General features: G+C 42.7%; 1 protein-coding gene across 1 annotated transcript; it reads left to right on the top strand.

Moving 5' to 3' along the window:
* The first annotated feature begins 24,665 nt into the window (after positions 1-24,665).
* Positions 24,666-94,989, top strand: LOC308127196 (membrane-associated guanylate kinase, WW and PDZ domain-containing protein 2-like). Its single transcript, XM_080492067.1, has 2 exons — positions 24,666-25,297; positions 94,287-94,989. The coding sequence occupies exons 1-2, from the start codon at positions 24,997-24,999 to the stop codon at positions 94,607-94,609; spliced, it is 624 nt and encodes a 207-aa protein (XP_080348193.1). The 5' UTR covers positions 24,666-24,996; the 3' UTR covers positions 94,610-94,989.
* The last annotated feature ends 49,190 nt before the right edge of the window (positions 94,990-144,179 follow it).

Below are 144,179 nucleotides of genomic sequence, written 5' to 3'. Positions count from 1 at the left end.
CACCTGTGCAATATTCCTGCTGTCTAATCAGCGTCTTGATATGCTGCACCTGTGAGGTGGGATGGATTATCTCGGCAAAGGAGAAGTGCTCATTAACACCGATTTAGACAGATTTGTGAACAGTAATTGAGAGAAATAGGCCTTTTGTGTATATAGAAAATGTTTTACAGCTCAGCTCATGAAAAATGGAAGCAAAAACAAAAGTGTTGCGTTTCTGTTTTTGTTCAGTATATATATATATATATATATATATATATATATCAGTATATCCAGGTGGCTGACTTTACAGTTCTTCTCCGGGAGAAGTGAGAGGTGGAAATTGACCCAATAGACACGAGGGAGGGCAGCTGGAACAAAGTGAAAGTATGTGCAGTGTCTGAGTTCTGCAGTATACACCCTGAGAGATGTGACGGGGAAAATTGGATCTGGCCACATCCATCCTATCTCACATCTTCACACAAGATGTCATTCATGCCTTCTCCCATCTCCCCACAAGTAGGTCACTTCAGAACGACGGCTGCCATGACGGAGGTGCAGCGTTATCACTTCTCGCCACACTTCTCTCCAGTCGTCACGGTGTCAGCGTGGGGGCCTCCCCGTCGAGGGTCTGTTTGCGCGTTCGCAGTCTGTTTTTCCACAATCCGCCGCAGCTCTTTTCATGTTCACCGGCATCCATTTGTCTTCTGCTCGGCAGATGCAAATTGTCATAATTCTCGCTGCTCTTTGATAAAAGATACAAATCTGCACGGCGCAGTCAAAGAAGATTTCATAATGAGGCGTTCAGGCAGCTAATAATACGGCTCACCGGGGGGTGCAGGGGGGAGCAGGGTGCTGGAACTCATAATCCATTTAAAATTCCTCTCATCTGCTTCCTGCATGGAGTGCCATGGGGGAGAACTTGGCTCTAAATTACTTTTCTGTACTTCACTGTAACTCCACAATTAGTTTTTGGGGGTAATTTATACGCAATAACAACAACATCGCTATTGCAGTGGCGGCAACTGATCATTTCTTCGGCCATTTGATTGTTAATATTTGGTAAATTACATTTGTGTGCATCAAAAACTTGCTCAGCTTCGTTCCAAAAGTCAATCACGCAGATGCATCTTCTCTGATGTGTGCAAACAAGTGCATTTTTACAAAGGGAAGGTTCAATGCCTGCATCCTGCATATGTAATATGTTAAATTGAACCTGGATTAAAGAGGAGAAATGCACATGATCACATGCCAAAGAGAAAATAACACAGCAATCAATCTGAAATTCAACAAAGTGAAAATGAAAGCATTTTTACATGTGATGCAAAAATACATGTTAAAGCCATGTCCCTCTGGGAATGGATTTCTATTCTATTCTATTCTATTCTATTCTATACACACTTTTGACTTGATAGAAATGAATGATCAACTCTTTATTGACTTTATAAATACTTTAATTTATTACAAATTTAACAATTCTGATATCTGATCTTTTTTTTCTATTTATCATCTTCAGCCAAGCGTGTTTTATTTTTAATTGTTTGTTTATATATCTTAGTAATCTTCTCTTCATTTACTTTATTTTATGTTAATTCATTCATTCATTGATTTTTTTTTCTCCCATTTTTTGTTCATTTTCTTTAAGTTTTATTCATTTCATTCCTTCTTTTTGAACCACAAAAAATCAATCAATTTCATTAGTTTTCTCTTTTTTTAATCAATTTTGTCTGTAATCTGGTCGGCATGGTGGAGCAGTGGTTAGCACTGTCCCCTCATAGTGACATGGATGGATGGATGGATGGATAATGGTGATTGTTTCTTATTTCTTCCCCAGCACTTTCAGCACTGATCATATAACTGATGTTTGAACTTGGTTCCTGTCTGCGGTATGCGAGGCTGCAGGGCTGCTAAATGCTCTTATATGCTGTACGGACATCCTCCTGAAGGGTTCTTACATTGTGCATTTGACAGTTGTCACATTTCTTTAAAGTTCGGCTGTTGTCTGGAAGCCTTAAAGTTGAAATGTTTTCAGACTCTACGTCGACAGTCGTCACAATTAAAGAGAGAAGTCCAAATGAGATACGACAGGGACGTGACGGAGGAGACTCTGTGTCAGACATCTTTTTTTTTCTCCCTCCATCTGTTGAGACCGAGAAAGTATCAACAATGTCACACGTTTCATTGGATTAAGCCTCTCTGGGTGACGCTCGTCCGAGTCGTCTGACTTCAGTGGGGATGTTCGCTGTGATCTGCAGCGCTGACATCCAGCCCGACGCTCGCGTCACACGGCGTGATGAGGACTGTGTACATCACATTGGATACACTGCTGCAAGTGCCACGTGTGGCACCACACTGACCGTGTGTGTGTGTGTGTGTGTGTGTGTGTGTGTGTGTGTGTGTGTGTGTGTGTGTGTGTGTGTGTGTGTGTGTGTGTGTGTGTGTGTGTGTGTGTGCTGCCTATCATGTTGACAGGCTTCCGTTTCAGTTCAAATGTCAGGCTATGAGGCTTTTCATGTCTTTTTTGTAGACAGCTGTGGTGAAGTGACGGTGCGGCTTCGGTGGGGGGGGTGGGGGCTCCACAAGTGTGTGACGTCTGATGGAATTAGTGATGGAGCTTTGAGGGACCATCGCTCCTGGTGCAGAAAGCAATCTGTCAGCACGGTTTCAGGAGGGGTTATTTCCCTTCAAACTGAAAGAGCAGAACAATCTGTTTTCTTTTATGGAAACTGACTCAAAGCCCCTGCAGGGAAATAGAGATTTTGTTCTATTCTCACACAGACCTACACAAATATACAGTTCAATTAGGGTTATTATGCCTTTTAGTTTTTCTTCATATGTTTTTTGCTTTCGTCTTTTCAGACAAGTAGGTTATTAATGCATACATTTGGCATGTTTCGACGACGTGCTTCTGTCCTCAGCTGGTGGTGTTGTAGATTGTGTTACTGATAGTGAGGAGTCACACCTGCAAGGGACAGAAATGTCTGTGCTTCTTCTCTCTATACTGCCTCCAAAAAACCATACATGGATTGATGGACGGATGGATGGACGGATGGATGGATGCCGTTATATGTCATGTTTTTATCATTTGGGTGTGGTGCTCTTGTTTGTTGTTTGGTTGTCTCTTTCACACATTCCTTATGTTCATTTTTTCATGTGTTGAATATTCTTCCTGTTTTTCCAATATGTGTTTTGCACGATGAACACAGTCTTTCATATATGGCATTGTGTTTGTTGCCCGGTTGGATTTTGTCTCTATGAATAACTGGTGCGATGACGTCGTACGCTTTCATGGATTTTGTGATTTTTTTTTTAATTTATTTTTCTATTGCGCTCGATTTTTTTCCCCCATTCTTCCCTCCTTTCGTCTGGATGTTATTATTGGAGCGAGATCAAATAGCGTTCTAAATACTCAGTTTATGTAATGTCTGAAAAGACAAAAAGAAAATACATTTATATATAGTGTTTTGAATCATTTGAATTGATTTTACACTGATCACCACTGGAATGGTAAATAGACTGAGATAATTATTTGCATTTCAGCAGTCTCAAAGTGCTTCACACCGTTAGTCACGTTGAGTTCCATGTCTTGCTCAAGGACACATCGACACCTGGATGTGTAGAAGACAGGCACTTTAACCCGATGAGCCACAATGTCTGCGAAATCAGTTGTGGTCAACTGTGGCTCAGGTGATAGTGTACGTTGTTTTTTTTTATAAATTGCTTCAGGCCAATTAAAAATCGTCCCACAGTTGGCTCACTCGCCGTAGTTTGGACACCTCTAATGTAAGTTATTTTTTAGCCTGAATTCAGTTCCATGGCTTTGTCACTAATTTTGAATCTTTTGTCTCAACATATCCACGTCGTCTCATACTGTGATTATCTGGCATTTCTTTGCAAACTCCAGTGTCAATAGAGTGTCGTCAACGTAGCTGTTTTATACCGCCTCCTCTCACTGTCGACACTGAAGGCTGAAGCATTGTGCCACAGATACAGTAAACGCTTCATAACCAGATGATTGTATTTTTAATTTTTTTTTTACCTCAACAAAGCCTGCATCCGAATAGAAAGATCCCATTCGTATCCGTCCAATTGTTTCAAAGGCGTTTTGATTTAACCACTTGACAACCCGACGTCCGTGTTTGTTCCAGCTGCATATCGACCGCAGCCGAGGCCAAACCTCCCCGAGTGCCCTGCCTCGTTCTGATAAGAAGCGCCGTTGTTCACTGGATCGCCGCCATTTAGCCCGTAATTCTCCTTTTTCTTTATTCCGCAGAACAATTGTGTTCTGTGTTGCTAAATGGTCGGACTTCGCTTTGAGATAGCGCACAAAGACCCCCCGAGGTGTCATATCAGAGAGGCTGGAATCAGGCTGGGTGGTTATGAGCTGGATCGGAGCTTAATCAGTGTACCCAGCGGAGCCCGGGATCTGTGCCTCTGGCTGTCAGGCCCACTCAGGTGAGTTGCAGCCGGGATGTATAAATCAAACGAAAACAATTCTTGCTTTTCTTCTCGCCTGGCCATTTCAAAACAATTCCTGTTTCCTGTTTGCAGAATAACTGATATTCGATTGCATGTTTAATGTTTTGCTGTGTGAACATGTTTTGAAGTCACTTCAGGCGGCCATGTAATGTAGAATTTTAATAATACTGCTGATTTCCACGGGGGGAGTAAGTCACATCTAGAGCTCTTTCAGGATAGAGGAACCAAACAAGACACGGTTGAAAATATAGTTCAGGTCAGGACTACTGAACTTCAACCAGTTATGGAACCATTGGAAGAATGAAGCTTTATCTGTTGTGTCTTAATAGTAAATTCTTTCCAAATACATCAGAGTAATTCATCTGAACTGTGTCTTTCTCAGCCAAAGTTTAGTTTAATGGTGCTTTACACCCCCCCAAAACAAAATCCATAATTAGACTGTCTGAGTTCATTACTCCCACATAAGCCGATTAACTGGCTATTTGAAAGCAGTGGGAAGGAGTTGCAAACACAGACACAACAGATTGTAATTTGATATCGCTAACTTGTTAGCAGCAACCGATTTACGCCCCGAGCCAAACATCAACATTCATTTAGAACAAACCCTCAACCCTAAACTTGGATACAGATTTGGATGCAGCAATGTAAGGAGGACACAGGTTGTTTTGTTTTTTTTAAGAGCAAGGCCTCGCTTTACTTTCCAACAAATAAAAAAGTTGTCTTGGTTGTTATTTCAATACACAGATGAATTGTTACATATTTTACGGTTGTCTAATAAGCAGGCTAATTTAAGTAACACCCAATATAGATGAACATTTAAGATAGATACCTGTGTAATGAGCCCCTGCCACCCTGGCCTTCAAGTCTCAGGTCTTCTAATTCATTTAAGATCTATAGGACTATATAATGCACAATGCTACACTCTTTTGTCTATTTGCTGTCCCAACATTCCAATAATGGCCAAAGTCCAGTATTCATATTCATATTGCTCCTACAGTTGGTACAATTGGTTCACTCAGAGTTCACATAAGACTGTTATTGTGATTTATATTGTCCAATAGACTTATCCGACAATGCATGTCGGATTATTGTGTATTGTGTAGCTTCTGCTGTCTACATGGAGACAGAGCCTGAGTATTTTCAATAAAGTTTCACCTTGGGAGTTATTTTAAAAAGGTAGCATTTTCAGTGGCTCCATTGACCATTGTTGTGTAAACAGACGCCAGAAACACAACAGAAGTTTTCTGTTTTCACTTGAAAAACCTTCCACGTAAACGTGGTGTGAGAAAGTCTGGGAAACTTTCACCACGTCATGCAGCATTACAAAAATAGTCATCTAAAATTAAAACAATGTAATATAATAAAAACAATATCTGGCAACTGTTCCAGATGTAGCAGCTTCATCGGGATGTGTAATGCGTTAGATAAGAGCCATGATGCCAACTCATCTGATATTAGACTAGAGTAGAATGGTAACGACACTCGCTGGTGGTGATCCCGCCTCAGTTCTCCCTCCATCGCTTTATGGAGGTGAAACTTGGTAAACAGGCACTAACTGACAGGCGAGTGGCTCACATCCACCTCACCTGTCACCCTGAATGACGCCATGGCGTCAACGAGCTCATTGGTAAACATGAAGCGTAGGACGATAGCCAGATGGAGAGCACAGGAGGCTATCTGCACTGGCAGCACAGCTCGAGGAGGGGATCCACACAATCTGCACGGGAGCACCTTTTAGGAGGGCGATAGCGCTCAAGTAATGAGGATCTTTGGAGGAACCTTGCCGACTCTGTCCTCGTTTCAACCGGCTCTTCCGCTATCGTCCTCGCACACCCCTGATCTCCTGTGCCGCTTCCCACCCACTGGTGTCACAGAAAGTCATCCGCACCTGCTCAGGCTGCCATTGTTTTTCCTCCAACAGTTCCCCAGCGCTCGCATTTTTTATTTATTTATTTCTTTCACTTTCCTTCCTCCGCTACCTCGCAGGAAAACCCTCCATGTCCTCGCTCGCCGAGCTGAATTTTAATTGGGTTAAAAACTGGAGGCCCGGGCGAGACAAGGCCATAACTCAACCTGTCTGAATGCTGATGGCGGAGTTTAGCCTTGAAAGAAAACACTGCGCTTCGACTCTATCCGGTGTTCAAATGATCTGAGAAGCTTTAACAACCTTTCGTCCCGGGTCATATGCAAATGTAATGATACTTTTAATAGACTTTGTAAAAGTCAGACAGCTGTCTCACACCATTTCCTACCAGCTCCTGGACTCACTTGAAATACCGTCGTCGTTAAACATAGTGAAGAGTGACTGGTGGCTGAACTCTGGAAGCTTCTCACCAAATCAACAAACATCTGTAGTAAACAATCCATATTCTCTAAAATGACCTTCTTCAAGCAATTAATACAAATTGATGAATAATTGGGCCCGTTGACACCACAGTGTTTTAAAAGTGAGAAAGGAAAACTACTAATGCAACTTTTTGAAAATATTTTTGACTCTCTCTCTGGAAACGGGAGAAAATACTTAACACTGCTATCGTGCATGCGCACCACGGCCGTAGTAAGTAGTTCTTCTGCACATGCTCAGTAGATGAACAATAACAACGATGTTTGCCTCCAGAGCGTCGTGACTCCCAGATATTCTCCTGGGACTTGGTAGTTTTATAGTTGACAGTCTCTGTAATAACAATCCGACATGGTCGTCCATACGAATGTCCTTCTACTCACCGTTGTTAATGTTTCTAGTGTATTGTTATCTGCATTTGTGGTTTTATTACAAAAACAAACAGCAACCACTAGTGGCTGGGCATGCCAACTCCATCGTTTTCAGCGTATCTAATGTTTCCATGTAAGTCTACATCATTTTCAAAATGTTGCCATGTAGACGATGCACTTTTACGTGAAACGTTTTTATGTAAGTGAGGCCTCAGAGTTTTGTTTACACAAACACAGAGGCAATAAATTGTCCTCTTTTACAAGTGGTCTAATGCATGAAAAACTCCTGTTTGAGAAAGATTTGTAGGTTCTGTAGGTGTTTTCCAAAAACTACGATCACGGATAATGTGCACCGAGTGAGCGTAGAGGATAAGATTTACTATTCCTACCATGATTGTTCAGTTCAGGGGTTTTATACTCATATTAACTCTCATCTCAGTGGAACCACCGGTCAAATCATAGCATGGAAACCTTTCAAATGAAAAACTAAACTTAAACTTACTACTCTTAAATATTTGAACTTTGCTCTCTGTGTGTGTGTGTGTGTGTGTGTGTGTGTGTGTGTGTGTGTGTGTGTGTGTGTGTGTGTGTGTGTGTGTGTGTGTGTGTGTGTTCACACACAGGTCTGAATGCTGCTGATTGGTCCACTCTAAAGCTGGCAGCCACACAGCTGGGCACCATTCATCCACAGCGGCGAGCAACTTTGTTCAAGTTTCACTGTGAATGAGCTGTAAATTGTAATTCACAGACAAATCTTCCTCAAAAGAAGGTGCAATAATTGATCATCGGGTAAGAATGATGCCTTAATTCAACAACCATTTCATTGCAAAAACGATATGATTGTTTCTTTATATAAACGTGTCCAAATACAGGCTGCAGCAATCTCACAGCAAAACTTTATTCAACATCATATAATTGATCAGCGACGGTTCCATCGGAGCTGTCATGCTGGTTAATGTAATCCAAAATGATTCGCATATAATTGAATAGGCTCTACAATACCACAGAAAAGCCTCCATTGAAATGAAAACAAAACAAAAATGCAAAAACGACAAATTTTTTCTTCAAAACGAGTTAATGTGGCCTAAAGTTCTCACTCATATGAGGAGTTCTGGGCAGTAACCTTCTCTCAGTGTCAGTAAAATACCTTGAATAGGGTTTTTTCAGTGTTTTATCTCTCTGACAGCCGTTTTGAAAATCTCCTCTAGCTCCGAGGCTTTATTCTTAAACATATAAGAGCCTGCAGGAGTTTATCAAATCTCCCTTCTTCTCCAGCTCCACCTGCAGCCTCATGAGCCGCCGGGTGTCTCGTTAAAACAACATCCTTATCATTTAGCAAATTCACACGTACACACATACAGATGTGTGTATTCTCTGCCTGTGATTCAGCAGTCGGGGGGGGGGGGGACCTTTGATCTTTCCATTTCTCATGATAAATATTCATCATGATGGTAATCTTGTCAGCTCCCGTGTTTCTGGCTGATGGATCTCTTCGTTATTTTAATTGCTTTCCGTGCACATTTCCCTCTGACACATTGATTCATAAGGTGTAGTGATCGGTGGACGACGTGTCCTTCCTCCCTTTGACTGACTGGCGGTTTGGGGGTGAAGGGAAAAGTGCTGCTAAATCTTCGCCGCCGCCGCTGCTGCACAACCAGTGATTACTCTCCTCTGCTACGGAGGAGCATAAAGCATGCTGGGAGCATTCACATCGCTTCAAGCCGTCTGGGCTGGACTAGGGTGGTGTGAGGTTTTCAGACAAGGCTGATCTGGCTAGACTCACAATGACACACACACACACACACACTTCCAAACAAACAGTGCCGCAATCTCGGACAGAGATTACACCTGTCCCTCAGACGAGTGGTCCAGGTGAGGATTAAGGTGGGATTAGGTGTCCTGGATGACTGAGTTTTCCTGTAACAGTGACGTGCACCAGCAGACGAGGACAGGTCCTACAAAGGCTTTGCAGAAGCAATCATTTTTCAAACTTCAATCAAGATATTGGTGCATTAAGCAAATGCATGAATATAAGTATGATAATAGTTCCAGCTTGTTTTCGTTAGTATTTGATTATTTCTGCTCTGCTTTTCATGGTGGTTTAACATTTATGTTGAATATAGTGCGAGTTGCAATAAAAAAGCTTGAAAAACACAAGTTAACCTTCATTTAATATAAATGCATGTATTAATTATTAAAGATTTTACATATTAAAATGCATTTTTAGAAGTGTATGTGTAAGTATTATTAGAGTGGTAAAATAAGCATTAGTGCAAAGCCAAGTGGGACAGTTTATACCTTCAAAGAGTCTGTATAAAGACCTACTAATTATAGTAGAATAATATTTGTATATCTGTGTGTGTGCGGTGGGATTTAGGGCCCGTTTACACGGCAACATTTCAGGTGAAAACACATTGTTCTTTGAGTTTTTGTTTCAGAAATGTTTCGTGTTTCGTTTTTGGACACAATGTCTTTTTCACAACGACCATTTTCTTCCTCTTCATGAATAATGTTTTGACAGAAGTGACTCATAGTCCAGAAAATATGGTATTCCGTTCTCACGTAGTTGTGGATTCTTATGTCTTGAGAACGACACTGAACTCCAAATTGCTGGAAATGGATGGATTGAGCTCCTTTAACGGCAGCTTCCTCCATCGATGTGTGAATGTGTGTGTATGAATGGGTGGATGTGATTAATAGAGTTAAGGGCTGCTCAAGCAGTGGAAATACACTAGATAAGTGAAAATCCAAATCCATTTCCCATCTCATTACAGGATCTGGACACAGATTTTACCTTTTGGGTTTAATCGTGTCTTTTATTCACGGTCTAAAGTTCATGGATAAGCGTTGATATTCTTTACTCTGAAAACTTTACTAAGACATCCAGTACTTCTTCTTTTTCAGTATTTATTAGTACTTATACCCCCCCCCCCCCCCCCCCCCCCCCAGGAAACATACTCCCCCTCGGTCCAAAGTGTTGCATACTACTAATCGCACACTGGAGGAGAACGTCGCCTTCTTTGAACCTTAAGTGTCCTTAAAGTCTGTCTGACCTGAGGGAAGGAAGAAGCAGCTCTACAGCAGGGGTCACTGTTGAACTGAAGCAGTCCTTCATGTTGCATCTGCTTCACTCCCTCTCGTTTCACTCCTCTGTCAGAGGGATACATTTAGCCTGACAGAGCTGGAACAATAACTTGATTTAATATCTAGGTCATGCGAAATCGTGTAATCTTAGCAAAGAGAATATTTATTGACTGGGGGGGTGAGTGACTTGCAGTGTAGGCTGCTGTTAACGGATAGATTGGGGATGAATAATTAAGCTGCGGGCTGCGTCTGCATGACAGAGGACGTGCAGTGATGGAGGTGCGAACTTGTCAGAGGGAAAAGCTACAGGGGGGGAGGGGTGATTGAATAAAAATAAAGGGTTTGATTAATGTGGCAGTTTTGAGGGGAAGGGGTCGGGAGTTTTGTAGGTCGTGGGAGTTTGTCAAAAGTGAGGGACTTTGTTGGTGTCACAGGTGGAAAGTCTCACTTTTCAAGTGATTCTCCTGATGTGACTGAAACTTGTATATTGCCTCTCAAGAAACTGGAGTGAAAGGGATTCCGAATTGAAAGTCAGAAGAGCATATTTGTGTTTTTAATCCACCCAGAAAATCAATATTATGGAGAAGTTGGCCAGCCAATGCCAATGCCCTAAATCATTCATTTGTGTATTGAGTGGGCTGCTCTGTGGTGTTGGAATTGATCCTGTTGGAATAATATCCAATGTCTTTAACTGTGCTGAGAGACATTTCCACAGCTGGCTAATCACAACTTTTGTCGGCAGACTTCATCATTAGACATTTTAGAATGTCTTTGCTCTTGTTTCAATTGTTTCTGAATCTCTTCTGTTGCTCATGTTTGACCCACAGCTTGGCAGGATACCAATACCAATGAAATACACAACCATACTTTTTTTATTTTTTTTTTTTACTAATATATACTGTAAAAATGCACTACATTAAAACCAAAAGTATATACCAAGGAAATCTATTTCAATAATAACAATATATTTACTGACGTATAAATTGAATGAACTACAGTACAACCAACATGTTGACCAATATATACCAATAAATACTGTTCAGTTCAAACAAAACACCTACTAATACAGTATACACAGAATAGATATATCTATTCTGTATGTACGTCATTAGATTTGATAATCTAATACAATATCAGCACAATTTTCTTTTTAAATTGAATTTTACAGTAGTACTACAATACGAATATATAAACTGCAGTGTGACCCTGTATAAATATTACAGCATTTTTCCATTATCAGCACAACAATGAGTTTTAAATTTAGCAATGACAGATATGCAAAGCCGTGAGTGAGTGAGGGAAACGGTTCGCGTGATAATGTGAAAGATATCTTGCATTCTTTCAAATGGTGAAATAAAACCATGGGATCACCAAACTAAAGAAATGAATCAAGGCAGTCGATCTAGTTGTGGAATATCTTTAATTTCCCTGTGTCCATGTCTAGTCTTGGCGGAGGTCAGAAATCTCTGATTGCTTTTATTAACATTATCAAACTGTTTTATAGTAGTTTGACAGTTTTCAAGGTAAGATCTTCAGAAATTGTTTACAGTGTACACTACAACAAACTGACAATTGATTGATTGATTGTTTCTTTTAAGGCAATTTCAGGTATTCATACCTATTTAACATCAGCTTGTTAACATAAAACATAAAAATGCTGGAAACAGATATGTATACTTGGTAATTTATTGACTTATATAAGTTTATACGTTATTAACTGCTGTTTTCTGATGAGTCAAGAAATAACATTAAAGCATATCAAAGTTATACCCACTCTTGATCCATTATCTGATAGAACTAGAATGTGTGTCGGTGTGGGTCCAGACCTTTCCTCATAAATCAGATGACCATCTGTCTTTCTCCATGACAGTGATGTAACAGTTACTCCTCACTAAACGGGAGGAGAGGATCTTAAAGAGCCTCTGATCAATGAGGGTCTTTAGAAAGGGCTTTGTGAACAGAATACCGAGAAGGCCTCTGGGAAAAGCTCGCCCGGGGTCGCCCAATCATTCAGCCGCGGCAGCAGAGAGAGGCTTAGTGAGTCTGTTTTAGCTGGAGGCAAAGAGATCTGTCTTTGCAAACACAAACTCCTTCACGCTGGACAAACAGCGGCAGGAGGGGAGGTTGTGGTTGTGGCGGGTGGGTGGGCGGGGGGGGGGCGCTGGCTCGTATAGCTGCGAGCTCTGAATATTAATTGCGAAGACGGTGAAAGCCCGACTAACCTCTTCAACCCGGCTCTGTTGGCATTTTCAAAATATTAGGCTCAACTTTACTCTTTCAATCCTCTCGCCTTGGCAGAGGTTCCCGCTGATGTTGTCGGTGCCACCGGCTGCAGACGCGACCTCTCGGCCTCCGGCTTCGAACCCGGGATGCCCCCCGGTGTCTCGACAGTTGCGGGTATACGATGAACCCTCGACCGCAGCGCTCTGATGTTTGCATACGGCCGATTAGGGAACGCTAACTTGGGGGCGGCTGCAGTTCTATTTGCAGAGCTGCTTTGCCTCCAGTCACAGGGTTGGAGGTTTGATCCCCCATCTCACTCTGTACATATGATGAACTGTCCTCTGGCAAAAAACAGAACCCGAAATAGTTCCCAGTGGAGACCGAGTACCTCTCTATGAGTAAAGTGCTTTTAAATTGTTGGCAGGCTGGGTTACCCACTAACAGAAGCAGTTACAAAGGTCCACGTAGTTTTATGTTAATTTGACTTCCAAAACCATTTTGACAATCTTTAATCTGGTTTAATCTTATAAAGATGTGACTTTATGAGTCTGAAAACTACAAAAATACACTTTCTTGACAGTTTTGGCCGCGAATCTGTGTAGTGTAAATATCTAAACAAGTTTCTATAATTTGTGTTCTATCATTGTCTTTGTTTTAATAACACTCCCCCAAACAAACTTTATTATTCATCCACACTCTGTCAGGAGTGTCAAACATGAGGCCAATGAGGAGAAACTGCTCCAATCTGACCCTCCAATACCCAAAGCAAATTGTCAAAATTTCCAAGAAAATACAGAGTTTGTAACAATTTTCTGAAGAGTGGAGACACAACACAACCCTGAGACCCGACCTGAGATATCGGTGATGCTGCCATGAACGCTAGCAAACTAGCATTGTAGCTCCAAGGCCGTGCTGTCAGGGTGAGTTTGTAAAAACACCCATAATGAAAACGTTCTTGGGACAGTTCACTGCACCAGAAGGTTTCATTAAAATTGACGATTTTAGCAATTTTCCACAGTAAGTTTTTGGATTTAGTGAAAATATCGACATTTCTACCATGTATAGTCTGCCCCACACCAGAAAAATAACCTTTAAATTGTAAATTTAAAGGTAATTATGGAACTATTTTACTCGTCGGGCCCACTCAAGATGAGATTGGACTGTGTGTGGCCCCTGAACTCAAATTTGTTTGACGCCCCTGATTTATCGATCCCAGCTGACTATGAGTGAAGTCTGTCACAGACCGTATGGTTTCATGATCCTTAAGTTTATTACTTGACACACTGTGCAACTTGGCTTTCATAAACTTGGATATGACAGCATCTTTCCATTGAATCAGAGGTGACAAGTTGGCAGCGTCGGCTGCATCATGAACACTAGGAAAATGACGTTTCAGCATCATGATGTTGTGATCACGGTAGAGTTGGATGATACGACGCGTAAACAAGGCTTCCTCTGGCACCGCTCTGCAAGGTTCCCCCGCTCCACGGCGCTGCTCTGGCTCGTCCTTTTGCCTCCCTTCCATTATAATCCCTCAAATTGTTTGTCCCGTTGCATTCCGACCGGTGAGCGAGTCTCTGTAGGTGGCAGCTGTGCAGCAGAGTGAGTCGGCTTTCGTGAAATGTTTGACACTGTCGGAAAATTACTGCCAGCTGTTGATGATCTCACAACTGTGGCATCGCCCGTCCACGGACCCATCGGTACACAAGACCACAATTACTGTCATAATCGCTCATCTTCCGTCTAAGACGGCCGGAATCACAGAGTGTTCCGCTGTTTTTAGAGAAGATATAGAGAAACAGACTCACGTTCCCTCTTAGAGGCAATTCAGAGTCACGTGAGAGGAAACCAGATTTATCTTGCTCTTCTGTCCTCAGCATTGTAGAGATTTTACAAACCCCTAAACCTGGACAGTTTGACACAGTGCACTTTTTAATTCCCAAAGTTCTTCTTTTCTGTCCAATATACATATATTATTCAGTTTTTCTGAGCAATAAGGACATCTTCTATTTATATATTACCAATCGATACAAATATTATCACATAACAATGTAAATAATGTCACTCTTATTATTTTGATCATATATTATTGTGACTGTTCTTATTGTTTTTCAAACTTATTATTCTTGTTCGTATTCTTTTGTTCTGTTATTTTTCTATATGCTGTCCATTAACCACCGTAACGATGACAACATGTCTCCACTGAGGGACAAACAAGGGAATGTCTTGTCTTGTCTTAACTATTGTCTCACCAGTCCACACAATATTTTCCCAAAGGTCTTGTGGATCGTGAAGATTTAGCAAAGTCAAAAGCTCTGTACATTGTTAGGCACACACACACACACACACACTGGACCAAACCGTCACTCATTTTCCAACCAAATCACGACATTCTGTATGATTTTTAAATTACTTTTTTTAAAACTAAATTTGTCTTATACTCATTGTTTCTTTGCCTTATTGATTTTCTCCTTGACTCGCCGTACCAACGGTCCGTGAAGCACTTTGAATCGTACCAACCCGCATGAAAGATACCCTTCAAATAAAGGTTCTTTGATTGTCTCTCCGTCGATGGTTTAGCAGCTCTTTTCCTGTGTGTGCTTTACATTTTAACCTTGAGAACGTCTTTGCAAGAGCTCAGACTGATCAGCACAAAGAGAGAGAACACAAACCGCAAAAATGCTGTTAGCGCTCTGAGGAAAAAAAATATTGTGAATGTGAATATTTGAAGTACTAAAATCAGTAGCAGCAGATGTCATTTCCAAGGTGACTGAATGATCACAGAAAGATGAAAACCTGATGACGTCAACAAATCTCATATGACTATTTATTGGATGTACTTGATTTAATAGCTGTATTAATTCACATGTACATACATACGTAAGCACAGCTATTTTCAGATCTCTCCAGAGATCTTCAATGGGATTCTGGACTCTGGCTGAGCCACTGGAAGATCTTCACATGGTTCTTCTCAAGCTTTCGTTCATCTCTCAGCTGTGTTCTTCAGAGTGACCTTCACAGAGTTGTCCTGAAGCCTCCTCTGTACTGTCTCTGTACCTTACAGCATTCGTCTTTCCCCTCTATCCCGACTCGTTTCTGCACAGCATGATGCTGCCACCGCCATGCTTCACTGTGGGGATGGTATTGGCTTGGTGATGAGTGGTGCCTCTGGTTTCCTCCAAACATGACCCCCGGGATTCACTTTAAAGAGTAGAATCTTTGTGTCATAAGACCAGATAATTTAGTTTCTCCACGTCTGAGAGTCCTCCATTTATTCAAACCAGGCAGTTTTTTACTAAGAATTGGCTTCTGTCTGGGTACTCTACCATGGAGTGGGAGAAACACTGATGCAGAAAGGATTTTGCATATTTTTGCAAATTCCGACACCCGAAACGGAGAAATTCACGTCATTTGTTGTATTATTAGTTAGCAACAAAATCAACCTCTGTAAATAGAAGACATGACACTGTATTTTGCACAAATAGTCATCATTCAAAATGCAATTATGGTCAAATTTAACTTAATCTTCTTTGTCAATTTTAACTTTTTCAGGTCTGATGATGTTTACTTGAAGTTTTACGTAGTTGCACTTCTTTGCACAATAACTGAGAGAAACCATTTGGAGTTGTAATAGTTAATAGATACATTTATTAAAATTGGGCTGAAATAACTGAGTTTGAAAACCTGGTGATAACCTGAGTCCCGAGAGCAGAAATGACATGGTGGAAAAGCTGTAAAGCAGGCTGCTTTTTTTTCCCCTCGTGTTTTTTCTCAATATATTCTCACATGATATCCCATTGTGCTTTGATATATGATATTACCTGCCCCCGCCCAGGTAATATCATGCATGCAATACAAAGAAAATGCACTGCGCTGTTCTGAATTACTCCATAGACGCATTCGTGTATGTTCCAATAGCATCACTTCTACCTGCATGAAAGCAATAACAGCTGACGCCCCTCAAATTACATGAAATGTATCACACATGAACATTTCTGTGGAAACAGTGGACAAGACGAAAATAGAAAGACATCCACGGTGGCTTTATTAGAGGACAGCTTCATTCTTCCTTCCCGGAGAAACTGTGAGAAGGACCCGTGAAGAGTCAAAACGTGAGTCAATCTGTGGAAATATGATTCTCTGGTCGTCCCTCATGACGGCTGTTAACCTGTAGTACAAGTGAGAGGAAGGACCTAATGGTGTTTTGGTTCTTTAGAGGGAGAAGGCTTCTCTTTACTGTGCTGTGATGACTTTGTTTGGCTTCTGTGATCAACAAAATGTCACCTCCCGATAAGGAGGGCTTCAACTGTTACATTATTTCCGGCGGTTCTTTGTGGAGAGGTTGTTTCAACTCAGACATAAAAAAAGATCAACCCTGAAGTAAAGAAACATGGTGTTATAGTGTATAAAACAAAGAGAAACATCCAGATTCTCAAGCCTTTTTGCAGGAAATAATACATTTACTGAAGAAAGTAACTGCACAACAATGGTTGTTTCCCACATGGTTTCTTTATCAGAAAATGTGACATATCTCGGCTTGCAGTAAAAAAATGTATTATGTTCATGTGGTGCACATATATATATATATATATATATGTATATATATATATATATATATATATATATACAGTATATATGTTTAAGATAAATGTAGCATTTTGTCCCTGAGAGAAGCAACTAAAGACATTGGGTTTCATGATACAATATAGAAATAGTGTGTGCATGTATGTGTGCCTGTGTGTGTTTCAAATGATGTCACTCCATAGATCAGGCCAAGCTTTCAACTTACAACCTCTCATTTCAAACTAAAAGCCCTCTGGCCGTTTCTCCACACACACTCAGTTTTGACCTCGTCTTGCTGTAATCGTGGGTCTGATAGCTCCAACGTGTCCTCATGTCAGGCGATGATAAGAGTACGTATTGCATGCGAAGACTGAATAAGATCAGGAGTAGAATAGCTAATACCTTAAACTGCCAAACAGAATCTGAACAAATACTTCAATGAGGAAAGAAAAGAATAATATACTGAGATGTTTACAGTAGAATTGATTCAAATAGGACAAAAGACAAGCTGAATATGTCTGTATGCTTTCACTGAGCAATGAAAGCAAACACTGGGGGTCTGTTTTGCGAAGATCCTGCATGAAATATGGTAAATTGCACATTTGCTTTCAGAACGCTTTCACTTCAGAGTGCTTTCACTTTGGTTTGTTTTGTGTTTGATTTACAAAGAATAAGCCGACTGATAATGTGCACCAACAGGAGCTTTCCAATGAGAGTTTTTCCTGCATTAGACCAGTTGTAGAGAGCAATCCGGTACCAGCCTCTTCCTCCAGTGCTACGTCACACATCAATGACGAGTAGAAAAATATTGAAATTGGTATCACAAATGATCGTGGCCTCGGCCTGGTGTGAAAAAAATGGGAATTGCAGCATTCGCACGGCCACAAAACAGGTTGATTATGGGTCACATGTGAGCAATAAGTTGGAATTGGAAAAATCAGGATTTCACTGCAGTGTAAACGTGCCCTTACTGTCCATCTACTCGCGCATGAAGAACTATGGCTGAGGTGTGCATTAGCAGCATTTCAAAAAGTTGTGTTTTACCCCATTTCAATGGAGACACAGTTAGAGCATTTTCAAAAAGTTCCACCTTTGGAGCCATTTTCAAAAAGTTCCACCTTTGGAGCCATTTTCAAAAAGTTCCACCTTTGGAGCCATTTTCCAAAAAGTTCCACTTTCCTGTTTCCAGTTCCAATGGAAACACATTTGGAGTGTTTTCAAAAAGTAGCGTTTTCACCTGTTTTCCCCCTGTTTCCATGGAGACGGGGTCGGAGCGTTTTCAAAAAGTTGTGTTTCCCCCGTTTCAGTGATGATGGAGCAGAGGTGTTTTCAAAAAAGTTCTACCTCGGGAGCCGTTTTCAAAAAGTTGCATTTTCGGTAGCTCTGAGCACCTTTGTTGTGTAAACCCACACCCACAAACACAAAATGTGTAGACGTGTTTCACTTGTTGGTGGAGAAAGTTATCAGACTTACTTCCCATTGGGAATTGGGAATTTTCCTGATTCTGCTATAAATGTGAAATTATTCCAGGAATTCATTAACCTAACGAGGAGATAATGGTGAGTTTTATCACCATAAATGTGTAAATGTGGATAAGGAGCCGGCCAGGCCTCATCCCTGAAAGATTGCTCTCTTCCAGTCTGATGACCCGTCTCTGCTGGTTTGTCAGATATGCTCTGTGATGGGATGTGAGCGGAGGCTTGTGCAAGTCTGTCAAGCTGTCGCGCCGTTGATTGCGCGGCAGTAGTGTCACCGCCTCCCCCCCCTCCGATGAGTGACGGAACCTGTGAAGACAAATGACGACTCCACTGTGATGGCGCGATTGTATCTTTGGCCCCCCTGCCTGCGGGCGGGAGGCAGAGCCGGGTGTTTGTAGGTCGGAGTGTTGGGACTCCGCGCAGGCAGTTAAAAGCCTTCGCCGTGGTTTAAAAAAAAAAAAAAAGAAGGTTCTTATCTGTCTGAGCTGATAGGGCGCGAGGAATGAGGGAGGGCAGGTTGGAGTTCAGGGAGCTGCCGGCTGCAGCAGAGATGGGATTTGAGAAGGTTTGATCCCGTGAGCACGCAGACCTGTGAGCGAAGGCAACGTGAGAATCTAGATTAATAATCAGCACAACAGAGGAGAAAAGGGCATTGAGAATGGTCACACCTGAGGGTAAAACATCAACAAAAAATAAAATAAATCATGCAAACGCTGGCGATCAGAAAAACCCGCAGATTTCACCCCGAGTTGCTTTGATTCGCCTGCTGGTGTTATTAAGTGCATGACTAATTCATCAGCAGGCAGAAAGAAGCAGCCGGGAGGCCCGCATTGTCGCCTCACTGTGGAGCAGCACTTTGTTTGCAGGGAAAACACGCCATACTGCAAAGAAACTGCATTAAAGGGTCACCATGCTGCTTCCACTACACAAGACATACCAGATCAACAGTGTGTGTCGCGAGCAGAGAACACTTGATCATTCACTTTGTCTAAAGCCACTAAATTTGAACGGATCTGGTGAAAACCTGCAGATTTGTTTAAGTCTTTAAGATTTAACATGCCTCAGAAAATATAAAAGGTCAAATCGGAATCAAGAAGCAAGTTTAATCCAGTCATTTCCATATCGAGGCGGTTAGTCACAACTTACATTTCTCTGAGATTTTAACATTTTTACAATTTTGATATTTTTCTTCATTTGTCAAAAGATATAGGTTAAATAAATGAAAGGATTCAGAAATTGATATTTAACATCGGTCTAAGTAGCAATTCATTCGTTTATTAAAAGAGGCAATAGAACAACCAAAGTTGTACTTTTTTATTACTTTTTCCAGGATAAAATTTCTGAGTGTGAGCAAGAAAAAAAATCTATATAATCATACTTTATTTTAAACTCATATAGTAGCACGGCCATCTGATTGAGGGATGTACTCAAGCAAAAACAGTACGAGGGGCAGAAGAACTCAATATACTCGGAAAAAAAAAATACTGGTTTGGCTCCTAATTTTTTAGTAATAACAATAACAATATATAAGTTTATCGATATTGTATCCAGAAACAATTGTTGAAAAATTTTCTTTTTTTTTTTTTTTAATGTGGGTAAACATCTTACTCCTTTAAGCTTTCATAGGAACGTTTCTATTTTGGGTCAGTATTTTTGACATTTCTATCCTTTGTGGATGAAAGGAATTCTTCAGCCTGGTTAATTTTCTCTCTATACATGTGCTATGCAAAATAATTCTGCCATATATAAAATGTTTCCATTCTGAAGTACTTCCCAAAAGGAAGAAAAAGCAACATAACCAGAAGTCATGCAAATATATACTGTGCAGAACAAGAATATTAAGTCAAGAATAAAAAGCGGCGTCACTCTGGGGTCACTCCTGGGGCCACTTCTTTTGCCTGTTATTTATCTATAATTCTAAGGCGTCTTCAAAAACATGTTCCATAGGGTTGAGTGAAGAGTCACCTATGTAGTAACCTCAGCACATTTTGTCAAACGTCCTCAGCTTCTGTTCGTCCCGCTGCCGTTTCCAGCAAAGTCGGCGGCGATGTTGGCACCGTGTGAGATTGAGCTGCACATCTCTTGGCACCCCGAGCGAAGGGAGAGACAAAGCGAGCGACTCCATCCGTCCTGGGCTGCAAGGTCGAGCAGATGGCAGCAGCATAAACGGGTCAGAAGCCTTGGTCGGACTCGGACAAACTGACCACACCGAACAGCTCAGTGTGTTTTTTTTTATTCTGACATTGTGGAACGAATGGCTGGAATGGCAGAGGATATTAACTTCCTGTTTCATTGGCAGTGCAAGGCATCATCGGGCAGTTTCACTTTATTCCTGACCGGCTTTAATTATCTCGCGATGAGGCCTGTCATAACCATTACATCATGTAGCAGAGCCGTGTAGCAATCCCAGGAGCGGCATCAGGGGGCCGAGCCAACCGACTCCCATCTGGTGGAGTCGATGTGACCGATGGCCCATTTCCTGCGGTTTGAATCTTCCCGTAACAACTGCCCGGAGCTGCCGTTCGTGTCCCGCGTGTTTCCAAGGCCACGTTGTTCTCCAAGCTCACGGATTTCAGTCGTACACTGCCCTTTCGTCAACCCACCCCGATATTGTTTCTCGGGGCTGAAGCATTTCTTCGTGCAGTTTTTAATCCCACATTGTTTTCCAAGTGCTTTCGTTCCCTCAAACTGTTGATGTTCTCTCCTCCTCCCCAGCCCAGCGCTCATTCTGCCACGCGCAGAGCATTCCTCTCCTTATTCAAACACTGCCTCCAGAATTCCTGCCCTTGTTATAATACTCCCCCTCTCCTCTCTCTTCCTCCTCTTTTAATTTGCTGCTCGGCGCTGCTCCCTCCTCTGGAATGCAGAGACAAATCTCCAAATCCCTGCTGAGGAGAAAACTGTGCCTTATCTGACGCTTCACTGTCATCGCGGACCAGGGACCTCAAATAATTTCACCAAGAAAAAACAATTTAACACAAAGAGTTTAAATGTCCGTCTCAGTGTCCATCCTTCTCAGTCCCAGAAAGTTACTGTAAAAATGGCAATGTTACCACTGAGGTCTCGATTATGTCTTTCTATATAGTCTGTTGCTGCGGTAACTGTTGTAGTACCTGAGAGCAGTGAGATATTCAAGGTCTTGGTCTTGACTCAGTTTCTGCCCCTTGAAGTCTGAAGTACTGCTGAGATCCGGAGACAGAAAGTAGAATAACTGAGACTTTTAATTGGAAATCTGCACTTGTTGTTACTGTTCATAGCAGAGGTCTTAAAGTCCTGGACCGTAAGGCCACTTCCTGCCCACTTATGAGCTCGAGCTGTAGTTCATTTGTTCATTTGTTCATTTTATTGAGAGCCCCTTTAGCTCCTGACTTTTTGCAGGAGCTATACTGCCTGGGGTCTTCTTCTTTCTCATTACACGTTTTATTTCCAAAATGACATGCAAAGTCACACGTACAATCACACAGGACAAGCCGTGAAGCTCACTGTGAAACCAAATAAAACATATCTCTCAAAAACACATAAAACCAAAAACACCCCACAATAACTATAATAACTATAATAACTACGGGGTCATCCAAAATGAAACAGTAACAACAATAACAATTATCTTTGTTATTATTACATTATTAACTGTTGATCACAGATACTTCACCAAAATTCAATCTTGTGTAAACAAAAGGACTTTTAATTTCTTTTGAAAACATATTTTTTTTATTTTCTGACAACAAAAATCCCGGTAGTGCATTCCAGGCAACCGTGGCTCCGTAATAAGCAGCTCGCTGTATTTGATTGGTTTTACAGCCCGGTAGTGCACTCCTAGTTTCACTGCTCGGACGTGTACCATCATTGTGATTATCTGCGAAAAATGACCATTTATTATGTATGATTTTCGGTATTTTTGTAACAATAACATTTCTAATAAACGTTACTTGGAAGTACTTAAATCTACATTTGACTGTTAACCAGGCCAGACTATTATGCATTGACCTCACATTAGTTCTATATGGGCAACCCCAAACAATGTGTGCCGCTTTGTTTTGAGCAACCTGTAACTAGTCTTTTATTTATAAAATCATTGAAGAAACTTAAAGAAGCTGTAAAGGTGAACTACATCACATATGTATCATTTAAAAACTGAATGGGCAAAAAATTCCCACTGGATTTCTGTAAGACACTGCAATAAAATAAATTGCTCAAATAGTGTCTATCACTTGTTTTATAGGGAATAAATATGATCTGAGAAGTTTTCGGATTATGTCAGATTTTTATTGTTAACGCACAAATAATGTGACCTTGTGCACGAACTGCTGTGATTATCTTTAACTGTCTTTGTTAGTTTGGGAGGAATGAGGAAGTTACTGCCCTTTTAAATGGTTAATTCGGGGATTATATTGAGTCTTAAAAGAGCTTCACCCTCCATTTATGGCTGAAAAATTAATCTGCATTGAAAAGAAATCTCTCTCTGAACTGCTTTAAGTAGACCCGAGGAGGGTCTCTGCCGCCGTCCCGTGACAGTCACACTCTGGGAATAAGAAGACAAAAGAAGAAGTCAAAGCCTCTGTTTGGGAAACAAGTGCTCCTCATTACTGGAATTGAGAAAAATGGGATTTTTAAAGCTCTGTGGAGGATTACCGTACAACGAGAGGAAACTCCACAGTGGGGAATAGTAATTCTCATTGTATAGTGTATATGAAGCGGCAAAGTATCACGACTGAGTGCGATGAGGAAACGTCAGAGCAGCTTCAACCTTTTTTGTTATTTGTTTTGTTTTGTTTTCTTACCATTAATGCCCCCCACCCCCCACCCCCACCCCCCACCCCCCATCATTTTGAGCTGGTAAACAAAAATAATTCAAATCAATTGCTATAAAATGTACAATTCTCATGTGTGTCTTGCGTGGGTAAACAAAGGTGAAACAAAAATGGATTTTAAAAATAATTGACTAAACAAATCATTGTAAAAAACAGAATCTCTAGACATCTCTGCTGTAGAAGAACTGATGAATTAAGATTGGAGGCCTTACATAGAGCTACCTGAGGAGGAGGTCACTGAAAGAATCTGATGGGAGAACTACGCTCAACTGATGGAGTTGTGGTCTTTCTTTCTTTCTTTCTTTCTTTCTTTCTTTCTTTCTTTCTTTCCAGAATGAACCATTCAAATGTCAAAAAGTTGGGACATATTTGGGGTGAGAAATCTATAAAAGCACCCTCATTATCTCCTCCGCTGCTCTGCTTCTCTCTCCCTCTTTTCCTTTTTTCCATGGAAAGCTGGATTTGGGAAAACCCTCTCCTCCTCCTCCTCTTCCTCCTCCTCCTCCTCCTCCTCCACATCCGGGTCAGTTAGTTTGGTTGGAGCTTGGTGTTGCCTTCAAATGCGCCTCGGAAACTTGTCTACTCTGAAGCTTGGACGTTGTAAACACTTTCTTGACACACGTGATCTCATTTATTGAGGCTCATGGCAGCTTCTGTAGCATTAATTCAAAAATATTTAAACATGAAGAAATACATTAGTTCAGTGAACGTTTGAAAATAAGTAACAGAGCTTACTATTTACTTACATAAAACTTGCACTATTTAGTGGCCTTAAATGTGCCTTAAAGTGGAACAATTATAAATAAATGATATATTTTTATATTCCTTTGAAGGTTAATTCCTGTTTTTATTTCATTCCTCGTTGCTGTTTTTGTTTTATGTTCCCTGGTTTATTGTTATTGATGCCTTTGTTCTTCAAATCCCCCCTAAATTTAGTTTTTGAATGTGCTGTATATATTAGTTTATTATTATTTTATAGATACATTTTGAGTAAAATAAGGACTGTACAGTAGTATTTCTATGTGGTTGCCAGAAGAATCATTATTTGAAGGCAAAATAATAAATACATGTTCTGTTGTTCCCCTTCATGCATTATTCCAAACTTCATGCCTTTTCCCAGGCACGGATTTTTTTTATCTATATAAAGAAAGGAACTTTTGATATAATTGTAGTTCTTTCTGTCTTTATGGGTGATTCAGATACGAATGCTACTGTGAACTTGTAATTATTGCTTCCGTTGAAATCTATCTGTGAAATTGGTCCGAAGCGCGTCGCGTGCGCCTTTTTACGCACGCGTCAGTTCCCATGTTTGGGACGGCCCTTGAAGGCAGCACAAGTTGGGCAGCTCTCAGTTTCTTGCAAAGGCAGACTGATGATCCAGCTGCTGAGCTGTGGGAGAGTCCGCTGACATGGATACGAGCGGCTTTTCCCACTGAAACGTTTGGACGCGTTTACGTTGTTGCGCGGCGGTCGGGACGCGTTCACTTCCACTGGAGAGAGAGACGCAGAAAACTTCTTCTCCCGCGGCCGCACTCATGTGATTTTCTTTCTCTCTCTCTCTCTCTCTCTCTCTCTCTCTCTCTCTCTCCCCACCACCACCACTCTCTCTCTCTCTCTCTCTCTCTCTCTCTCTCTCTCTCTCTCTCTCTCTCTCTCTCTTCGGTGGAGCCATGTCCAGGAGCCTGAAGAAGAGGAAGAACCACTGGACGAACAAAGTCCACGAGAGCGTCCTGTGCAGGGACGAGGAGGGGGGGCCGGGGCTGGAGCTGAAGGGCGGCGCGGAGAATGGACAGTTCCCGGTGGTCGGGGAGCTTCTCCCGGGCACGGCGCTGTGCCACAGCGGCAAACTGTGCCCGGATGAACTCCTGCTGGAAGTCAACGACACCCCCGTGGCCGGACTCACCACCAGGGACGTGCACGCTGTGGTCAAACACAGCAAAGACCCCGTCAGACTCAAGTGTGTCAAACAAGGTCAGTTGGTTTTTTTTTTTTCTTTTCTCCCTCTTTTAAGCGCTCGCGCAAACTTTTGCGCAATTCTGTGCGGATTTTCCCAAAACCGTTACCTTTTAATTGTTTTGACAGCTCTGCTATTACACCCGACCCCTCTCTGATCTCTTAAAAACATGTCACTTTCCTTGCACTATTTTCCGTTCCATGTCTGTTGTATCTGTAAATAACTTCCCCTTCTACAGTTGTTTGATGTTTTTTCTGGTGTTGGCAGCATCCTGCTGTTGTGTTTGGCACCCAGTGCAAGGGGGTGTGTTACAATCACAATAACAAATCAAGTGTTACTCATAATTCAAGTATTCACTTCAAAGTGTTGCTTGCAGCATCCATGCAAATTTATGTTATTTGGAAATTGTAGAATACAGACACAGACGTTCAAATCAAGATGGATGTTATTATTGGGGGAAGAAAAGTGTATGAATATAAGTTTCTGGGTGTGATACAGGACCACTAAATCTGCTGGAAATTACATACAAGTCATATTCAGTCAGCGATGGCGAGGAGTGTAGCAGTTTTAGGGGGAAATGGAGAAATACCAGAGCAGGAATCATTATTTATTATTTACTGTTCACGCATTTTGCTGTATGGGAGCTACTTTGTGGATGTCTGGCTGTGTTTTATCACAAAAAAAGGCCATCAGGCTTGTGCATAATAATAACTTTATTTGTGTAGCGCTTTTCTAGACATAGTTACAAAGTGCTTTTACATTGCTTAATGTAAGAAATGCATAGTGTGGTGTTACACAAATACTTTAAATTGGAATTTGGACCAAATTTAAAACGGTTCTAATTATGTTTAAGGAAGAAATCATTTGCTTCTGGGTTATTATTCAGAAAATGTTTCGTTTTTTTAACAGGGAAGCGAGGACAATTACACTTGAAGCTTTGTGTGGGTACAACTGTTAAAAGTATGCGTGTTCCAGTTTGTGGGGTAGAACTGTGGTGCTACTATTAAAGCATTTCAAAAAGAAGTATAGGAGGGTCATTTAAAGAGGCTGTGCGGACGAGTATCGGTCGTATTTGTATCTTTATTTCAGTTAACTCATAACTGTGATTTCTTATATAGGTACTGTATGTTTGTTATGTATTTCTTATGTATGTTGGTTGTTCACACTATATGTATATTGTGTGAACGGGGTAGAAACTTCTTCCTGCTCCTTTTCGAGCATTGTTTTTTTATAAACACATATTTGCTCTCACGGTGTTTATGTTCGATTTAAACACATTCAAATCCATAACATCAATAAATAGATTAAATTCTTCTTTACTGTTTGGCAGACCCACTTCACCCGTCCAAATCATGCCCATGAATCCATAAACTAAGTAGCATTTAGATATAAACTGCATGTTTGGCAGATTAGCCACATTTAGGAGGAATATGCATTTGTGGGATGAGCAGCAGAACTGATGATGAGAAACGTGTCAAATCTTCTCCGTCAACTACAAACAGTTTGTCTTTACTGCTGATTCAATAAATGCAAAAGTTTAATCAACAAATTTAATCAAATTATTACTTGTGGTGTTTGTAGTTCTTGAGAGAGAGAGAGAGAGAGAGAGAGAGAGAGAGAGAGAGAGAGAGAGAGAGAGAGAGAGAGAGAGAGAGAGAGAGAGAGAGAGAGAGAGAGAGAGAGAGAGAGAGAGAGAGAGAGAGAGAGAGAGAGAGAGAGAGAGAGATCCACATCATTTATAGTATTTGTTTGATTATTTGTTTATTTATCATGATGTCAATAATAAAATTAACCAGTATTTTGTAGCCCTGCTGAGCTGGACGTCTTGCATGTGGCCGTTTTGAGCAACTCCATTAAACCAGAAGTTTCATGAAATAGTTACAGTGAAGCCGACAGCTTCAGCTCATGGAAACATGGAGTTTGTAGTTCAGTTGACGGAGTAATCAAATATGTGAATGTGTTGGTTAGTCGAGGCGCCGTATCAAAGAGGGGAGCATCATGAGCGACACAAAGCAGCTTTAGCAGAAATAAAAAAAAAAAAAAAAAACGATTGTCAAAAGTCTGGGAATATTTCATGCATTTATGGTTCAAGTTGTGATGAGTGGCTGATGGATTAAATTTGATCATCTTTACAGCTGAACCTGTCAAAGTTGGAGATATTTAGTTTATTGTTTGAGCTTACAGATTTGAAAGAATTCATCTAAATTAGCCACTGTTTCCATGTAATCCTGTTATTGTGGTCATGGGGGGCGGCACACACACACACACACACACACACACACACACACACACACACACACACACACACACACTCTCTCCTGGATGCCCGTCTTTGATCCGTGCAGCTCATGGCACTCGGTGTGTGGCGTTGGAGCCGGGACCAGAATCTGGAAGATCTCATTTTGGGCTGAAAAATCGTCTATAAGAAGCTTTGGATCAAAGTCTTAGAGTGTGTGTGTGTGTGTGTGTGTGTGTGTGTGTGTGTGTGTGTGTGTGTGTGTGTGTGTGTGTGTGTGAACATCACAACAGGGATTTATTCAAAAGGCAGCCGAGCCTATATCAAACTAATGCGTTACTTTTTCCACATGAAATATTTATGTCCTCCAGCGATCGCCCAAGTGATTGATATTCTCCGCGAGACTCGCTCGTGTTTGCTCGATCGCTTGTTTACAGTATCAAGTTGTTTTTTAAATGTGATTGATATGTACATTAAGTAAATATTATGGAGGGAGAAAGAAAAAAACAAAAAAAAAAAACCTTCTGCAGAACCCTCTCAGCTGCTTGCTCACGAAGATATCCTTCACTCCCTGCCAGAGGTGCATTAACTCCTGTAACCTGTCTGAATGGATTCTTTATTGAGGAGATAGTCGCCGGGCAGAGTTCAGTCCTGCTGTAAACAAATTCAAACGTGTGATTGAGTGAAATCTATCGTGGCGGTTAGCGTTCTTGTTCTTCAATACACTCAGAAGTTGGTCGTTCCTGGGTCGAAGCGACTGAGTCGTGGGGCTTTGTCGCGGGGAGTTTGCACGTTCTTCCTGCGGCCGCAGAGCCGTTGCTCCGCTGCTCTGGTTCCCGCTCACTGCTCAGACGTGAGAGATTATGTGTCTCAGGAATTTTAAGCAGCTCTGTATACTGTAATGCTTATTTTTTTGTTTGAAATTTTGACTGAAACTTTTCACGACTTTGCATAAAATGCACTAAATGTCGTCATTTTCTGAAAAAGAAACAAATTTGTCGTCACTAAGCGATCTGTCTTATTTTCTATTGTATTTTTGAAGTCGGGCTTTAATGAAACAAAAGTATGTTTTACCCGGTTAATCGATGGAATATTCGATAGAATACTGGATTATTAAAATATTCGAGAGCTGCAGCCCGAGGACACTGTGAACATCGCAGCTCTTTTCTTTGTCGTTTTGGTCCACTCAGTGTCGGTGACGGTGCAGGAGATGTACGCTTCATCGGAGAAACGCTGTCCGATTATTGATAATTGGGCCGCGGTGGTATAGAGGTTGACTTGGGATCAGCAGGTCGCAGGTTTGAATCCCACAGGCTGACAGATCACCACTGTGGGTCCCTGAGCATGACCCCTGACATCAGCTCCCCGGAGAGCCGTAATCTGGCTGGTTTCTTTTCTGATCTTGCGTTTGGCTGTTCAGTGTCCCATCTGTCCAACGTGTTGGGGAGTTCTCGGGCGGAAGACTGAACCTGAAATATCCTGAAACCTGAAAAAAGTATGGATGGGAATCGAAAACTGGTTCTTGTTGAGATTCAATTCCTTGGACTCGCAAACGATTCCCTTATTGGCTCCAGTGGGTGCGACTGACGGCACATGGCACATAGCAGGAAACACGGCGCCCTCGCAACAGGACAACTTGCAATGCATGAAAACATGAACGGGAGGAAATCCGATCAGCATGCAGGAACATATCCACACGCGGCAGCGATAAGTTTGAAGGAATGTCGCGTTTTGGATCCGCTCTCCTTGAACTTCTCTCTACGAGTTGAGGGCGCTAACCACCACTCCACCTTGTGGCGCCGCCAAACGTATTCTCAGTAAATCAAGTCACGTTCTGTGGACCGCACAGCAGCGCAGTGGTTTGCAACTCTTGCCTCGCACCGTCTATATCCGCCTCAGTCGTTAAGTCTTCTCTGGACACAATCCGGAACACATTCATTTGATCTGTTCCTCTATGTCGGTTCCAACGTCCAAACCCCACACACATTTTTGACAAAGACAGTAAAGGATGTTGTAAATTTTCTCTTAAAAATAACAAACATTTCTATGATCATCCAATTTTCTGAGCTCGCTTGTGTTTATTTGGACGTACTCACTTTTAGCAATGACTTAGTTTGCTCTGGAATGACATCACCATGAAGCCACTGAACTCTTAAAACATGTCGCTTTTGATTGAAAACGCAAAACTTCTCATTGCAAACGTCGCTCGGAGCCACCAAAAGCTCGACTTTTTAAAAACGGCCTCCTCGGTGCCACTTTTTAGTAGTTCTTGGTAGTTTTGCTCAGAACGGCAGTCCAACGTCATCCTCTGTCCATACAAACGTCCATGCACTTGCCAAGTATGAAAAAAACGAAGCATTTTTCACTCGAAACGTCGCGTAAGCACGGCCTTGTTTTACAATCTGTTCCCGCCGCTTCATGAAAGCGTCGGCGTCAACATGTGTCACTCTTCACAACAGCTCAATGAAATTTAGAATTTAGAAACATTTGTCCAAATGTAAAAAGGAGAATGACGTTCCCACACCTGGATAGTGAGGCGTCGTCAGCAGGACTGTGGCCTCTAACTCAGAATACAAAGTGAGAGTGTTTTCTTCCAAATTCCTAACTTGTTAGGAAATTAGTTGTTTTTTTTTACCCACTTCTGTCTCAGATGCTCAGCATGTTTCACGAAATGTAATCGCTTCCTAATTCTTTGCACACTGTCTTGGAAAGTTTTCTGTGTCCGAGGTCGCTGCAGAAAGCGTTTCAGCTTGAATAAAGAATCCGCCGACATAACTTTCTATTTTCTTTTTCTTTTTCTTTTTAACGTTGTTTTATAAGCAGGGCTCTGTCAGTCCTCTGCCTCATCTTTTTTCTCCGCAGATTTTTAGATGGTTGAAGAAGCATTTTTGGAAAAATAATGGGTATTGTTGGGATTGGTTGAGTGGATAAATGCAAGGACAACGAGACTTCAAGGATTCAATTACCTAAGTAATGATAGGGTACTGGTATATTTTCCCCCCTGCTTCAGTGGTTAAGTGTAGGACGGGCTACAGTGTGTGTTAATGAAACTTTCGCCCACAGACGTTCTCGGCATGTGCCGATCCGGCGTTGAAATAATGTGTTCACCTGTGCATGACTTCAATCTGAGGAGGCTGCGCTCGCCTAAAGTTCAAGCTCCTGGTCGCTCCTTTTTAAAAAGAGGAAAAAACCTCAAGTCCACAAACTGCCTGGAATTAAACTTCAAGCCTCCATTGATACCGGGGTCACAGCGGAGCAGCTCCTTTCCCATGAAAGCGCCGTAAATTCCACTTTGTATTGCCCTCCTGCTGGGGAAGAGGGTCGCTGGCCAGCTTACATGCATGGTCGATCTCCAAAGGATGTTCATGGCCTTTCTAAATAATACATCAAGTTCTCCTCCGCAGTGGTCCGCTGCTTCACTAATGCCACAGCGTTCAAAACTGCTGTCCTCTCAGTCTTTCCCTCAAGAGAGAGAGAGAGACGCCGCCTCTGGATTTCCATTTGGATCCTCGCTGTGATTAGAGGCGAACTCCAGACATCCCGCTCCACACTTCCTGTGTTATCCACAACATGGATCACGTTTATGCATTCGGGCACTTCATTTCCTTGGCAGTGTAATATGGCTTTAATTTTTCATGTCATGTGGACTCCTTAGGCGCCGTCCCATGTTCCGCTTACATGCAGCCACATACAATATTCGGTCTTCTTTTACGAGTCTCCGAGGTGAGAATTAGATTAGTTTGCCGTCAGCAATCAGGTCTGTGTTGTTGGACATAATTAGAATCGCTGCAAGACACTAATGGGTATGTACGGGAACGTAGGGCACAATTACATCCTTACGTTATGGATTATGTAAGGACGGTGCTGAATGTGCATTATGGACCCCGGTAGATTCATTCCCGTTAAGTATAATGATGCATGATTTGGGAGCGGTGTAGCAATGAAGCTAAGATGATCACAAAGAGACGGGTTATTGGTTTTAGAAATCGTTGACGCCCGCTGTGAAGGACCGACACTCCGACAAAGTTAAAACTTTGAAACGTTCCCAATGAGGGGAAAAACCTAGAGTTGGGACAAAGGTGGCGATAATTAATGAAACGGTAGAAATGCTGAAAATAGCTATAAACATGCAAGCATGTAAGCTGGTTGTTTATATGGCATTTTTCCTTGTTTCCATGGAGACCGAGTATTTTCACCAAGTTCCACTCGCCGTTGTGAAAAAACACAATTACATATTTCTGCTTTCAACAGAAAACGCGGCGCTAACAGGGCCCGGGCTCATTCACCTTCACTCTGAAGGAGAAGTTTATTTCTTGTGCATGTGCATCGTGTCCCCCGAAGGCATCGCTGAGACTCCGCATCAAATGATCACACCCGCGCGTCTCCTGCAAGCCGATATCTAAAGGACTGACGTGGAGCGGAAGTTTGTCGTGGCATCAGCAACAGGAGCCAGACTTCACAAGCCTCGTTGCTCGCAGCTCAAACATGCAGCGCATTGTTGTGATTCGGCCCTCCGCCACTCCTGCCTGTAATATTTACAACCGAGTTCTGATAGCAGGAGCTCGACGTGTACACGCAGAGACGAGTACTGACAGCAGTACCTCGAGTCAAATAGATATATCGCCTGAGTTCAACCTTCAGATTCAGATTTCAGTGAGGAACCTGATCAGCCAGCAGACGAGTTTGGTGAAATCGATGTCAGACCGTGTTTACACGACACTTATTTCAATATAGAACCTTAGAGTTTTCTTGCGTTTGTGGTGGTTTTTATAGTCGATTGGCAGCTGGATCCTCCAATAAACTCCTGAATGATCTTCTATGCAGAAAGATCCAGCCTGAAACTGTTTTTCTTGGCTGATTCATCTCCAGCTTTAAACACTTCACACATGCACAAAGCATGACGACAAGTAAACGGGGCCGTTTGCTTTGCCGCTTCTTTTCAAAATGGTAAATAAAACACAAGTGTTTCTTTTCTTTTCTTTTTTCTTTCTTTTCTTTTGGAGCATTTCAAATCCATTATCGCTTCCTCTGCTTCCACCTTCGTTGATTTGCATGAAGAATAAACTGACTGTGAGTCGTTTTCCTGCAAACGCGTCAAGATCAGTTTAGCTTTGGGGCCCGTTCTCACACACACACACACACACACACACACACACACACACACACACACACCCAGATGAGTTTCCTATTTGAGGATTAATGCTGCCTGCGATGGAGGCTGTCACTGCATCGTTCTCTGCCACTACCATGAGGAGCCCTTACTGTCTCTCGCTCTCTTAGTGTTAACTGGTGTTGGAGAAAAGTCATTACGCCGGGACGAAGGAGCCGGAGCACGCACCCCCCCCCCCCCCCCCCCCCAAAAAAAAAAAGAATGGCAGCCGGCGTGGAGGTACTGTTCCTCGTTTTAAAAGCTTCCCCAGGGATGGTGTTTGTGGGTCCAACGCGGAAGCCCATCACTTTAGTTCTGGTGGAAATATTCCGGCCGGGATGGATTGCCTTGAAATTGAATTTGGCATTAATTGTACCCAGAAGGTGGGAACTGACTTGACTTTGCAAAGACACATTTTCCAGGTCCAAAGTACATTTTTCGGGACGTTTATTTTCTTTAACCTTTACAGACTTTTTGGGTCAAAACGGCAAATGTTCTCTCTTTATTCCGAAAAAAAAACCCTCGTGTAATGGCAATGTAATGCTTTTAACCTGAAATCGGATTACTTTTCAAACTGCCACAAACTATTGGTACAAAGTGGAAAGCATAGCATTGTTCAAGATGTTCTTGTATGTTTGTTTTCTCAACAATAGCAGTGCGTTTAAAAATGTGAGTACATATACATTGGAAACATTACATGTTATATTCTAAACCAAAGCATTAAAAATAATTTAGAATGTTTTTGAAATTACCTGACAGAAAATGAAGAAAAACTCAGAGTTACAGTATAGACTGAAACAGTTTTAGGATTTTGCCTTTGGTTAATCCCTAGACTAGGGATCAGTCGTCTAATTACTGTTTCTGAGCACTGCTTCTGTGTTGCATGGAGTCCACCGGTGAACAGGTATTCCAGTCATTCCACTCCAGAATTCATCTGCATTTCTTAGTTTTAGTATTCTTGTAATAAACATTAAAATGATTAAATATTAGATATTTTTATGAATTACTAATAACATTACTAATAAAAATTACAATAAGAACAATTTTACATTCATGTCGTGGCTTTTGTATTCATGGTGTGGTTACTGTATTTGTGCCACATACAAATCATATTACCACATAGAGTGAAAGAAAACCAGACCAGACATTCATAGAGTTCAGTTGGTGAGTTAATTCATTAATTCTGTGGGGGGAAGAAAAAAACTGCTTTCATTGAGGATGAAGCCAGAACATTTTGTTCAGACATCGTTCGGATTAAAGCGTTGATTTGATAGCGGGTAAAAAAGAAGTGTCGAAAAAATGACCTCCAATGCTTTAAGATGGAAAGCAACAACCATTTGAATGGATCGAAGAGCAGCAGGAATGGAAACGAGTCAATGATCAGCTCCAGGGAGAGCTGAGATTGTCTGAAGTTACTTGTGAGTACTCAGACAATTAGTTGATGCTAATCTATTGGCAAGAAGCTCCCAAAGAACCACTGTTAAAAAAAAAAGAAAAAAGATGACTGGCCTAAAGAGAAACTGAGAACCATTTTGTAGACTGATGTAGACAGAATTTAAGCCACAGTCCACTTAAGACAGTAAAGCACGGTGGTGGCAGCATCATGATATTGTAATGTGTGTGTCAGGCCTATTTATCAGATACCGGGGATCAGGGATCAGTTTGAATATATCAAAATACTTGAAGAGGCCATATTTCCTTACCCTGAAAAGGAGAGTTTCTTGAGATGGCTGTTAAAACAAGAAAATCTCTAACTAAATTAAAGTTATGGAGGAAACCGGAGAAAACTTGTTGGGTGACATCAAAACTGCTGTTTCTGGTGGAATAATAGTTCATATTTTACTATCTATTACTCTTTAATTCTTATTTTTTAATGTGTTTGAGCTGCCGTAAAAACTGAAAGCCTCCAAGTGGGTTTAAAATAGTGTCATCTTAAAAATTCTTACACTAATGCAAACGCACCAAACACAACCGTAAATACTACAACACCTTGTCACATGCTCATTTATACCACCACTGAATCAATACAACACACTAATCGTCTCACATCTGATCATAGTACTTCATATGCAATGGTACGCAATGGGTATTTGCTGCATACCTTCAAACAATTTGTTGTGTAGGATGAAATGATTCATGTATTATGAGCCGATGTCAGCTGGTGCTGAAAGTTCAGGGCGGCTCGCTGCACGACGAAAGAGATTTTCAGAGTCTTGAGTGTAAAAATCCAAACAAAGAGACATTTCATAACCCGTCACCGTGCGGCTTATTCAGTGCGGCTCATGGGAAACCCAGTATGTTATGACACTATCAAGGCAGTGGCGCGTGCCGAGATAATGGAATGACTGACGTGAGCGATGATGAGTTTGGACTTCGTCACTGGTCTGCTGGGGCTTTGAGAGATGGAGACGGGGCGGTCGGTGGGAAGTTGTGTTGAGTCGGAGAGATGCTCTGTTGTTTGGAGAGCGGTAATGATTCTCATGCTGCCGGTCTCATCCGTCTTCTTGTCAGGGTCCCATTGAGAGTGTAAAGTTTCACCAGCAAGTGCAACACAGACAGTGTGATACACACGCATGCTTAAAGAGCTGCTGCTACTTTGGTGTGTGTGTGTGTGTGTGTGTGTGTGTGTGTGTGTGTGTGTGTGTGTGTGTGTGTGTGTGTGTGTGTGTGTGTGTGTGTGTGTGTGTGTGTGTGTGTGTGTGTGTGTGTGTGTGTGTGTGTGTGTGTGTGTGTGTGTGTGTGTGTGTGTGTGTGTGTGTGTGTGTGTGTGTGTGTGTGTGTGTCTTTGCGCATCCCTGGGGCCTTTGCACCACTTTCCACATCCTGTCCAATCATGCTTGACAGTGGTTTGGTGGAGAGATCCTGTTGTCGTTGCCTCTGTTACACTCTCTGACTGCCAGGCTCACCTCTGGGGACAGGTAATGATAAGGCACACACACACACACACACACACACACACACACTGGCTTTCCCTCCTTGTCAACATCAACCATCTGCTCGAGCATTCCGAGTACATAAACTGTGGGAAGGCTCCCACTTCTCTATGTGTACTGTATAAGTGTGATTTTCAAACCTGAATACCAAACTACAGACTTGTGTGTGTGTCAGTACGTGTCTCTGTGGGATTGGATTCCCATCTACTGGATGTATGATGGAATGTGTGCACTTGGTGGTAAAAAGGGAATGCTTCCCATTGTCAGTGTTTTCTCTTTTTGAGATAATTGCTTTTAAACTGAGTCTTTCCAAAGGGTTGGTAGGGCGAGTCGTCTTTCATTCGGAATGTTGCAGGTTCCATTCCCTCTCTGTCCACGTGCGGAAATGTCCTTGAGCAAGACTGAACCTCAAATTGCTCCCAATCGATGAACTGAGCACCTTTGCACGGCAGCTGCCTCCATCGCTGTGTGAATGATTACGTGTGAATGGGTGAAGGTGATTAACAATGGAAAGCGCTTTGGAGACGGCTCAAGCTGTGGAAAAGTGCTATTTAACTAAAAACCATTTATCATTCCAAAAGTCAGGAATTTAAAGGACCACTTTGAAATCATGAAGTTTTCGAGGCCCACAAAACACCAAGATCTCAATCTGATTTAAATACAAGACTAAGACTCTTTTGACACAACGTTTCAAGTGAAAACGTGTTTTGCGTTTACATGGCAGCATTTTGAAAACTGTGACTGTTTACATAGGAATGCTGAAAACGATGCAGTGGTCCTGTAGGGCCACTAAAGGGTGCTGTCGGTTGTTTTTGTAATGAATCCACACACATACAGAGAGTAATACGCTATAAACATTAATTTTGGGAGTACACAAACATTGGTCCCAGGAGAATATGGAGTGGAAGTCACGACACTCCTTGTTATTGTCCGTCTCCTCATGCTCGTGCAGAAGAACAATTTACTACGACCGTGGCGCGCCTGTGCAGTAGCAGCGTTTCTGCCGTCTGCACGTCTATTTTCAAAAAGTTAAAAAGAGGAAGTTTTCCAATGACAATATGACCACAGTATGTAATAAAACCGCATTATCTTACATTTTTAGTAATGAATAGTCTGAATACATAATACATTTTGTGTAAAAAGTATTGCATACGATTGGGTATGACTACATTTTAATGTAGTGTATTGGAGAGAGTAGTAACCAACCAGAAATAATGTTTTCATTCATAAACATCAATATACATTGCAATAACTTTAGGTTTCTACCTTTATAGAATAATTACTACTGTCTCCACTCATTTTGAAAAGATCTGTTTGAGGTGAAGTACTCCAGATGGTACACCGTACTTCTCTCTGTCGTAAAGCTTTGATTTGATCTTTGAGATCTAAATGGAGAGTTGAACTTTCTGAACATCAGACACGCTTTCTCTCGTCTCAACGACTCCGTATTGAAGTGCCGAACACAGGAAGTGGGAGGAGGAGAACGTGTGTTTACCTGTGCAGAGAACTCGTGTGGCGGCTTGATTGTTGATTGATGATTTTGGCAATTCAACAATTAGCGAGGCTGTTTTTTTGTTTTTTTTTTACTTGAAGAGTGCCTGAATTTTAATGGCTTGTAGACAAAGCCGGTGCAAATCTTAGCGTGTTTACTCGAGAGCGAGCGCCCTGTTGGCTGACGTTGACGCTCGGGCTGTCAGCGATAGAATTCGAGGCTCTGCGGCGAGTGTGTAATTAATTTGCTCGTAGCGCGAGCGCACATATTTGCCATCAGTGGCACCTTGTTTTGGCACAAAGACTCGTTTGCAGTGAAAGCTCCCCCTGTGAAGTTTGTCGTGAAATCTTATCGACGCCTCTTTTGTATCAAATGCTTCTTTGCCACGTTTAACAACAAATGGCTGCTGTCGTCTTGCACGGGCTCATTTTCAGCCACTTCTTCGTCAAAAGCCACTGAGATTCACGAGGTAGAAACGTGCACAGCGCAGCATCTTTCCGTTCATCGATTGTGTGGTTGTGTGCCTCTGATGAATCACAAAGTGTTAAAGCATCGCTGTTGTGCAACTTGCAAAATTTTATAGATGTCCCCCTGGATATCATAGCATTTTTTTTTTTTTAAGGATGGAGATATTCATATTTCATGTTGGGAAAAGTTCATATTTCGACACCCTCCAACTGCCGGCGGTATGAATATAAATGTGCTCTAAATGGGATATTTTGGAGCGAAGGCATTGGGGAGGGTGAAATTGGCTGACCTGCTCACAGAGGAGGAGGGAATATTAAGCAAACTCCTCAGCCCACACGAGCCGGTGCTGATTCACCCAAAAAAGTGGAGCGAGCGATCAATACGAAGCGATTAAAGCGTCTCGGGGAGCCTCGGTGGTCGGTGCGTCCTTGCCTGCCTATCTCTCGACGAAGATCGGACAATTTTGATGTTTGGGTGCCGCGCGAGTGGCTCTTTCTGTGAGGATTACGTCCGACCACGATGGATTTTATTTTAAAAGCGTAATCAGTGGTTTACAATGGAGGAACAACACCACGGGATCCTGTTAGGTCTCCGTAGTTACTGTTGCTATGGCCGCCAGTCCATCACGGCGCATGCTGCTCTCCTCATTCAGTTGCTGCTTCATCCTTCAATATTAATGAGAACTTTCTGAATCACTTAGATGTTGATATTTTCTGTCTCTTTTTGGTTTTCATTTCAACCAGACCATAGTGTACAGTCTTTTTTTTGTATGTCTGTATGTCGGACGTTTCAAGAAGCACAGCAGATGACCTTTTTTATAGATTTATTTTGCGCTTTGCCACTTCTTGTGTGTTGCCACCAACTATGATGTAATTCTAAGGTGAAGATGTAAAGTACAATGTTGTAGTCGCCTCACAGCGAGGAGGTCATGAGATCCAATCAGGGTCTTTTTTTTTTTTTTGGTGTGGAGTTTCCATGTTGTCCCTGTGTGTGCGTGGATTTTCTCCCACAGTCCAAAGACATGTAAGATTAATCGGTGAGCTCAAAATTCAATTCAAGTTTATTTATATGGCACCAAATACGACGCAGTCATATCTAGGAGAAAAAACCCAACAAGACTGTGGAAAGAAAAGGAATGAAAATTCATGATAACGCTAAATTCGCAAGAGATTATGTGGTGCTAATTGGCAGGATCTGCGAGATGTGGTACAACTTGTTTGGAGTGTCATGGAGTTTGAGAACGGGTAAATCTAGCAAAATCTGGTCACCAATGAAACCAGTGTTTTTGCATTATGATATAGAAAGTAAAATGTATATATTTGAACTCCTGTCCAGAACGAAAACCTGGTTTACCTGAGCTTCTAGTAATACAACGAAGTGAACCGCTGTTCCTTCCACGTCTGCGTCACACACTTGCCTGCATGCTTGAGATATAATTAAACCGTGTGAAGAACAGCGGTGCACATCGATCTGATAATAATACTCATTAAGAAAGTCATTCATGAACTGTCCACAGCTAATCAGATCGACTTCTGCTCCTGGATGTTCATGCTGTTCATCGTGGAGCGACTGTTGTACAACAAGTTATTACCACAAAAAGTGGTATTTCCAACAGGCATGCCAGCACAAGGTCTTCTCTTTCAGCCTTTTTATTCATGTTTTTCCCGATTCTGGAACGATGACAAACACGTAAAGTCTCCTGATGCTCGATGCGAGAGAGGAACCTTGCTTCAGTGCACCACCTGTGGTTCTGCCCCACATAATAATGACTTAACCAACAGAGAAGGTCAAACATCATCATGGAAACGAGCGTGGATCACTAAGCAGCTTCATTGTGTTATTTTTAACACGCATGATGAATCTGTCAGATTAATCCACACATGCCACAGTTTTATTGTATGTGTACCAGAATACTGCGTGCATGGGAGAACACTGATTCTATGTATTTGCTGAATTAGAGGAAGATTGATTCATGGCTGAACCAAAGACTTAATAACTGCAGGACTTGTATGTGTATTTCTTTAATTTCTTTGTAAAGCACTGAACATTGACTTGTGCCTATCTGGTGCTATTTAGATCACTTTGCCTTGCCTCTGCACACGTGTACTGTACGTGTGGTTTCATCACAAAACACTCAGCAGCACCCGCTAGTGGCCCAGCTACGTAGTTTTCATTGTTCCCATCATTGCCGTGTAAGCTGACGTTGCTTCATCGTTCACCTGAAGCGTTGTCGTGTAAACGACTTGGTGTGTATGTCCAGCATCATTTGCCGCTCGCACAATCAAGGAGAGAATGGCTACCTGATGCATCGATCGGACTGGAGGACGGGCTACATGCGAGACTCGCGGTCCAGAACCCGCAGAGCAGCAGTTTGTGACAGCGCGGAGAGTTTGCAATTCAACAGTAAACAAGACATTGATTCGCCGCTCGGTGGAATAGATTCCGCAAGGAACCACTAGACACATTGTCCATTCAATAACTGTCTCTGCACAGTACACAACAAGTCTGTGCACTGACCACATCTGTCTTACTCCGATGATTTGTGAATTTAGGCAAGAGATGCGTAAAAATACAATAAAAAAATAAAAATAAAAAAAAAGGTCCTGTCAAGCCTCATGCTCTCAGGCCTTCGGCTTCCCTTTAGCCCGTGTCGGTCTAGCCTGGAGCGAGGTTGCCTCCAGCTGCTTTCAGTCGGCTCACATCATCACTCCTGGGAGTTTTTTATTTTTTTCCTTTTTCCCATATGCAACACTATATCTCACTCCCGCTTTTCCACCTTCTACCCCCTCCCAGTTACAAACTGGCTTTGTTCCGACCCGAGAGATGGGGCATTTAAATATGTGCAGGAGATGAAGAGGCTGGCCGCAGCCTGTCTGTCCCAGCGCTCGCGCACATTATTCATTCCCTCCTATCTGTCTTGCAGAGAGCAAGGGTCTGACTGAAAGACAGTTTGGCCGTGACACACACTCACACACCTGATGCATGGTGAATGTAAAGAAAGCGTTGCATTGTGGGGGGGGGCATCTGGTTTAATTTGGTTGACAGTGGCAGATTTTCCTTTTTTTTTTTTTGTATTTTCGAAGGACGCACTTTCAAAAGCTTGTGTTTCCTTTGCGGGCTGTTCGGGCTGAAGTACATTTACAGGATATGTCTTTGAATTTGTTCAGTTTTTAATCCAATTTAAACAAGAACAACCGCTTACGTTTTATTGCCTTCTTTTTCCTTTGAAAGAAAATTACCGCGTTCAAACTGTCAGCTGCTCAGAGTTTTTATTGACAGTTATTCAGTCTAATGTCTCGGTGCTCTCCGGAATAGAAGCATGGAACAAATAAACAAGAGATCTTGGAATCCATTTATGAACCAAAATGCTTTCTAAAGTTTGGACTCGTCTCAGGAGCCACCTCTGGCAGACAGAACAGCTGAACACACTTGTGGCTTTACAATGGAAATCAAATATTATTCTGAAAGTTCTCCCGACTCTTGTTGCACAAGTTCCCATCAATATGGGGCGCTACGGGTTTCTTTGCCATCACTCTTTTGTCCATTTCATCGCAAACCTCAAATCTTCTCTGGCCCTTTTTCCGCCAGCGCTCGTTTGGAGACGGAGCCCGACATGGCACCAGTTCTTTGTGTTTCCGACTCCAGGCTCTCCAAAGTGGTGCTTGGCGAGCACCGACTCTTTTCCTGGGCCCAGAGCGAAGCGCCGATACATCAGTGGCATTGGACAGGGTCACCGAGACCGCCGGACATGCCGAGCCGCCATATTTCAAGCTCCAGTTCTTCATTAATTTTTGAAGAAATTCGCAATGAAGGCAAAATGAAAGCAGCAGTGGACTGAGGCGGAGGCCCAGAGCGTCCTGGCACTGCGGTCTGCAACCGAGGTCCTAAAACAGTTGGAGCGAGCGTCTCGGATAAAGCATGTGTTGGAGGAAATACAGCGGGAGACGGCTGCAGCAGGATACCAGCGGAGCCACCACCAGTCCCGCCACTAGATTAGGACCTTAATAAAGATTAAAGAGCGTTGTTGGGTTTACGGTTATGGACAAAACAGTGTCTGGTCCCACAGTGTGGTCCAACGCTGTGGGAAGGTTGGGAGTATTCCAGAAAAGCAGGAACGCCCGGTGAAATTAGTAACTTCGGAGGATTGATCAAAGAACAGCTTTATTTTGAAAACCCATTTCTTGTGCAAAGGGTTTAAAATAATTTTTGGGAAAAATCTGACATGTGCAATGTTTTTCAGTTTGAGATAACCTTTCCCCCTTTAAACCCCTGGCAGATCACCCTTTGTTCACCTTTCTTCTTTTTGTTCTTATTCTTCCTCCATTGTTTTTTGCGTCATACTTTCTCACATCTTTCACCCAAGTCATTCCTTTGGTATTTATTTTCCTATTTTTTTTTCCTTCTTCCTCCTCCCTCATCTTTTCCTCCTTCTTTTCTTCTATCTTGACCATCGTCTTCTGCTTTCACCTCTGCTCCTTCTTCTCTTTCATCATCTCGTCCTTCTTGTCATCCTCCACCTTTTCATCAGTTGTGTCCATCATCTTGTTCTTCTCATTCGTCTTTTCATCCTGGTCATCCTTTTGGTTCTTTTTGTCCTTCTTCTCATCCTTCCACTTTTCTTCTTCTTCCTACCGTTCATTAATCTTGTCCTCCATCTTGTCTTCCTTGTCCTCTTTCCAGTTCTTGTTCTTCATCTCATCCATAATCTCCTGCTTACATTTCTTCCTGATCTTCTTTTCTTCCATCTCATTCTTCTTCCCGTCCTTGTTTCTCTCATCCTTTTCAACACCTGTCTTTGTGTTTTTAGTTCTTTCTCCTTCCTTTCACGCTTTGTCAACATTTTCTTGTCATTTGTTTTCGTTTTAAACTTGTCCTTCTGTTCATCCTATTGTCTTTTTGATCGTCTTCCTTCTGCTCATTTTTTTTGTGTTCTCCTTGTCCTCCTGTTCGCTTGTCTTTTCTGCCCTTCCTTGTCCTCTTCTCATCACTCTTCTCTCCCTCTGGCAGGCGCTCCAGACGTTTTGATGTGAAAAAAAATAATGAAAATCTCATTGTTTCGAGGGAAAAGACACACAGAACTTTCAATGGCATTAACTTGTCGGCCTTTTTGAAAGGGAGCCAAGACGTCCTTTATCCCGGCGGTTTTAAGCCGTTTTCCCAAACTGGTTTTCTGTCATTGTTGCGTCAAAGTGATTTGTTTGGTGTCGAATGGCGGCGGCACACGCATTCATCCATAAATCTCACATTTTGTAGCAGGGACGAGCTCTTTCACTTAGAGCAGATTGTTTAGTTAATGCGGGGGGTCCGTTGCAGAAAGATGGCGCTCTGGCCTGGGCGCCAACGCAGAAAGATCATCTGTTACTGTTCTGGCAGGCGGCTGGACGATTAATCCTTCAAATGTGTCGCCCTGGTACGGCAAGTCACACCCTCTTCTTCTAGATCTTACGCTCTGAACTTCCGACGGCTGCTTCAGACGTCCCAGGTCTCCGCGACATGAGAAAAGATGTGTTTAAGTGTCTGTTTTTCAACTTTTAAATAAGCGTGACATGGCATGACATGCTAAACATGTTGCTTGACTATCCACTTTTGCTTGTGTTGCATTCGAGTACATTCATCAGGCGCCAGCCCAACGTTTCTCAGCATTAATTGAATTGAATCACTTACTGTGTAATCATCTCTCGCTTGATCATTTTTTTTAATGCCTTCATACATTGATGAACTGTCATTTTTTTTGGCTGCAGCTTTGACATTTAAAAAAAAAAATGATTGCGATTCAATCACCTCAGACGGGGGTTCCAGTTCATTTTGTCGACTTTTAATCAACTGCAGTGGTGGCAGCAGTCATGAAAATGAAATTATTACTTTGGTAAGTCAATAAGAAAACTAAAAAAAAACAAGCTGTAGTTTCACTAAAAGCATTTAAATTGCATTTTTCCAATTAAAAAGAGGAATTCACTCAGTGTTTTGCTTTTAAATTAGAAACAAATGTAAACCATTCAGGATTTACAGTAGACTTTAAAGGTAGAATGTTCTTGTGGCGTCTTGCAAGGATGAAGTTGCAATATATTCATGATGATGGGGACAGTGGTCTCCAAGAGGATGGGGGTGGTGGCATCCTGGAGGAAATCCACTGTGGTGTCCTGGAGCAGTGGTTCCCGATGGTTTTCTTAAGTGATCCAAATGTTTACCGCTGTAAAGTGAGACGAGCCTCGTGATGTCATCAAACTTCTAAGGGGGGGCATCATGAAGAGCATCCAGTGTGAAAATTGTGCACAATCATCTCGCAAGGAAGGAACCGAGAGTTATTAAAGAAAATTATAAAATCTTTATCCTGATGATTTTCCTGTTTCTGAGCCAATAGGTAGTGTAATTAAAATAAAAAATGTATCAAACGTTGAAAGCCTCATCGCCCCCTTCATGTCAGTAAAATCTGGATGAATCTTTGGACTATTGGCTGTACAGAGCAGAGGACGTGCACGGTTTTAAATAACCCATGTCTTTTGGCTCCCTCTTTCTCTCCCAAGTGCCTTTTTTTAAAACATTGATTTTATGCTCCAAGAGCTCCGCACACACTGAAAATATCTTGTCCAAACTGTGCTCTCTGTTTCGCTCCATCCTCGCGGCTCTGTTGAGTCAGATGCTGCGAGTTTGCCATTTGAAGTCCAAAGCAAAACTCGGCTGTTGATTGAAAAAGTCGTGGCTCTCTAAGCGGCTGTGTGCAGAGATCTGTTCTCCACTGTATGTTAGTAAGTCCTGTCTCCATATTTCATGGAGGGGAAGAGGTGCATTTTACCGCTTGCGATGAAAAGAGAGGAGACTGCGGTGTGGATAGGTAGACACTCACTCATGCTCCCCCCCCCCCACAAGTTGTCATCACCGCGGGGCAGCCGAGCCACGCTGTGATGTTTTCCTCTTCTTTCTTTTTTTTTTTTAAACCACAGGGAGGTACGATGGGGACCAGGCAGCCGTCTGGCATCGCACCGTCCTCCTCTCCTCCAGTCTCTGCAGAATTATTCACCACAAGGTATGCAGTAATTAGAGCGAGGTCAGGGGAGTGTGTGGCCTCTATCCCTCCTGCTCCAGTGCAACACAGTTTGAGAAGTTGGCTGGCAAGTGCTGCCTGACTTCCTCCAGCAATTAGCCCCCCCCCCACACTCTAAAAAAGGAGACGTTGGTTCCTCACTCCTTTAAGTCCCGCCCTGCTGTTTGCACTTTACCTCCTCTTACAATCCCTTTTCTTTTCTTCAGCTCCCTCACCGCCCTCTCTCGTTCTGCCATTCCTTTTGATTGTTTTCTTTTGAGTGTCAATGCAGTGATTTTAATGAGATGAGGAGAATGAAAAGAAGAAAAAAAACTGGAGGTACAGTCGTCCTCGTCCTCCGAAGGGCTTCTTGATTTAAATCTTAACTCCTCGGGCATAAATGCGAAATTTGGTCCTTTTTCTTTATTGTCCGCTTCGCGGAGCTCCATCAAAAGGTCACTGCTAACAACTCTCCTGTTGCTCGTGTCGTATTAATCCTACCCAACACACGGTTAGGCTCGTATTGGAAAATGCCTTGCATGCATTGATGCTTCTGAATCCCAAGCTTTTTTTTTTTTTCTATTATCTTCTCAGGAAAGATCATTTCTCCCACTTTATTTAATGAGGCTTTTGTTCACTTTCTCACTGCACTCAATTTACCGCAAAGTCTCGTGTCACTCGGGTCGTCCTGCATTTATATTCTTTTTAATACCTCGAGGGTGCATGTTGCTCCTTTAATTTACAGCGCTCCTTCTCTTCCTTCAGGAGGATGGGAGCGGGTCGACCTCGCCGCCTTGCAAAGTATGTGGAAATCATGGTTTCTCTGGGCCTTTATGTGGAGCAGTGTGGCGGTTGTGTTTATGAGGAAACCGAAGAAGAAAAGAATAATTCAGGAAGGCATTCCCTTGTGACTCTTGACTGACATATGAGTGCTGACATTTGGGGCGAGACGTGCTGTCAGCGTCCATGTTGCCCTCCCTGCCAGAACCCGTCATCACGCTCATGTTTGATTGTTGATTTCTTTTATTATCGGTCAACAAGTTCCCGGTAATGATCTCCCAAAAGACAAATTTCATGACGATTGATCAAAAATTTAGAACATTTTATTTCTCTCTGATTTCTGAGTCTCAAAAATTCCAAACCAAAGATTATTGGATCCAAAATGGTCGCAGCTGTTGGCTAAAAAGATGCAGTTTTACCCACAAGAACTAATTAACTGTTTACACTCTCTTTAAAAACAAACAACAATATAACATCTCCTGGAAACAGTTTCTCCAAAGTGTTCACATGGACATCATAGGAATGCGTAAAATGCTGTAGTTTGCATGTCAGGCCACTAGTTGGTGTTGTGTCTTTTTTCGTTGGGTGGGCCTACTAAGTGTCTGCTGCGTGGAAGAAATGTCTCCACGTGTGCAGGTGATAATGTCGTAAACATAAAGTTTGTTTGAGACGTTTAACAGTGCACAAAGACTCTGGCACTCGATTTACACGACAACCTTTCAGCGCACCTGAAAGGTTGTCGTGTAAATCGAGTGCCGATTTTTGTTGTTCTTATTTTTCTTTCTGTCTGACTACAACATACAATGTGGGTTGGGTTGCTCCAAAATTGATTGGTTGATTGATTGATTTTCCTGCAGGGCGACGAGTCGGCGCTTTTGTTTGTTTTTGTAATGAAACCCTATCGTCAAGAACAAGCTATAAAAATAGCGAGTACATGGATATTCGTTGCAATTATGGGTGACAAGTCAGAGTGTTTTCAAAAAGTTGCGTTTTCAGTGGCTCCGACTACCGTTGTCGTGTAAATATAAGCTAAAAATATTGGTCGCAGTGTGCATGAGCGTTTCACAAAAAGTTGTGTTTTCCCTCTTTACATGGCGACATGACAGTTCTTCAAAGTTACACAGTGATGATGAAATCTGCAGATCCAAGTTCAAATCATCTGTCCTTTCACTCTAATTGATGAATTCTGTAAAGAAAAACACGAGGCCAGGCAGAAATAAAGTTTTGCCCCAACTTTTTTAATCTTCCCGGCTTTGTGAAAGCTCTCTCTGGTCTGTTTCTTCCTCTCGCTGCTCCTTCCAAACTGAAGTCCTCCTGCTGCGGTGGAATTTAACGCTGCGCCCCTGTAACACGGGCTTTGCCGAGCTCGTTACACTGTCCGCTAGTCTCTGGAATCAGTCCAGTGGCTCACACCAATGCCTCTATTAGCCGCTCCTTCAATCCACAGACTGCTCTGCCAGTGCCGCTCACTTCTCTTGAGGCAGACCGAGTCCCGGCCGGGCCGAGCTTCCAGCCATTATGATGAGTGATGGCTCTCTATTATTCCAACATGAAAAGCACTTATTGTTATTCTAATTAGGCATGGCAAATGGAGGAGGGGGGGGGCGGCATTGCTAAGCTTCCTTTTCTGTCTCATGTTTCTACATGTGCTGCAGTCGTCTCTCTTCCTGTGCCGCTCGGCCGAGTTGTTGTCATCCAGTCGCTGCAACACTCGGACCCCATGCGGGGACGAGTTGGATGCTGTTTTTCTCCCCCACCCCCCCCCCCCCCCCCCCCCCCCCCCTACCTGTGATGGGAGTGCTGCAGGAGAACATTTGGTGCTGAATTAGTCCCCGATTGGGTGGAAACGGTGCCAGCAAACGGCATCGCCAGCGTCAGGGGGGGGGGGGGTTTAAACAAGAGCAGAGCCACCGCGGCTGTGTGAGCATAAAGAGAGGCGCTCTGCATCCGACCCCACTGGGGATGTGCCGAAAACCAGTTTGTACTGATACAATACAAAGTGTTCTGTGCCAATGAAATTTAACAAATTACGGCAAATAATGATGTAATGATTTCTTCATCAAACTGCACACAAACTGAAATTCACATCAAATGCATTCCTAAGTATGTGTTATTACAATATTGGCTGCAGTTGTTCCATTTAAATGATTATTTGAATGCCAGGGGATTATTTATTGACTCAAAAACGTTAAAGTTAAGATTATCAACAGACTATTTATACTTAAATCAGTAATAATAATGTAATAACCAGCCAATAATGTAATAGCTTATTAAATTACGAGCAAATTTATTACATTATTAACTGCGACATGCCATATTAAATGTTGAGTATTATGAACTTTTCTCATCTACCTTTCTCAAGCAACGTATGACGGGAATTTCTATGAAATGTTGAGAGGTCCATCTGTCTTCGTCTCTCGTTTTGTCTTTGCCCTCATTGTTACAGATGATGTCCACACTGCCTTTGAGCACGCCGCACTCTCGATGCCAAAGTGCATTAACTGTCCATAAATGAATTATTTATTCATCGTTTGACCGAGTGTCATCAGCAGCAGATGTCTTACAGAGAAGGACAGCGATTCGAGTCCCGTCGCAGTCCAAACGGTTAATATACAGCCATAATTAGGCGCCATCTTTTCACCAGGGACACCAATATTAGCCAGTTCTGATTGATATTGATTTGGTATTATTAAATCCAGCCGATCAACTCGACGATTTTTTTTCACATCAGCTGCCGTCCACTGAGCTCCGACCGGCCAGAAGTGGGCGAGTAGCAACAACCACGTCGTTAGCAGCATTAGCAATCCAGTGGCGATTTTCCGAGTTAAAACTGGAGGCTCAAATCTAATCGCGGACATAGTTTTGTGAATCGCAGCCAATCGTTACATTCCTAATTGCAATTCACTCGTGTTTGTCTTCCATGTTGACTTCACTATGATCATTTCTCCACATGTTGAAGAATCCACAGATAGAATCCAAAGCAGCGCTGCTCGTAAAGCATGTTTTCACGTTCTGTGTATTTCGGTGATTTGCAGGTCATTTCTTTGCTTCTCGCTATGTTTTACCCCTCCCCCCCCAAAAAATGGAGCATTTTTCTTTTAATGACGTCTAAACCAGAGTGGATCGCAGAAGGATCACGCTTCAGATTGGATTGGCGCATCATTAATTCTGAGTCTAATTGAGTCGAAGTTTTTAACAGCGCAATTCCGGTTTACTGCCAGTAACTTAATTGTGTCCCAGACTTAAATTGGGCTCTTGTTTACTGTGCAGTGGCCCTGAGCGTGCAGCTGAGACCTCCAGAGGAGAATCCAAGCTGCAGAGTATTCAGGAAGCTTCTTTGTTTATTTAAATCCATGAACACCACTTTGAATGAAAGAGCTTTGCAACTAAAATTCTTCCTATTTTTTATTTTTTTTTACCAGTTTCAGGGTGACTGGGATTAAAACTCTGCTGCTCGGAGCCAAACATCACATTAACTACATTCATCTGACATCAGTAGTTTTGTGTGTGTGTGTGTGTGTGTGTGTGTGTGTGTGTGTGTGTGTGGGGGGGGGGGGGGGGGGGGGTGTCTGTTCCATACATGTTTTCCTCAATAGTTTCAAAATATTCAAAATGCAGTACGGTTGTCAAAGAATAGGATTAATAGCTTGAATGGCTGATTATTACAGTCAACATATTTTGGGGGCAGTTTTTAAAACAACTTACTGTAAATTATCCTGATAAATTTGAACCGTTTAGTGAGCTCATTGACGCCATGGAGAGATGTTTTGCCTGTTTAGACCGAAGCTCCATTTACACAACAACACGTCAAGTAAGAACCCATTGTTTTGACGTTTTCGTTTCAGAAAAGTTTCACGTTTACACAGCGGCGTTTTGAAAACGACGTCCGTTTGCACAGAAACGCAGAAAATGATGTTGTTAGCCTGTAAATCAACCAGACACGCTTAAGTGCGGACAACAATACATGATAAACATTAAGAATATATATTTTTATATTTTGAAGATAAATAAACAAACATAACAAAACAAAACAAGATTCTGCAGTGTCATCGTTTTACAATCAGTATATCCGAATTTAAGTTGTACGGGGAAGCCGAGGAAAAGAATTAGTTTAAAAAAGAAATAAAAACATACGTACACACTCACAAATACAGAAAAAGAAATCATCACAGAACATTACAGATTACTTTAGTAAAAGTGTAGCATTTTATTTGTGAAATTTCCACAGATAAAATTGGAAAAAATAAATGAAATAAAAATAAACAATAACAATGGCGAGTATACAAGCATTCGTATGGACACACAATGATCTTGAATTGTTATTTGACTCCCAGCAGAATGTGGACGAGAAGTCATGATACTGCAGGCAAACATTGTTCTCATCGTCCATCCACTGAGCATGTGCAGAACAACTAGTTACTATGGCCGTGGTGTGCATATTCAGTAGCAGCGTTTTCCCAAAGTTGCGTTTTCCTCCGTCTATACAAAGACGGAGTCAGTGCGTTTTCTAAAAGTTTTCCCCGTTTGCATTGAGACAGGGCATTTTTTAGATACTCCAACCTTGGAAGCTATTTTCAAAAAGCTGCGTAGTCACTGGCCCTGAGCATCGTTTGTATGAACGAACCCCCAAATCGCAACGGAAGTCTTACCTTTTCACTTGAAAACCTTGTTGTTTAAACGGGTCCCTAAAGTTGTTTCCACTGTATCCCCACTTTCTGTGCGTTGTCAGGACCAATGCGAAGTCCTGTACTTCCTGTTCCCACCTGGACGGCCGCGCGCCACACATGACCTCCTCTGTCACGTCTCACACTGACGTTTCTAAACGCTCTGGAAACAAAATGCTCTCATCGAACACGACTCCTGGCCTTCTGCCGTCGCAGATCCTTGTCCTGCTTTGAATTTTGCACCGTGGACTCAAAACTGGTGCACGGAGGTATTTGTGGAGGATTAAAAAAAAAAAAAAAGTACATGTTTTGTTTGTCTTGCACACGATGATGCATTAACTGAGCACACGGCAGTCCCAGTCGTCCCTACACCTTGAAAACACTCTGTCAGTGCGCTCGGGAAGCTTTGTGTAATGTGTGTGTTTTATTGCGCGACTTACTGGCTCGTTCTCCTGCGCTAACATCCAAATCCTCTCATCTTCCAACCGCGGCGCTCTTATCAACATGCCAACAGTGTAAGTTAATCCCTGTGCAACTGCACACAAACACTCTCTCTCTCTCTCCCTCTCTCCCTCTCTCTCTGTTTTGAGCCCGTCTAATTCACTCCAGCAAAACGAGCCTCCTTGTGGAGTGTGTAAAGTAGTGGGGAGAGTACAGACTTGGCACATGAACTGTACAGCCGTGGCCCACGGTACTAATGAGGTCAAACAGATACACACGGCTCCCCGATCGGCTCCGTCCAAGACATTCCTGCGCAGCCCGGAGGCGTCGGGCGCGCTTGTAGAAAGTCGTGTTTACTGCGGTTCAGCAAATTATCATGGCAGCTCCAGCCGGAGGCGTGTGGAGATTCTTAGGTTGTTTTTGCCCCGACGGTGTTGGGAAAGCCGAGACTTTAGTGTCGTATCTTCACTTATCCGGGCCTCCTACTACTGCTACGCCCACGGGGCTGAGGGATAGTGACTTTATGCACATTCAAACTTTTTATTCAGGAGCTGTTTATAGGATTATTTCGACTTGCCAAAGTCTACAGCTTGCAGTCATGAAGCAGTGGTTTGTTTTGGTCAAAACTTGTAAAATATCCGAGAGAGCATGGTGGTCAAACCTGGCAGGTATCTGTCGTGGCAAAAAAATTGCTTGGAGCCACTGAAAACACGACTGATGGCTCCCAAGGTGGAACTTTTTGAAAACGCTCCGACTCGGTCTCCATGGAAACGGTAGTTCATCTGCACATGCTCGGGAGACGGACAGTAACTACAATGGCAGCCTCCAGAGTGTCATGACTCCCAGTCCATGTTCTGCTGGGACTTGGTAGTTTTATAGTCGACCGTCAGTGTAAGAACAACCCAACTTTGTCGTCTGTCCATTAGAATGTTCGTGTCCATTGTTAACGTTTGTAGCCTATCGTTGTCTGTGGCACGTTTGTGGTTTCATTACAACAACAACCAACAGCGCCCACTTGTGGGTCTTGTGGGTAGAATGTTTACATCGTAGCGTTTGCAGTACCAAACCACATCACGGACTGGTGTCTCGCCGTTGACAGCGTCGCAGCATTTTCAGTGTTTTTAGCGTCCGTGTGTTTGGAAACCGTGATCAAAACTTTGCAGTTGATTGTTGACTTAGTTTCTCTCGCCAGCAGAAATGTTAAACTCATTTCAGTTCATGAGCTGTATGCAGTATATCCCAACTACTTCTCTAATATTAACAAGGAGATCCTTAATATTTCACATTACGTGCACTTTTTTACCAAATCTATTATTTTTCGTAAGAGTTTCTTCACCTACCGATGAGGTTTCGAGTTCAACCTCCGCTCACATCCAAACAGTCTTTTTTGTCCCAATTGTGGGGTATTTGTTTGCTTGTGGCCCGCATCCCTGATACCCCACATCTCCAACCTCCAGGTCCTCACACTGATCTCCTGCCTCAGTGGGTTCACTCCCAACTATTTCATGCTCCGGTCCCGCCTCTTTCCTCCCAGAGTGCGACGTCCTCAGTCCAAAACACTGGAGATACGTCTTCAAATAGTTTCAATGCGGCAACTTGTGTGTCTTATCCAGCATGTTCCTCTTGTTTCTAAAGGCCCCGCAGATCCCAGCATAAGACGGGGATGACCTGAAGATTAGACCCCAAATAATAGACGCATTTCAGGATCAATTCCCCAGAAGATGAAGAAGAAAAAATCCTGTATTTGGACCAACAAAAATTTTTTTCAATAACTTATTGCAACAAACAGACATTGAGGGGAATGAAAGACGCACGTCAAAAGTAGCTTCCAAATACGTTTCAGCAGCTTTGATTAACTCTGCTTCATTACTCTTAAAATATTACAATTAAATTCTGTTAATCATCCTCGGCTTCCCGCAGATTGTGTCGGCTCAGCGACAGCAGAGTGCGATAGAGCAGCGCCACACACACACACACACACACACACACACACACACACACACACACACACACACACACACACACACACACACACACTTCCTCGCTGCTGGGAAAGTCGTTCAAAGCCAAACCACTGGAAGAACGAAACGGTCGACTTTAACAATATAACTGTTAATTTACGAGTTCAGTTTAATTCCACTGCATTTCATCTTGTGAGGAACAAAAGCTATTTACAGAGCATCAGATTAAAACTAGTGTTACAAAGTGTTGTTCAGCATTAAGCAGGGAGAGTCAAAGAGCAATAAAGACTAAAATCAAACTGAAATACAGAGACTAAACCGTGTTGTGGGTTTTTCCAATATCGTCCTTTCGCAGCAAATGTAAAAGCTTTATTTCTTAAAACATCGAATTATATAGAGCTATAGCTATACGTCCTTTTTTCTCATACATTAAGATGGAGGCAGTTCTTTGCAATACATTCTAGTAAAGTAACCAACAACCCAATTTGGTCGTGTACACCCATTCTTAGTGTATATAGCGTGTTGTTCTCAGAAACGTCCAAATGGAGCCTTAGAGTTCTTTTTTCAGACTTATCCACTCAAAGCTGAGTCGTTTCATTTCCCCAAACCCCGACTTCGTGTGAATCTTATCCGATAAAAACCGTGCTGATCCAAGTATTCGTTCCCCGTGTGCACGAGGCCTCGAGCTCCCTCCACGATGCTAAACCATTGTCACCCCCTCGTACACGAACCCCTCCAAGTCTCTCTCTCTCACGTCTTCCGCATGATTCCCCTCCGCAAACTTTTTAAACAAAGCCGGTGAATCACCTCAGATGAAGTCGAACTATCTACATTATGCAGTTTGAGTCATTACAGGGAGCCGTGGAAGCAGCTACTTCGACGCTCGAGCTTTGAAAACAAGTTTACTCATCAAGCTGCGTCCCCTCCTCCCTCCTCCCTCCTCCCTCCTCCCCCCTCCCCTCCCCTCCCCTCCGAGGACTTGAATCACAGCCACTGGAATGTAAAGAATGCAACTGGAACAAAAACAATGGAAACGTAAGTGCTTATGACAGATGTGCAACCTCATCTGTGCTGGAGCGGGAACCGTTCAAGCAGCATATTGCTCCACTTCTCTCCACAGAAGGAGAATTTACATGACAGCAGCCATGCCACGAGTGCCTGCCGCGGAGATGTCTGGAGGTTAAACGACTACTGCTCTTTGAGCGCAACCCTCCGCTCTTAGAAAGGAGGGAAAACAAATCTTCCCCTCTGCCTTCTTGGGCTGCCTCATGCCATCAAGTCTTCCAGCGATGAATCTCTGCAATCAGGTCTCTGTGCCAGATGGTTGAGATTTAATGAGGCTTAACGGGATGCACATTAAATGGAAGTTTTTTGGAAATTTACTTTTAGGCAATGTCGTGTTTTTCCACATCAAGGCACAATTCGTATATCGATTTGTTGTCCATAGCGATAAAGAAGGTCCACTTTAACAGGTGATCCTTGTCCATTTCGACTCAAATGACCTAAAACTGCAGACGTTTTAAATATACACTGGGCTGTATTTCTCCCATAGTTAAATTACTGATAAATGTTACAGTCCATGCAGTTTTCTGCAGCGATAGAAGAGTGAAAGTTAACGGGCAACAAGATTCAACAATGAAATCCACTGACAACTATATTGCGACAGAGAAATAATCTGTCCATGTGCTGGACGTTCATGCTCTGCAGGATTGATGGAGGACACACAAGTGGCTGCCAGCACAGAGAGAATCCCAACAAACAAATAAGGCCTTGGCCTTGTTGTTGTGGAGCGGGAGCACCAAACTGAGGATAGTTTGAAAAAGAAAGAGCGAGAGGGTGAAATTGAGAATCAGCCTTGTTACGAATGACCTCATGATGATGCCACTGCTGTAAACACTGTAAGTGTTTTGTGATCTGGCACTTCGAAACACAAACTCCTCCGGCACGGTGCACACTGCACTGCTCTTACAGTCGCTTCCTTAAAGTTAAGGTGCTGCTTCTTTTTTCAAGTAAACAAATTTGATTCATTTCAATCTTGTGGCCCCGTTTACACAATATATCAGAAAAGTTTCGCATGTACGCGTTTTGGAAAACAACGTTTACAACGTCTCAAGTGGAAACTCCAGACCTGACCTGACCTGTAAACCCTAAAACTTTATCCACGTGAAATACTTGTACAATTTGCAACATCACCAATCTTTTTACCTGACGTTCACACCATGAGGGCACGACATTTCCATCTCGTTTTGTCTTCGTAACGTTGCGGCGCGGCGAGAAAGACACTCCGTCTTGGACCCCCACCCGGTGACGAGAGGAACGCTGCCCGCAGCCTGGATGCTAATGCTAACGGGTGATCAGGTGGCCACATGGGATGAAGCTCGCAGCTTCTCACTTATGACTGATTAACTCCGTTCCGGCCCAGATGGCCTCACCAGGGCAACAAAGTGGCAGGAACCTGAGAGGAGATCTATTCTATGTGGAGCCCCCTCCCTTTCCCCCCCCCCCCAGATGGGCAGATTAATCACATGCTCGACGACAGACAACCAGGGGGGGTATAAAGTCATTATCAAGTCCTGCGCGCAGCAAAACTGTAATCTTATTTGTTGTCACCGGTCTTTTGTCAACACATTTGTATGTTTCCATTAAATTCTGCTTTCCGAAGACTTTGTTCCCCGAGTCTCAAAGCCAGGAACGATTCGACATTACCGCATCGATTCAGCCTGAGCAATAGGCGTCTCGGGAGCAGTTGTGTCGAAACAAAAAATCTGCTCGCTCGACTTTATCTCCCCGCTCGCTCGCCGCGCCGCGACCTCCCTATCTCGCGTTTCTCACTCAGGAGAGAAACAATGAGAGTGTCTCTGGGATTTAGCTGCGAGCAAATCTATGCGACCAGGAGGGCTTGTTTTGCGATTTGTTTGTCTGGGAAGCGGCGCGTAAGCCATTCATTCTCCACCTTGCATTTTCTTATTGGCTTAAAGCAATTAAAATCTCTTTGCGGCAGGAGCAGCGCCCCGCAATTCAGGTCTGACAGAATACAGACAAAGACGGAGTCTTTCTGCCTGCTGGTAAATAAGCAGATATACCTACGGAGAGCGAGGCAAACTACAGGAAAAACATTTCCCTTCGGAGTTCTTTAGGACCAAAACTTCTTCTTCGACTTGACAGATCTTTTAAACGCCCTCAAATTTCACAGGCATGCAATTTGCTGCATGCTTTCTCCGTTTGCTCCTTTTTCATGTTTGAAATGGGTTTAAAGTCAGAGCATCTGAATCAATTTCTGTGCACTCAAGTACACCTTTGTGTCTACGGACGTTTTCCTTTGTTCTCCGCAAAGTCAGCGTTCGAAAAATATGAAAGCCCTCATACATAAAGATCTGAGTGAAAATGGTTCCAAAAGGCTTCACGGAGTTAAAAAAACGAAGCAACTATAAAGATAGGATCGATAGAAATGCCAATGTCACATTTATGTGATAGCCTCCGAAAAGCCATTCTTATAAAAAAAATGTATTATTTTGAGTTATTTGAAAGCAGGCTCGCCTCTGAAACAATTTGAAAGTCAACACACAGCGACCGACCATAAATCACGAGAAATAAATGGGAAACGGCGAGCCCAGCGGTCCCTTGATCTTCCTGGAGAGAGTGCGCTCGGCCAGCGAAGGACTGCTTTTAACCCGTTTTCGGTACCTCTGCCCCGAGGTCGACTTGGTGAAGCGAAAGTCTGGGAAACCTGAGCGGAGGAGCACCAAGAGTTTAACCTCCACGAGGACGATTGTGTCCGGTTCTGTTCAGAGCTCGTCCCTGACCTGCTTCAACCCTCCGATGATGCGTTTCTCATTTCCTAATAGACATGGGTGAAGCTGAGGAGCTTGATTTGGACTGAGACACACAGTTGCTAGACGCTCTTATAAACACCGTCAGAGCCGCTCTGATCTAAAGCGAGATGCTTGTGTGGATTTCTAATAGATTTAGTTCAGGGGGGCTGAAACCTTCATGACCAAAGGAGCTATTATCGTGATTTATTAATTTTCTTTCCACGAAAATCAAATTTAACCTTTAAAATGATGCTGACACAGCCTCTAATGTCTCATATAGTTTTGAAACGTGTACAAACACTGTATTTGATGTTGCTTTTATGAAGTTTCAATTGCAATTTAGCGTGGTAAACATTTCATTCGATTTTAAGCAGTTTTTGTGCCTAATTTTAGCAGTTTCATCCTTCTTCTAAGGCATTTTTTAGGAAATTTTGACATTTTAGAATAGAAATAGTTTATTAATCCCGGAGGAAAATTCTTTTAAGCATTGTTCCACATAGAATAGATTGAAAGAATTTTGAATGTGAAAAAAAGACAAGATTAAAAATTAAATAAGTAATTTTAATTATGTACAAAGCTCAATGGTGATTAATATAAGTGCAGAAATTATGAAATACAACAAAGCACAGCTAACACTATCACAGACGGGAGCTACAGTATAGAGACTTATGGCCACAGGAAGGAAGCATATTTTATAGAATTTACCCATTTTATCTCTTTTCTAAACCGTTTTGACCTTTAGAAATCCATTTTAGCATTTTTCACCTCTTTCAGTTATTCTGCCTTTCGTTAAAGCCTTATAAAAGTCTTTTGAAAATGAGTCTGTAAATAAAATGAAAAGAAGATCAAATGTGTATTTCGGAATAATTCAGTGGAAGCTTCAGGAAGCCACTACAAACGAGCCAGATGTGGCTCCAGAGCTGCAGGTTGCAGAGCCCTGATCTCGGTGGAGCTCTGAGGACCCTGGACATGATCCAGACGGCACTCACATCTACAAAAACCCCAACTGGAACACTTTTTTAAAAAGCATGAAGGTGAAGCCAAAGTGTCCTGGATTGATTTTGGCTTCAGAATTTGCTGCTGGAACCTAAACTGGGACCTTTGTGTCTCTTTTTAATGAACATGGGTCATCAAAACCAGAACGTAGCCGGAGTATTCTTGCTGGATCAGGGATCAGGGCTGCAAAGCTGCTGCAACCTCAATTAGGATGTTGTTGTTTTTTTTGGATGTAGATGGGCAGTTGTTTTTTTTAACTTTTTTTTTATCTCTGCATTTGACCATAAATTAAATAATGGCATTGAATCATTCATCATCATCGCTTTCACATTGACTATAAATGCATTTATAAATGGAGTACACTGCCCCTTTGTACTGAATGCTATTCAGTTTGTCATCATTTGTTTTAATTTCCAGGAATTGAAGAACATTTAAAAATCGTGCACTTGCAACAAGCAATAATCCGTTCAAGAGCTGCGAAAACGATACGATTTCTGATGATTAGACGCGTTTCCATGATTGATCTTCTTTATTATCTTTCTTCTTTGAGGTTTGTTCTTAAAATAAAAATAAAAAGCTCTTTCTCTTGGCCCGAATTTACACCAGCTGTGAACGGGCTGGGATTTTTTCCATTCAGTTTTTTGTTCATTATTTTCACATATTTAGTGAACTCATTTATTCACTTTTACCCACTGGGCAGGCATCGCATATCGATATATAGATTCACATTGCTGAAAAGGGCACTTTGAAAATTTTTGAAACTGCGTTTGCTGCTAAGCGTGCGACCTCGCCACACACTGCCAGTTTGACATCGTTGACCCAGAGCGTTTAATCCCGCTGATCCGAGAAGATAAAGAACTCGTAGGATCTACTTCTACTCAACTTTTTTTGGGTACTTTTATGTGAGGAGTCTTAATGGATGATGCGTTTTAGGACTTTTTTGTTTTGAGATTAAAGAAATCATTCATCAGTGTTTCTTTACTAAAGTATTCATAGATGTGAATATGTGTTTTTTTGATGGTCCCTACTTTTCAATTAATCTTGACCCATATCAGCTCGAGCTCCCCTGCAACCCTAACTTTGATAAAGGTGGTAAAGATTATGGATGATATCGATAACAATAATAGAGGGGAGTTCAATCGCAATCCATTGCATCTCATATCTTTTTCTTCATGTGCATGTCAGTGAAACTACCAATCACTGTATTTAATAGCATTTTTTATTTATTTTTGTATTAGCTGTAGGTCTTTGTGGTGATTCATACCCAAAGATGGCAGAGATTAAATCAATTTCCTTTTGAATAGACTTTTTTTTATTTATTTATTTTTTTCAATTTCAAATTGCCGTCTTCCTTTGTCTGCACAATTTCCTTCGCGTACGGGCACCCGAATGTAATCGTGGAAAAAATACACACCTGTCAGGTTTGCCGTTTTACTTCAGCGACTTCGTCTTAGCCGCTGGCCGAGAGATGGGAAGGAGGAACCCAACAGATTGTCGCAGGATCAAAGGAAATGAAACGTGCATATTCTAACCCGTCGTTCACTCTGAAAATGGTGATTTACCACAGGCTCCTTCTCCTCGCTTATCCACCTCCTGGTACTGTGGGGAGAGATAATAGCTCGGCAGGGCAGCGACAGAAGCGGGATTGTATTGCCCGCTCTGGTCGGAGATTGTAATGATTGACCTGTGCAAATTGGTTTAATCACGCTCCGGATTCTACATTTCGCTCAAATCTCGTGTTTTGCGTGACTTCAGATTGTTGAGAACCATTTATTCAACAAATTAGAGCTTTTTAATAATCCTCTACAACCTGGTAACCGTGGAAAGGGGTCATCATTTCTGCTGATTTTTGCAGGTTTCAGTTTGGTAATCACCCATTGCTCGTTTCCATTACAGATGACATGACAGGTATGCAAAAATATAGTAAATCTAGAGGGTCTCAATTAGGAAGAGCACGATGATCTTCGACGTTATGGTCACTTCATGTGATTAAGGCTGATGATGTTGGTCTAGTTCAGCTCGGCTCACAGCTGCTCCAGCAATCAGCAAATTACACCATTACTGAGCAAACCTGTCATTCCATACATTAACGCGTTTTCAAGTGAAAGTTTGGTTGGGCTTTTTCGGGTCCGTTTACAAGGTAACGGTGCTTGGAGCCACTGAAAGGGTAACTTTTTGAAAACGCTGAGTAACTAGTTCTTCTGCACTCAGTAAACGGACAATAACATCAACCCTTGCCTCCAGTGTCATGACTCCCGGTCCAGATTCTCCAGGAACTTGGTGGTTTTATCACTCGGAATAACAATCCAACTCCATCGTCTGTCCATACGAATGTTCGTGTACAAAATTGTTAATGTTTATAGTGTATTGTTCTCTGCACATGTGACTGTGGTTTCCTTCCAAAAAAAACCCCAAAAAACATCACCCACTAGTGGCCCAACATGAAAATTACACCTGTTTTTAGCATTTTTGCTGTTTCCGTGTAAACGGAAACAGTTTACGAAACAAAAATGACTCGAAATGTTTTCTTTAAAACAGGGTATTAGATTTTCTCTTGTGTCATCAGGACTCCCAAGGTTTGCTCATCCAGTTGAGGTTCTTCATATCAGCCTTCATAATTTGTTCAAACGGATGTTTTTAGGCAAGGAAGATTAAATAATAGAGCACCATTCAGACATAAGCCAATTCACAGTGCTTCACAGAGAAATAGAAGAAATACAGGCAATTAAGAATCTTAATCTTTAGCCTTATTTGACACGTTCTTTATTGAACCAAAATTCTAACAATTTAATTGGACATTAATGGAAATGTAATACATTATGATTGAAGAATTTACAAAGTTGGTTTCAACTGAGCCACAACGGACTCTTTTGGTCATTGTTTTATTTATTCTCAAAATACAGATTTGCATTTGGGAATCGAGCGGAGAGGCCGCCGGCCTCTTTCTGTCTGGGAGGCGTTTTGGATCCTCAAGAAAGAAATTTGGGTTTTGGATTGAATCAAGTGGCGGTGCTGTTCTCAGCAGATCTGATTTGGAGGAGGGAGTGCATTCCAAATTCCTCCTGACGTGCAGCGCGAGGCCGGCGGGTTCAGGAGAAAGTGAACACAGACGTAAAATCTCCCGGAGGAGGATAGGTTTTTCTCAATATTATCAACACGGCCGCGAGCTCTTATCTTTCCGGGGAAGGTCACAATGAAAAGCTGCCTCGTTGTGGACAACATGATTTATTTTGGTACACTCATGTACTTAAACACAATGAGTTACAAACATTTTTTTTTTATCTGTAAATGCCAAACTCGACACACCTGCAGCCATCCGCCACTGAGTTATACCACTGTCTCTTCTCTTATTACGCCTCATATAAAAGACCTTCAAAAAGGCAAAAGCAACGTATTTTCACTTAATTCGTTGTTTCCCTTTGCATCCATTGGGTGCTGCAGCAAGTCATTGCAACATACACTCTGATATCTCTTCAATTCTCAAAACTTCAGGTAATGACTCTTCAGTGCTCGATTATCAGTAAAGAATAAAGACGAACCTTCAGTAACGTTTCAAGTCACAACGTGTCACTTTCACAGAGAAACAGAAACTCATTTTTCCAAGGTACTCTTGTGTTCTAAAGTCAAGTAAAAATACAGACATTAAATGTGCTTTGAAATAAAGAAATGATTTATTTTTTAACCTGGCCAGTTGCAGTTGCTTATTTTCTATAAATGTTCAAGGTTTCTGCCTCTGGGCTTCAGATATCACTTTCTCAGCAAGCAGTGATCAACGTGTTTGGGACTATTTCATCCCAGGTGGGAGCATACTGTATGTACAGTTAGGAGGGAGATTATATTGGCCCACATTTGGAACGTGTCTGATTGGGAGACTTGCACCTTTTGATGTGCCGAGCAGCTGGCCCCGTGTCGGGAGTGTGGCGAATTGCTTCAGCACGCGGGCAGACGTGCTTTCGCCGCGCTGCAGAAGACAGATGGGTGCGAGACGGTTGCGTATAAGCTGTGGAGATTATGCAGGCTCACACTCGCACGCGCCCGTTGTCGCTGGATAATCATGGCGGTGGACCCCGGAGTCACAGCGTTGGTTTAACCTCCTCTTGACCTCACCGGACCTCGCCGTGTGAACCCTCCTCCCCCATGGACATTTCACCGAACCCAGGGGGTCTATGGACATAAACGTCTCTGCTTTCTTTACGCACAAGGCTCCTACATCCTGACGAGAAAAGGATAAAAGTGACGAGCTAAAACACAGGAAAAAAAAGTCTTAAAACGAATAAACATGTGAAATTGGTAAAATTGCAATAATGACTTATAACAACTAATATTGCTAAAAGTACAAAATACGTTAAAACAGCCAAAATAATTGATATTGATAGAAAAGACTGAAACAAAAACACCAAATTATCCAAAGGAGTCAAAATAGCTATAATAGTTAAAATAGCCCAAACAACAAATCTGACTAAAATGACTGAAATTGTTAAACAGCCAAACTGGAAGGACTGAAGAGGAAAACCATCTAAAACGTCCAAATAGATGAAAAGCCCCCAGTTGTCTTCGCTATAATATTATTAAATCGGCACATATATGTTGGAGATCAGGGTTTTTAGAACCGTGAGTGTGAGTGGTGTGGCTTTCAATCAGTCATTCAGTTGTCGTGTACATCCTGGTTATTTAACATTATTTGAATAATTGCCGCTCTCTGCGGCTGTGAGCATAAAGCATCGTTCCTCCACCTTCTGCTGATCGGTTGTGACGATCGTCGCTCACAAGAAGTCCGCAATATTAAAATATCTCATCTGTATTAATCACTCCAGTTATCGTTCACTGATAAAAGAAGCTCACGGCTTCCGACGACCGCGGAGCTGCCGCAACTTCTGCGTTCTTCGCGCCACTATTGTTGCGTAATGACGTTACACGCCATTTCTGTGCACTTCAAAGACGTTTTTGCTGAGTCATTGGTGTTTCACTCCCAAGAATCCAAGGCCAAGTCCTTAAAAATCTATAAAACTACCAAGGGAAGAAGACCAGTCAACCTGTCGGATCCTTTCCCAAGGCCGATTCCTGCCTGTCAAATACTATCCCAACAGAATGAAACAACATCCGTCTCTCCTTCTGGTCCGTCTGTAGCGTCTCACAGTTAAATTGGTTAAAAGCCAAACTGAAAGGACTTGAAAAGGCAAACTATCCAAAGCGGCAGTTTTTTTGGGATATATTTGGAAATGATTTACTGTTAACGTCCCAAAATAGAATCGATTGGTCCTTGGATGAGGACAAATAATCCCTGAAAATTCAAATCGGGTGAGTAGTTTTTGCGACAGACAGACTGACGAGAACATAAATGACAAAAATGTCTTTTTTGACCATAAACGTCCTCTTCTAACCTGATCTCGATGAGACTTAAAGTTGCTGCTTTACGCTTGTGGAGGCTTCTGATGTTATCCACAGCTGAGCACATAAACACAGAAACAAGCGTTAAATAACTGCCTTCAGTACGTTTAACACTTTAATATTTGCTTTGCATTTCCACCATAACTGCTCCCATGAGCCCCCCTGAGGCGCTTCAATCTGAATGTATAATCTCTCTCTCTCTCTCTCTCTCTCTCTCTCTCTCTCTCTCTCTCTCTCGCTCTTGCATGCAGCACGGTCAGCCACATCCGTTTATTTTCCATAATCTGTTTGTACATATATCAGCTCGTCATCTGAGCGAGACGTGGTGGATACAAGTGATAAGAGGCTGCTGGAGCCGCTTCTTCACTTCACAAGAAGTTTCCCACAGAGTCGAACAAGACGCCTCTGAAGACTTCTGTGTGTGTGAGAGTGTGTGTGTGAGAGTGTGTGCGTGTGTGCCTGCGTTTTGCAGATTCATACACAAACAGCAGCGGGGAAGTAGTTTACGCCGCCGCTTCCGAACGTGACGATAGAACTCTGATTGAAGTGTGGCGTCTGCATGTTCTTCCCTCAAGCTTTCCCCCCGGTACCTGGTCAGCTCCAGCCGCGTGGACGACGTACGTATCGCTTTATGTCGCGTCCATCAAACCAACTTTGCCCGTGCGCACTCGCTCCTGTGCTTTACTCCACTCCCATCGCCATGGTTACCACCTTGAGGGAAGTGGCGCGGGAGGGGAGTCATCTCATCATCTTTGTGAGTAATTAATCACCCAGTAGGATGAATCCTGGTCATCTAATTACAGACAAATTAGATGGAAGTAATGCCTGAGAGGGATGCGAAGGGCCCGCGACTGGCTAATGTGATTTCCTGCCGTCTCTGCTTCCATCGCTCCGGTTTATGTTTCGTCCCAGTCGAATATGGTTTCGCTTGTATTAATGTTTCGCATGCAGGGGGTAAAAAACATGCGAAAGGTAAAGCTCGCTCCGACGCGGTGATCCTTTTCTCTGATGAATCAATAGAAAACCTCTTGTTGTTATTGCTCCGGCAAGTCATTTAGTCTCATGGCCAAACATTGGAGAAGGACGGTGGGAAATGTCGTCCCTGAATTGTCCGACAAACGCCACAAGAAGGCCACGGCTGCAGTCGGCTTCATGCATGCGCCGCCTGTTGCTGCCATGTTGATCGCGCCGGAGCTTCACCAGAGAGCGTTCTCCGGAAGAATAAAAGGTTCAAAACACTTTTTTTTTTAGATTAAAAAGAGAAAAATAACAACTTCATGCACAACCTATGCTAATCAATTCTTCAATAACATCTACGGTTTCCCTTCTGAAAGTGCCTTTCTGTTCTCGTCTGTGCAGGAAGGGCTCCCAATCCCTCTAACCTTTCCCTCAGAAATGGGATTTACTCATATTTCATTGTTTTTCGGTGACATTTCAAAAGTTGGCTCAGAGATGAGCTTGACAGGGAAATGGAAATAAGCGAAATAAATTCAGTCTCTCCCTCCAGGTGCTTCTCTGCCTCGTCCACAGGTACACATCCGTCATTCAGCCACAACATTATGACCACCTGTCCGGTGTTGCATGGTCGGGTTGGGCCTGACTCATCGCAGCTGAAAACTCTGTATTTGATATGAAAAGTTAAAAAAAATAAAAAACAACTTTAATTTCTTGATATTTTTGATTGGAATCGATTGTAGACATTCTGTCTTCTGTGACGGACACATTTCATTATTGATGACCGTTACACCCGTCCGCATGCTGCCGTCTCAGACATTTCAGGAAAAAGTTTCGAGGGGAAAAGTCTCCTGCCACGTTTAAATCTCAGACAAAAAAGTGAAAGCACAAAACTTCAAGAACTCCGCACTCAAAGTTTCCATTGAATCTCCGTTCAGTTTCATCCCTCCGTGAGACAGCGACAGTTTCAAAGTGCAGCCAGTGGCAGACCTGCTTTTCTACACGCCAGCCGTCGACTGGATTGTGTTTTTTCGAAAAAATTCCACGTTCAGGCAGCAGGATTTCGATGACGACAGCAGAACTGCGTGTTTCAGAATTTCAGCATTTTTACAGAGACGGGAGCGGTGCATTTCGAAAACCTCATTATTGTTTAAACAGAAAATGTAACCATCTTCTAATGGAAGACATTGTCATTTAAGGAGGGTTGCCACATCTCTCTCTCTCTCTCTCTCTCTCTCTCTCTCTCTCTCACACCCTCGGTGTCAATCTCTCTCTCTCTCTCTCTCTCACACCCTCGGTGTCAATCTCTCTCTCGCCAAGCAGACAAAGAGATAACAATTATTGATCGTTCCTTGGGTCACCAATCAGCACAATCAGCCAAAACTGATGAGTGGAGTCTTGGACTCCTTAATGACCCGTCAACTAATCCTGATGTTCTTTCAATCCTGAAGCTCATTTTAGACTTTCTCGCTTTATTTCGTCCTCATGACATCAAGCACTTCCTCTTTTTACTGTCAGATTGAATAGTATTGAGCCGTTTTACTAGCATAAAGAAAAGGTTGTAAAAAGGTTACTGGTTGGATCACACTCGCTGCTCCGACATTTCCCACCGACGCTGGACTGAATGAAAATCCAAGGATTGAATTAAAGCCCAGTCAACATCTCAAATGATTACTAAACCTTTTTTTTTGGATTTTTTTTTGGATATGTGTCATGGTGCAGTATCCTGCTGAAAGAGACCACGGCCAACGGTGAGTACCGTTAAAAGGTTATGTGGTATGTCAAAGTAACATCCACATACATGAAAGGTTCCTCAGCAGAACGCCACCATGAACACTTCTGATTTCCCATGTGACGCAAAAGAAAATAGGATTTTATAAAACCGAGCCACTATTTATGACTGGCATGATGTCTTCATTTATTTGTCTAAAAGGAGGAAATATGACTGACGCCGATAATCCAACTCGCACACCAAAGTCTCTTCACGTGAGGCAAAGGGATGCAGCCATTGCTGCAGACGCAGGGCCCGGACTTTCTCCAGCAGGAGAGAGAGAGAAAAGTAAGAGAGAAATAGTGCTTGTGAATAGATGCAATTTGTTGTGCTTTTGTTAGCAGACGAGTTCGTATTAGCATGTGCGTGCATTCATCATGCCAGACGCTCCGTACTACATTCAGCCCACTCTGAAAGCCCTGCAGAAGCAGGGCAAGACGCCCACTCTCCCACTAAGAATAGTTGTAGCAGCTTTCAATAAGCGTGCGGCGCGTTCGGCGAGCAGAGAGGAACCCAAACTTACTGGGGTGATAGTTTTACCTCTGGGTCTCTTATTGGTGGAGGTGGTTGTGTGGTTGGTGGCACTTTCTATTCCTGAGTGGGTCTTTATTGTCTCCAGTGTTGGTGGGAGATTCACCCAAACATGTTGCGGGACAGTGTAGATTACCTGCCACTATTCAGCTCACGCATGTTGAAGTCATGAAGTTTTATTAATTGAAAGCGAAGCCGAGATATCACAGACGCCATCTCCTGCTGGTAACTTAATTTCCAAACCGACTCAGATGTGAGAAGTCGGATATAAAATCAATGTTGATTGTATTAAACTTTAAACTACATCTTGGGTTACCATGGAATTTAATGTAAGCTTATATATTCATCAATCCCACACATTAAAATGAACCTTAGCCGTTTTCTCAACTTCTCATCCACTATTGTGATCAGGCCAAACTTGTAATTTCCCCAGAGCAACCCGTGTATTTTGCATTTTAAGTCTGAAAATCTTTTTAATCACTAAGAACTTCTCATTGATTAACTTCACCAAGCTGCACAAACTAGCTACTAAAGGCAAAAGAAGACATGGAAACATGAGTCTCCCGGTGTCGTCACGGAATCGCAACTCTCCTCATGTCGTCACGGAAGCACGACTCTTCCTACGTTGTCATGGTAACATGACTCCTTCAATGTCATCACAGAAACATGACTCCCCACATCATAGACATACAACTGATCCCAATGTTGTCATAGAAACTGGACTCTTACTATGTTGTCACGGAAACACGACTTTCCTGATGTTGTCACTCTTCTCTCATCATCATGGAAACGTATGACTCTTCCCCCGTCGCCACGGAAACATGACTCCTCCCTCATCGTCATGGAAACTTGACTCTGCTCTTGTTGTCACGAAAACACGACTCTTTCCACGTTGTCATGCACATCAGGAGACATGATGTCGTATGAGAAACAAGGCTTTTCCCCTGAAGTCATAGACTCAAGTTGTCATGGAAACATGACACTCTCCACATGATCATGTTCATTAGTCATGAAAACAAAATGCTCCACCGGAGACGCATCATTTGTACCAAAGCAGCTTAAGTAGGTGTGAACACAGAACAAACTCCAATTGTGTGAAGTTACGTCTTGTTCTACTCTCTGAATATACAATCAGCGTTTTAGGACTTCGTCTTTCACCAGGTGGCATCTGGAAGATAAAAATCATAAAGAAAGCTGGGATTTATTATTTAGGAGCACTTTTGAAACTTTGTTTCTGACCTCTTTCTATTAAACATTAACCCTCCTCTTCTAATCCGTTGCTGCTCACTGGTAAACGGTGTGTGTTAAATTTTATACCAGACATGAAATCTCATTAAAATCACTTTAATTTGAAGGTCGCCATTGAAGAAATTAAGGTAAGAATAAGAGGCTGCTTTAACCTCCGATGATGTATTTTCAGGAAAAAATAAAGTGGCAAAAGTTGTCGCCTTCTGATCGTCTCTCCTGTCGTCCTCGCACTCGTTTCTTACACAAACATGTTTGATTGATTCACAAAGGAGCCTCCTAATTCAATTTAGTCTCTCTGATTGCGCGGCTGCCATTCCTCTGGTGTGGCATTTCGAGGAAGGCCTCCTTCATAAAAATAGATAATTATTCTCTCACAAACAGCTGATTTTCTCCGTCCTCAGCAAATCCAAATGAAAAATAGACGCCATTATTCCGCTAATGTTCAAATTGAAAAGTGAGAATATAACGAATACGCCGGGTACCGACGACTGAAGCAATGTGTGTGTGTGTGTGTGTGTGTGTGTGTGTGTGTGTGTGTGTGTGTGTGTGTGTGTGTGTGTGTGTGTGTGTGTGTGTGTGTGTGTGTGTGTGTGTGTGTGTGTGTGTGTGTGTGTGTGTGTGTGTGTGTCCCAGCAGGCAGGTGAATACATTATTATGATCCTTTTTTTTTTTTCTGTTTTTTTTTTTTTGTCTTGTTTTGTTTTTTTGAAAGAGTGAGAGCTCTGATTGCCTCCAGCATCCGTCTGAGTGGAAATGAAGCTGATTTGTTTTCAGGAGCATAAATGCACGCACAGACTCGATGCCGAGGGAGCTCGCTCTCCGTGCTTAACGAGAGTTGGGGATATGAATCGCTGTCAGAGCGGATGTTAAATGTCGTTTGTCTTGAGTGTACGCGGCTGTCTTCCTCGGCGGTGATAAACCGGAGGTGTAATACATCCGTCTCGCGGAGCTGGTTTGGGAGGCGGAGCTACTGTGAGTGCAGTTGGATTATTATCGATGAGCTTTATCGACGTATCCCCATCAGAATAAACTGAGATTTAGTTCTTTTGAAGAATGTCCCCCCCACCCCCCCCCCCTGTTCATAATAGGGCGGAAATACGACCAATATGCCGAGACAGTTGCAGTGGCTCCGAGCACCCTTGTTGTGTAAACGGACCTCCAAAACGTGACAACAGTTTTGCGGTTACACTAGAAGGTAACTTTTTAAAAATGGCTCCCAAGGTAGGCCTTTTTTTTTTTTTTTTATTACAACTTTAGGAGATACTTTTCATTTCATTTGTCAATTTTCTCATGAAATCGTGCTTATTAGAAAAGAAATACATACAAATAAATAAAATTAATTTGAAATGATAGATTATAATAATAAGAGGAGATTAGAGATCAGCCATGACTGGAAGCCATTTTGCAATGGATCTATTCATTTTCATCTGCAATCTGGCCGTGATGGTATCGACTTTGTTCAGCTTCTGCCTCCACCGAGTGATGTTGGGGGGCTCCGGTTTCAACCAGGATATGCTGTCATTGTTTTATTTGCTAATAGTAGCAGAATTCTATCTGAGGATATCAAATCTCCGTCCATGTTGGTGTCAGGGGAGGAGAGCATCTTTTTGAAAACATGACAAAGCTACTGTTTTATTGTATAACACTGCTGATTACGACAGGATTACTATTGCGACAACAGATCAATCGGATCAAACTAATTCTAATTCTAATCCCAGCTCCCGTTCCCTATTAGTGAGTGAACAATCCAACACTTGGTGAATTCTGCTTCACAGTGATGGGAGGAGCCGACATCGAAGGATCAAAAAGCGGCGTCGCTATGAACGCTTGGCCGCCACAAGCCCGTTTCAATCCTTCAATCGTCAAGATGTAATCGAGTCGCCAATCAGCACTTTGTTGCTGGTCCAACGTTTTAGAACGTGAAGTGGTTTCGTGTGAACCGACAGCTTCTTGTACACCGTAACGTTTTGGTTATCGTGTCCGCTGGCCCTGCCACATTTAGAGAATCCCTGCCTTCATTGTTTTAAGCACACCAAGGTAAACGCATGTCTGCACCGGCTTTTTGTTCCAGAACTTTCACGTATACGTGATGAAATTCTGCCGTGCAGGTTGTGTAAATGTGAGCCGAGACGAGGCGTTGAACGATTAGCGATTTCGTCCGTGTTCGGGGAGTTCGGAGGTTATCTGGCTGACAGAGCGCGTGCTGAGCAGGCGTCTCGTAGCTTTTTCTCCGCCGCCTCTGGGAGATGAATAATCTCGGCGTCGCGAGGCTCCGAATATAAGCCGCTCGTTTGTGAACTAATTGCGCCGTCCCCATTGCAAAAAAAAAAAAAACAGAGCCTGGGAGAGCCCGGCGTCGATTTTTATGAGCAATTAGGATACAGATGTCACACAAGCATTGGGGGGGAGGGGGGAACACTTGCATCAGGTAATTAAAGCCGACGGCTTTGACACAAAAGGAAATGGAGACCGTGTCTGGGATTGTGGAGTCAGATTGAGTTGTAGTGCTCATGAATAACTCACCAGTTTATGGGGGTCTGGCTTTTTCCGGTGGCCGAGTTTTATTCTGGATTGGCTGCGCAGACCGTTGACTTTGAGAGACGGACACATGAATTACGACAAAGGAAGGGAGTCTCTGTAATTATCTCATGTAACAGTCCTTGTCATCCAAGTTAGAGACACTTCGTTAACCAAACCTGTCCAACCACTTGTTATTTCAAATAGCTAATCAGTCAATCAGATTCCTGCACCTCAATGCTTTTATACACGTAGACACGGTGAAGATGAACCTTTAAAGTTCAGGCTGAGCATGGAAATGGAGAAGAGAGGTCATTTTAGTGACTTTGAACCTACATGGTTGTTGGTTTGACTGCTGATCTACTGGAGGGTGGTGAGAACCAGAGAAAATGTCCAATGAGCTGCAGTTTTCATGGGACATTGTTGATACCTTTCTTTGTGACTCATAAAGGATCCTAAGATCTGAAACGTGTAACGACGCCAAGCAGGCTCCGAGTGGATCAGATGAATTCTAACTCCTTCCTGATTGCAGAAATTGGGCGTTTCAGAACAGTTTCCGATGTAACATGAACAAAACTGGATAATTTAAGTGTGGAGAATGATGATAAATCTTTAGAGGTAAATTTGGATGCAAATCCACAGACTGGAGTCAATTTTTTTTTTTTTATCAGAAGTGATTATTTCACTATTATAAATTCATTTCTTTCACAGAAATCGGTGAGAAATAATCCCCCCCCCCCCCCCCCCCCCCCCCCCCCCCGCTGGTTAAGAAAAAGACATCAAAGAGATTTTTCAGAGATGGAGAGGAGAGCTCTGAATTATTAGCTCTGCCGTGTTTTACTCAGTAAAGACCCCTCTTTCCGAACTCCTGAATAATTAAGGATATCTAAGAGTAGCTCTCTAATAAAAGGTAGGCTTCTTGTCTGTGTGCGTAGAGCCGGCACTCTCTCAACTTTCCTTCATTTCCACGGCTTCCAGGCTTAACGGGTCATCCAAACAGGCGGGGTCGGCATTTTATTGAGCTCCACAATCTCACCATCGCTGCCCATTTGCAAGGGAGGGCAGGTACTCCACACAAATACCTCCGTCGGTGTGCATTTGAAGAATATTGCTGCGTTTATGGAGTATGAGACATTGTTCCCCTCGCTGTCTTTGGCAGACGGTGATTACCGTCTTCAGCGCCGGCCTTATTACGAAGGACTCGCGAGGTAATCCGCGGGTAATGAGAAATGGACACAGGGCAGCTAAATAAAATTGCCTTTTCAACAACTCATTTGCACACATTTCCTCTTTTTAAAAATCAAGTCTGCGCTGGGATTTGCTTGCTCATGGATTCAGTTTTATATATATTTTTTTATTTTTCTTGGGAGTTCAAAAAAATAAAAATTTGGGCTCCTTTTAAGGTTTGTTTTCCTCCAAACAGCCTCTCGCTATGAGACTTGTGACTTTGTATATGTGGACTTTCATGTTTTTTGCCTTTGAAGAAAAGAGCTGTTTATTCCTCTCTGTGTGGCTCCAAGATTCCGCTCTGAAAATTGGATTTCCCATCATGAGGGGTCTTCTGCAGACCGGCTCGGAGTCAAACCCTGACAGTTTTGTGTTGCCAGTCAAGTGGTGTCTTTTTGATTCCTAGTGTGCGAGGTGAATTTAAGGTTGTGAATAGGCTCCCGGTTTCATGGCTTGTGTCTCAACAGTGGCTACTCAGTCTTTGTGTCGGCATCCATCCTCTATATCTACAGAAATGTATACGATGTTTAAATTGCTTGCTCTCGCACTAATAACTCATTTACCCATTTGACCATGTGTGATACTTTTATTAAAAGTGGAATGAGACTCCGTCCTGCTTGTTTTGTCTACCAGCTGAATCTCCGTCATCTGAACCTCTCAGCCTCCATAGATGGCAGTCTCGAGCCACACTCAGCCGCAGCCCCCCCCTCCCCACCCCCTTCACTCCTGCAACAGGAGAACAGACATAAAGTAGACTGTGACACACACACACACACACACACACACACACACACACACACACACACACACACACACACACACACACACACACACACACACACACACTTACTCATGCATACTCCATGCTTACACAGCTTTCTCTTTACACAGGCTGCAGACACCTGGATGCAAAAATAGCAGTCGCCTAAAAAACTGAAAGGAAAAGAGCAGCGATGGAGGCAGAAGCTTTCCCTCTGTGACTCTGTGAGGTGGAATATTCTGAGACTTCATCTCAATCTGGGCTTACCATGAATGTTTAATCCGGTTTGCTAACAACTTGTATTCAGCTGTGATTGGTCTCTATAAAAGGGACTAACAGAAACAGGATTAATCAGATCCTATAAAAAAGAAAGGGGGTCCAATGATGGTTTGATTTGCCCTTGTTGGCGACGCTGAAGCCACAGACTGACTCTGGAGGCTTCTTCTCAGGAGTAAAAAGGAAAAGACAAATCTCCTCTGCATAGGATCAATAGTGAGTTCTGAGCTCACGCACACACACACAAAAAAAAAAAATAACCACAACCTTTTCATAATAAAACATTGGCTAAATGAGGTTAGGGCAGAAGTAACAATGCTATCTCGTAAAATCTAAAATGTGAATGTGCGATGAAGTAACACATTTACAGGAAGAAAAAAAACCCCAGTATTATATTCTGACCTTCACTTAGTTAAGCAGCGTGACGCGGTGCTGTAATGCACTTCTAACAGGGAGCAGAAAGCCTTTTGAAGCTGTGCAGAACAAAGTGAAGCAAACTCTTGACGTGCGCTCGAGGTCGACGCGGTTCACACGAAAAGGGGCAAGATGAAGGTTGAGGATCGCAGGAGTTAAACATTAAACCAAATACATCGATATGGAATCGAGTTGATTTAGAAAGTAAAAGAAAGAGAGAGAAAGGCTCATGCGTTTCAATTTCAGCTTCAGCCGGCAAAGAGAATGAGTTTTGTGCTATAGTAGAAGCCAAATGTATCCGTGTGTGAGTGTTTAATAAGATTTGTGTGTTTATACTATAGCATGTCTTTGTACCCACAAGGACCTGTAAATATCCCTCTTTCCCTCCACCTCAGACCCAATATGTACTATTTATTGTTTTGTCGCCCTCAGTGTGGACCAACAGGTTCACTTTAGTCAATACGGGCCCTGCCCACTTCTAGTACCATTATGTTTATAATCTCTTAGTTTATGGCTGCGCAATATATCACAAATATGGAAAAAGAAGCACAAAAATCCAGAAAATGTCACCGATCCACTTCTGAATCGCTGAACTGAACTGTGCAGCCTCACATTTGGGTCAAGAGAAAGCACACTGGTGTTTAGAAGAGATTAAGATCATCAAATTTTGACAACTTGGCGACTTTACCACATGTTCACCTTATATTGTGCAGCCGTAGTGACCTGGTGACTGTCCATCGAACAAAACAGAAAACCTCAAAGTGCAAAAGGACACATATGAGCCTGTCAGTCAAAGGTGAGGGTGGAAAAAAAAAAAACATATACAAGGGAGGTAAGGGGAGGAGACATTTACAGGTCCTTGTTGACACACAACAGATTACTAATAGTATCGACAAATTCTAATGCAAGTGGCAAAAACATCGAGAGAATAAAACAAGTATGCACAAATGTTTTCACTCTCAAAAAAAAAAAAAAGACTCACAACATCATTACACAGTAGCAACTAGAGTTTACGATAAAAGTCGATGCAATTTTTTAAAATTTATTTAACTTCATTAATTCGTGTGTGTATTTTCTGCCTATGTTCACACATCACTGCCTTTCTGTTGCTGTCGGAGCCCAATTAAACGTATCTGAGCAATAAAAGGAGCTAAAAATGGCAGCGCGCGTCGGTTTGAGCTGTTGACACAGCAGCCACCCGGCGGGGGGGCTTGTATTCCAACCTCGCTCCTATTACGAGCATGTGTCAATGACATTCACACTAATTTAATGTGATTGGTTCCTCCTAATGAGTTGAAATTAGATGACATTTCGCTTGACAATTAATCACGAGCCAAGTAGCCGTTGCCAGAGCTGCCGGCGAGTCCATGTGTGGACGGCCAACGTGGACGGCAGTGGACTGCAGAGTCCGCTGAGAAGTACGAAAAGGCAAGTGCAAGGAATTGAATCTGTATTGTTGTTGTTTTTTTAAAACGGCAAATTCCAAATATATTTCAATAGAAATGAGTCGTTTATTCCACAATTTTTATTTTACTCTGTTCTTTAGTGGCTTATGGACACAGTCAATCCCCAAATAAATAAATAAACTGGATTGATAATAAGTGGTGCAAAACTTTTTTTTTATAAGTTTATTCATGTTTTGATTCATTGAGCCCCGAGTTTTTCAATAAAATCTGATTTGGGGTCATTTTAGTATTGTGTTTTTTTTTTTTTTAAATTGCATTATTAGTTCTCGGAAAGCTTTTCTATTATTGTTATTACTACATTACTATTATACGTTGATATTAAGAATATTTAACAAGAATTTAGATGTTTCAGGCAGTTCAAACAGAATAAAGTGTGCAGTGTTTGATCAATGTGGTTAAATAAAACATTTCAATCTAGCATGAAGAAAATACTAATTATTTTAAATTATAAAGAGAATTGCAAATAATCTTGATTAACTAAATCAATCGAATAACAACACTAGTTATTCATTACTTTTAATTTGAAAGGCCAGAAATGAAGGAAAAAGGAACTTAAAAAAGCAAAGTCAACAAACGGCTCCACTTCAGAAACACTGAGCCCGGGGTGAATTAAGAGAAAGAGAAAGAGCACTGTTTATTGGACGAACAAATCTCACACCACAGAGACATTCATATCATCTGCATAAGTCGTTGTATTATGAATCAGGTTGCATTTCTCCATATTGTCACATGTTCACCTGATCTAAGTTGTCCACACAGCGCAGGGCATTATTATTATTATTTATTTCTTTGTTGCCGTCGGTGATTTTAAAGCCTTTTGGGATTTAGCAATCATCTGCTTTAAATTATAAACTCAAAACTATCGTCACTAGAATCTTAATCGTGACTGAATGGACGCCCAGGAAATAGACCCAAGCTTTCTGTAACACCCGAATTTCCTGTGAAAGGAAAACTTAAAAACTCTGCATTTTCACTTGAAATGGGAATTTTTCCATCTCTGTCCTCTGTCCCACATGGTGTCCAGGAGACGTGACCCCTTGTCCAAACATCCACTTTCTCAGCTGAAAAAGTTCCCTGAACCAATTAACCTGCTCCTCGACTCTGTGTATCCGTGACGTCTGCTGCTCTATTATTTATGCTGCGTCACCTCTGGCACCATTAAGTGTGTTTGAGCAGTGTTGCTACGAGTGAGCTATCGTGTGAGTGGAGTGGAGTGTGTAGGGTTAAACAGGGCTGGGGTTGATCCTGTCTGGCCTGGAGCTGGCTCTCCTCCTCTCCTCTCCTCTCCTCTCCTCTCCTCTCCTCTCCTCTCCTCTCCTCTCCTGCCCACTGAAGCTGAAAATAGGAGTGAGGCTGGAGGCTCTCTGTGCCGCTGCACAGCCTTTGGACTCCCGGCACAAGTGCACACGTCTCACACCTCTGGATGCTCTTCATCTCCGGATAGAAACATCACAGCACTCCTTCTGAAATCTTTCGCTGTTGTCCAACTCACAAGTGCAACAAGAAACTGCTGTTTGTAGTGATAAGACCCATCCATCCATCCATCCATCCATCCATCCATCCATCCACCCATCAATCCACCCATCCATCCATCCATCCATCCATCCATCCATCCTTCCATCCGTCCATCCATCCATCCATCCTTCCATCCATCCATCCATCCATCCATCACTGCCGTCACCATCCACCTCGTTATCCTCATCCTCCCCTTATTCACTTGCAGGAAAGAGATTTTTAAATAGTCAAATAACATAAGATTAAATTTTAAATTCAACTTCATCACTACACACACACACACACACACACACACACACACACACACACACACACACACACACACACACACACACACACACACACACACACACACACACACCAGTGAGGCAGGATACAGCTGATTGACACCCAGCGGCATTTTCATCCTTAATATACCTGTGAATCTCACAAATAACGGCACTGGAGAATTTCTGCGTGTCAGGAGACATTTCTGCTCCCGCTGGGGGGAAAAAGGAGCGTGAGGCACTGATGCAGCAGTGTTGTCACCGCTCAAACTACTGATCCCAATGCAGCACAAACCCTCTCTCTGTGTCTCCGTTACTCTGTGACACTTCGGTGCATGTAAACCCTGCTGATGTGAGTCAATATGCTCCCCTCCTCTTGCTTGAATTGTATTAACTCCATTCTCCCACCAGCCTGCGAGACTCAACCTCATTAGCGCCTGTGCTCGATGGTTGTTTTGCTCAACATTGTTTCTGCAGGTCTGTGAGTTAACGACAGTCCCCATCATCACATTTATCCGCCGGGTAATCCAACAGGTGATCTCATTTAAAGAAGCTGTTTATCAGAATGATCAGGAGTTGATCTTAGGTCCTGATTAAACGCGTCGTTTTTTGCATTCACAGTTTAAAAACAGAGCAGACGATGCGGGGCAGCGTGGAGCTGTAATGGTTATAGCATGGACAAATTACAATCAAATCTGTGTGGCGGTTACGTGTCCCCGGGTCTGCCTGGGCTTTTTTCAGCCACTGTGGTTCTTACCCGAAGAGACGGGCTCATCAGGGTAAATTGTCTGGAGGCATCAGTGTGGAGTGATTGTGCGTCGCGCTGCGTTAGCCGCGTGATGGACTGCTGATGTGAAGGAGCTTGGAGTGGACATGGGAAGGAGATGGACAGCGTGGAGATGGGGACTCTAGTTCTTTTTAAACTACAGTTAACCCAAAGTTGTTCTGAAACACAAACGCTCGAATCAGGCCCACTTCTCAGCACAGTTTTCTTCCAATTGTTCCACGTCGTTTTCCAGACTTTTCTCACAGGTTATTATCCCTCAAAACTGGGAGAATAACTTTCTACTACTGAGGTTTTTAAAGATAATAAAGATGCTGTTTTACTACTGCATTATTTCACCATGGAATGAAATCAGGTTTAAAGCAGAAAACCCACAATTTAATGTCTTAGGTACAAAAAAATTACCTTGTTCTTACTCATTAGGCTCATGAATTTTCATCACACTGCACACACTCAATCATTTTTGCAAAATCGTGGAATGTTTTTCCATATTTTAATCGCTACTTCGTCAAAGCAGAGTGGCAAAACACAACCGCGTGTGTGTGTGTGTGTGTGTGTGTGTGTGTGTGTGTGTGTGTGTGTGTGTGTGTGTGTGTGTGTGTGAGATGATGAGAAACTCAACTTTCATAAATTCTCAAAACTCTTTCCAAGCTTCATCAAACGCAATGTATCGCCATACATACTCACATATATATGTTACATTGAATATATTCATTCAGTTGTTAACACTGTCAGTTTGGATGAAATGAGGAAGTTACCGAAACCTGAAAAATGATCAAATATGGCAGCAGTTTCCTTGAATTGAAGCCTCTAATGTCTTCAAATGTTAAAAAGAATGAAAAATGAGAACGCAACTTTTTAAAAACGCTCCATCTCCATGGAAACAGGACAAAATGCAACTTTTTGAAAACATTCTGACTCAGTCTCCATGGACATTTCAGACACTGTCTCTGTGGACATGAGGCAAATCCAACTTTTTAAAAAGGCTCCCACTCTGTCTCCATGGAAACCAGATAAACTGCAACTTTTTGAAAACGCTCCAACTCTCATCTCTGTGGGAAATATGGAAAACGCAACTTTTGAAAAACTCCCCAACTCCGTCTCCATGGAAACCAGGGAAAACGCAACTTTTGGAAAGCGCTGCTGCTTTGCCTGCACACCATGGCCGTAGTAAATAGTTCTTCTGCACATGCGCAAGTCGATCAGCAATAACATTGATGGCGGCCACCAAGGTATTGTCTCTCCATATCAGCTCCTGTGGCCCTTGTTAATGTTTATAGCCTCTCTTTGCACACGTGTGTGGGGCTTGATTACAACAACAGCGCCACCTTATGGCTTGGCATGCTAACTACATCGTTTTCGGTGTTTCAGCTGTTTCCGTGTAAATGGACGTGGTTTTTAAATTGCTAAACTTTTCTGAAGCGATAACTCAAAACAGGGTTTTCACTGAAATAGAAAACTGGCGTGTCGCTTTTTTTTTTTTTTTTTTAAGCCAAATAACCAAAGGTAGTTGTAAACTTCTGAGCTTTTATTCGAGCACATGCTTCATCCACATATGACGAAGGCCTGGAGGAATGCTGTCTACATTCTCCTCACGCCCACCTTTCCGTTGAGTTCTCTCTTTATCACTTCATTTATTTTTTTTTTTCATTCCTCGTTTCAAGGGACTGTGCGCCGTGCGGTCTGCTGTCTTCAAGCATGTGCGCCCACTTTGTTTTGTTTGTGGAAAATCACATCAGCGGGCGAGCCGCTTGCCAATAGTCGTACCTAGCATCAGCGCTACAAGACGGCTGGCATCAATTAGGCGAAACACAACGAGGGCATGGCAGCGCATCAATATTTATTTCATCTGCATATAAATGAGATTGGGTTTTTGGGAGCCATTTGCTGATGAACTTCTCCCTCCTTGCCGCTCTTGATATGACAGGCGGGGGGTGGATTGAGGAGAGAGGAGTTGGGGTGTAATAAGATTCAGTTGGAGTGTCGGGTTTTCTTTCCTCTTCCTGTGAAGAGTTGCTTTATTCAGACATGTCGGAGGTCAACTAGTTGGCACAGACACCGGACCGGGGCAGCTCCCGGGGGGGTTTGACATTGATGCTAATGAACTGCAGTGCTAGACGTTGCGTATGTTCCCACCGGCGGTGTCGGGTTTCTCCATGAGACTGCATGAATTTGTGTGTGCAAGAGGAGGGACAAAAGTCTGTAAGCTGTTGATGGAGCTGTCTGAGAAGGGCATTTTACCAAATACTTGTAAACATATCGTATAGCTAAGGCAGAATGGATATTCTCTGAACCTTTTTGTTGTGATAAATGCTGGTTTTCAAAGATATATATTTCTGATAATACCATCAACTACAACAGTGTCTTTGGGACTACATTAGGAAAAAAAGGCGAGGATAAAGATTTTTTTATTGAGTCAAAATGTCAAGAAGGAAGCTTAAATGTCATGAGCAAAGGGAAAGTTTTGACAATGATGTACAAATCTGGTGAATAAAGTTTTGGGGAAAAAAAATCTGATTTAAGATATAAAGTAACAGCTTCAAGTAGATTGTGACTAGATTTCACTGGACAATGTTTAAAAAGGCAGATGCCCGTAACAAATTACCACTACTTGATGGAGCCTGTCAAGAGGTTTACCAACTGTGAGCCTGCTGTCAAATTACAAGTGTGTTATGCATGGAAACAAGTAATGGCTTCCCAAGGCACGGCAGCAGCACAGTGATGCTGATGTCAAATTACTTATTGATGCATGTAAGAAAGTTGAACATGTTCTTGTAGTTTGACACCAGTGTCATCGTGATTGACTGCCCAAGAACAGTGATGCAGGTGTCAAATTACAAGAACTAGGTGCAGCATGTTCAACATGACGGTGAGCTTGGTGTCGAATTACAATGTGATGCAGCAACGTAATTTCTTGTAGCTTGACACTCGCCTCATCAACTTGTTTGTTTTGCATGTGGCGTGTTATCATCGCTGATGCCAAGTTTACCAATATTAGATGCATGGCCATAATTTAAAACATGTAATTTGGCACCAGCCTCATCGTTTTCCTTGTCAGCCCAAGCACAACAGCAGTCGGAAAGACAAATACTAACTATTGCATCATGTCCGCAACTTTACATCTTGTAATTTGAGACCTATCCTATTTAGTCCTTCATTCATCACACACAACAACTATACATAGTATAATGAAATGCTTTTAGTACATGTTAAACACCGAAACAACAGTTTAAAAAAAATACAATTAGACCACACAAGCAAGCAACATTATGAGGCTTGCGTCAAATTACAAGTACTTGATGCAACATGTCAGCAGCTTTGGAAGTTTTCCAAAGAACAGCAACAGCCAGAAAGAGTGTGATGCTGGTGTCAAATTACAGTTTATGTTATGATGGTCAACGTTTGTAGTTTGACACCAAGCCTTGAAGAGCTGGCAAAAACATGAGTGTGGTGTCAAATTACACACATTTTTGGCCCCGTATTCATATTGACAGCATCTTAATATTCTTGCTGGTTACCTTAGGCTGACGTCAAATTACAACGACTTCACGCCACATCTTGGTCGCAATTGCTCATCTTGAAGTAGCCAGAAATACGGTGAGGCTGATGTCAAATTACGCAGAATGCTGTATAGCGGCACGTTCAGCACAATTAAATTACAGCCTTCTTTTAATTCCGAAAAAGTTCAAGCGTCTTTTTTCCAGAAAGTAAATCACTTCAGGAGCTGTGAACACAGGAAATTTGAGATGAATAAGGATTATTTCAAAATGAGTCACGAAAACGACTCATCTACCAGAAAGCTTCAGGGAGAAAAACCAAAAGCTCTTGGCAGAAAACTCATTTTTCTTGCCATATCACAGGACAAAGTGCTTACAAACAGTTAAATGTGATTTGATCGACTTCTGCAGAGTCAGCTTTGTAGCACAACAGTAGTTCTTCATATGCTAAACATTTATTGTCTTTTCTTTCGACAACTTCAATATTTTACGCCTCATATCAAAGAATTTAAATAGTCCTCACCCCCTCTCCCTTGTTGGCAATTCAACCCCCCCCTAATCTGCGCCACATCCAATAAAATTGTAAACATGGGTAATATTCAATGTGCAGACCGCAGATGCGCTCTGAACGCAGCCTGACAGAGTTTTCTTTTCTCCGCTGCTCTTGAAGTCATGAAAGCCTTTATGTCGAGAGCTGTTTTTCCCCCCAAAATGCCCTCTCTCGCTAGAACAAAATCAGACACTTAAGGCAGCCCTAGACAGTAAATGGGCAGTATAGATCAGTGGTGGAAAAACACAGTGTTTCGCATTTCATCAGCTCCTCTTCCGGAGCCCTTGAAGTGGAGGTCAATGTCCTGTGGCAGCTCTCCACGCCGAATCGCAAATTGGCCTCAAGTTTACAGGATGACGGATTTATCAGGCTTTTTGCTGCCCTCGAGTACACAAATAGCGGTTTTTAGTCCTCCGTGGTTACCTGCAGACAAACACTTGTTGCTCGACCACTGCTGAGATTGTAATTAATCTCACATGCAGGAAAAATCCATCAACGCCGTGCGCCGCCTCAGGGTTTCACAGGTAAATGTTACCTACCTGACCGGCAAAGGGCAGCTGAAAACGTTGTCAAATGACAGTCAAATAAATGCCAGGAGGTTGGGGAAGCACTCAAATGCCTCCATTTACCGGAGACAGAACAATAGCCCCAAGATTTCCTGACAGAAAACACAGAGGAGGATGTGATCATTTCCAGCAGAAAACTGGAAGAACTTTGTTAGTCTGATGTCTTCATTGGACTGAGAGAGGAGCTGGACCGTGTCTTTGTGTTGTGGGGCTTTTTTAGCAGTGTTACTGTCTGAGCGAGATCCAGCGCTCTGAATCCAGCGCAGACAGCCCCGGGAACAGAGGTGACATGGAGGAATTTGAAAATGGTTGACTGGTTGCACTGAGTGCTGCTGTGGTTGAGCTAAAGAGGGAGTGACCTGGATGAGAACGCCGGAGCCTTTCCTCATCGCTGTGCACGCGGACTGCAGCTCGTAGCGTCCTGAAGGCGGCTGCAAGTCTGGCTCATGTGGTTTCCATATTTAAGGGTCTTGAACTTTCCTCAGCTGCTCTTACTTTAAATGTTACAGCTTGAAGATTGCCTCCTCGTGGTCCCGCGGCTTGAGTCTCGACCTTTAGGCCCTGTTTACACTTTTCAACGTTTCACCTGTAGTAATTTGACATCAACTTCATCGTCAGCTGCGGGCATGACTTTGAAGCTGGTGCCAAATTACAAGCATTCGATGTCACTAGATCGATAGATTTGGTATTGGAAAATACAACCTATATGGTACCTGAGGTGATTCTTTTCCTTTAACTCTACTAAAGCGAAGGACAGAATCTGCTGTCTGGAACTATTTTTTTTACACTTCAGATTTTCAACTTGCCCAATGACAGATTGTAATTTTCACAAAGTGAATGTTGCAAGGGGGTGGTGGTAGTACCAATTTTCTTTTCTCCATGTAAAGGTGTATAATTTTTTAGGTCAATCACGGTGTCGGAACTGAACAAGCTGGATCACTTTATTGCGGAATGTTTGGCATTCATCATCACTTTTCCTCTGATGGCATTGGAACAAAATTGACAAAGTCGACCCAAAACGCGGTAGAAGCTTCAACTGAAGAAGCAACTCCTTTCACATCGCCATTGACCAAACCATATGCATTGCAGCTTTTGATTTAGAATCTAGAGCCGAGCACTCTCCAACAGCGCTCCCTATTCGCGGAAATGATTTTGCATGTCGAAGTGGGCGGATGACCTTTTGGCTCTTCTCTCGTCCCAGATTCTGGGTGCTTAACAATGCACTGTCGGCATTCAGGCTTCAGAAAGCATTTCCCTTCCAAAACTTGCACACTGAAAGAACTGCATGTTGAGAAAAGAGGTCTCCGCACCACCGCGACGAGCTTCAGACGGATTCACGGTGAAGTCCCTCTTGAGATGTGACCTGACAAGAGTCCCAGTTGGCGTTTGATTACCTCAGATGATCCTCACTCACTGCAGCGTCTCGCCACTGAGCGTTTCTATCCAGAGCGAGCGGGCTGGTGTCGGCGGTTTGTGTACATTCGCCTGTGCAGCTTGTATTTGTATGTTTTCCCATAAAGTCTCAGGCGCATTACGCTTTTTTTTTTCCCCTCCCTCCTGGAGATCTATTGGTTTCTCCATGAAAGGCGTTGAGCTGGGGGACTGTGAATCAGTCTACCACTTTGCTCGGGACGCTGTGATCTGAAGTCGGGCTGCCAAATGCAATTGGGCGAAAAGGCCTTTGAAGTGTGCCGTGATTGGCTGTGTGCGGCGGCTATTTTGACAGCACAGGTTGTAACGGCGAAGTAACTTTTCGGGTCAGATGGATTCAGCTTTCCATACACCTCATTCGACGGATCACCTTCACTGTATGTGGACGCCATCATTCCCATGCAGCCCTCCTGTAGCACGAGATCCTTAAAATTAAATCCCAAGCAGATATTTCATTGACATTTTTCCCTCTGAGCCTCGTGTTGTCACAGTTCATTAAAACATAATTGAAAGGAATATTCAGCAGATACACCACTTTACCCCATTACACGTGCTGCAGAAACATTTACATAGGAAATATTCTCGCCTCTGTTTGCTCTTGTAGAGCTGCGCCGAACCGCCTACCACGGCCGCTATGCTCTTCCCCACATTTTACCTCTGCCAGCGCAAATAAACATAGGGGGGAATGTGGGATATGGAAAGCGTGATTCAGCCGCAACATTTTTAATCTCTCTCCCATCAGCTCCTATTACCAGCGCCGCCGCCGAGCTCAGCAGACCAAAGCGCTGCCGGGCTCTGATTGGGTTACCTCAATTAAACCGTCCCCGAGCGCCGCGTGATGAGAATCAAGCTTCATCAGTGACGGCGTTGGAGGGAACCTGGTGGTTACTCCTGCAGCTCAGCTACGAGCTACTGAGTCACTAATATCAATAAGCCATGACTCAGCACCTCACGTCGTCGGCTCAATGAGAGGATAATAGACAAACCACGAACTGAAGCCTCAAGGGAATCTGTTCGTACGGAGCGATCAATGGCCTCCAACATTTGCCTAAATTCAGTTCTGTTCAGAGGCCACATGCAGTCCGGTTTGACCTCGAGTAGGTCGAGTGAGTCAAATTATAATATTAAACAACGGCAACTCTGCGAGGAAGCACAGATGCACTGGGGAAAGGGGGACATTTGTTCCATTAATGTCAATGTTATGCCAACTTTAACAAAATATCTTCATCTTGCATATAATTACACATTTTACTGTGAGGCCCTGGTTATATGACAACGTTTTCAAGTGGAAACAGAAAACCTTTATTGGGTTTTGGGTGTCTGTGTACCTGAGAATGAGTCAGCGTTTTCACTTGAAATGTCGTGTAACGTTTGCTTTCACACCTTTTGTCTTTAAGTTTCCAGAGTGTGGCTGTGTTGCTGGTGGGACTTTAATCAAAATGCAGCATCACCTCAGGTCTTGATGAGGTGTTACTTCTTCAATGCAATACAAACAGCAGTTACTTTGATTAAAAAAGAAAAAAATCTTAACCCTAACTAAAACATTCCTATAAAACTTTAAAATTTCTTTTTTCCTGATTTTTCCTTGTTAAACTTGCAGTTTAATCAGTATCACATAAAGCCCTGCAGTGGTTGAATTGGTCTCTGGTGACTCTATCATGGGAGATCACTGGATTGTGGCTTCGGTCTTTCAATGAAAGTCCAAATTAGAAACTAAATATTGATCTTTCTTTGTCTCTTTTCCTTTAGGACCTTCAGTTTGTAAGAAATTCTACTCAGCCAAGTTATTTTGCCCTTTTGTAGAGTTTATTTTAGCGTCGCTGTTTTACCCTTTCTTCCCGTCTCATTGGCGCTAATCATCGTCTATCAAGGAGTTCAGAGAGGGAGTGCAGTGTTTGTATTACGGTTACAGTAGTTGCTCTGGAAGCTCTGTAAACTCAGCTTTTTTGTTTTTTGGTTTCAAACAATGTCTTCGCCCTGGCGTTCTGACCCTGATGCACTCGGTAGGGGCACACAAAATTAATTAGAGCTCTGTCAGTGCTGTGTTTCCTTGCCCAAAGTAATATTGTCAGTTTCCCAGCGTGGACACATTTCCTGTTTCTTAAGCCTCCGCCGTGTCGCAGGTAAACAGCACATTTCTAAGGGAAGGAGGTTGACAGGAGATGTTGAGAGATAGATCCTTGTCACACTGAAGCGGGGCGAGATTTTCCCCCTGAGCGAGCTGCATGCGGCGGCACAGCGACATTTGCATGTTTGGCTCGGATTCGCTACTCCAACCGGTCGAGCAAGGTTATTTCACACTCTCCTGGATGCTGTTTGGGAGCAGCTTTAGTGTTCCTGCTCTGATTGCGCTGTCTTCCTGCTGCTGATTTCCTCACCGCTCACTGGCAGCTGGAGCCGCCTTTCAAAAGAGGGGATGGTGCAATGAAGGAGCAAATATTTGTCTGGTTTTGGCTCATTTCTGTTATTGACATGATGTTTACGTGGGGCTCAATTTGGCCCCATCGTTGCCTGTGTTTTGTTTATACACGACCATTGTTGATCAGAGCGTATTGTTCTCTACATGCTAACTACACCGTTTTCAACAGTTCTGTCGTTTCTGTGCGAAAGGACGTCATTTTCAAAACATTTCCCGCGTAAACGTGAAACTTTTCTGAAACAAAAAAGCAAAAACCAACGTTTTCGCTTTAAACGTTGTCGAGTAAACGGGGCAGTAAATGCTAACCTTCAGAATATTGCGTCGTACTTCAGCTTTAGACTTCATTATATAGACTGTTATTTGTACTGTATTATTTGTACTGTACATGTCCTGTACGTCTGCACTATCATCTGTAATGAGCAAAATCACTTAAACCCTGGTTAAAAAAAATTATGGATTTCGTTCCTTTTGAGCAACTTGTTTTCAGATCGTGACCCATGAAGCAGTAAAGTATAAATAGATCTTGTCTTGCCACAAACACACCAAAGATGTTTCGAACCACCTGACTTGCAGCTCTTCAGAGGTCGGCCACTTTCTCCTGAGACTTGGAAAGTTCATTGTTTGCATCTATAATTTACGTTCATTGCATATTATTCCACCATTTCAATGTATGTAATTAGGTTTGCAATAATTAATTTTCCCCCTCCCCCACTCTCCATCCTCCTTTAGTTTCCCCCTTTGGCCAAGAGCAGCATCAGACATGCATCGGCTGTAACAGGACTTTTGTACGTTTCCGCCTCATTGGTACTTTTATGCAAATGTGCGCCGTCTTAATCAGACCTTCACGTGTCTTCTTGAAACTGCTGACACGCTACATGAATAAATAACAACGTTTGAGGATAATTATGTTTCTTCTACAAATATAGAAACCAGGGGGGAAAAGGAGAAGGGAGAAGTCATGAATACAGAGTGCGAAAAAGACAAGTGAAAGTCATACACAGCCGGGTTCAAGCAGTGGCCGGGTTGTGAAGTTTAATTCGTTCTAATGCGTTATTGGCTGGCTGCACAGCGGTGGTTTTGAGACCACTGGAGGTGCTCAGGCAGTTAGAAGCTTAGGAAAGTGGCCTGATGCGGCTCTGACTGATAAGGAGCAGACACAGGGATTTCAAAAAAAACAAAACAAACGACAGGAGTGGAGAGACTCTCCGGCCAACCTGTCGCATTTTGAAGTAAACAAAGATCGATGGCTGCTTGCTGCTGTTTTTCCTCCATTGCATCATCTTTATTTCCGGAGGCGGCTCATTGACATCGCATTAATGTTCCAATCAGAGTAATTGTGAGGTTGGGCAGGTCACAGAGGAGCCGTCAATCAACTGCAGTGCGTCTTTGAGTCTCTCAGGTTATACAGTCAGTGGACGTTATTAAATCTAGAATTACTCACCTGCGGTTTCATCTATGATATGATCATTATTGCCAACAGACACATATTTGAAGAAGATATTTTAAGAAAACATTAAAAGTGTCGATGTTCATTCCTGTCCCGTTTGCATGACGTTTCACGTCCAACCGCATCGTTTGCCCGCGAGAATCCCAGGAGAATATGGACCGGTAGTCATGACACTCCGTCTGATGTCCGTCTACTGAGCATGTGCAGAAGAACGATTTACTACTGCGCAGTAACAGTTTTTCTACAGAGCCTGCACGTTCACAAAAAGTTAAGATTTTGTTTCCACAAAAAAGGAGTTGGGGCGTTTTCCAAAAGTTGCATATTAAGTGGCTCCAAGCACAATTTTCATGTCAATGGACCCCAATTAAAGTTGAGCATTTTCGCTTGAAAGCATTGTCCCGTAAACGGATGTTTCTTTAACTTAAGGAGGTTTTCTGGAGTTAGATATTTTGCTGACCACTCAATTACTAACCTGCAGGACCAGGGGATCACTCTTTGTCTCGTCTCTATCCTTTGACCTGTTTGGCATTCGAGTCCACCCTGCCAGGAGTACTAGTCTCCAGCTGTCCCACAAACCGTCCCACCCCAGTGAGGTCGAGATCCAGGAGCACATGGTACTTGGAACTTAAGAACCATGTATGAGACTGAAAAGACGCACCAAATTGCAATGGAAATGGTAAGATGCAACATCTCAATGCTGGAATAAGTGACTGGAAACGATCAGGGACTTTGTCCAACTGAGTCAGACTGGAATAAAATGATGAGATTAACTCAAGATCGTTGGGAGTGGTGTCTTTTTGTGGATGTCCTATACTCCCTAGCAGCGATGGGGTTAAGGTAAGTCGTTCATTACCTCATCATTAAGTCATTATTGAGTTCGACTGACGATCTGGTGACCCAGAGATGGAATTAAGTACTCAAGCATCATTCAAACCTTTAATTACTGAAATAGGAGAAGGTCGTTCATGGAAATGAGACATGTGGCAAGTTCGAAAATAAATCTAGATTTTCAGCACTTTCAAATGCAATGGAAAGATAACCCAAAGAGATGTTCCCTACTGTCGTCGCCATTGGTGTTTATGTGAAGTAAACGTGTGAATTTGATCAAGTCTGCGGAATTGGTGAAATGACACTACATAAATGAAGTGTGTTTAGCATTGATTACCCACTATATTGCAGAGAGCTTGTTGTCAGGCATAACGTACGTGTGAAAAAATGCCTGTATTGTTTTTCTGAACTGAGGGTGCATGCTAAAAAGTAACTGCAGCAGACATTTTGAATCATGTTGCATTTGGTCTGCTTTGTTTCTTATTGCTTTGGGTTTGAATTGCTGCTAATATCTCCATCTCTACTATCTCCAACTAGTCTGCATATCTATTGCTGAATATCCGATCTATAGTGGTCGCAGCCGCTGTTGCTATAATGATCACTTCAGGGACTTGACTGCAGAAGCCGGGCTAATCAGACAAAATGAGAAAATGTCTCAAAGAAACAAGAGACAACAAATGATTACAAAAACTGTGAAAGAGTTCCAGTTTTAGGCTTCATTTCTAGCGAGAGGCCATTAGTGGACAAAAGTTTGGACACAAGCTGTGAAGAGATGACACCAGCTTTTCTCAAGTTTTAGGCCAAACTTTGAAGTAAATCCAAGTATTCATGAGAGAGACTATTGATAAGTGAGCATAAGTAATCTTTGCCATCTTGTTGGTGCAGCAGATTCACGGTGGAGGCCATTGACCGTTATATAATTTAACATGAGTATATGGCTTCTGTAGGGACGCTCCACCAGTCTATCAATGTGTTGTAATTTGTCAGGTTTTCTTGACCGCTGAAGTTTGCATAAGCTTTTTTTTTTTTACTTGATCCAAAGTAAAGCATGGCGTATATACGAGCCATTTGAAATGAAAATAGTCAGAATCATATTCACTGTTGAACGCTTTCAAGGGTAAACAGTGCGTGAGGAAGCGATGTACGCTGTAGAGTAATTTCGCTAATAGAGATGTGTGTCCTGCGCGTCAAACTCCACATGGATCTAAGACACTGGCTCAGTTCTCCAGCATACCTGATCGACATCTAAATACCGCTGACGGCTGGAGCCATCAACAGGATGTGTCCTTCCTGCTCCGTGTGAATTCCAGTTGTGGCTTCGCTCGTTGATGCTGCGCGGGTTGATCCTTGGGGTTCACTCACTTTCTATGCTTGTATGCAAATCACAGCCGGTTTCTCACCCGACAGCGTTCAGGCGTGCGGATAATTTGCTCAGTTGAGGTAGAGCACCTTGCGTAATCACATGCTTTTATGCAAAATCAGGTTCAAGCGCAGTTCAGCCAACTTTTTAGTACAGCAGGAAAAAAAAAAAATCCCAGTTCAGTGGACATAAATAGAGTCCAATGTGTTTGAATGTGAGGGACCGGTTTTCTCTGACTTAAACTCAGTGAAAATCCAGTGAATTAGATTCTCCCGTGGTTTCCATCAGAAACGTACAGGAAGTCAGCTGGTGGGCTGGGAGGACTTTCCATGGCGCTGTTTTAGTTTTTGATGTAGTTTGAAAGCTACACCTTTAAGTAGCACAAGAAGAGATTTACATCCCTTAGAATCTAAATATAATGTGTAAATATAATATAAATATCATATACTGTGACAACTATTAGGAAATCTTATAGAACAAAACATTTATTTTAAAAAAGCACAGTTTGTTTCTGTGGATGTCTCTTTTTGGTATTTTGAGCTTTATTTTAAAGATCCTCTTTGAAATATGGAGGAGTTTGCATCAACAGCTCGGCTGTGCTGATAATATTAGTGTCCATTCCGCTGAAATCACACATTTAAAAGAATTCCAGCTATAGAGACTAAACAACACGTTTACATTATGAAGGTTGAGTAACAAGCCGACATGGAATAAAAAAAAAACAACCTGACAGCTCAACCTGAAAATAAACATTTTTGTGTATGGAGGAGCAAGGATCTCCTCTGCTCATTTTATTCTCACCACTTTGTGCGGCAGCAACGAAGAAACGCTTCCCAAAAATAAAATATTCCCTGTTGTGTTGCTCCTGAGTTGGCTTCACTCACTGAGGACCAATCAGAGGAGAGCAGGGTGGTGTCTGCTGGAGCTGGCAACACTTTAAGCTTTCCTGATCTTTTAATGAGTCTGATGATCCACACAGCTGTCTGCTGGAGATCCTCTGCTGCAGCTTCAATACACACACACACACACACACACACACACAGTGTGTGTGTGTGTGTAGGTGAACTAAATAAGTGTTATTTGTATTCTAGAAAATACAGTATGTTAAATTCTTTGTGTAATTGTATTTCATTGTTTGTGCAGTATATATGCTGCTGGTATCAGTACATGAAATTTTTCACATCAGCCACCAGTCAACACCATTTTTTCATATGTTTAGTTTTTCTGTGGGTTAAAAACGTTCGCTCGACTTTTTAAAGTGTGAAACGCAGACATTTGAATGAAAACTGTTTTTACAAGGCGACTCGTGATCGTATGACATTTTCTTTTAAAGTGTTTAAAGAACCCTTTGCTTTTGTCTTTGTCAAGCTAAATGTTTAGTAAATTTTGAGGGCCAACTGGAGTTGCGAGTGGAGATCCCCATTGCCGTCGCCATTGGTAAATCGACTTGTCGTCAAGTCTCCATCACTTCAGACCCCGTTCTCACACTACTCAAAGTGTATAAACTTGAGTGAAAGCTTCGCGCGTCTCTGCGGTAGCCGGCGCTCCTCTGAGAGCGCTCCCTGTTGGTGGCTCGGCGTGAGGCAGTTGGCTGCGATCGTACCTCAATCCCCCGGAGGAACCAGCTGCTCCCTTGTTTTTTTGACTCAACAGGCTGTTTTCTCTCTCCTCTGCCTCTCCGGGGGATTTGCATGACACCTGCTGAGTTTAAATGTGGGGTGATTCTCTTCTTCTGGAGAGCAACAACAATTTTCATGCACCCATCTGTTTAGGAAACAGTTTTGATTGCCGCTCTTGGCTACAAACGTGGCAGAAATGCTCTCTTTTTATTTTCTATCGCGCTCAGATGATCATCAGTGTCTCGTGTGCATGCTGCTATTTGTTACGGTCCCTCAAGGTGAGGGCGGAATTAACTCTTGCTCCGTTTTCCCCTCGATCTCCATCGTCTCTTGCCTGTTCTCCCTCTGCCGTGTACTTTTCTCCATCAGAAGCATCATATCATTTCCACATCCTCCTGGGACTTGGTAGTTTTATAGTTGACAGTCGCTGTAATAACAATCCAACTTGGTCGTCTGCCTGAATGTCCGTGTTTTCTCTTTTGTTAATGTTTATAGCGTGTTGTTCTTTGTGCTGATGTGTGTGGTTTTATTACCATAACAGACAACAGTGCAAACTTGTGGACTGGCATGCCAACTCCATGGTTTTCTGCTGTTTCCATCTAAAACTGACACCATTTTAAAATCATTGCCATGTCGACGCAAACTTTTTCCGAAATGAAAATGCAACAACGGATACAACTATTTGTCTTAATTCATCACTTACACTTTCCTAAAAAACTGTTATTATGTGACATTTCCCCCAAAAAACACGAGATTGAAATACATCAGAATGTCGACCGTTCCACCGGCACACCTGTTGGACATCTTACTGCTTATTATTTCTGGAGTAAGAAAGAAACAAACCAGATTCTTCCAGGAGAATTTACTCAAAATCCGGTGTGTCTCACACATATTGGACCAATCTTCATCTGTAATTTCTTCTTGGAGCTCATCTCCCTGTTTTGCTTTAATTTACACAGTTGTGTGTTTGTCATATGGATTAATTTCTTTATAAGCGATGACTAAGATGCACGTAAACACAAGAAAAGCAATGTTATATTTGACCTTGACGTCGCTGTTCTCGTAGCATTCATGTGGAAGGAAAGAGCTCGTTCTGGAAGCAGACAGAATGTGGATGTGGTCCGGCTGGTGTCTCTTTGATAGTCATTTTACTGAGAATCTACTAGTTGATTGAAGCCACATTGTCAAGTTATAACTCATATAATGAACCTCTCTTGAAAGATTGTGCTGTTTTTATGTATGGTCACGTTTTAAGCAGGAACTGTTCTTCAGGCCATGGTATTAATAGTAGATTTAGTAATTTTTGCTATTGTAAGAATGAAAAGAAAATTTCAGATATATACATTTTCAAGTTTATTTTAATTGTTTCAACACACCCCCAATTATGGCTTCCAATAAATAGGACATCTAAATGTATTCAAAATGCATGCTTTTGATCATTTCTAGCCTTTGCAGGATGGTTTCCTTGATTAATTTCAATACATGACTGGTTCCAATGGCCTGTAAAACCAATATTTGTTCATTTTGAAACAAGCGCTAAATAAGTGAAATCCATTTACCATTTCTGTGAACTGTGTGTGTGTGTGTGTGTGTGTGTGTGTGTGTGTGTTTAATGGTAAATGGATTTCACTTATATAGCGCTTTTCCACTGCTTGAGCAGTCCTCAAAGCTGTTAATCACACACACGCATACACGCACCAGTGGAGGCGGCTGCCATGCAAAGCGCCCAGTTTGGAAGCAGTGTGGGTTTCAGTGTCTTGCTCAAGGACACGGCGACGTACGGAGAGATGGGGAATCGAACCGGCAACAGTCCATTTGATGAACCATCACTCGACCAGTTTATCCAGCGCTGTTAGAGTTAACACTGTTCCCTGTATGTCGCTTCAGTAAAATCATGATGCGTGTGTGTTGGATTTAGAATTTGTCCACAAACGCAGCGATGGAGGAGAAGAAACGAGGCTGGAAACATCTGATCATAATGCCTCTCTTTACACACAGTAAACAAACACCGACTCAATGAGGAGGGATTCTCTCTGCGGGAGTGAAACAACACAGTCTTGTCGGCATGAAATATAGTGTTTAGAGTCGCCATGTGGAAGACGCGAGGAGCAGAGCGGGTGGGCACGGGGACGGGGTGCGTGCAGTGCCCTGCGCTGCAGACGGGGGGCGTCGTAGGACCTGGGAATCTGGAGGGATGCGAGAGGACGAGGGATCTGAGCGTGATCGGTCCCTGGCGCCGGAGCCGAGCTTCAGCGGTCGCTCTCGCTCACTCTCGGCATCGCTCACACACACTTCTTTCCTTTTTCCCTCCTCGTTTCTCCCCCACTGTCTCTCTCGCTCTCTCTCTCTCTTTCTCTCTCTCTCCCTCTCTCTCTCTCTCTCTCACACACACACACACTCTGCCCTGTCTTTTCCTCAGCCACTCATTGTAGCGCGCTCTCCTGTCTCATCTCTCCGCCGTGGAGTGCAGGGAGAGGTGATTGTGCTCGCCGGCTGCCTGGCAGTGGCTTCCCCGGGCAAACAGCGGCAGAGTTGAAGACCCCAGGGACCAGGACAGTACAGGAGAGGTCGGGGGTTTTGGGGTGGGGGGGGGGATTTCCTGCAGGAGAGAGCCGGAGTAAAGATTTTTCCTCCAGTGGAGATATATTTGCATCACAAAAAAAAAAACCTGTGGAAAGAGGACTGACACTGTGCAGGCTGCACAACCGCTGTCCGCACAAGAGGTGCCTTTTAGTGTGTTAATCTGTGTGTGTCTGTGTTTGTGTGTGTGTGTGTGTGAGATTTTGGATTGCGCTCACCTTTTCAGTATGCAGATTCATCGGCTTGCATTCTTTTCTCATGTAAATGTGAACATTGGCTGCTCTCGACCGCTTCCCGTCCGTCTGATGGAGCCACAGATGCAGCCGGTCTCTGATTCAGATTTTCTTTTATTGCATGATCATAATGCATCCCTCTGTGAATTAGTTCATATGCATGCCCCGTGTGTGCACGCACTGTTATGAAAACACACGAGCGTAGAGCCAGAATGTGCTCAATAATTGATCTCATCCAGAATGCTGGGGAAAAAAAAACACAAAACAACAACTTCCAAACTAGGTTATTGTTGTATTAATGGGCCACGCGTTATGTTTCGCCCGCCCTCCGTCTGAGAGTCGCATGTTTGGATGCGTCTGCGTCGTCTCGGCCGTCTGAGAGGCTGGCGTGCTCGCTCTCCATCGTGTCATGCCTGGATGTCATTGCTTCAAGGATCGCACGGTGGAAAAAAAGGGAGGAGGAGGAGGAGGAGGAGGAGGAGGGGGAGTGGGGATAAACGCTGCATGGCATCGTGCCAAGTTGGATGTTGAAGGTTAGATGAATGTCTCTCCAGCGTCCGTCTGCAGCAGGAGGAACTGGGAATGACAAGTCTGTTGCTTAAAGCAACACTGTGAGGAATCCCTCAAGTCACACCTCTTCTCCTCCGGCAGACCTTCGCTCCTGCCTCCATTTCCAGTGTCATTACACGAGCGTGTACCGGAGGTAGAGGGCTGAAGTATTTGTATCGGGTGGAATGACGGGGCATGCACTGGATTATCGTATTACCTCCTCCCCTTCCCGCTCCCCTGTGGGATTTGCCCTCGCCCCTTCCATCTCTCTTCCCCCCTGTCGTCCCTCCATCGCTCCGTCCTGCTGAGCCCGTGAGATTTACTGGTCTTGAGTCCACACAGAGAACCGGGGCTGCTGGAGACGTGAGGGGAGAAGAGGGGGGGGGTGATTCAGGTGAGGGAGGAGGAGAGAGGAAGTGAGAACAAACGGCCCCCGAGGGGGAGGGGTGGGGGGGGGGGGGGGGGGGGGGGGGGGCGTGGGTGACTTATGTGTGGAAATTTCTCCACACATGTTTGGCCAACGCTCCAATTAGCACCTCCACCAATCCCAGGCTCCACAGACTCTGAATCCGCGTTGGCATTCATTAGCGTCGGCTGTTTGTTTGGAGGATTTTAGCAAATTCAAATTGTTGACTGGAGTGTTTTCTGGGTCATTTGTCACTGCAGTGTTTGATCGTGCCTCTGCTCGCGGTAGAAGTTTGGGGGAAAGCATTTTTCACCCACCCGGTTGCTCCTGTTTCAGATGGAAGCCTGATTGGACTCATTCTGCTCTCACTTCTTCAAAAGTGGAGAAGGTTGTGATTTGAAGTCGATGGTCCAACTCTGATTGCTGATTCCCGACCTTTGTGTTCCTCCAGGGGGCGTGATAGACAAGGACCTGCGCCACTACCTCAACCTGCGCTTCCAGAAAGGCTCCGTGGACCACGAGCTGCAGCAGATCATACGGGACAACCTCTACCTCCGCACCGTTCCCTGTGAGTCGCATTGTCCTCCTCTGCCCTCCCTTTTGTCTGTCTCCGTTACCTCGGCTCACCTCCGATTTCCAGACGCATTTCTTTTTCCCCCCTCTTTTTCTTTTTTTTTTTTTTTTTTGTTGCAAAGGCTGGATTATCAGTCGAGGCAAGTGTGCAGTGCAATGGCAGAAGGGACCTTGGCTGAAATGAAAGTAACAAGGACGTGAGCACGTTGGGGAGTCGAACATCACATGCATGCTTTGGAACTTGGCCCTTAAGAAAGCTGCTGTTGGCATCAAGGATGGATTTTTTTTATAATATGAAATCATTCATGTTGTTGTATTTAGTAATGTCTTCCTTAGCAGTCCCACGTGAGCAAGTGGAGACAAAAATAGAGAGGAAAGAAAAATCCCTTTTCGCAGGAGAAGCAAACAGAGGTGGGATTAGGATTAGGGGACAGTGAGAAGAGAAAAGCAAAGAGGAACTAAATAATGAACAGGAAGCACAGATTAGAGGTTTGAGCTCCACAGACAGAGATACCTGCTGACAGAGACAATCCAGGACCTTTGTGAAATTGAGAACCAGTTCTCAACGAACTTGTCTGGTCAAAAAAAGGTAAAATTAAGAAAATAAAAGAGTATTACAATGAATGAGTGAGAGATATAGGTACTGAGAGTGAAAAAATGAGAAGGTTCAATTCTTCAAATAAAGTCTCCTAGTCTGAATCTAGAGCAGCACAATTTAGAAATGATGTCTGCCCCAATTTCTAAGCTTCATCAAACTGTTATGTGAATGAAATAGGAGGGTTTCAAGCCTGATCCTGAAAGGTAACTGAAAGCCTGATAAACCTAAAGTTGTGTCCACAGTTCACCTTTAGAAATGACAAATTCTCAAATAGGAGTGAAATCTCTGCTGGGATAAAGTACAGGTCTTAAACATGTTTGAAAATTGTAAATTTGGAAACTCATTCCTCTCATCACTTAACCATTTTGAGTCACAAGCAGTGTGATTTATATAAAATATCAACCAAATAGCCCAAATGTATAAAATAGCAGTCATACCACGGCCTTCTACACATAAAGCTGAGCATGGACGGCGAGAACATTGGCGAAACCTGTTGAATCTTCTAATTTATCTTGTTTGGTGTGGTGCAAAATCCAAGGAAAGGAAGCTTGATCCCATTGCCTGGTTAGTTTATAAAGATCCAGGCTGGTGAGGCTGCTGTGTACACTGATAAGTCCTTGAAGGTATCAAACCACATGGATTGTGACTGGTCGATTCAGTCGTGCTCGTTGCTTCTCTTAAGCTGTTTTCTCCTCTTTCTCGTCTCTTTCCTGTCGAGATTTGCAGCTCTGCTGTGAAATTTTCTCTCCGTGCTCGCCGTGTATCGCTGGTTCCAGGTCCCGGATCTCCCAAACACCCGTCGGCGTGTCGATCGATTAACTGCTGGAGCGTTAGTTCGAGTGGAATCAGTTTCGCTTGGAAGTTTTGACTCTTTAAAAATCAAGTGTTGACTGCAACTCTCAGTCTCTAATTAGCCGCATTAACTGCCTGACAAGAGCACACAGTTGTAAGCGAGTGTTGTCGACAATCAAAGATAAGATTTCGAGGGCTTTAAGCTATTGATACTCGGTGTTTTTACTTCAGGATTGCGTTACAAACTCAAAGCTTATCTAAGGCTTGTGTGCTGTGGGTGAGTGTGTGCACGTTTATCAAGCTTATTAAATGCTTATACAGGCTTAGACACACTGATGTTTAATCTATATTCTTCTGATGCCATTTGTTTGCTGACTATATGCTTGTTGGCATCAGTCGGTGATATTAGGGGCTGTCTGTTTGTGTGTACAAGCTCTTATCTGTGTCGAGTGTGTGTTAGCCTCGCCGTGCCATTAGGCCCAGCTGTCTGGTGGTGAGCTCCCCCTCTGAATCCCTAATGGAGGTGCATTCTTCACCCATTGCGCTGAGAACACTTTTCTGTTCCCCTCTCGATACGGAAAACAGCACGAGAAACCTCATAGGAGAGAGGAAAAAAAAGAGGTATTTATTTGCAACGCCACCATAATTTCCTCTGATAACCACTCACGGAGCTCGCTGGTGGTGGTGGCGGTCCCGGAGAGAGGGTGAGGGGAACAAATGGAAGAACACACCGAGGGTGAGGAACATAGATTAGGTGGGAGGGTAGAGACTTGATTGTAGGGATGCAGATGTGTAAAAAAAACAATTCAACGGGCGAGAGCGACTCCCAAGGTGGAACCTTCCTTTTGACGTTTTACGTTTCCGAAAAGTTTCTCGTTTACGTGGCAACAGTTTGGAAATGAAGTCCGTTTCCACAAAAACAGCGGAAACGCAAAAAACGATGGACTTACCATGCGCATGAGTAGTAGCAGTGTTTGAGAAAAGTTGGGTTTTGCATGCAAAATTGCAATGGCTCTGAGCACCGTACACGCTACGAGAGTACTCTAGTATTCTGTTTTCACTTGAAAAGGTCCCGGAGGCCTGAGCTGTCAAAAGTTAGCTGACAAAGGTTTGCAGGTGTCTCGAAGCTATTTAGTTATTTATTAAAATAAGTGGCTTATCATAAGTCAGACATAAATATACTATACATAAGAATCCATTGTCCAAGTTATGACTACGAGCTGTTTATTTATGAATTAAGTAAAATCCTTTCACAGCAAAGTTTTGAGTTTAGTCTTCTCAGCTTTTCTATATTCGTTATCAATCAAAAAAAGGATAACCAGCATTTTGTGACTTATTTTTATTGCCTGTTTGATTTTTTTACTTTTGCAGTCTTCGCTTTTGAATTACGGAAACTTTCAGTTGTTTTTCAGGTCTGTGTCCCTGAACTGGAAACTACAAAGACGTTCCATGAAAGGGATATTTAAAGTTGTCTGACCTGAGCTGGGTAATAATTTTGTTGTTTTGTTAGTCAAACCTTAACTTGAGCTGTTATGGAAACAAAAGTCTCTTAAACGCAGTCGCGTTCGGTATCAAGTGAACTTTTTAATGTAGACTGATTAAGTTTTTTTCAAATACACAAACAATTATTGAGACCAATTAGTTTTTCTATAGGGAAACCAATTTACATCTTTTTTTGGAAGTGATTATCATCCTGAATTTGAATGAAGCACGGGAAATATGAGGTTGGTATCGAGGCTGTTTTCTTTCACGAGGGATAAAGTGCCGAAACACCTCTTGAACCGATATAGAAAGAGCTGCCTTGCACCTTGCTGAGATCTGTGATAAGTGGTGAATCTAATGAAGACTAAAGGGACGAGAGAGAAACGAGAATCACAAGTGATAGATGTGGAGTAGTTCATCACAGCAATTTAAACATAACCCTTGAGTGGTAAAGAAAAGCCTTCTTTTGTGGGAGGCTGGATGGAGGCCGACGGGCGGACGGTGAGCGCGTTACCGCCGCTCATACCAATGGCGAAGCTCAGACCGAGTCTGCGAGGGCAGCTGAGGCTGTGCCAGCTCTTAGACAAATTGCCTGGTTGAAATCCAAGGTCGGGGCGTTAATAGCCTGAGCCCATGTGAAATCAAGCCTATCGTCTGGTAATCCACACAGATTTGATCGGGGCAGATACAGCCGAGTGGGGGGGAAAAAAAGTGTGCGTAGACTAGTTAATATCCCGAAGTAAGACAGAATACTTCGATGTTTGCGGATTGAAACAGAGCAATTAAAACAGATTATTTTTTTTTATGTATAATCTGGCCCCTGACTGTGTTTTAATCTGAAGACTCTTTAGTCGAGCGGAAAGAAGAAACCAGGAAACTCTTTAATATTTGAAGTCATTTTTTAAGTGTTTACAACATTCCAAGTATATAACTTGAAGGTCAACTGAAAGATTAAAAATGACAAGTTCCTCTCATGTTTTCTCTCTAAAATGTTAAATCAATTATAAATATGTGCTGGGAAATTAAATTTATTTATAAAATGATATGAGTCATCTCCTTCAAATGAAAAAAAATAAATAAAAGCCAGTCAGTCCTGTTGTTTTTTCCCTTTTTGGTTCCTTTTTCCTTCCTCTTCTCCTCTTTTTCCTCCTGCACATGACGCGTTGTCACTTCCCACCTCTTCTTTTAGCTCCGCAGACACAGTAAAGCACTTAGCGATAAGCGAGCGTGGTGTTTCTGACAGTCTCTAAATAATAGAGCTCATGACCCGGAGGTCAGCTACAGGTAAAAAAAATAAATAAAAAAACAACAAAGTTTCTCAGTTCCTTGTTTTCGCACCCATCCGACCATGTAAGTGGAGTGACCCTGCGAGAACAACGCCAGACTGTCGACTTCTGACCAGATCGTTAATTATTTCCAAAAAGAGCTTAAAAGCAATCGAATCAGGTCAACTGCACTTGATCATATGTCTTAGAAGATCTTTCGCCTCTTATCCAAGCGGATTCTTCCCTTCCTGCTGCTATAGACACATATATCCTTATGACAACATGAATAGATACCCCCAAAGGGGCAGTTTGGTTTCCAGCCAGTACAGTCGATTCATTTAGACAGTACAAGCACAGGAGGTATTGACTGGTGGTATTTCTACAAACATTCAAGGACATTCAAGAACTGTGTTTCTACATGGTTTCCCCTCAGTATCTGTACGTAGGAACAAAATGTGTCTCCACTTATGCGGACGATGGTGTAGTAAATGTACTTGGCTGAGAGACGTGCCGGTAAATTTAAAAGACAGAACAGCACAAACAGCACCGAGAACCATTCGATTGATATCGTCACATCCACACACGCATTTGTTTTCCCTGGTCAGACGGAGACAGAACATTTTCAAAAAGTTCAGTTTTTTTGTGACTCTGAATCTGTTATGTAAAACCGGCGAGAGGTACTTTTTTTGCCTTTTGGACAGATTTTTCCTGATCGACTTTCAGTTTCTCTGTTAGACTCTCGTGACTTTGGAAGAGACTGTTAATATAAATAAGGCTCAATATTAACAACACTGTGGTGGATTAAGATTAAAGAATAAAGGCTTCCGAAAAGTCAGGAAGGTGCTTTAATTTTTCACAAATGTGAGACTCTAAATGACCTAAATTGGATGAAGATTTGGCATTTTTTAATGGGAGAAACCAATACCAACCAAACAAATACTAATCAAATGTAGTATTCATGATTGTACGAATTTTTAATGTGTGACAGCTGCTTATTGGCATCTCTGGCGGTGTGATGCATTTGGTGGGTTTGATGGATTGTAATGTGTGAGTGGAATGCATGTTTATCACTGTATGTCCCTTTTTTTTTTTTTTTTTTCGCACTTCCAGTGGATGAGGGGCGAATTCCATACTGACTTGTTCAATGACAATAAAGATTTAACTCTCTTATCTCAACATTCGGTGCAAATATTGGCAAAATGTGGCACCATTTAAGGGTAAATAATCAAATCATATAAGATATATCATTACAATAGAGAAGTTATCTACTCAAACATTTTTTTACACTTTGAAAGTGTTTTTTTTTTTTTGATCAAGTTGAAAACAATAGAAAGAACAGCTGTTGCCTCAAAGCTGCCATAAAGCCTCCTTCCTCCGAGGTGCGGCCCTGTCCACCAGCTTCTGGACACAAACTCTTAACGGCTTCACTAAACTTCCCCCAGTCGATACGGCCCAAGCCTGGTGGCCGCCATTAACCTCTCGCCGCGATGCTTTTGGATCCTTTGCTCCATCGAGCGTCTCCGCCATGTAAAGGATGCAGGGAGTGATTTGATTGCAGAGGTGGGCCCCCTTAAACCCAACACACAGGTGAACATCCGCTAATGGAGACGTAAAGTTTATGAAGGGTGTGATTGGATCTTCCCACGTCTGTCTTTAAAGCGCGCGACAGCATGTCTGCTTTTTTTTTTTGTTTTTTTCTCCCTGCGTCGTTGCTTCACCCCTCGACATTTGCATGTGTTTGTGTGCTTTTGGCCAAAACATACGCTTGAATAGCAGGAAGCGGCGGCTGAGAGACTGTGAGTTAATGGGAATTTCGGCGCCCGCGGGGACGATGAGTTTGCGTTAACGGCGCCGGGTAACCGCGCACAATGCTCATGTTGTTTACTAATGAGAGAGAAAGATGCTCCAAATCCATCTGGCGATACACAGTCGTTGGGTGTGATCATACAAAAGTTGAACAGAGCAGGAAGTCTGAACATCTGTTGGTTTTTTCCCTTCAACCCCGCTGCTTCGTATCTTTAATATTTTCTTTCATGACCAGATTTCTCCCCGCACCAGACGTCTTTGTCAAGTTTCAGAGGGCATATTACTTTTATCGCTTTTTGAGTATCTGTCTGTGCAATAGCAAAAGTCTCACTGTCGCTATTTCAGCAAACTCCCATTTACTGGATTCTGGATTCTGTTACAGAATCTCAGCGGTTTTGTTGCTGCTTCTCTTGATCAATTGTTTGTATTATGAATATTTCTGGAGACTAATTTGTCTCTTATGTAGATTTAATATTTTAATTGTTATTCGGCAAGTCTAAGTATAGGAAATCGCTCAGAAAACTGGTCAAATTGAGCACAAGTCAGTGCTTGATGCTTTGATCACAGCTTTGAAACATGAGAGTAAGTTGAACTCCACCTGGAAGTCGGTCGGGAAAATGAGGTAACGACAGTTAATAGGTCCCAACCAGTTCTCCAACTAGTGAGGTGGAGACGTTTAACCGTTTAGCCTGGCACATGCATCCACCGTCTAGTTTGTATATGGATTTCTTCCTCCCGCTAACTCATACAACTTTAGTTGGATTTAAGGACTTTGTCATCAAATGACTCATACAATGCTCAGCTATTGTATTTCCAACCAACATTAGATTTGTTTTATGCCTGCCTGATTTGCTTTGTTTTACTGTAATTTTGTTCTTTCTTTCTTTGGAAATGAACTTTTCTGTCTCAGACTGGTTATCTCCCAGGTATCTCTGATTGGCCTGGCTTTCTCGCCTTCTTTAGTTTGTCACATGTCTGTGTTTCTGTTTAATGGCCTGATGTGTGATGGATGACGGCAATAATCAGGATAATAAAAAGACTAACGGCTCCCCTGCGTCCCACCATTCATTATTGAGCATCTCGGTGAGAGACCCGATAAATGTTGGACACCTCACGAAGGAAACCTGAACATTAAAAAGAGCTCCGAGCTCAGGCTCGGCGTGTATGTGAATAAGAATCAGGCTGACACTTTTTTTTTTTTTAAGAAATAGTCAGACTTGAGGTGACCCCACAAGATAAGTTGTTTATGAGAAAACAAGAGCATCTGCCTTTTTTTGATTGTTTGTCTTCCTCCGTCTCCTCCTGTTTCTCACAAAGGTTAAGCAGATCAGACAAACGCCTTCAGTCACTTTCTCTTATCCTTCCGTTTCACCCAGCGCGCCCTCTTTTTTTTTTTTTTTTCTTTCCCTTCCCTCACTCATTGACTCATTGGAGAGACAGGGTGGGGTTTCCATGGCAACGGTTTTCCACTCCCCGTCTGCGTCAAAAAGCTGGCCGCCTCTTAAAAATCTCAGCCCTCTTTCTTTTACTTACCTTCTCTCTCTCTTCGTTCGGCTTCCACCCTGTGCAAACAGAGACCGGAGGTCGGACAGGTCTGCACACATGAGGGTCAACATCGCAGCTACAGTGTCGGACCTTAACCCGTGTCAAGCAGAAGAGCTATTAAATTGCACAAACTGAAGGCGGTCTCCATGTGATCCCTATTTTAAATACAAAGTGCGTGCAGAGGCAGGTTGATGAAGCCAGAGGGGGTCGTCACTGCCCGACGCCATCCTTCTCTCTCCTTCACATAAGTTCCTACTATTACAGTTAATCTGAGTCTGAAGTGGTTGATATTTGAACGAGCAACTCGAAGGAGGCAAGACGGCATCCTCATCCACATTTGCAGGAATATTATTTCATATGAACGATGTAATCATTATAAGTGGGTCCCATCGCATCTCCAATCCCATCATGCTTTGCACGGTGATAATGGTTTGTCACGCCCATCCAGCTTTGCCCAGAAGCTTTGGTAATATCGACGATGGATTTTTTTAGCTCAACTAATCAAACTTGTTGCGTTTTTTGGGGGAACTGCAGCACAAAATAAAACTTTCTCCTCATTCAGTCTTATCAGGAGAAGACTTTTATGTTTGGGAGCATGAATCAACTGGTCATGCTGTGCTGTCGCCATTTTGAGCCGTCGCATGACGTCAAGGCGTGCTCGATCTGGCTGCACAACATCAGGTGAATAAGCGATGGCATCAACTATTGAAATAACTCAACTCAACAGTGTTCTTTCTCCTGCCGTTAATTCACTCTCACTGGGCCTGGGCCTTGGCAGTTCCCGCTTTCATTACGATCACTTTTGCCCCTGTAGACATTTCCCATATTTTATTCAGAAGTGTTGGAAGCAAAGACTGTGAGATCGGCGGAGCTGCAGCAATACTGTAATTGATAATTACTGTAAAAGAGGGGAAGTTCTTTATTAGTGAGGAGCACGAGCGTCTCACAGAAGCTGGAAGTAGAGCTCATACTGCTCCACATTACGGGTTAGTTGATGTGGTCCGGACATCTGATTAGGATGCCCCCTGTTGCCCTCCCGTTATAGATGCACCGGGCATGACCACCTGGGACAAGACCTCAACGTCGACCCAGGACCATCTGGTGTGATTATACATCTGCGCTGGACTGGGGGCAATTAGAGGAGGGGTCTCTGCGTTTCTGTGATCTCCAAAGAAAGAAGATGGTGAATAGATTTGTGTGTGGCATGAAGGTGAGAGGGGACAGGAGGGGCTGACTGACTGACAAGGCGGGACTCAGATGTGAAAGTGCTGGGTGCTGAGCATGACTCAAGCTCGGCGCTCGCCGACAGATGCGGCCTTGTGGACGTGATGCAGTGAGAGGTGTGAGAACCGCCTGCTAATCGGCCTCCGTCACATTACCCCCCCCCCCCCCCCCCCCCCCCCAACGCCCGCTGTCTCCTACCCTTGGCAGTACAGTAATGGAGTCGGATGGATAAATCTATCAGGTGTCCTGCCTGCGGTCACCTCACCGGGACGCTGTCAGCAGAGCTTCCTGCGTCATCCTCGGTGTAATGATCCGATGTCTTTAGTGGGATGAGAGCAGCAGAGGAAGGAGCCTGAACTCTTGTCAGCTCTGGATTCAATAAAACACCTTTACACCTCTCGAGATGTAAAACCGGATAGGCAAACCTTTTGATAACGGCGCTCGTGGCATCCTCTGTGCTTTTGATGTGTCGGAACATCCATCTGATAACTTTCTCATCGCTTATGAGGACTACATTTACAAAAAGGAACATTGAAACGAAAAAAGATGGGGTTTTTTTGCCAATCAGACTTGTGAAAACCTTGTTAAGACTCCTTCAAACAATACATTTAATGTAGTCTTAGTACGTTTTTATTCGCTCTCTGGAACCAATATCAGACTGCTGTTTGATCTTGTAGAGATACTTTTAAGTCGATTGGCACGTCCCACATCTGAGTGATATTTTAAGTCATATCAGTTTATGGTGCATTAGAGAAAGTAAGAAAGCTATTTACATAACCAATGTGGGGGCGGGGCCGACTAAGCTCAAGCGCTTGCAGAATTAGGATCCACCACCATGTACAGGATGGTTCGCCAGACCCAAACAACCTTGGAAAAAATGACTGGAAAGCAGCATTTTTCACATTGAATGGCCTATTTTCATAGAATTTGAAGCACAGTGTGTGGCAGTAAAAAAATGTACAAAATGTGTACTGAAGTCCATTGGAAATGCTCATTAAGAAGGCTTGCTGCATTTACTGTTGTGGTTTTGAACCTCTTGGCCTTGAAGCAACTTTTGTCCATTTTACTTTATTTGATCAGGGAAAAAAGTCTGAATTTTGTTCCCAATTTCTTTTTTCTTTTTTTTATCACGTAAAAAAATCTTCCTCTTAAAAGGAACCCTGAATGACAATAAATATATTTGACCTTTTTCTGAAATTTCTCTCATTTCCTCTATTTGCAATTTCTCATTTGTGACTAAATCTGTGGCTGCCTCAGAATGACGTATTTGTCCATTTGGCAAAATAAATGTGTTTACCTGATCAAATGGATGGATTTAATATTGGGATGTTATACAAAACTTAGTTAGAAAACATTTTATTTGATTTTATTCACAAAACTCTGTAGAAATGAATCCTTAAAAAAAGCTGCTTTTGTTTCTAAAATTTCTCTTTTTTGCTGGTCAGTTTTTGCTGAAATATTGCCTATTTGTAATTTGAAGGTGTTTGTACCTCATACTAATACACGTTTGAGTGTAAACCCATGAGCCTGTTTCCACGCACGTTGAAAATCTGATCCTTGTTAGATTCATTTGTAAAAGAAAAAACAAAAGAAAAGAAAATGGTAGAAAAATGGATGGGGCCTCGTCACAGCATTAGCAGAAGATGAAAAGTCGATGAATAGCTCCTGGAGTCTTGCTAAATGGAGAGGAAATCTTGAGTACTGCTAATGCTTGAACTCACACTACTCGTCTAATTGTTTCTGTGTTCAAAAAGAACAGAAGGAAGTTTGAGTCTTTCCTCACTAAAAATGTAAATACTCTGAAAGAAATCCTGAAGATGTAAATTATATTTTCAATTAGTGCATTTCAGATTGGATTATTATATTCAGATTGTTCCCAGTTCTCAGGATTTCTATGTGGCCTGGCAAAAAAACAAAACCTCTACTCACTTAATTGCGTCCATGAGGAGTCGTCAATGTCTTTTTCACACCACGCCGAACCTTCCCTGCAAAATTGGGCTTGATCGATCACCGGCATGACATTTTCCCGTGAATTGCTCTCGTTGAGCCGAGTGTTCAGGTTGTGTCACAAATTGCATACTGAGGAGAATAAAACTTGGTTGTTTCATTGGAACCATTGCTGTTGGCCTTCACACTTCAAGTGGAATTTTTTTTGCACATTCCTCTCCATATTTCAAAGGAAACAATGAACCCCCGGCAGAAATGGCCTGGGACCGAAAGCCATCACAGCGTTTCTGGCACTCTTGAACTTTCCCTTCACTCCTGTTGGCTGACTGCAGTTATTGCCTCCGTCCTTATTACCCACCTGTCGGAAGAACCCGTTGAACCAGCAGGTAGAGGAATCCCTTTCATTAAACCTCTGTCTTTTCTCCCTGACCATTAAAAATGCTCTTGTCCCCACTGTATTTCACCAAAGCCTGACTCCTAGCACTTTCTTCTCTCTTAAATGCTCGCTGTCCATATCGGCAGAACCGCCCAGAAAGGCAAACTGCTGCTGACTGTTGAGCTAAACCTGCTCTGTACTCCTCTCTGGAGAGCTACGCGGACCTGAAAACCCTGGGCTATCGTTTTAAACCGAACCCAAACCCGACTAAAAAATCCTCCTCTCCTTCCTTCCTAAAACAATGACGCAGCAGATACTTTTGGGGATTTTTCAGGAAAAGCTTGCAAGTTCCGTGTGACGAATTAATGTGGAAAAAGCTGAAGAAATATGTGCAGTGAGGTTGTTCTGAAGCAAACATGGTGCATGCACACGTCTACTGCTGCATGTTGAATTTTCTCTAATCGCACACTTGCCTCACTAGTATTCTTATTAAGTTGATCGCTTATTTCCAGATGCGGATACATGAACACTACTGACGGTGTTTTAGGAGCTGAAAGTGGCAACACTCTCCTCCACACTTCAGGCTATCTGTTGCAACTTGCTAATTAAGCTAATGCTAATTAGCCCATTAGGCAAGCTCCGTGGGTCGAAAGCACCAGCGGAGTTTCTAATGTTACCAAATGCCTTGTGAGAAACAGGATTCCTGTAAACACTTCGGAAATGAGAAGCTGATGCCATTTGCATTAACCTGTGCAGAAAGACTAGTGCTGAAGGTGAATGCAAGAAGCTAGCGGCTCACAAATACACAATGACTAATACTGAGAAATGAAGTTGTTCATACATTACTCATAATCAAATGAACCTGTAAGCCTATTAGCTGAAAAATGAGCGAAAGGCCTTTGAACTTCATTTCTAGCCTATATTCTTTTATTGTCAAATTTTCTATTGTCACACTCAGGGTTTACTGAATTCATTTCAAACATGAGGTCAATAACACAGAACGGAAGAAGAAAAACAAAAGAGTCACATCTACAAGGAGCCAGAAGCTAGCATTATGCTCAATGCTAAAGAGTCATTCACACTATTATCCACTATTCTCAGAGCTGGATGTTTGGTTTATTCATTGGAGTGGAAATAAAGTTAAAATAGCCTTCATTATTTTTTTCTTGCTAAAAATAATAAGAATTCCATTAGCACAATCAAGCTAACTTTAATTACACTAGCTCCAAGAGTTGAAAATACAATCTCCAGCTGAGTTTTTAATCTGGCCCAATGACTGGATTTTAACAGGAATTTGATTTGACTAAGGCACTGTTCACGCGAGGAAAAATAATCTTTTTTCTCCCTATCGTTATTAAAAAGTTTCCCTTTCCACACAGGAAACAATGTAGAACATATATCAGGCCTATAGGTGGCGCTGTAATGCTGCCACAGGAATAGACCAAAAATGGGGAAGAAGACACCGAGCATGTGATCGACAAATCTGACATGTGGCCTTAATAAACCAAATAGCATCGGTAGCTTCTGCAGCAGGATCTGGAGCATGTAGCCATTGTTGTTGTTAAGTGACGTTGCGGAGAGGGTCGCGGGTTTGTATCTCAATAGGTGGCGCGATGACATCATAATTATTAGCAAATATGAGTATTGTCCGTCCACACGTCAAAGCCAAGGGGGCGTTATAAAATTTCTCCACTCTGGAACCCGATTAAAAAAAAATCATAATAATTTTTGGGCGCCACACCATGTGGATGATCAGCCAAAAACGATGCAGTTACATGAAACAACGTTGTCGTCTCAATAGGGCCTAAAGCTGCGTTATTGTTTAAGTTGTAAAGTCATTGTTCATTTGTGTGTTATTCTACATACATAACTCTACAAAAATGGTCTCTATTCCTCAAATGGAATTCTTCTTTTTTTTTTTTTTTTTTTTTACTTTTCTGCTTTTCGTGAAACTTTCAAAACAGATCTGCCTTTTAAAAACGTTATATAGCGAATATTCTTATTCATTCCATGAACAGTGTTCCTGCATGTGTGAATATCCACTGCTTGACTGTCCTGTCTGGTACTTGTTGACACTTTAAGGTCTTTTTCTGTTGCCAAGATTTAGCAGTCAGTCAGTTTGAGGACAGGTTCATAGACGGCCCCAGAAAATAGTTTACTCTCCTTCACTTCCCTCTTTAAAAATGTGTAACTTCCACAAAAGAGCCGTGACTGACCATGTGTGTCGTTGGAGACGTCTGTCACCCTGCTTCAAACCCCTGTGTGCAAACGGGAGGACAGGGAGGTGTGTTTGATTCGGTCCACAGAGCAGCTCGGGGACACACTGACCCACAGTCTTAATATTCATGGCCAGAGCCTCTGTGGCCAAAAGACCATTTCCTCGGCCGAGCGTGGAGCAAATCTTTGCCTCCATCACATGGGCTCACTGCCAGGACAGCATATTTGCATTCACTCGTGTAATTTTGTTTTGACCGGAGGAAGGGAGTACTCCTATTACAGCTCGCGTCATACAAACATCTTAATCATTTTATCTCCCAATCAAAGGAGGAATAACTGGATAAGCACATCATGGTTATTCACCAATATGTTGATTATTCCTGTCAGGAAACAGCTCGCTGCTAACCTTTATCAGTTTGATGGTAAAATCTTCAAGTTTTATCCTCAAAATGTGCAGTTGTCAGAATCAGTCTGAATACTGTACTTTTAATGTATGAATACATTTTTGAATGTACAAAGGTTCACGTAGAGATAGAATTGTTTGCACACAATAGTTCTTATTTTAATTTGGAAGCTCTGGTTTCACACTGATGAACCCTAAACAAGGTCGTGTCCAAGTCTTGTTATTCAAGTATAGTATTCAAGTATTCAAGTATATATATTTATCCCACTGGAAATTTTCTTTCCAGAGATTGCTAAAAGAATCAATCCTCAAATGAACTAATTTAAACATTTTAATTGATTGACAACCGTACTTATTTCATACAGGACAGAAGTCATAAGAAGCCAACAAGAAAATGAACAAAAAGAACCTTCAACAGACTCTTCTTCTCTTGAAACGCTGCTGGTTTAAACACATGATTGAAAAAATGGAACAAAACACAAAAAACATGTCCCAGCTTGAGCAAAATGGGGGGAGAAGGACTATTTAGAAAAAAAATTACAAATTCTCAAAGCTCAAAGATATTAACATCATCTGCATAAGTGTTTGTGTTTATCGCAAATCGTACCCCCGTCACTGTTCTCGACAACGTTGTTGCACTTGTCTGATGGCGTGCAGCCCTCGCCTAAAGTCAGGCTGATGAATCTGGCTGCTCACTTCCTCCCCGTTTGCCACGTGACCTGTCTTATGTAACCCTGCGTGTGATTCAGTTGAGCTTAAAAATCATGCCCAACATCGACCAGCGTGACACATTTAAAGTGTTCTCTCAGTAAGTTGCTCTCGGCGAACGTCGGCCCCTCGTGCAGGTTCCTTACCATAAAGCGGCGCATTTCCGCCGCTGCTGTTCTGCGGGCTTCTAAATGACACAGTTTCAGTAGGCACGATTAGCGCCATCCATCGCAGGGACGGGAGGAGCCAGAGAGGCCAGGGAAGAGAGAGAAGCGAATCCCCCGGGTCCATCTCATTAGAGACGGTTTCTCTGTCACAATTCTCAAGTCATTGCTGGCATTAGGCTCCGCTATCCCTCATGTTAATTACTGGGGCCGTGTGAGTAATGGGCTCCTCTTGGATGCTAAAGCAGAGGAAAGGATTGAGGAAGAGAGGAACAGAAGAATCCAGAGAAAAGGAGATCACAGTTTTTCTCTTTCTTTTTTTTTTTTCAGCCGAGAGCAAATTCTGTGCTGTTTTTGTACCCATGGGCAAATTTCCAGAGATAATAGGGTTGTTTTCACAATTTTAGGCCCCTCCAAACAATGTATATTAAAGTGTGGCAACGTGGTTGTCCATCGCCCTACGTGAGAGGACTTCCCGTGCCAGAGATCTGGACATGATTGTCAGCAACGTTGCTGCATCTCACAGCACGACTGCTGCTACTGCCTGCAGCTACTTACCAACCAGCGTGGACGCAGGGAAAGACGCAACGAAACGTCAACGCCGTTTTAGCGCTACTCCCAGAAGATGGTTTGCAGATTTGAATCGGGGTCTTAACTGCTCCATACTTATACAGTTACCTCCTGATTATGTAGAGGATGGTGTTGCCGTCATAGTGTTCAAAAAAGAAAGTTACAATGCTTTATCTCAGAGAAAGACTCAGTTTAATACTCGACACTATTCTACATGCCTTGTTTCTTTTTTTTAACAGCTGCTACATTCCAAGAGCAGGTGATCGTCCAATTTCAGGGTTTGTTTGGCCATTTTTGACGAGACGAGAGAAAAGACGGAATGTCTGCCCAGACATAACTAAATCCAGTTGACCTGATTCATTTGCTTTGAAATTCCAACATTATTAGTTGTTCTCGTTGTTAACATGCCCTTGAGCAAGAAAAAAGAAAAGAAAACAACAACAATTTGCTCCCCATAGTGTTGGAGCACCTTGCGTTGCCATGGCCACTGGTGCGACGTTTGTTTGTGGTGTTTGTGCAAACAGGTGAACATGACCGATCTTGTAAAGAGCATCTCCCAACACCCGTGAGCTGAGACCGTGCGCCCGACCCGGATTGACCGCAGGGATCAGACTGCGCAGGTCATCAGTCCATCTCCTGGTGGACCATTCGGATTTGTTAACATGAGATAGAAGTGGTTGTTTTGTTGGAGGAAGCCCTGACACTCACAGGCAGAACATGAAACATTCACACAGATAAGCCCTGACCCGAAGACCAGACAGGATCTCCTCGCTGTGCTCACCACTGCAGCCATTGTGACTCCCTTGTCTCTGTTATATTCTTGGTAGCAGTTTGAGCTGTGGAGGTCTGAGCAATCACAGATCCAATCTGTGTTGCCGCTGCTCTCTGCGGCTTTAGGTAATAGCAAGACAACTGCTTAGTCTGCGTGGCTCTCTCTCTCTCTCACAGTCCTGATTCTGTTTATCCAAGCCCCCTCATGAAATATTCCATCTTTGCCACATCAGTGGGACGGGGGAATTGAATGTGCGGAGGCGGCGAAGCTATCTCCAAGTGTGACCTGCCGAATGAGGGAACGCTATCAGGGCTGTCAGACTGTCTGTGTCATTATTTACAGCGATCAGCTCACATAAGCTTGACACTGCAAGTATTCAATTTGGAGGGTAATGACATTACGGTGGAAAGTGTACGCGCTGGGATAATCTCGCCATGAATTGGACTGACTGAAACGCGTTCAGATCTCCTCCACTGACACAGATCGAGTTCTAAAAGGTGTAAGATATCCACAGGCTGTGGAGGATTAAATGTAGCAGGGTCCATATATGAGGTGAAGGTCTGCTTTATTCTGCACCCTGTGGTGCAATGCAGCAAAAATCGCGTAATCCCAAGACCGAAGAATCTACACTTTGGTCACATACTTGAGTCGACTGCACCCACATAATAAACCTTTACATTCGCTTTAATTGTTTTTACGTTATTTCACTCCTCTGATCCGGTTTAATTATCTAGCACATCCTGTTTTCTTCTGTGCCAGCTTGCCTCCAGGGGTGATTAAAGCTTCATCTCATCTTCAAACGGGATTACGGCAGAGATTACAAACTCGGCAGCCAACCTGTGCAGAGCGAAGTTTTAATTCGGGTGTTGACCAATCCACCAAGGAACCGTTCACGTTTATGAGCGCATACTCCCGAAGGAGCAACCAGCACATTCACAGAAATCCCCCCCGTTTGCTTGATTGCTGTTTTCATTTATTCATGGTGGTGACACATAGCTCGAGGGATTTTGAGGATGTCTTCATCTGTAGGTGGCGGGCAGATGGGCTCAATATTATCGCTCGTGATCCATTTTGCAGGGAAACTGTCTGGAAGCGAGGCGCGATGAAGCTTCAGATGCTCTAAGACAGAGCTGTCAATAGAAACAAACAAGGCACAGCGAGCGGCTCTGGTGGGAGTTCTCTGTTCAAACTGCTCACGTCGGAGCTCCTGATGCTTTTTTAGCGGCGCGATTTGAGATTTTACGAGCCGTTATTTTTACAGGATTCACATTTAAATAAGGCGACATACTGATCGAAAAATTTAAATAACCTTTTGCCCAAGATTTAATGTATGGCCCAGTTTAGCATGATAGAAACGATGCAGCCATCACATTACTTTGTGTAGCGAAACAAAGTTTTCAGTCTTCATGAAAAACACCATTGAAACTTTTTTGTAAAAATCCTACTTACCTGAAATGGGGAAAGCAAAAATGTTTATGAACAAACTGAACTTAATTCAACTACAGAACAAGATTCTATAGTCTGTTAGAATAGAATTCTGCGGCCTCACTAGAACAATCTCGCTGTATGAATTCTCACATTTCACATTTATTCAACCTGGAAACGTGACTTTACCAACTTTCGTGAAAATGGGATTTAACTAATGTGAGTTAATTAGTTTTTGGCCTGTATTTTATTTCCTTCTTTGTTATTTCAAACTCCATTTTGCATTGTCAGTTATTGGGGAACTGGATAATGTGGCTAAAGCTATTTTTACATGATTTATTACGACATGTATTTATGTATTTTGTGTTCCTTGTGATATTTTTGATCAGTCTTGCTAGTTTTGGGGTATTTTCGACTGGTCTCTGGTTTATATTCGGATGAGCTTGACTTGACTGTCAGACTGGTTTCTAAATTGGTTTTTGGACTGTGTTGATAATACTTTCATTTTACCTCCGGTCGCCCCGCATGAGCAATCTCATTATGAGAATTTCAACTGTAGAAATGCCTTTTATTTGAAATAGTAAGTTCACAAATGGTCTTTAAAAAAAATTGACCCAAATAATGTGAGTTAATTGTCCAATCCCGACTGCAAATAAGCTTGGAAAATTAATTATTGTGAAAACTTAGCACAGCTTTGGTCCTTTTTTTTTTTTTTTTTTCAATCCCAAGGTTCATGTTTTTATCCCCCTCCGTTTGACTATGAGCCTTATTGTCCTTGGCCAATGTACTTAACCCCATGTTTCTCCCAGTGCTGTGCAAGCACCTGATGTATTACTATGTGCATGACTGAGTGTGTGAATTAATAAATGTGACGGATTCTGTAAGAGCACATTGAGACCGATGAAGCGGTAAAAATGGGCTATATGAGTATGCCTACTTACCGTTTACATAAGGTGTCATTTTGGGGTTAGATACATACTGTAGTGCCATCTGTGCCGTGTGAAATTATGTAACATATGCAAACATTCTTGTCAGGGACATTAATGCGTGCAGTGCTAATAAACTGCAAGAATTTTATGAGGTTGAAGTCTTTGCAAATATTTAGAAATGTGTTGAATTTGCATTTGATTAATGCAGTAGAAATTGTGATTAATTTTTCCTTAATTTTCTCTGGATGGTTTATTTTTCAATGGATCCTCAGTAGAATAATAATATACCAATCCTTCCATCTTTTTCATTCTAGCTGAGTTTGCCTCAAAATGTACCAACTAACACTGGACTCGGTTCATCCAGGACAGTCCGTCACAGTGATGATACAGATAAACGATCACTCTCACATGTCGATACTGCACATGCCTATACCATAAAAAGCGTGGCTTTAGATTGTGTAAGTCGGCTAAAAGTCTTTGATAAAACCAGATGATGGGCCACAAGTTTGTGCTACTGTCACCCAAGTTGGATTATTATTACGATGACCAGTGATGCCGGCTATGATCACTTTTTTGCGTAATGAGTAACGCGTTACTATTTCCAAACCAGTAATCAGATTGAAGTCACTTATCCAAGTCATTGTGCGTTACTATTGTAGCGTTACTATTGTAGCATTACTATTGTAGCGTTACTATTGTAGCGTTACTATTGTAGCGTTACTATTGCAGTGTTACTATTGTAGCGTTACTATTGTAGCGTTACTATTGTAGTGTTACTATTGTAGTGTTACTATTGTAGCGTTACTATTGTAGTGTTACTATTGTAGCATTACTATTGTAGCGTTACTATTGTAGCGTTACTATTGTAGCCGCTTTGTTATTAAACAGAACCAGAACGCTCCTCCATTCTCCTCCAGACTGACACATGCATGCAGTCTGCACACTCACCTGACCCGCCCATTTCTCCATTCTCAGCCAATCACAGGCCAACTCGCTCTAACGGTGCGTTCAGGTGACGCAAAAGAATTGGAACAAACTAACATCATCAATAAACCCTAACATTGCACATACCCCCCTTTTTTTTCAATCAATCAATGTAATATTTTGTCAATTCAAAGGTCACATAGAGCAGGTAGTGCAAATAAATAAATTGATAAATAGTGCTACAACAGGTAAATAAATACCAGAAAAGTAAAAATCTGATAATAAAACCAGAAGAATGAAGGTGAATGGTTAGAATATGTATAAGTTGTGTTTCCCCCCGTTTCCACTGAGACAAAGTTGGAGTCCCGAACACCGTTGTCATGACAACACAACGCAAGTTTTCCATTTTGATTTGAAATCATTGTTGACTAGATGCGAGGTGGGGTGTATTCTGGACATTAATCATCCTAATGTCTTGATCCTGGACTGTGGAAGGAAACACGAGTAACCAAAGAAAACACAAAGTGTGAACATATACAAACGTTGTATGTTCTTGCTGTTAGGAGAGTTTGTTCCCCAATAACCCACCACGCTGCTCATGTACTAATATATGTCTAATCTTACCAGTTGAGAGTACAATCTCTTTTTCATCCATTCAAGTCCTAACGTTTAGTTAGTATCTGTTTTGGCTTTTATTACCTTTAATTTAAAAAGAACTTATATCGCTTTGTATTTAATTATCTGTCAAGTACTGAATGATTTGACTTAATCGTTCTTATGGTGAACGACTCAAAGCTCAGAAAGTATTTCCAAGCAATATCAGCCTTTCCTGTATCACTTCTCACTTCTCATAATATATCTCCTGCAAGTTCCTCAACTTTCTGGAAGTTCAGCATTGAATCATCGACCCACTCAGCTGTCACTCAGCCGTCAGGATTACCAGCCTGCACAATAGAGATTCAGCACCTTCCCCACGGGAGAGTTTGTTGTTTCAGCCTCTCAGATAATCTCTTCACCCCGTCGTCCCCGGGCGTGTGCACAAATCCAAACCCTCAGAAGTCATCGCTCTCATTCCCGAACTGAGCGGGCAAGACCTCGAATACCTTGCAGAACATTCGGAGCACATAGTAGAACGAGCTGGTGGTGAACATGGAGATCAACAAATGAGCATCCAGAGCTGAAGATCGATGTTTTCTCCTACTTGAGCCTCAGTGGTGGTTCTGTTTATCTTCTCAGCTTTGCTCCGTTTCACCGTTATCTGGCGGGTGTTGGAGTTTCGCTCATTCTCACCCAGTTTCGCAGGAATTCAAGCCAGAAGATGTTTGATTCTTGCATGCACGAGAGAAATCACTGGTGACTGCAGGACCAGCTGAAAGCTTTGGCCTTCGCCGCCAGTCGAGCGAGGGAAAGTAGAAATGCACGGCTTGTTTATTTGCCTGAGTTCTCCTTAAACTCCCTCCCTCTCCTCCTCTCTGCCGCTCTCAGTTTTGCTTGCTTTGTCTCGCGGTGCGCCGCCATGCTTCAATTGCTCAAGGTTAGATTGTTGGAATGATCGCCAAGGAACAAGCGTGTGTTTGCTTTTGTTTGACACGAGCAGAACACATCCCCCGGTGGTTTGTACCGTAATCGAACTGGATTCTAGCTTTGTCTGTTATTTATGACTTAAGATTTATAAACACCTGCTTTTTAATAGAGATTCTCAGTATTCGTTTGTTTTTTTTGTTTTTTGCTTGAGCTTGTTTTTGGGGTATCACATTGTTTGATTTTGGATGATCTTTGACTTGTTATGATTGATTTGTTGATGGTTTATTGACTGTTTTTGTCCCGGTCCCGGACACTTTGTTGACACTGGTTGACTACAATATATTTAAAATGGTTCCATGTCTGTTTAGAGTTGATTCTAATTTAAGTTTTTAATACGTTTTGGACAGTCTTTGACAGTTCCTCAGAATGTAGCTTCGGCTGTTTTATCTGGAGTTTTCACATTTCAACAAGATTTCTCATTGAGTCAGGAACAATGAATGAACTGATCTTGGGACTGTTCTCCTTGTCATCATTATTCAACTCCATGGATTGTTTTCTAATTGGTTTTTGGACGATGCATTCGTCATTTTAAGAACTGGGCCTCCAACTGTAATTTGGACAATGCTTTAATGTTTTAACTATTTCACCAGTTTTTGGACTCTGTATGGTTTTGGTGTCTGGACTGCTGCCCTAACTATATTTTGGACTATGTTAAGACATTATTTTTGATTTTATAGACTGGTTTCTAATTTGTTTTTAGCGGCCCATTATCTGGTTTTTAGACGGGTCCCCTGAGGATCGTTTGGCCTACGTTCAAGCTGGCTTTTATTCTTTTGAACTTATGATGTGCTGAGGGAGTTTGGGTGATGTTTTGAGTCTTTTGCTGACTTTTTCGACATCAAATTGTTTTTCTACAATGCCTGAATTGGTTGCTCTCTGAACCAGTCCTTGATAGTTTGGACTTTAGGTAAACTATTTTCTAATTTGTTTTTGGACCAAGCATTGAATGATCTCTGGAACAATCCCCTTGCTGTTGTCAGGATTGTGTTTAAACTGTTTGTTTCGTTTTTCCTTCTGGTTTTTTTATTACTATTATTGGTTACACTTTGTTTTGACTGTGCAATATCTAGTCTCCTTCCCAATCCCCTGACTGTCGTTTGATGTTGACTGGTTAGACAGTTTTGAAATTGATTTTTGAACTATGCATGCACTGATCTCCAGACCAGTCTGCTGACTGTTATTTGGACTGTATTTAGACTCTTGACTGGTCAAGTTATATCGTTTTCTAAAGGGGTTTTTTGCACTTTGCATAAATTGGTTGTTTTTTGCTTGGTTGACAAGTCCTTGACTATTTGGACTAGTTTATTTTTGAAGAGTTGACTGATCTCTGGACCAATCCCATTGCTTTTGTTTGGACTATGTTTAGACTTTTTTTTGTTGTTGTTTTTGTTCAGTTATTTCTTTTTTCTATATAATGGTTGGACATTTTTTTAAGTGGTTTTTGGACTATGCATGGACGGGTCTTCTTAGCAATCCCGTAGCTGTTCTTTGAGCTACATTTAGTTTTTGACTGTTTAGGCCATTTTCTAATTGGATTTTGTACTTTGCTTGTATTGACTCCAAACTAGTCTCCTGACTGTTACTGACTGTTATTTGTTTGGACTGAATCTATTTGACTTTTGATGATTTTCGAATTGGATTTTGGACTACGCATGGACTAGTTTCTGAGCTGGTTTATTGACTGTTTTTCTGTTAAAGCTTACCTCTTTTTTTCAAAACGTGTTTTGGACTATGCATCGATTTATTTATGGAGCTGGTGTGTATGGGATTCTTCATGCTCCACTTGAAATAGAATGCCTAGTTTTGATGGATCATATGGATGTATTTAGTAATTGCTGTCCTGCCAAGTTGCAAACATATTAAATCATGTTGACACCGTGATGTCAACAAATTACGAACAACAGGATGTTTGTTCTTCAACATCTAAGATGTTATACCAAAATGATAAACGACGTGGCACAGTTCCAGCGAACAGTTTCCAGTTGTTTTTGTAATGATTCCATTATTAGATTCAGTCCTGAGTGTGTATTTCTTGCCGCAGATCCAAACTCTCCTTAAGTGGCCCGCGTTTCTGCTTCAGCGGCCATGTTGGCACTCGGAAAACAGAAAAGCCCGGTTCCCCCGAGGCGCACACAGCGGCACATCTGTCACAGGAGTGAGGTGTACATGTCTGCTTTCATTAGTCTTTTGTCACACACCCACCTGCTCACACGTATCTGAGCACACGCAGGTGCGCTTTCATTCCCGCGCATGCTGCAGCAAGGTGATTGAATTCTGTCACCGCCGCTGCTCCAAATCTTATTTTTGGAAACGTGGGCCGAGTCTGTTTCTTGAGTGTTTGAGCGAGCGTTCGTCCCGGCGGATTATTTACTCGTGGCCTGTTTACAGGATAACGGCGTGACGATCACCCAGGCAAAGAGGCTGTAGTTTGTATTACATGCGACGGGCTGTTTCTCTACTGTAACCGGAATTAGACCCAACCTGGATCATCCCTGCAGGGGAAGTGAGCCAACGTTTGAGAATGTCTGGCAGTAATTTTGAGGCTTGACTGATGGCATCTGTAGGGACCTGATGAGAGCCAATTATGAGCCAATTATGCTGATTAATGGGATTATAGCTCGTACCTCTCCTGATAGATACTCACACATGCAAATAGAGCCCTTCCTCCTCAAACTGGAGCAGTTTTTCCCACACTTCCATTGCTCACACAAGAAAGCAGTCGTTGGTTTTTCAGAGATGTGCGATGAGGGACACACACATTTTTTTGTGTAAGTACAAAGCTAGAAAAGAGGTTTTTCTTTGCTGTGAAAGGCTTAAATGATCCGTAAGCACCTTATGGCTGTTTTCCAGCAAGCCGGATGACTTTGCTTTACCTCCGAGTGAAGCCGAAGAGAGCAGTGGCGGCCTGGTTAGTATTAGAGTCTCAGCTCACGTTCGGTAGTGCAGCTCTTTGATGGGAAAAACATGGACAGCAGAGAGTGTCCCTGTCCTCACATCTCCTCTATCCTCTCCCTCTCCCCGGGGTCCGCTCCGGAGAAATGAGCTCTCCACAGCGCGACGCCTCGCTCACGCCGAGAGACCTCTAGTGGCGCCCGACCTGTCTGAGTGTGTTTGTGCCGCCTGCGCGGACGTGTTGGTCGATTCTCCTCGCTGAGGACACAGGTGTGTTGGAAACAAACACTGATACGGACCAATTACATGCAGCCCGTTCTCCTGCCAAATCACAACAAATCCGTCAACCAGGGTTGTGGAAGTCCCTGGAAGCCGATTGCCGTTTGATGGCCTCTGCCTCTAAAACGTAATTAGTTACGAGCTCTATTATTGTTGTGCGGGTCTATGTCAGAGTGTCTAGACTACGGCAAGTGGCCTAAGGTACATTTTTGATACTGGATTATAGTCCACTCATGAGAGGACTGTTTTGTTTTGTTTATTTTGTTGAGTTTTAGCACGAGGTGGAGCATTGACATCCATCCATCCATCCAATTTTTGATCATATGTTTTCAAGAAGGAACGAAAAACACAAGAGAATTGTACATTTTACAACCTTGTATTTAAATAATTTCTGTTAAACAGCTCCAAGGCAACACAATGACCTTGATTAATGCCTAATGATCAATAGTTGGACATATAAACGGCTTTTCCTACTCTTTGGATGACTTTTTTCGTGGCGTTTTCTCTCCTCATCTTTTCTCCCGTTTCTTGGACCTTTCGGCAGCCGCCTTCGCCGTCTTGCTGAAAGCTTTGACCGCGCTGTGGCGCAAAACAAGACCAACTATTGGCTGTTGGCTGCTGCCTCTGCTGTGTTGGTAGAATACAGCCACAGATGTTTTCATTACTGCCACACTGTGGTAGCTGCGAGAAATCATTGGTTGAAAATTAAAAAAACAAACAAACAAGCCACTAATGATGACCAAATGAGTAATAAATATTTTAATATTTGATCAAATTGAATAGTTGAACTGTCCATCAGCTTTATCCAGTTCAGCGTTCGAAGGCAAAAATCAGCTAAAATATTGCCGCGTGGAACCGAGTCTTGCTCAAGGACACTTGAACCCCAAAGTGCTCCCAATGGATGGATTGAGTGTCTTCCAGTGCGTGTGTGAATGGGTGAATGTGATTAACAATGTGAAGCGCTTTGGGACCGCTCAAGCAGTGGAAAAGAACTATATACATATATATATATATATATATATATATATATGTGAAATTCATCCGTTGTAATCTGAACGATAGCTAACAATTTCTTTTGAAGGAAACAGATTCATGACTCTTCCAAAGAAGGGAAACTGCCACTTATTAAATGCTACTAATGCTAATCACTGCTAATAACACAAGCTAAAGTCAATGACTCCTACTTCTATTCATTCATCTTCTTGTCTACTTAGTCCACACAGGATCAGGGTGGGAGAAAGAGTGTCTGCTAGAAATTAATGTAAGTCAAAGTATAATGTGTGCATGGTTGTCCCATGATGAATACATGATATTACTCCAGGAACTATCCTCCAGCATTTTCATTTAAAATGTTTCCATCGTAACAGGTTTTCCATTGATTCTACTCTTGCTTTACTAATTAAAGAAAAAAATCTATCTCCGCTGTACCGATTGGTACGACGGAACAGCTCAATGCCAAAGCTGCTTGTTCACTCTCTATAGTATCTAATCTGTTTTCCCATGTTCATGGTTACCTACTATAATCTATATTGAAGGGCAAATGCTTTTACACACATTAGCTTCAGTCGGAGGATTAGTCATTGCAACCTCATGAGATCGTGACTCATCGGGCAAGAAAGAAGGTTTACATTTATGCCTTTGACTTGATCTTGATGGCACGTTATTTTCCACATTGAATATTTTTTTTAAACACACCGTAGAGTACATTTCTTTCAAACCAGTGAATTTGCAGTCAACTTTGATTTTAGTAGAATCTTTTTTTTCCCCACTTTGTTAAGACTGAATGAGGAAAGAAATACACTATATGGACAACAGTGTTTGTCCACATAACAAACAGTGGTGTAATACTGGCAAATAATCCAATTCCTACCAATACTGTAACACACTTAACACTGCCCATTGATGATCTTTTCAAGATGTCTTCACATCTCAACTGTAATATCTTATCATTACGTGCTTCTTGTGAAGGTCAAACAGAGCCATCACGAGTTTAACCTTTGTCTGCTTCTTTGTCCATAAAATGTCAGATAATAATGAGGAATGTTTTCTGATGTGGCTTTTCCTTCTTCCCCAAACCGAATAACAGTAGAAATCCAAAATTAATCCGTTTACGGCCACTGAAAGGCCGCAGGCAGCAAATGTTTGACGTTCCACTTGATGACTGATTCAATTATTATGAACTTGATGTCAAAATTGTTGCAAATTACTAATCTGTCAATTGACTAATTGATTAATCAGCTGCCGTCAATGTGACATGCGTGAGCATTAGTTTTGGTCTCTTGCAAAAAATTGACAACTATTGTTACCGGACACAGATTCATGCAGATCAGAGACATCTGGCAAATTCCAGTTTGTTTAATAAGCTCGGTATCGGAGGTGATACATGACAGCTGCGCTTCACTAATTGTACCATGAAACTACTGTCTCTTAATGAATCCCTGTGTCTTCTAAAAGATAAAACTGAAGCTAGAAAATTGTTGGTTTTTTTGTATGCGAAGGAGCAAGAGTGCATAACCTCATGCCCACCTTTATTACTGCATGGCCAGCAGACAACAGAAGAGGGGAGTAGTGACGCGTGGGGCTGCATGAAAAGTGTGTACAGTGTAACAGGGTGTTTAGCTGCCGGCAACATGCATTATTGATACTTACATGAAGCCGGGGCGCCTCTCAGCAATGCTCAGGTAAGATCACGGAAGACAGTGTATCTCCAGCCTCGACTGATGAGGCCGTTTCACCGTGTGACATCAGACATGTGAGGAAAGATTGAAAATCAGCACCTCTCTGGAGGATTTTCCGGCTCAGGGATGGTCTCCCTTTCAGTCTGTGTGCTCCAATAATCCCCCAGAGGAATGCTGTACCTCCTTCAGCTCAGACTCAGCCTAAATTCAATCAGATGCTGTCATGTGAGGTATTTAGATTGACAAACAGTTGAACTTCTGGACCAAATATAGTGTCTCGTGACCGTATCAGCATTTTATAACACAGAATTAACATTGCTTTGATAAGGCCACTCTAAGCTGATGGTTCCCAATGTTAAATCTCTCAGAGCCCTTTATGTTACCTCGAAGAAAGACTGCGGACTGAATCCCTGTTGACATGATGTTTCAAGTGAAAATCCATCATTTTTGTTAGAGAAAGGTTTCATATTTACATTGCAAAAGGCTGAAAATTATGTAGATATTGTGTTGCGCCACTAGTGGGGACTGTTGTTTTGTTTGTTTTTTTCTTTTAATGAAACTCCAACACACACACACACATAGACATACAAGTGCACAGACATTTATAATGACAGACGAGGAAGCTGTATTGTTATTACAGCAGACTCTCAACTCTAAAACTGCCAAGTTCCTGGAGACAATGGACTCATGACACTCTGCAGGAATACGTTGTTGTTATTGTCCATCTACTGTGCATAAGAACTATTTACTACGACCGTAGCACGCATGCACAGTACCAGCGTTTCACAAAAGTTGTTTTCCTCCGTTAGCATGGAGACGGAGTCAGACTGTTTTCAAAAAGTTGCAGTTTCAATGACTGCGAACACGATTGTCACACAAAACGCAAAGGAAGTTTTCAGTGTTTACTCAAAAATGTTGTTGTGTAAACGGGGCCTAAGGATGCACAGGCATCCACTTACCACTAGTCGGAGCTACAGAGCTGTCTGCATTTTTTTACAGAACCGTTGCGATTTGTCAGCCCTCTTATCTAGAAACTGAAAACATACTGGCTCTGTCAAACCAAGAAAATAAAAAAATAAATCATTCCACTGGAGTGATGGCGAGACACTTTCAACGCAACCATTTATATATTATCCTGCACAGAACGAGCAGAACTGCTGCTAGCGGCACTAGGATAGTTTGATGTCATTTTTTGCTGTCCCATCTTGAAGACAATGCAGCTTTGGAATATTATAGCAAAGCCAACGACTCGAAGAGACGTCTATTTTCAGTAACATACGAAAACTGGACCCTTCAAAATCCCCCATATCATAAAAGAGCTGAATAACATTGTTTACTGTCTTTACAAAAGATTTATTTGATCAATTAAGAGGATGCCTTGTGTCAAATTGTCTGCAACATACCTTTGAAATGATGAAAGATGAAGATTACTGCCTTGGTTGGCCTTCATTTATCATGAATATGTTGACACACCCAGCCACTACAAGTGACCAGGGTTTAATTAGAGCTTGGCCTTGACTGTAAGTTTTCCACTGTGTTTCTGTGTGTGTGTGTGTGTGTGTGTGTGTGTGTGTGTGTGTGTGTGTGTGTGTGTGTGTGTGTGTGTGTGTGTGTGTGTGTGTGGAGGCGTGCGCCATCAATCCCTCCGAGGGCTGCTGTACCCACAGCGTGACTCATTTAGGCGCCGGCCAGCTCAGAGTGCACCCCCTCCTCTAATCTCCACACTTCCCAGAGCAGAGGAAAAGGCTGCAGCCAGCCAATTAGAGCACTGGGACTGGATTAGGTGGACAAGCTTATTGTGTTGTGCAAAAAATAAAAAATAAACAAGTTTTAGTGTACCAGAATTCCTGCAACAAACCTTTTTGTACAAGCTTACTTGTACAAGCATTCCGACGCATCTTGTACCGTTACGTGCACCCACTCTTTAGAACGATCCCAGCATAAAGCTGCCGAAAGTGCAGCTGCTGCAAACTGAGGGAGGTGTTGTTTTCTACAGAAAGGCTAACAAAGCAGCTGAATCAATACCTCCATGCTTTATGAAGGAGCAGAAGAGACAGCCTGCGGAGGACACTTTGATGAACCAACCGCCGAATGAGCGTTTGGTGTGGTAAACAAGTGCAATACAGTCAGCACATTCCCAAAATGGAAACATAATTCTACCGTGAGAGCAGCCTGCTGATATATGGAGACAAAAATCAAGAGAGGGAGTGCAGGTGAACCTCCACGTGTCTTTCTATGGCTTCATAATCAATAACTTTAACTTGATGACAGTAACAGGATTCATGTTGAACTTGTATATCGCAGGCTGCACCATGTATCGCATATGTATGGTTCTCTGCAATAAAGATGTATGTTTTATACATCTTGCAAAAAAACCTGATGTGGCGAAAAGGAATGCCCGCCCACTACCAACATTTGTATATTCTGAGTACACAAAGTGTGCAGAGAGAGCTTAGTGAGCATTGTGATGCTGGATGAGACAAGCAAGGAAAATCTGGACAGAAAAGAACTGTGGACTAATCCTGAAAGATCCAAAATATGCTTGATGGTAAATATTGACACAGAGTTTCTGTCGATCTTCTGTCGTCATTACTGTGGAATTTGGTTCATTTATGGACAGTAATGCAAGTGATGACCTGTGAGGGGCAGTGTAGAGCAGAGTAATACCACTGATGACTTGTGGGTGCAATTTAGAGCATAGTAATACCACTGATGACAGTGTGGGGGCGGTGGAGAGCAGGGTAATTCCACTGATGACTTGTGGGGGCAGTGCTTAGAAGAGTAATCAAGCTTCAAGCATGTAAAGGAAACAGAAATGTCCCTTCAGGCTGTGTTTACTAATTTTCAAGTGAATAAACTAAACTTTTGTTGTTGTCTTGGCTGTTAGTTGACTGGGCAACAATGTTTTTAGTCCTTGAAAGCAGCAATGATTAGAAACTGCTTCCAGAGGGTTCTTTTTTTTTCTCGATACGTCTCCATCTGAACAAAAGATGCCGCCTATTAGAGCTGACTTATATTGCTCTGAGGACGAGGTGTGTCCCAATCAAATGTAACCACAGCTGGTACTAACTGAATTTGTTAGGATGAAAAGTCCCATTTTTAATATATAAAAGCATCTTGTTTGTTTCCAGCAAACTAAACCACGTGTTACTTGAACGAACAAATCTCCAAGGTTAAACACGCCAACATCATTTACTGAAGTGTTTGTATTTATCGCAGATCAAATCGCAAACGTCAACATGATGGCATATAGCGCTTTCATGACTGTATTCACCATAAATCTTCAGATTTGATGTACAGTGAATGAATAAGACGAGTTAAATGCAAAGATATAATTTCCCCAAGAGGATCAGTAAAGTATCTTCTATCCTAAAACCATAAATATACTGTCTACACTGCATGGCTACCATCCAGTGCTCTGGCCCTATATGTGCTGAAATTCTATTAAAATGGAGTTCTAGTGAGGAAAGGATGGGCTGTCAGAAAACCACATGATTTCTGTGTTTGAATCTCTGTGTTGATCTGCGTCTCTGCTAATTGAGCTGTGCTGCTTGATTGCTGTGTCGAGCTCTCTTCTCGTCTCGTTCTTCTCCACGTCTTGCTGTTTTTTTAGTGGATTCAAATCAGAGCGAACCTGATCAGAGCTCTCTCTCTCTCTCTCTCCCTCTCTCTCTCTCTCTCTCTCTCTCTCCGTCTATCCCCTCCAGTGCCTATATTTAGATGGGTGACTTTACTCAGCAAATAGGTCAAAGCTGTTGAGAAATGCACGAGAAGATATGACATTGTGCGGGATTCCTCACGACTCTTCTGCGGCGTTAAGCTCAGCATGAATGGCTGGCCCGCTTTCCTTCTTCTACATTCAGGTTGAATCCGAGGTCTGAACATAAATCTGTTTGAGTCTTCACTGTATCGCCTGCCCAATCTGTTCATAAATCCTCTTTTATTAGCGGCTGCTAAGACGCACAGTCAAATCCAGCCAGGATTGACTGAGTAAAAAGAAGACGGGTATCCTTAAACAGCCCAGAAACTAAATATCTGCAGGGGGGAAAAAATGGAAAAACAGCACGTCACCTGTAACTCCATACATACTGAGTGTTGCTACTGTTGATCTGCTGTGTACATCTCCCATGTCTTCGTGCACAACGTGCTGGAAACCCTCTGAGGAAGTGATGGCGATGAGACATCAAGTCTGTGGAGAGGACAGGGGGGACATCTGTAGAAAAGCCTTGAAAATCTCCCAGCAGCTGACTGCAGATCAAATCGTCCATCTACTGCCACCTCAGATCTCTTTCAGGAGATTTCAACTGGTTAGAAAGGCCAAAAGAACACATAGCAAGGTTTCAGAAGTGGAAAGAGTTTGGCTTTAGTCATACCATATCATATATGTAAGGTGGCAATAATGAAGTGAAACACCATCTAGCACAGGAGGCCTCAGTCTGATTGGCCAAATATGCTGATATGCATCTTATTCTGTTTTGTGCAGCCCTTCATCGGTACTGCTTTATCCACCTCAGGGTTGTAAAGCACTGGAGCCAATCACCGTTGAGACACTCAGAACCTGTTTACACGAAAGCGGAAAACATTTGTCGTGTTTTGAGTGTCTTTCAAAAACGCCGTCTCCATGTAAACGGGAGAAAATGCACATTTTCTGTAACGCTGCTACTGCGCATTCACGACACAGCTCTACTAAATAGTCCTTCTGCACATGCATAAGTAGATGGAGAATAACACCATCACAAAATAACAATGGCGGCTTCCAGAGTGTCATGACTCCCAGTCCATGTTCTCCTGGAGGTGGGGAGTTTTATAGTTGACTGTCACCGTAATAACAATCCAACTTGGTCGTCTGTCCATACGAATGTCCGCGTACTCGATATTGTTTAACGTTTATAGTGTATTGCTCTCCGCCTGCATGTGTGTGGTTGCATTACAAAAACAAACCTCGCCAACTAGCGCTCTGGCATGGTCACTATATCATTTTCAAAGCTTTTGCCATTCCAATGTAAATGTTTTTCAAAACGTTTCCGTGTGAACGTGGATCTTTTTTGAAACCAAAAAGATTCGGCTGCTGCTCCGCCTGTCAGGCCCTCACATTCTAATAAAACCTCCTCTTACACACTTGGACAAGCACGCTGGATGTCTGCTTTGTTTTTCTTTCGAAGCTTCGTTTTGAACAGCACTCAGCTCGAGGAAAGCCCTTTAGGATGACTTCGAACTGATGTGCTTGGCAAAAGTATCACCGTCTTGATGCTCAGCTCCGACTGCCAGAGTGGAAAATTTGCCAAAACATCAATCCAGCTTCCAGAGAGAGGGAGAAATCACACAGTTTCAAGCTCTTAATTCTCTCTTCTTTTTTTTTTTTTTCTAGTTTCTGGAAGGCTGAGAGAGATAACTGAACCTTCTCATGACTTCTTCATGTGCACCAATTCAAACATGTGGCGGAACTCGACTCACCCGCTGTGTCTGCTTGGTGGGATCGATGAATAAAAAATGTGGCCTTCCTACATCTGTGGCTACACTCCCAACAAGCAGCTTGTTTTAATGTTTGATTTTTATTGTGTAGATGAGTGTTTAAAAAAACCCAAAAAACAATCTATTGTGCCCTAAAACATCTTATGAAGACACTTGGTATAATAATCAGGGTGCAACTTGTCCCCAACAGATACAGACGCCGAGTAATTCCTGCATCCACACCCACAATGTTTCCTCTACGGTTCTTGTTTCAGAAAAGATTTGTGTTTACACTCCAACGCTTTGAAAACACCTGTTTACACGAAGACGGCAGAAACACTGAAAACAATGTAGTTAGCATGTCGGGCCACTAGTCGGTGCTGTTGGTTGTTTTTGTAATGAAACCACACACACATGCAGCAAAGAACGACACGCTATAAACACTAACAATGGGAGAACACAGACATTCGTGTGGACAGACGAGCAAGTTGGGATTGTTATTGCGGTGACTGTCGACTATAAAACTGGAATATGGACGGGGAGTCCTGACACTCTGGAGGAAACATTGTTGTTATTGTTCAACTTGCACATGTGCTGAGCAGCTATTTACGACGGCTGTGGTTGCACAGTGGCAGCGTTTAAGAAAAGTAGCATTTTCCCCGTTTCGCTGTCGTGTAAACAGACCCCTTCAAAATAATTTGTACACGTGATAAGACAGTACTAGACAGACTGTATCTGAGGACTTTATCAACTTATCGTTGCAGCCCTGATGTGAGACGTTCATCTCAGAAGTGGAAGTTTTCCATGATTTCCGAGTTTTTATTGATAGATTTTAATTCTAATTCCTCCCATTGCTCAAAGGGACCGGAGGAGTTTTGAAGGCCTAAACACGACGACAGCCGTCTCCCTGGCAGTTTTCCTACGTGGAGGTGTGAGCCTGGACACAAAGCCATGCGTTTTTTCAGAGGTTATCGCATTCATCTGCTTCTCCCTTTGGCTCCCTCTCCTCCGCGGAGAGAGCAGTCTGAAGCTTTAGTCCAATCGGCTTTAATGTCACCATTGGCTCTGGTGACATTTGTGCTCAAAGGCTATTTTTCACTTGATACCTTCTGACTGTTGACAAAACTGAGAGAGACTCTGTGTGTGTGTGTGTGTGTGTGTGTGTGTGTGTGTGTGTGTGTGTGTGTGTGTGTGTGTGTGTGTGTGTGTGTGTGTGTGTGTGTGTGTGTGTGTGTGTGTACACACACACAAACACACGTGCCGGCCCGTCCATCTCCAGCCTCGGACATTAGTATTCCGAGCCGGTAGCTTCCTGACACTGTGCTCCTGGAGGATTTCCGACGCTCTCTTTCTCTGTCTGTCTCCCTCTATCTTTGTCTCGCTCTTCCTCTCCTCGCATCGGTTCTGCTCCCAGATACCGGCAGCCTACGTTTCCTCCACATCGCCATGGAGACAGACGTGATGTCAGTGCTGGTCTGCGGAGGCTTGTCAGACTCTCACAGCCATTCCTCCTCTGGAACCGCCGTCATCCTAAACATTATTAAAGTTGCTGATTTACCTTGAGGTGGACCACCTGGCACCGAATAAGAGGAGCGAATGTTTTCTCAAGGACAAGCGATCAATAAACTCCGGGATGGAACAAAAGCGGCTCATTTGGCTAGCGTTGGCAGCGAGCGGAGCCAGGCGTCGGTCACTTGTTATTTAGAGACTTAGTGGGAGGGGGGGAGGGGGGGGGGGGGGGTGATTTGAAACAAGCACAGGTGGGAGAGCGCTATTATGTTCGATTGTGAGGAACACAGAATGGAACAAACACAACAAGATTGAACAGGCGTCTTCGGCTCTTTCATCTATTTTCATTCACACACACACACAGAAGTTGAATTTGAAGATTAGACAGTGGATAATGAGTTGGATTTAGGACACACACAAACAAGGAAATAACAAGATCTAGGATTATTTCCTCTTCTTGTGCAACATGAATTCTACAGTAAATCCAGGGAAATTTGTGATGATTCTTTTAAAAATATACAATCTTCTTATACACAGTTTGAACGTATTTACAAGCATCTGTTTTGGCTTATTTGCATGATAACTCTGGTCATCTGCAGATTATCTTGGGTAAACGTTTTGCCCTTGATGCACGACCAACTGGGAATTTCCTAATCGCAAACTTGAACTCTCGGAACTCTCGATAACAAAAATGAAATACTTTTTCAGTGTGTATGTTTTAAACTCTATTTCTTACAATAACTCCTGTGAAATCAGACGTTTAAATCCCTTCTTTTCTCTTACTTTCTCAACCATCTTTCCCTTTGTGCCCTGTTTTTAATATTTATTTAGTTATTACAGCTGTGGCATGTATTTCTGCTGTAAAGGAAGCTGTTTAATGTTCTAGTTTTAAAAGTGTACAAAAACTGAGGGTTCCAATCTGTTGAATTTTTCTTTTTTTATGGTTTAAAGTCTTGATTTTTAATCGTGTTTTGGAAAATCTCTCTATGTAATGGCATAATTTGCTTGTTAGCACAAGAGGGAACATGCAGCGGCACAACCAAAACAAATACGAGAACATATTCCTCGTCGTTCAGAGAATCCGCCTCTCATTTTAACCTTCGCAGCAATTTTCTGCAACGTCCATCACTTCTCCTTATTTTTCCGTTGCTGTCATTATTCTGACATAACTGAAAGTTAGGCCATTGTCTGGTTTTTTTTTTCCAGCCGTTTCCAGCCGTCAGGACACAAGTGTTTCTTTTTTTCTATTACTAAAATCAGGATCGTTACCTGGATCGCGCGCTTTGTTTCTCAACATTGCTTTGACCTGCAGCATAATGTTTATCCCACACATGCCTCTCTGCGTTCGCTCTGATGAGAGCGCCGTGCGAAATTGTTCCTCGGTCTGCTCCGTGTCACAGCGCTTTTGGATCAACCTTTCAGAGCACTCTGCAAATGTTTCTGGAGGTAAATTAATTAGACAACAAGTGGCATTCTCTCCCTGCAGAGGGACGCACATCGGAATTGTAAATATACCTCCAAGACGCTCTTAAAATGTGCATAATATCTGGGCGCGCTGCAGCTGCAATCAGTATTAATAACATGCACGGAAAAACCGAGCTGCGAGGAGTCAGAGTTGCTGTTGTTCCTTGTGTTGTTTTAATGGGATCACTGGTTCAAAGAGGCAGCAGCCGCATTAACTAAACAAGACCACGCACGCGGTATCTTCCACTACAGACAATAATGGACCAGCGCTGTTCTCTGGAGGAACACCAGCGTTATGCCGCTTGTTTGCATGCCGACACTGACCTGTGGTTTCAAGCAGGAGCGGTGGAGTAAACCCCCATTATTCATCTGCATTCTCTCCAACCAGAAGTAGAACCCAAGAAGGTCACATTAACGGTGTAGTGAGGGTTGGAAGGGTATCATCTGCATAAGAAAGCTTTTGTTGCTCATTACTCGACATACTTAAATGGCTCTATGATCTGGATGTTCGCGTGAGGAAGATGCTCTATAAGTTAAATGTTAGAAGCTACGTCAGTTAGAGGGAGGAAGATGCTCTATTATCTGGACATTAGTGGGAGGAAGATGCTCTATAATCTGGATGTTAGCTGTGGTGCAGCATTGAAATCATTGTAGAAATGGATTAAAATGAGATGGTCTTCTTTCTGTCGGGGTCACAGATCTCTGCTCAACTGAACGGCGTCTTTTGAAAATCAAACGACAACCTACATGTTGCTTACTTGTTCAAAGGAATCCTTACATGAAGGTATTTGAATTATTAATATCCACATAGATGAAGCTGCAAGTCGTTGATACGCATGCATACATTTACTCACACTGAGGAGGAATTTAGGCCATCGCCATAGCGATGCAGACATCCGGCTGACTGATGATGACTGGAGAGGGTCCTTCAGGACCGCTGCTCAGAGGTCTCACTGATGACAGTGTGTGTGTGTGTGTGTGTGTGTGTGTGTGTGTGTGTGTGTGTGTGTGTGTGTGTGTGTGTGTGTGTGTGTGTGTGTGTGTGTGTGTGTGTGTGTGTGTGTGTTCGTGTACGCACGCATAGTGTAGATCTGTGTGTCTGTGCTGCAGAATGGAAGCTAATGACGAATATATGCTACTCTTCACGGCTCCTGTGAGCTGATTCAACCTTCTGCTGCTGTTCTTCGATGAGCTCACACACACACACACACACACACACACACACACACACACACACACACACACACACACACACACACACACACACACACACACACATAGTGGTTCAGCTCAAGCCAAGTAAACAAGCAAAGGAAAAGTTTGAGTTGCATTCTCAGTTTGTTTGTTTGTTTCTCTCACCAATCCACCAATCAGAAATTCTTTGTTTTTTTCCTGTCGGGGGGGAGAGTCCTGAAAGCCAGACGTGACCTTGATGTCCCCCTTCTTCTCATCAGACTTTTGCTCGATAACATCTTCTGGGAGAAAACAATCCTCCTCACGTCTGGTGTAAACCGGCTTATTGTGCACACAGAGAGGCGAGCAGCTTTCCAGAGGGGAAACAAACAAACAGGAGGATATGAGTGGGAGGTGTCGTCGTATCAGGATGATTAAACTTCCATTCTCGACTTTTCAGATCATCTCCAAGATTTAAATAGTAATGTGTCTCAATATCCGCCGTGTGTGTTTGTACCTGATTGTTTGGAAAACGCCACGGGGCCGAAAAACGGCCAAAACTCGCCCACAGGCAGCATGTTTTAAATTCACCACAGTTCATGCAATGGGATCTATCATTTACTGTCTGCTTGTGGTTGGGATGGGCATGAGTTCAGCCCGGCTCTGTTCTTACGTAATGCAATGCAGATGAATGGCGGCTCAATATCCTCTCGGTTTCGTACGTTCTTCACTTTTTCTGATAGCATTTGTCTTATTTCCTTCGTGTATGATGGTGCATAATTCCACTGTTTCAACATTTATATTCAGAGGATATTGTTTCAGAAAGGATTTTTTATTTTTTTTTTTTTTGTGGTGGAAATGTCTCCTTTGAAGAGGAAACCAGGCTGAAATAATCAGTAAACCCCCTCCAGCAGCTCTTCACAGACCTGTTTGACTTCGCCGTGCCTCGCAGCGATTTCCAAACCTTAAAGGAAGCCTCGCTTTTTTTTGGCCGGCATTAGAGTCCCAGCTCACGTTCCCGAAGAAGCGGGGACAGCAGAGACTGTCGCTGTCCTCGCATCTCCTCTGTTCGCTCCCTCTCCCCGGGGTCCAGCTCTCCACACGCACAGAGACCTCCAGCGAACGTCCTGCCCGCCTGTGTGCGAGTTCATGTCGGCCGCTCCAGCCCCGTCCTGCTTTTCTCACTCCGTCCCCTGAAACAGGCCGGTGATATGTCGCCCGTTCTCCTGCCAAGCCGCCGCAGCTCTGCCAGCAGCCGTGTGTCAGTCAACCGGCAGCCGCAGCTCCTCTGCCCGCTCCAATATTTATGAGAAAGTGAAACCTTCAGTAAACTGTTTGTGTTAGCCCTGGCAACACATGCGCCACAAAACAAAACGTCGGATTGGAGACATTAAACAGCGGAGAGCAAATATGAGTGGAAATGCTGTTGCTGCTTCATCTCACGGTGCTGTTTGCTGAGTGTTTACTGCACCACACAGCCTTTTTTCTGGAGGTTTGTTTCCTTGAAGAAGAAGGAAAAAAAAAAAACATCTGTGGTAATTTAATCCTGACACATGCCTGAGTTGTTTACCTGGTGAGTCAATTTGTGAGATTTGAAAGTAAAAAGGAGCAGTACAAAGTACAATTGACACATTCAGCCTTAAGATGCTTCTCAGTATTGAAGATACGCTTCATTAAAACAGCTCAATTTTCAGTATAACGGGCGGGGGGGGGGGCAACCTGCAGCTCACGAGCCACATGTGACTCCTTGATCCATTAACTGAAACCATCGAATAACAGATGTGAAACTCAGAGTTCGGATTTTCTTAATAAGTACTCAAATGCATCCCTCAGCCCACCGCACCATGACCGCAACGTCCCTCTCACTCTCCTTCTCACAGTTTAACCCAAAACCTGCCTGAACAACATGATAATGATTTGAGAACATTAAGTGGAGGATAACGGAGGATGAAGTTAACAGAAATGCAGAACTATTAGGTATAACTGCACTAAACGTAGAAATAAAGTCCAAAGAAGTATCGTCCATAATCCTCTGCGCAGTCCTCCAACAGTGTTAACACACTCCACAGCCGGTGCTACACTGTATTTGGCAGGTCGGGCTGGTTAGAGCATACACTGGTGAGTAAACAAAGGCTCAGGTACAGAGACTCTTCAGATACTCCAGCACAGGCCAGTATGTGAAGAAGTTGGAGTTAATTGGTGGATTAGACCCAGACCCAGACACACCTGCTGAGAGCAGCTCGGTAAAGTTCCAGCATCAATTTGAACTTTAATGAAGCATCATCAACACACAAACGACGACGTGAGGTAGAGAATATGCTCCAAGCTCATTTTAGTCAAACTTGTCTTTGGAGCAGCAGATACAACATTGTTCTCTACGAGCAGCCAGCTGTGACCAGAGTGGAGGGACCGTCTGCAGATTACAAACTGCTGCAAAAAGCACATACAAATACCACAAGAATACTTAATAACATGACTGGTATTCATGCACTGTCACCAGAATCACTGCAGCCTTCTTGATTGTACTACAACACTTGATTTGATTGTAATATATGACTTGTCGGATCTGTCGTCACTGTTTTGCAATTTGCAGACAGTCCCTGCACATTTTTGTGGCCTGAGGGGATGAAATTATTCCTGGTAATGCTGTAAATCCACGCCTTGCCGGCTGTCTAACTTCTGCAATTCCATGTGGAAACGCATCATTCATTATGTATGGGTTTTCACTTTTGTGTGAAAGAAGGAGTTTTTGTTAGCCGAATTTGTATGATTAGTTTTTTTTTTTGTAGTACCACCGTAGTATTTGTGCCTCTTGCTCTCTTACTGGTTGGCCACCCCCTGATCTATAATCTGGATATTAGTTGGAGGAAGATGCTCTATAATCCAGATGTTAACTAAATTTTTATCAGTTGCCAACCGCATCCGCCATCGTGCTGAAAGCATTGACAGTGCTGTGGCGCATGTGATGCAAAACAAGTCCAACTATTGGCTGTTGGCTACTTCTCCTGCTCTGCTGGTAGAATACAGCCACAGGCGGCTCGTTACTGCCACACTGTGGTAGCCACGAGAACACATTGGTTGAAAATTTGGAAAGAAAACAAAAAACAGGCTGCTTACGGTAAAATAAAATGTTATTAATCAACTAATCAATGACTAAATAAGTTGACAAATATTTTACTAAATGACTTTATTTGATTAGTTGTTTCAGTCCTAATCTGGATGTCAGTTGAAAGCACATCAGTGAGAGAGCTGCTCTTAAAGTGCGAAAGCTTTGACAGTAGCAAACTCTCAAACTTGGTGCTCCAAGTAGTGCAGTTACACACATACAGAAAGTTATTCACAAACTACCCGATGTAAAATGATTACTATTTAGCTGTTATGTCCAGCGAAGCTTCGTGCCAAGAGAGGGACTCTTATTTCCCTCGCACCACAGCCGCCGTCATCCATTCTGCCGTTTCCTGTCCAAAACCTTCCGTCGTGCCCTGAAGCGAGCGAGAGAAGCTAACAGCAGGAAAATGGCTCCATTAGCGTGTTCATGGTTGAGTGGGAAATGTCAGCAGTGTTTGCAGGAATACTGAGTAAATGTGAGAATCTGCTCATCCTCACCTGCCAAAAAAACCCTCCAAAGCCTTTCGTCTTAATTATAAAAATAAAATAAAAAAAATAAAAAAAGGGAGAAGGACTCAAACAACTCTCATCAGATGCTGAAAGAAGAGAACAACCTGTCTTACAAAATGATTCCCACTGTTGCACACGGTTGTCAGTAATTTCACATGCTGTGTTGAGGTCTGAGTAGATTTGATGCTGATGGTGATTCAGATTAGTTTCAGTATTTGGAAATGAGACGTATTGCCCACAGTAAGGTCATGTTGACTTCTTTCTGCTTTGTATATCTCCATAACGATCAGTTATCGTGGCATTTTTTTTTCAATGTAAAGAGCATAAATGTGTCTCCACATCAATGTGGTTCACTTTGCTGCGTGGCGGCCGGCTAAACGACGTCTGGAGTGGAGTTCTTGTTGCAGTGGCGTTTATGTGCGTTTTAAGAGTCGCTGGGGGGGGGGGGGAAGGGGGGGTGAGACACGGCGGCGGTGGGCCGGAGGAGCGGGCGATGACGGGCACGGCAGATTGAGCGTCACAGCTCTGTTTGTTCTGATCATTAGATATTCTGCTCAGAGGCACGCAGACTTCTCAAGGTCGGGTCGAGAACGTAAAGGGACGCCACAGCGAGGACTATAAATACCAACATTCTGATTACTGTCGGTAGGTTTTTTTTTTTTTTTGGTAGTTTTTTTTTCATCCTCCCCGGCTGTTTCCTCTCTCATTTTCCTTCAGATTTGTTGTGTCTCCCTGTCACGTTCAGATGAAAAGACATCAGCCATTAGGGGACACGCTGAACAAACACAAACATGAGTTCCTGTCCTGCAGAGGCCAACACACACACACACACACACACACACACACACACACACACACACACACACACACACACACACACACACACGGGGCCCGACCATCAGCACCTGGTAAACACATCTATTTAATAGCAGCTCCCAACTGGAACTCGGAGGCAGTGACTCATTTGTCTGGGCTGCAGGTCGGCTCCCACAAGGTCGGCCGGTGTGCGAGAAGCAATGCCGTCTGTGTTAAGTTGTAGAGGAACAGAACAGAGATGAAGCTGCCGAGTTTCGGAAGCTGGAAGCTGGAAGCTGGAAGCTGCTGCTTAAGATGTATATAAAGCAACTCGGCCACGTCGGGGTAAAACAGGCTGGTTCGTCTCGTTTTGCTCGGGTCTTTTAGCAGCTTTTTGTTTGGACAAGTTTCCTTTTTTTTTCATTTTCCTTAATTTTCCTGTTTTGGAGCTGGTTTCATACAAAATGCCCTGTTGTTGTTTTTTTTATTTATTTAGCACCAAATACAACCCAATCATTTCAAGGCACTTTCACAGAGATGAACCAACAATTCCACATGAGCAAGTAGAGGAGACGGTTGAAAGGGAAAAAGTAGGATTGGGAGGGCGAATGAAAATCAGTGGGGTACCATGAGTCTTCGACTAATTCTGATAGTGAATAAAGTTCAAATCTAAGCAGTGAAGCTTGAAAATGTACCTCATTTAAGGAAAAAAACTGCAAAATTGCATATGCAGTAAGAGAACAGAGCACTAACACAGGGAGCTTTATGGCAATGTGAAGGCGATGGCGCCTGCACACATACATGAACTTGTCTCTGTCAAACAAACATGGAAGCTGTAAATATACAGCTTCAGTTCTTTTTTTTGTTCCCTGTATTTTATTGTTACAAATGTTATTATGGTTTTTAATGTAAAATCACTTTGTAACCATGTTTAGAAAAGTGCTACACAATACAATTACTGTCACCTGAATTGGACAGGTTTTTTGTTAATTACTTGACCTTAGGGTTGTCGACTATTTCAATGAGCCATTACAACCCTACACAATAAAACTCCCTTTTAATTTGAAGAATCCTGCAGAAGCCAGAGATTGTGGGGGAGGATTTGAGACACAAGCTGCTTGTAGACTGATTGTAGATTAGTTTCATTCTATTGGTATTGGAATACTTGTTAGTGTAAACTGGCTTAAGTTTGTTTTTCGACTATTTGCAAACACAAAGTTGCTTTAAGGTTGTTTTAGACCATTTGTAAACTTCTTTTGGACAGTTTTTAGACTAGTGTAAGACCATTTATTGGCCAGTTCTACATTACTTCAAGGCTTTTATTTTGTAGATTGGTATTGGACTTATTAGGGACTTGAAAATAATTTTAGGCTGGTTCTGAATTTTACTTGTTAACTGTTTTTAGACCCGTTTTAATTTCAAAACTGGTTGTTCTAGACAGACCGCAGACTACTTTTTCTCACAGATCATATTTGTTGGCCACTTCTCTGTAGATTTTCACCGGGAGAACTTGTGAGCGGTTTCCTGTTTGTGATTCGAATACTCTCTGCTGCATGAACACACCATTTGTTACCAACAAGTATTGTAACAACAAAGATATATCGCTAAGCTTCTGCTCGTGTTGAGCAGTCCTCATTTGTGTGACGGAAGTTTTCCGGAGGACAACTTCGTATTCATGAGATAGCTCACAGGCAGATAATGCAGCGTAATGCAAAGTAGATGTCAGCGAGGTAAAGGAAAAGAAGAGAAAAATGGAGTCGTCGCGTCAGTTTGAAGAAATCTCGACAGGAAATGGCATATTTACCATAAACAGCCATTTTTTATTGCATTCCCTCAGCTACAGCTGCTGTGAACTGTGCAAATTAAATGAGCATGTTTAATGTGATGGCTTACTGTAGCTCATTCAGTTCGGCGGGAATCACGTTTTGTGTCTCTTCTTCTGTTGACAGCCACATTTGATGGAAAGCAGTATATTTCAGAATATGATTATACAGCTTTTGATAAGCAGAGGTACGGTAGTATGGTAATTTCTGCAGCGGTGCCGACGAGCGGAGAGAAATGAGCGCCGTCCACATGTCAGGAAAGCGATGCGGCAAACAATAGTCTAATTTAAGACTTGGCTGCAGTTTCCAAAAACCCAACAAGCCTCAGTGGAAAACAGTATGGAACGTCCAAACTCTGCACGGACTGCGCTCACAAAATGCATGTGGAGTATATGTTGTCAGAATGAAAAGTACAACAAGCGTCTCTATGTTTCCCTCCAAGGTGTAATTTGCACTCTAAGGTAGGGCTGCAGCTATCGGATATTTGGGTAATCGAGTATTCTCTCAAATATTCCATTGATGATTCGAATAATTGGATAAAACTTATTTTTGCTTAATTAAAGCAATGATTATATTGCTATGATTATACAAAAGAAAATATGACAGATTACTTGATAAGAACCTATTTGTTTCCTCTTTAAGAAAAATAACATTAATTGCATGCATTTTATGTAAAGTAGTAAAGAGTTTCAGTCAAAACTTCCAATAAAAATGAATAAAATTGCTTCCCACTTATTTTTTCTAAGTATCACAAAGAGGCAGAGGAATTTCCTCGATAATTTCCTTTGTGATGAAGGAATCATTGCAGCCCTACTGGAAAGTATAACGCACCTCCTTATAATGCACCAATGACAAATCTGCAACCATCCATGCATCTTTTGAAGTGTCGCTTTTTCGAAGACCAAAACACGACAAGACTGTTCCTAAGCAGTAAAATATGGACGTTTTTAATACATGTTAGACTCAAAATGTTGGAGTTCACCACCATCCTACTGACCACGAAACCCTCTCATCTGCCAACCCATTGATCTGCCGAGGATTTCAGCACAATGCTTCCTGGTTTTGCTTTGGTTCTTTATAGTTTCACATTGTGTTTCCTTCCCCTGGAGTTTTGTGCTCATCAGCAGTACTTGTAATGCAGTCCCTGTATCCGACTGTTTTGGTGAAGCTGTGAAGCACGTCTTTCTGTTCACCAGTCGTCGTTCATCCCCGCGCTTCACCTTCGCTCACGAACTTGAATCATGACCGGAAAAATGAGATGAAGGTTGCAAGCGGCTGGAATCTGAAAGTGGCCCAGAGTCTGAGCACTTCACATTGGGACGAGTCGGCGTCGGCTTGAACTTGTTCTAAAGTATTTTGCTTTCGTCTTTTCAGGCAAGACGATATATTTAAACACACCGTTGACATGTTTTGACGGGCGATCTTCCGCCTTCAATAGAAACGTTGTCTGTTGATGGTGTACGAGGTCTTTCATCTTCTGGTGGTACAGTTTGGTCGTACCCGATGTTCAAACATGTCCAAGGTATGTCTCAAAAACCTACTTTCCTGAAAAGACAAAAGCAAAATGCTTGTGGTGTATTGACTTTCTTCTGTGCCTCGCTATTTTTGGAAACTATCTTATGGACCACATGGAAAGCAGATGGGAGCCACAATGGGACCGGCGGGCCACCGCTTGCCCCCGAGCTTCTTTTTGAAGAAGTTGTAAAAATTGTGCAGCTTTAGCAGAAAGTGATGTGTAAGACATGGATGTCCACAGGAAGGAAGGAAGCGTCTCCTTTGAGGTTCACTGGTGTATTTAGTCTCAGTTTGTCTCCGTCTGAACTTATTCTCTTGGTTGACACTTTGAAGAGACTTTTTTCCTCTGATGAAAACGGGTTTCGACAACATCCTCTTCTTTCCAAACTGCATTCAGCCTGGCCGTCTCCACCCCGAGGACGGAGCTGTTCTTTCCGATGAGTCTGTTGGATCTTGCAGTGTTGTCCACTCTCACCAGACCAAAGCTCAGTAAATGGCACCGTCCTCTGTTGCAGAATCACAACGAGCCTTCAGTGTGATGTCACTTATTAAAGGACGAGCGCCTCAAACCAAAACGAAGTCCAGGGCTGTTTCTGGTGGTGGTAGTCTCGTAGTATTTCCAACATCCATCTTTAAAAGTTATATTGTTTGTTCATTAACCCTTTGTAAAGAATCTATTGAAATACCCCACCCCTGAGTATTGTATCAGGACTTCAGTACTTTCAACACTGACTCCGTCTACATGGAAATAGAGGAAAATGTAACTTTTTTAAAACACTGCTCGTACACGGAGATGGTAAATCAAAAACTGAGTGATTGACAAGCCAATTATTCTTCATGTCCTTATTTATCTTGATGAGTCATGGCCATTTGAGTGTTTTTGAGCATTTTATTTTTTTCACTTCTGTACACAAATTTTCTACCTTACAATTTCCAAACATGATTTCACAAATAGAAAATTGCAAACAAATATCGACATTGTAAGCTCCAAAGTGGTGCGCTATCTTTTGGTATTTTTCATTTCCGAAAACCATCGCACACGATGTGTGTTTTCCAAGTGTGTATTAGCATATTTATCGGAACACTGTAGGAAACTATCACTTTAGATGAGTGAGGAATCTTTTCTTGTTACAGAAAATGTGGTTTTATTCACATTTGAGTGTATGTTTTTATCACAAAAGCCCAAATGTAGTCTGATTTTGTGCTTTCTGAACCTTTGATGGACTTTTCTGACGATGGCTGCTGGAAGGTCTTTCTGACGAATGAGATACCGGACATTGTGTATCCTTGATGTGCGCTTGTTTTCCCCACCTTTAACAAGAACATCAGTCACAGTGATCGCATATCAGTCTTCTCGTCACTCCCCACGAACTCCCAGATCGACTGGACCGCTGAGGATTGTGTGTGTGTGCGTGCATGCTTGTGTGCGTGCGTACGTACGTACGTGTGTGTGTGTGTTTGTGTGTGTGTTTGTGTGTGTGAGATCGTTTTGGAGTGAAAAGAAGCTAAACAGAGACCTGTGAGGAGGCTGATTGAAGCTGGAAAGCCAACAGTAGAAAGTCGATGGCAGATGAAGTGAGTAAGGAGGCGGAGGGAAAGAAAAGGGACAAACGGCCATTGAAGAGGAGGATGAAGGGATTGAGGACGAGGAGGGCCAGAAATATAAACAGAAACAGTTTCAGGAACCCTAAAGTCGAATTCTCCTACTCGATCCTTTCTATTTTCCATCGTTGTGTGTTGTTGAACAAACTCTCGGGACCTGAATTCACAGTTGTGTGCAAAGGTTGGAGACCCTCTGCATTCGTATTTCAGTCCTGTGGTCTATCCCGGACCCTTCTTGTTGCAGCGTGAGCTGTATGAAATCCAATAGCAGGACTGAAAACGTTGCAATATTTATCACAGGAGCCGGAGTGTGAAACCATGTCTAGACTTTCCATAGTATGAACGAGCGAGGAGCACTGATTGGCCCAGATAAAGGGTTCAGATTAACGCCGGCTGACAGTCGACTGAATTGCTAACGCTCTCTTGGGCTCTTTTTTTTTTTTTTTTTTTTTTTTTTTTTTTAATCCACAGTGGGACTCTGTGGAGTGTCGGGTTTCCTGCCGAGGACCTGAGGAGTGACACATTTAGTGCAAAAAGAAGTTTAAAAAATGTTTTCTTTGATATTAGGATCATTTGCTTGGTGGCTTGCTGGAACAGACGGGCGCCTTTTTGTGGGCCTAAATAATAAAATCAAGCGTATAGAAAAACACAGAATAACATATCTTTGGGAATAAATTGAAGGAAGAGATGTTTTTTGGGCAATCTTTGTATTTGTATTGTGTGCAATGGAAGTAGTTTTTTAAAGAGAGAAAATCTGATTTGAGTTATTGTTGAGGAAATAACCAGCCAGTGTTTTCAGTCTCCATGTATCTGCAACGCTGGCGTTGGAAAAGTGGAGGATAACTAATAATTACTGCTGTTTTATTATTGAATCCCATATGGCGCTGAGAGAAGTGGATTAAGGTATTAGCACATGGTCTTTTCTAAAGGTCGCCGTTCGCACATTGGAATAAATCTTGCAGTGGATTTTCCTTCAGGAGACTCGCATTGTTCAAGAGCATTGCTCCAGTATCTTACCGCTCACACACCGTCTGCACAATGTTCATGTTTTTCCTCTTTGCGTGTGATTATCCCTGCTTGCTTAATGACTGCTTTGCTGTTTGCCTGCTGATTTCGTCTCATTCGACGGAGTTTTTTTTTTGTGTGTGAATCGGTTGCTTGTTTGAGCAAATGTGGCTTGTGAAGTTCTTACAAACAACGTGTGACCCCCCCGAAGTCTGAGCGCCTCCGTCAGGGGGAGAGGGCGAAGCAGTGAGGATCGAACAAGATAGAGGAGTCGGGATGAGCATGGTGAAAGAAGGAGGGAGGTTATTACACCTGGCTGCTTCAGCCGTCTCAACCCATTTAAAGTCAGTCAGTCAGGTATCTGATGGATGGATGGATGGGGGGGGGGGGGGGGCGAGAGGCTCCCAACAACATGTCTTTGGCTGCACTTTAATGTCTGTCGATATGAACGTCTGAGGTAAATTTAGTCTTTTTGGACGCGGTGATGAAAGGAAGTCTTCATCACCGCCTCCGCCTCCTGCGCTGCGGCGCTGTGATTGCACGCAGGATGGGATCATTTAGCCGGGGTCGCCCCGCATCCCCCAGCATCCTTCCTGCCTCGTTCCTATTCTGCCTCCGACGGGGGGAGGGAGGGAGGGAGGGAGGGAGGGAGGGAGGGAGGGAGGTGGGAGAGGAGGCGTGGAGGAAAGGTCCATCCAAATGTCAAGTAGTTTGTGCCTTTTGTGAAAAATGCATGTCGAGCCTCGTCTCTGCTGAACGCGGCTCCAGCTTCAGCCTCAGTTATGTCTCCTGACAACTGAATCCGTTACTCCAAAACTCTCTGACTCACACTCCGTCTCCCTCTTCACCCGGGCTCAGGACCGGTATATCGGTGTGAACTACAAACACATACACACACATATATATATATATATATATAGATAGATGGATATAGATATATAAACATATACAGTATACACACACTCGCACAGAAAGCCACATGCAGAAAACTGCACACACAGATAAACACATACACAGAAGGAGTAGAGGAATAGTGGCTCGTACTAATTTTGACACATTTTGCAGAAAAGTGTAGAATTTATAATCATTTGAAGCCTCTTGACAGCGAGAACAATGGCCCCCCCGTTAACCAAATAACATTTAACTCATCCTTCTTCCAGTTAAATGTTTGGTTTTCAACATTTGTTTAAGTTGCGACTTATTTGCATTTGAATCCGAAATGTTCACGTCAGTTTAAAAAGACGACCAAACTGAAAGTAAAAAAAAATACTTGACAGAAAGACCATCCACAGTAACGCATTAGTCACTTCTCGTTTCTTTATTGCGACTCGTAAAGTAACCTCATAACTTTTCCACTACTTCATAATTAACTCATTGTTGCAACTTGAATGAGCTTTTAGGTCGAAGATGTCATAGAAGTTTTGTGGGTTTTTTTTATACCCGAGATGAAACCTGTGCTCCTTCATCAAACCCGGTCCTAATCTTCCATGACCAAAAAGCTTTTAGTTTTAATAGAAATGTAACTTAGTTCTGGCTGTTTTCACACGATGATGTGTGTGATATAAAATGTGCCTTCCTCCCTGCCGGGTTTGAGCAGAGGCCAGATAGGGGAGGGGGGTGGGGGGCGGCATCATGCTCGTTATGCCAATAATAGAACTGGATTGATTAAAGTGATGATAAGCAGAATGATAATATTGTAATAGATTTGGCTGCACTTTTAACCCGAGTGGTGGAGGAGTGATGAGAAAGGCTGGTCAGCGTTTTGAGGTGCTTCTTCTTCCTTTCTGAAACGGCCTCACCCTGACTCGCTGCCAGAGAGCCACTCATCTGGTTCTGGCGCTGCGCGCAGCCTCCTGCTGCGGCGTGTTGTTTTTTTGGGCTGCGTGTCGTAATGTTTTCTCCTCCCGTCTGAAGTCAAACCTTTTTCAGTTTCACCTTCAGCGCGCTCACTTTTCTTTTTTCCTTGAGTGCGGCGGGATTGTCGGTAACGCATGTCGGTTTGACGCTTTTGTTTGCGAGCACTGATTTTCAACTCGTCAGAATCCGTTTTTATGATGCAGATTCATTAAAGTCCCTGAACTCCAAGGCCGGAACCTACTTCTGGTCCCTGTTCTGCTTCCGCGTTCACAAACACTCGTGTCACGTTAAAAAAAATTTTGCGTGAACTATTCCTTTAATCAGAAGTACTTTGGCCCTGGGTGTCACTCCGTCCTGTTTTTTTTTTTTTAAGGAGATTTGGGCTCTCTTTTATCTGAAAGCCTTGATGGTGCACGAGGCGGCGTGTTCATCAGACCGTCGCGCAACGGTTATGAAAACACGGCTCGTTTGATCAGCGCTGTCGGCAGGAAGCGGAGGGAAGCACGCAAGCTAACGGTTTTCGCTCGTGTCGCCTTTAACGTTTGCTCGCGTGGAAGAGAAGCTGTCTACAGGAGAGTAATTGTGATATTAGTTTAACAAGCACTCTTGGCTTTCATCCATCCTAACCTCGCAGGGTGAAGTGACGGGCTAATGAAGAGGGAGGCAGCGTACGGTGACTCCATCAGAAGAAGTTTGTTTGTGCGGATCTGATCGACTGCAACCGATTGTTTCTTTCTTTAAAATGCAGATCTTCATCCTCCACCCCACCGCTCTGCATGAAATGGCTTTCTCATGTGGACGGCCCTGCATTGTGTTTCACTGCTTTTGTTCAATATTGACCGAAATCATTTAACCGGTTCGTCCGCAACGATCCACATTATTCATGTATTATAGAGCGTATTAATCGACTATGATGTATAACATTTGACAGATCTTGATCTTGCTTCGCTGCCAAATCGCCCTCAAAACATTTTTCATTACAAATTGAGTTGTCAAAGAAAGTTCGCCTAACAAGAATTGTTTTCTTCATAATTATTTTCAGTTCGGGCCAAGCTTGGCAGAGAGATTTATTTTGCCGGGATGAAACTATCCATAACTGTGGATATCAATCCCATCTGGGCTTTGTAATGGAAAAGTCATATTTCTTCTCTCGGGGTCTTTTACTTTTCTGACCAGCTCCTCTGGTCTTGACTGTGATGAGACTGTTGCGGTGACAGAGACAGGTTATATCACGCTGCGACCGAGAGGTGAATCAGAAGCCCAGCAGGTGAATTATTCAGGTGATGAGATGTAGGCCTTCAGCTCATAGACCCGGCCAAGGCTAACATTCATTTAGAGCTGTCAGGCTCTATTCAGCTGTGCAGAGCCCTCGCCAGCAA

This window comes from Lipophrys pholis (assembly GCF_963383615.2).
Source record: "Lipophrys pholis genome assembly, chromosome: 22".
NCBI classification, from domain to species: Eukaryota; Metazoa; Chordata; class Actinopteri; order Blenniiformes; family Blenniidae; genus Lipophrys; species Lipophrys pholis.
This window is presented reverse-complemented; position numbering and strand designations above follow the sequence as displayed.

What these genes read in the sequence shown, in the direction of transcription:
- LOC308127196 (XM_080492067.1), top strand. Translation starts at nt 24,997, where the DNA reads ATGTCCAGGAGCCTGAAGAAGAGGAAGAACCACTGGACGAACAAAGTC. An exon ending in ACTCAAGTGTGTCAAACAAG is followed by an intron (nt 25,298 to 94,286) that starts GTCAGTTGGTTT and finishes GTGTTCCTCCAG; the next exon opens with GGGGCGTGATAGACAAGGAC.